The sequence below is a fragment of the Parasteatoda tepidariorum genome, chromosome 2 (assembly GCF_982258835.1).
Source record: "Parasteatoda tepidariorum strain Cologne lab strain chromosome 2, Ptep-v5.0, whole genome shotgun sequence".
Classification (NCBI taxonomy): Eukaryota; Metazoa; Arthropoda; class Arachnida; order Araneae; family Theridiidae; genus Parasteatoda; species Parasteatoda tepidariorum.
In genome coordinates, this window is record NC_141756.1 from 22,829,999 (window position 1) to 22,974,177 (window position 144,179).

The 144,179-nt window shown below is 28.3% G+C and overlaps 6 protein-coding genes across 15 annotated transcripts in view; 2 read left to right on the forward strand and 4 right to left on the reverse strand.

Annotated features, from left to right (window-relative positions):
• Window positions 1–8,018: 8,018 nt before the first annotated feature.
• On the forward strand, window positions 8,019–19,076 carry LOC107457577 (zinc finger protein 346). 2 transcript variants are annotated; one of them, XM_016075770.5, is made up of 2 exons: window positions 8,019–8,243; window positions 17,317–19,076. In XM_016075770.5, the coding sequence occupies exon 2, from the start codon at window positions 17,328–17,330 to the stop codon at window positions 18,000–18,002; it is 675 nt and encodes a 224-aa protein (XP_015931256.2). In that variant the 5' UTR covers window positions 8,019–8,243; window positions 17,317–17,327; the 3' UTR covers window positions 18,003–19,076. The 2 variants fall into 2 exon arrangements, with proteins under 2 accessions (XP_015931256.2, XP_071033357.1); XM_071177256.2 differs by having other exon boundaries at window positions 8,025–8,247.
• Window positions 19,077–31,206: 12,130 nt separating this feature from the next.
• Window positions 31,207–41,165, reverse strand: LOC107457576 (uncharacterized). 2 transcript variants are annotated; one of them, XM_043053306.3, is made up of 3 exons: window positions 40,988–41,118; window positions 36,681–36,803; window positions 31,207–34,583 (listed from the first exon to the last, which is right to left on the reverse strand). In XM_043053306.3, the coding sequence occupies exon 3, from the start codon at window positions 34,567–34,569 to the stop codon at window positions 33,400–33,402; it is 1,170 nt and encodes a 389-aa protein (XP_042909240.1). In that variant the 5' UTR covers window positions 34,570–34,583; window positions 36,681–36,803; window positions 40,988–41,118; the 3' UTR covers window positions 31,207–33,399. The 2 variants fall into 2 exon arrangements, with proteins under 2 accessions (XP_042909240.1, XP_015931255.1); XM_016075769.5 differs by lacking the exon at window positions 36,681–36,803 and having other exon boundaries at window positions 40,988–41,165.
• Window positions 41,166–41,253: 88 nt separating this feature from the next.
• LOC107457575 (uncharacterized) lies at window positions 41,254–55,911 on the forward strand. Of its 4 annotated transcripts, none has more exons than XM_016075767.4 (10): window positions 41,254–41,575; window positions 42,514–42,592; window positions 43,750–43,801; window positions 44,335–44,444; window positions 44,537–44,582; window positions 46,731–48,214; window positions 49,735–49,795; window positions 52,029–52,134; window positions 53,409–53,556; window positions 55,205–55,906. In XM_016075767.4, exons 2-10 carry the CDS (start codon window positions 42,514–42,516, stop codon window positions 55,261–55,263), a joined length of 2,145 nt encoding a protein of 714 aa, XP_015931253.3. In that variant the 5' UTR covers window positions 41,254–41,575; the 3' UTR covers window positions 55,264–55,906. The 4 variants fall into 4 exon arrangements, with proteins under 4 accessions (XP_015931253.3, XP_071033355.2, XP_087013110.1 ...); XM_071177254.2 differs by having other exon boundaries at window positions 41,291–41,575; window positions 46,731–48,208; XM_016075768.4 differs by having other exon boundaries at window positions 41,380–41,572; window positions 55,205–55,911.
• An 8,125-nt stretch (window positions 55,912–64,036) lies between these two features.
• On the reverse strand, window positions 64,037–93,378 carry LOC107457574 (B-cell lymphoma 3 protein homolog). Of its 2 annotated transcripts, none has more exons than XM_016075762.4 (6): window positions 93,152–93,378; window positions 82,047–82,439; window positions 66,631–66,739; window positions 66,288–66,492; window positions 65,653–65,741; window positions 64,037–65,172 (listed from the first exon to the last, which is right to left on the reverse strand). In XM_016075762.4, the coding sequence occupies exons 2-6, from the start codon at window positions 82,379–82,381 to the stop codon at window positions 64,885–64,887; spliced, it is 1,026 nt and encodes a 341-aa protein (XP_015931248.2). In that variant the 5' UTR covers window positions 82,382–82,439; window positions 93,152–93,378; the 3' UTR covers window positions 64,037–64,884. The 2 variants fall into 2 exon arrangements, with proteins under 2 accessions (XP_015931248.2, XP_015931249.2); XM_016075763.4 differs by having other exon boundaries at window positions 92,911–93,275.
• A 9,870-nt stretch (window positions 93,379–103,248) lies between these two features.
• On the reverse strand, window positions 103,249–111,613 carry LOC107457553 (uncharacterized). The gene has a single exon (XM_016075729.4). It carries the CDS (start codon window positions 111,441–111,443, stop codon window positions 110,064–110,066), a length of 1,380 nt encoding a protein of 459 aa, XP_015931215.3. The 5' UTR covers window positions 111,444–111,613; the 3' UTR covers window positions 103,249–110,063.
• Window positions 111,614–130,132: 18,519 nt separating this feature from the next.
• The window catches only part of LOC107457572 (uncharacterized), a 25,436-nt gene continuing 11,389 nt past the window's right edge, over window positions 130,133–144,179 (reverse strand). For all 4 annotated transcript variants that reach the window (XM_043053302.3, XM_021147763.4, XM_087156987.1 and 1 more), the window contains 2 exons: window positions 139,277–139,431; window positions 130,133–136,219 (listed from right to left, as the gene is read on the reverse strand). In XM_043053302.3, coding sequence (XP_042909236.2) covers window positions 130,211–136,120 — 5,910 coding nt within the window. In that variant the 5' untranslated portion in view covers window positions 136,121–136,219; window positions 139,277–139,431 and the 3' untranslated portion in view covers window positions 130,133–130,210. The remainder of the gene's footprint in view (window positions 136,220–139,276; window positions 139,432–144,179) is intronic.

Consider the following 144,179-nt stretch of genomic DNA (forward strand, 5'->3'; position numbering starts at 1 on the left):
AATAAATAAATAATAAAAAATCTTCGCAACTTTTGAATTAATTATCAACTTGGCAATTGCTAAGATTCAATCTTAATTATTAAAGGGGTCAACCTTAAATATGCTAATTTCAACTAATACGAAATCAGAAACAGATGCGTAGTCTGAAAAAAAAATGTGGTGAAATTTATCTTGTTTATGGCACTATAGAAACACCAATAAGCTCAGTAATTTTTTCCGAAGTTCTTCAGTAATGATTTTGGTAAAATTAGAAATAAAATATGATTTTATAATCTTCACTAAAATTCGTAAATGTGTTAAAATTTGGTAATTTAATCACGATACCTTACAGCCTGGCATAAAAACCATTCATTCGGATAAATTTATTTTTCAATCTTGTATTTTTTTCTAAATGTGTTGTATAACTAGAATTTTACAAGCCTGAATTTTCGATAAACTGTTGCCAAATGAACGGAAAAATTACCAAATGAATGGTTTAAATACCGTATACCGTTTTTTAACTAGAAATGTTGTTATTATTATGCAGTACGGTAATTTTACAAGAATATATTTCGACTTGAATAAATACAGGTGTTAACCTTAAAATATGCTGATTAATTTGTGCAATCGAAATTTTAACTTAAGAAATTATCAGACATAAAAGCATACTTTTCCTTAAAAAGTGTATCATTTTTTTCGACGGATTTGGATTTTTGACCCACAAAATAGGGAAGGGGGTAGCCTCATTCCTAAATATATCGCTCTAAACTGAAAAAAACGAATCGGACATTTTTTTTAACGCACCTGTTTATCCAAAGATGATATCTATCATGCAAAATATAATTTTTTAATCATTTATTTACTTATTATTTATTTTAATAATGGAGTTAGCAGTGGTGTGTTGCGAATATTATTTTTCCCGTAGTGTTTAATGCAGTTATTCAGAATTCCTGAATTTAATTTAAAAATTTCTTTTGGTGCTTGAGTCTTTAATACTTAACATAAGTGTTAAAGGGTGAGAGAGAACTATGCATTTTGGATGCTTGTTTGTTCATTATGCATGGCGTGTTCTCATAATATCTCGTTCTGATCTATGATAATATCTCTTTTCAATCTTTAATATCTATGTTGACAGATTTAGGTTCGTGCCTGGTAAAATTTTATTGTAATTTATCAAATCACGCATTGTAACAACGTTAGTTACGCTTGAGAGAACTAAAATCCGATATGGACATATGGGGGTTCTAAAAACCATCTGTTTCCTATATCCTGGATGGCCTAACTAAAAAACTTTGGTAGTGTGAGCCAGGATCCCTCAGTTATTCCCAAATAATTCTATTTAAAAGTATCTTGAATCTTTTAATGAGCAATTTATTTTTTATAATATTGTAATCATATCAAGATGCCGTGGTTGCTCAGGAGTCAGAGCGCTCGTTTCTCAATAAGGTGATCCAGGTTCAATCCCCAGTGATGACTGGTCGATACTATTTCGGCACTCGAATCGCACCGACCACAGTGCTGGCGTAAAATATCCTCAATATTAGATGGATCATGCGTTGAAGTCCTCTTAACGTTACGCTAATGGTGTGAGGTTTTCGAGATTTTCCTCTCCACATAACGCAAATATGGATTAGTTCGATCAAAAATTCCTACACGAAGTCAAATTTCTCACAAGACTTGATATAAAAGTTCCCTTGTCTTCTGAATTTGGTTCAAAATTATAAGGCTTCGAAAAATCAAAATTGGGTTGGCTGATGTTCAACGATGGTTATGAAACTATAAAATAAAAATCATATCAAGCTCATGTTTCTAAAACATTAATTAAGATTACACGAGTAAAAATCCTATAAAAAATAACAATTAAAATTTTGTAACTCCATAATTTTCCATAATTATGAGGGGGGAGGAGTGAAACCATAAACAGTTTCCCATAAACGGAAATTTCAGTTAAGAACATTAATAACGTCAAAGAAAGGTAAACATTTATTGTTTTCTTTTTGCAACGAGTATTAAATGCTAAGATAGATAGAATTCATAATATTCAGAACATAATCTATGTCATTGTTCATCAGTCGAAAACAATCGTCAACATATCTCCTATAAAAAGAAATCTTTGATAAATCAAAGAGTTTCTCTTCAAAATAAATCATTCGAAAAAATTTTCCATTAAAAGTGAAAATGGACTGTTCTAAACAAATGCGAGTACAGTGAATTAGTACTAAGGTAGAACTTTCGTAATCATATTTTAAGGCAATTAAGGACGTTATTAACGAAAACGTTACTGAAAAAAAAATTTCATCAAAAGAGACCATTGTGTTTTTATTAGTCTTGAACATATGTCTTTACTAGTATTTATTAGTCTTGAAATATGGAATAGTTAATAGACGTTTAATGGTAGACAAAAAATTACGAAAGACGGATTTTTGGAATATTTGTATGATTTAAATTATGTATATTAAATAAATCGACTCTTAAAAACATGTCCCAAAACAAAATAAAACACAAGACTATTAATTCATGTTACGACCTGACAAAATAAAGTATCGTAAAATACATATGGGGAAAAATATTATTAGGAATAAACATTACTGGTTAAAAACAGTAGCGGAAAAAAAACACATTTGAAACTTTTTTTTTCATTTTAAATTATTGTGCCTTTAAAATTAAAAAAAAAAAAAAGTCGTGACGTTTAAAATTTTAAATATATATATTTGAAATTTTAAATATTTGTATAGAATTCTGTAATGTTAATATTTCTGGAACTAATAGAACATTAAATAGCATTTTGCAAGATTTATAAATATAAATCATGAGCGAAAAAGTATAAGGACAAGAGAAAAATTACCAATTCTAAAACTCTTATTTACGGAATCGTGGGTAAATTTTTGAAATATAAATAAGAGTAAAATTAAATTATTTCTTCAAATATAAACTTGCTTTAATTTACTTTTTGCTTTTTATTGATATAGGAAAAAAGTATAAAGACATTGTCCCCCCCCCCAAAATTGTTGAAAAATTTGCTTATTTGAAAATAGCAAATGACAATCAGGATTAAGAGAATTTGTTCGTGAATAAAATTTCACAATCGTCGACTTTCATCGTCTTATTCAAAGGACTTAATTTTTTTGATTCTGAACGAGGGAAAATTGTTCCCTTTCAAGAATGTGGATTAAATGAACGGAAAATTTCAAAAAGAATCAAAAAATCTAAAACAGTAGTTCATAATTTTCTAAGAAAATCCTACGATATATGGCATAAAAAAAAACGAACTGTGAAACCAGAAATTTGCTCTCGTCGTCAAAAAAGAATGATTCTCAGAAGAATTTTTCAGAAAAAATAAACTGCAAATGAAGTTAGACAAAATTTGAATTATCTATGTTCATCAAGGATTGTTCAAAATGTTTCAAATAAACATCCTCATATTTTATCATGGAAAATTAGGGTCACGTTCACTTTTTACAAATCAACATAAGAGAAGAGTTGACTCAGCCAAAACATACATTTCTTTCGGTCAAAAATAAACAGATGTCCTTTTGTCTGACGAAAAAAGTTCAGTCTTGGTGGACCTGATAGTAAGATCAAAGAAAGAAGAGTCTTCCAAACCTCAATATGGTGGTGGCTCAGTGATGATTTGGTGCGCTTTTGCGACAAATTGAACCACTCCAATAGTCTTAATTAACAGTAAAATAAATTTCGACAAATATGATGATATACAGGAAAAAGTTTGTTACTGAATAGCCACTGATTGCTTCAGGTGGTATTTTTTTTAACAGGATAATGCTTCGATACACGTTTCTGAGAGCGCAAAAATTCTGGTTTAAAGATAATTCTGAAAATTTAATTAATTGGCCGGGGAGAAGTTCCGATCGCAATCCAATAACACACAATAAGAATGGCACACAATAACAGTGCTAACAACAGAATCTTAATCTTCGCTATTAAGGACGCTTGGGAAAAATTATTAACAGTTTGAGAGATCTTTCAGAATCCATGACCACTCGGCAGAATCCAAGTGGTTGGAGACAAAAGAGTTAGTTTTCTTGATTATTGACAAAAATTGTAAGTATTTTAGAACACGTCCTTACACTTTTTAGTTAATGTTTTTAAATGTTATTTTAGTTGTGTTATTTTAAGTTAATGTTTTTAATAATAATGTTAATGTTAAGTTAATGTTATTTTAGTTAATGTTTTTAAATCCATATTTTGAAGCCAAATTTTATAAGTGCTATTACAAAATTATGTAACAGAAGTCTAATATATAAAAGTTTCAATTAAATTAAATGAAAATTTTCATATATATACTATAGAGTACAGTAGAGTCTCTCTACTCATAATCATTTCTTCTCACAAAGAAAATAGCTGAAAGTTAAATAGCACTTAAAATAAGTGGCTGCAACCCTGTAATGATTTTTTGAGAGGTTTTTTATCATTTACAGACGCTAAACTTTTCGATTCTCATCAATTTTTTTTAAAAAAAAAGTTGCAAACGAAAATTTTAATTTTGAATTAGTTAGAACAGTTAGTTAGATTATTTAAAACATTAGAGGGGAACAAAAAAAATAGCTATCTACAACATTTTTGGAGAAGTAGAAAAAGAATTATATGAACCATAGCAATAATTACTTGGGACAGCTTTTGTCTGTAACAGGCTGTAGTGCCTTGAAAAAAGACGAACAATGAAGAATTGTTAATTCCATCATATCCCACCCTAAGAAAATTATGATGGTCAAACTTACCAGAATATTTTAATATTCAGTGTGTTTCTGGCTCAGTGGTAACATCACTCACTTACCGGAGAGTTCAGGCAATGATTTTGATAAAATTAACATTAAAATATGGTTTTATAACTGTAAAGATAAAATGCGGTAATTTTAGCATGATACGTTAGAGTGTGGAATAAAATCCAATTATTCGCTTAAATTTAAAAACAGCATTTTTATGAAAATGTATCATTACAAAATTCAACGCAGCATAAAATCACATTTTTTTAAAGCAAAATAAACGCAGGTGCACATTGAATCGCTTATTTTTACTTAAAAAATTTATGACTTAAACAAATTAATGAAGTGATTGAAATGTATTTTTAGTTAGAATTCATAATTATACTCTTTTGAGCGTATCATAATGTATAAAAGTTTTTTAAGGTTTACTTAAATATCTATAAAAATCTCTAGCCTCCGTGCAACAAAATTTTCTCTAAAGCGAACTGGAACAAGCTGATTTTATTATAGAGAAACTCCTTTATAGTGACGTTTATTTAAAAAAATTATCATGACTTTTATACGAATTTCTTATACTCTTTCAAAATGTTACACTCGGTCAGATTATATTTAATTATAAAAAGCGGTTTTATTTTTCGATCATTGCGTTTTACAGTATTATGCATTGTCCTTTTTACTCGTTTTTTTCCAATATATTAAATCTATTTTTCATTAACACACAATTTAAAATTCTGGAATAAACTAAAAATCGTAAGAAGCCAAAAATGAACCTCAATAGTGCTGTCCATTATGCTTTCTTTTTCACTTCGAATTATGATACATTTTAATCACTCGTTATGAGAGGTCATGTGTTCTGAGAAATTAAACTAACTCTGTCAATTTAATCTGAACTAATTGTAGGAAAATCACAAGATCAAAGCTGAGTCATATAAACGGATGTGACAAAATATAAATATTTTTCCTTTTTAATTCTGTTTCTCTCGAATATTTTATTTCTTAATTAATTTTCTTCATAGAACAGTGCTGAATACAGTGGCGTGCAGAAATAAACTTGGGGCTGGGGCATCCGTTCGACAACTAAGACCACTAAAACTTTTAAATGTAATACCATTATTTATAATAAGAAATTAAAATTTTAAGTCGTTAATATTTTACTCCAGTAAAATATTTTATAATGAATAAAATAAGATTTCAGAACAAATTTAAAGATGAAATTTTGGTCATTTAAAATTTAAATATTCTTATTTCAAAAAATAAAACTATATTTTTTAAGAAAAAATAAACTTAAATTTTTATTCTTAAATAATTCCTACTTTCATCTTGATGAAAAAATTAAAAGTGTTTATTCATATATTTATAAATCTCTCTCAAATGCTTTAGATAATTAATTTAATTTAATTCTTTTGCCCACTCACTGAGGGATAAAATAATATGGTCAAAGCTATTAGAATATAGTAAAATTAATCGTGTCTCTGGTCCCATGGGAACGCCGAAAAACTGAGTAATTTCTACCTAAGCGATGATAATTTTAGTAAAATTAACATTAAAATAAGGTTCAATAATAAGCGAAAAAAATCGTGAATGTGTTAAAATTTGGTAACTCTATCAATGTAATAAAATTACGAAATTTTATCAGAGTTATTTTTATGCCATGCTTTTCTAGCATAGCCTGGCATAAAAAACCATTTATTCGGTTAAATTTACTTTTCATTTTTGTATTTTTTTTACTAAATGCATGGTAATAAGAACTATAATTTTGAAAACAGAATTTCAGGTAAATCGTTACTACATGAGCGAAACAATTAACAAATAAATGGTTTAAATACCCTATATTTTGGTTTTATTAACCAGAGTTACGTTGTTGTTTTTTTTTATGCTCCGTTGATTATACTCCGCTTTTCAGAGGTGTCTGATCAGGAAGTTTACTCTAATCAAGGAGTTGCAGAGGAGTCTGATCAGACACATCTGAACGCCATTGACTGAGAACAAATATTCTTTGCTCTTAAAATTTTCAGCATACGTCCTTTTACTGAAAATCGATAGAGATCGATTACTCTTTTCAATTTCTTAAATTATAAATTAAATTTCACGAGTAAAATATAGTGTAAAAAAACAGCTTTAAGGCAGCAATTGAATAACACTAACCATTAATAGTGTAGCAAAATTTAAGCGAGATATAAGGCAACAATAATTTAATTCTTTATACGGCAAATTTTAAAAAACTAATTTGTTGGCTTTTCTGTAAAATTTGAGTCCCCGATTACTTACTCAATAAACCTGATGTAAAAATCTAATTTAATAATGATTATATATAATGATATGTAATAATGATTATATAATAATGGTTCAAAAATCTAAGTAATAAAATAAAATGATGGCAAAAAATAAATTATTTTTTACGACTACCTAATTTTAAATTGTCTTTTTGAATTTTAAGCCATAATTTTCACTTGATAATATTTTTAGAATCATTTAAAATTTTATTTATGATTTAAAAACTCAAACTGTTATACATTTTTGAAACATTCTTTAATTTGAATTTTTTTTTTTTAACATTTAGTGTCTAGTTATAAAAATCGTCGATACGAATTATTCACCACAAATATTTTTATTATTTATCTTTAAATACTTTAATATCTTAAATTAATTAATACCTTACTTATTTTATTCATATTTTCAAACTTTAAAATGTGTCACATTTTTTAAACATTTCTTTTATTCAATTTGTGTTCTCTTATATACATTTTGAATCTTAACATCAAAATACGCTTATCAGAATTCTCTTGAATGAATATCATAACTATTTATCTTAAAATATAAATGCACTGAGTATCTGTTTCTTACATTGACTTTTTAAATAATTATATATTCTTAAACTATACGTAAAAAGAGCAACTCACTGTGTTTATGTTTGAAAAATTGTGTGAAAAGAAATAAAATAAAGTAAAAACTAGAATACTTTTAAGAAATACAAAAATAAAACTATGTAAAATGCGAGTAAAAATATACACAGTTCATTAACTAAAAATGAAATTCTTTTTATCAATTTATAGTTTGAAACTAAAAATCGATCATCAGAATAATAAATTTATTTAGACGAAATTTCCATCTTATCTTAATAAATAAAAAAAAAATCCGCAATAATATTAAGCAAATTATTTATTTATTTAATTTACATCTTCTATAAGAAGATTCTAATTAATTCTAACGACACGATGACTAAACTCTTAAAAAAACAAACTGAACTTTCTTTGTGGAGACGGAAACTAATTAGTTACATTGATAAGATAAAATACAGCGTGTGAGTTCGAAGGTCGGAATGGCAGGAAAGGACGAAGTTATGCCCGATTTTTGAGTTTCAGTTCGCAATGTCCCGGGGCAATTGATTTTTCGGTCTTTTTAGTTTGAGTTTCTGTTTCTAAGTATAAATATCCGCGGAAAACCGGAGGTGATTCTATTTCTGCTAAGAAGTGTTTTGAATTAAGTGTTACGAGTGATATTTTCTGGATTACGAACAATAACTTTAGCTTGTCTGATTTGTTAGTAAGTATATTATTTTTTCATTTTTATATATAAATTTTTAAAGTGAAATTTTTTGCTTTTAAATAACGATTTTTTAATCGAATTTTAGGAAATTCAAAAAGAAAGTTCAAATGTATTTTTTATTATATAATATATGTATTTTTCAATATATTTCTTAATATATATTCTTTATAACACTTTTTTATGCAAGAGTTCAGTTAATTTTCGCATGTTTCTTAGAATTTCGACAAAAATAAAGTTTTAAAAAGTGTATAAAAATAAAATAATATAAATATTTAATTATGATTATTCATTTTATGTGAAAAAATTATTTATTTTCTTAAAAATTATTGCTTTCAAAAATGTTAAACTCATAATTAAAATAATACTTAAATTGATTTCATTTTTTTCTTCCTTAAAAAAGTATAGTATGGAAAAAAATGTGTTAAATACCAAAACTTTTATGATAATTCAAAAAAAGTATATTTATTATTATTTTTTACCCCTTTGTTTCTCTAAAAAAAAGAGAGATTTTATCTGTTTCATGTTACTATAGAACTTAAATAAAATTGGTATGGTAAAAATATTACTAAAATCTATTGAATATTTAATTAATACGATTGTTCATTTTGTGTAAACGTATCATTATTTCCTTAAAATTATTACTCTCGAAAATGTTATACCCTTAAAATAAAAATAATAATGAAAACATTTTAGAATACACGTTCTATTCAAATATTTTAATATTTAAATCATGAAAAAAATATTTGAAAAAAACTAATAAATGTTAGACAATGTTCTTTTGAAAAGTGTTTTAGTTTTTCTGTGCTTACTACTTTATACAAATTTTCAACTCCTTAAATTAATGACCTCAATCATTTTTTTTTAATTATCAAAAAGTAAAACTGTCTCTTACGAGTTTTATGTTTCGCTAATATTCAAACATACATATTATTATCTTAATAAAATAAATAATACGTTTAATAAATTATAATTGTTCATGTTTTAAATGGGTTTATTTTATAAGATACAAATTATATTTTTGTTTAGATTACTTTAATCAGCTTTACAAGTTTTAAAACAATTTTAGTTATACAAACTTTGATTTTTAGAAAAGTTTTAAGCTATAATTGTATACATTTACTAAGTATTTTTTCTAGCAAATTTTTTAAATCGCAATTTTTTTAAGATACGTGATGTTAGGTTTCATGGATATATTACAATTTTAATGAATTAATCATTATAAAAAGTACATTTGTTAGAAGTTGTTAGAAAGTACAAAATATCACTATTGTAATCATTCATTTTTTAAGCAGTACAATCACATGCACAAAAATGTAGTATCTAAACTGTATACATTTCAATAATTTATATAGGATGTGTTAAAGCGTATTGCATTAATTTATAATTCTACATAATTAAATTATGCATAGTTTCTGCTTTGAACATTTAATAGCAATAATTTTTTTTTTTTTACTTATCAAAAAATAAAACAGACTCTTACGTGTCTTATGTTTCTCTAGTATTCAAACTTATATATTAATATCTTTATAAGATAAATAAAACGCTTAATAAATATAATTGTTCATGTTTTAAATCGTTTTATTTTATAAAAAGATACAGATGATATTTTTGTTTAGATTACTTTAATCAGCTTTTCAACTTTTAAAACAATTTTAATTACACAAATTTTGATTTTTAGAAAAGTTTTAAACAATAATTGTATAAATTTACTACGTATTTTGTCTAGAAAATTTCTTAATTCGCTATTTTTTTAAGATACGTGAGGCTATGTTTCATGGATATATTACAATTGATCATTATAAAAAGTGCATTTGTTAGAAATTATTAGAAAGTACAAAATATCACTATTGTATTCCTTTGTATCAAAAGGCAAATGCTTTTTTAAGCAGTACAATCACATATACAAATATGTAGTATCTGAGCTGTATATATTTCAATAATCGGCTATAGGATGTGCAAACGCGTATTGCTTTAATTTATAATTCTACATAATTAGTTAAATTATGCATAGTTTCTGCTTTATACATTTAATACCACGCAATTTTAATTTTTACTGATTAACTAAAAAAATTTTATCTTTCGTTTTTTAAATAAGCAATTCTTTATTATGACTGTTTAGCCAGTTTGATTTATTACAACTAAATGCGTTAAATTTCACGCCATGATTGAAATTTCTTTCTAAAGGAAATCTTAAAATTTCACTATTATTAGGGATATTATCAGAGACGAAGCTAGAAAGGAGCAAAGAGGGGAAACGTGTCAGATTTAAAGGGGAACTGAATTCCTGAAGAATAATGAAAATTAAATTCTACAGTAAAATGCTTTTCTCTTTCTAAATTTAATTTGCTAATTGCAGGCTCTATAACTTCTTCAAACTTTTATTAACTTTACCTAAAAATTAAACAAGATATCTATTAATATTGTAGTTAATTTTCACATAGGGTGTTTTTTATCATTATTAACAGACTGGAAAACGTCTTAATAAACAACAATAAACACAATCATAATATTCTATGTGCAATAGAAACTACATTAGTAACATACACTGTTTAATTTTAAACCGAATGGAATAAAACTTTATTAAGTCACTTAAAAATCACTATATCAAGCTGCAAAATTTTATTTTAAGTAACATTCAAAAAACAATGACAAATGCGGCGGATTTAAGTTTTTACATTATCTAAAACTTAAAGTGATTCTGAAATGTTCTATTTTAAGTCCTACACCATAGAGGGCGCGGAAAATGAGTTGGTCCCCCGGTGGCACTCACGGAAATGCTCACGGTTTTGGCACCGCTTGGCGCGGTCGAGAATAAGCTCTCTGAAAACCGCAAAATTGAGAATATGGTAACCCAACCGATCTATGCGTCACATCTTGCTACAGCGTGCAACCCTATTACGTTGATTGAGTAGGAAAATGATGGTTCTATTCTAGTTAAAAATTTCTTTCTTATTCACTTCTATCTTCACACCGCTATTGTATTTTTTATTAGCGGTTTTCGTTTTGAATGAAAAATTCATACTTAATTTAATGTTTATGTCTCAGAATTTTATTTAAAAATAGATTCTTGTAAATATTTTATTTTTCAATTTATTTTTTTTTATTATTATTGTTCTTGAAAGTGTAAAATCTATTTGCCAAGACAGTTTACCATTCTTTACTATGCTATATATATAAAGGCTTGTGTGGTCACCATATACTAAACTAAAGCATATTGCATTCAGTTTCCAATTCAAATGTAAGAAAATTTTATATAAGGTATTTTTATTGCAGTACATTGCATAAACTGCTTTTATCGCTAAATTCAGCATTTCAGATGCGTAATTAGGAAGGAAAATAAATTATTTTATTCCAAATGCATAATAAAAATTCTTCACAATCAAATACATATTGTTACGCTAATAATGAACTATAATAGATTTGAGAAATGAGTTAAAGAAGAACTTTGTACAGTTAAAAAAAATTGCCTCACTTGTTTGCTTTGTCAGATGTGGTAGATTTCATTAAATCGTTTTTCCTCAAATAAAGCATTTAATCAGAAAAAGGTGATAATTTTCAATTGGAAATATATATAAGAAATTTTTCACAAAGGAATCGATACTTTTACGCAAATAATAAATTAAGATAGATCTGAAAAAATAGACCTGAGAAAGCAATTAATACATTTAAAGTGCTTTAATTTAACCTTATCATTTTAGTCATTTGTTTGCAGTTTCAAAAGTAATAAAAGTTTAAAGAAAATATTTATTTCATTATCATATGCAGCACTTTACTTTAACCTTATTATTTTATTCATTGTCAATAAGATGAAGATTTTAATGACAATACTTCAATATTTTGAAAGTTTCAAAAATTATAAAAAATCAGAAAAAAAAGTTTTATTTAATTTTAATCCGATCAAATTTACTGTAACATTATTTTATTCAAATGAATTTCAAAAGTGATGAAGTACAAGAACCAAGTTGTAAAAAATTTTGCCATTTCTTATACCATTACTAGTGCCATTTCTTATAACATTACTAAATAAGATGTTATATAATAGTATAAGAAAAAAAATAAAGGGAAGATTCAAAATAAATAATAAGAAATACCTCACAGAAAAATTGATACTTTTACACAAATAATAATTAATTGTGGAATATCTTAGGAAATGGATCTACAAAAGCAAATTATACATTTAAAATAATTTATCCTTAGAAGGCAACAGTGAACTATTTTGCTAATATGAAATATATTTCAGATGTTTTTGTATATAGTTTTAAAAACTTAAATAAACATGTATAATAAAATTAGTTACAGTTCCTTGACATAAGAGTTTCTCTGTTTCTTCAGTTTGATTAGACCAATCTGAACTTAAGTATATATAAAAGTAAAATATAATTTATATTTTAGGGCTCTAAGAGAACTTTTGCTGCTTTTATTTGTTCTTTAGCATTTATGCTATTAACTTAATTGATTTGTTTTATCCATCATGATTGCTTACATCTTAAAAAATATCTGTAGTTGATTTATACAGAAAATTACATTGTCAACTTTCATCATAATTAACAACACTTAAACTCGAAAAAAAGTTGTTCGCAAGTATGACACTAGTTTCCATTACACGCATTTCAAATATAAATTTGGAGTTAAATTTAACAAAAACTATAACTTTAAACGCAATAAAATGATTTTATTAAAATTTAAATCAAATCAGTAAAAATAATATTTCATTTATCTATTTAATTATTATTATTTTTTTACTAAGAAATTGAAAATAAAAAACACTTCTGAGAAAACTCCAAACAAGTCAATACAATCAATGTATCAGAATACGTCATCAGGTCAGCACCCTTCACAGTCATAAAATTTTAAAATTAAATTCCAGCTTAGAAGTTCAGATTAAAACTAAATTTGAAAGATTTAATTAAAATTATTACTAAATATTGCAAAGAGAATTTTGTGTTTTAATATTTGAGTTACATGATCTTATGAAAACACAAAAACAATGAAAAAAATTTTAATAAAATAGTGAAAACAATTCTATCCCTTGTTTACAAACGCTACGCAAAAGCAATTTGGCGACAGAGCAGGTTTGACTTAAAAGTTTCCGCCAAGAATGCCAAGCGGTGCCAAAACCGTGAGCATTTCCGTGAGTGCCCCGGTGTTGCAAACCCTAGAATTATTCATTCAATTTCAAAGAATATAGTTCTCTAATTTATCATCTGAACATGCCTTGTATAATTGAAAAATGTTTCATTAAAGATATTTTTAATTATTATTTTTTGCCAATTGTTGGAACGAAACATTAATATACACGAATTTTATTTTTAAACATATAATATTACCTTAACACATCTTTGACGCATGTATTGACGAGAAATTGTACGTTTTTAGAACGGAAATTAAATTTACTTAAAATCGGAATTAAATTTTGTAGAAAACGAACTCTATTCATTTATAAAACCGTTTGCTGAAGAAAAGAAATGAACTTTTTTTTCCTCACTTAAAAATTTTATTTTTTTTAATATTATGTAAAGTTTTGGTGCAATTTTTAAGTTACATATTGTTCTCTAGTAATACTTTTTAAGTTATGCAACATTTGATTTTACAAAGAAGTTTAAAATGGCTAACTAAATAACAAGTCTAAAATTATTTCGAATGATTCGCTTAAAAAATTGTGTTTGTTTTCTTATTTCCAAATTGTTATTTGGTACGTCACAGCTATGTTGAGGACTTATATAGTTCGATAGCAACGATAGTTTTTGCGTTGTGCTATATTGAATTTAAAAATGAAAATTTGAAATAAGAAATTAGAAAAAATTCTAAAAATTTTTCATCCGTAAAATCATTTGCTTAAAAATGTGTTCTTTTATTTGCCGCAAAATGTCTTTTTTTTTAAATTTGATTTGGGAAAGCACTTATTTTTAATTGCATATCATAAATTGTGGAACATTTTATGTAATAATAACATTTCTTAATTTGCTATCTTTAAAAAAATACTATAATAAAATAAATATTTACGAAACCAATTGTTTAAAATATTGTGTTCTTTTTCTTATTTTAAAATTTTAGTTTTAATATCCTTTGGTAGATAAAAGAAATTTTGGTTACATAATAAATAGTTTTGCAAATTATATGCAATTTATAGACGTATATTAATTACAAACATAGTAAACTATAACTATTTAATATTTATAAACAAAATTACAGCAAAAAGGAAAACTAAAGCTTTGTTACTAGTAGCTTTATTTTTCCTTTTTGCTACTAGTAGCTTTAGTTTTCTTTTGTACAGTGTGCCAAAAAAAAAAGGACCGCAGTGAATAACTTCTGATCTAATGATCAAAACTTCACGTTCTAGGACTCAACCTTAATGGTTTAAGGAGATGACCTCAAGTATGCTAATTAATAAGTGCAACCGATATTTTAAGTTACAAATCCAGGCACAGAAACGTACTTTCTCTGAATAAACATGCCTTTTTTTCCGACGGTTTTAAATTTCTGACCCCCAAAATATAGGAGGTATCAGCAATCTGGGAAATACGGTCCCAGAAGTTTAGTCTAGAGAGCGATCTAAACTTTAAACCCCCTAATGTTAATTTCATTATTTGCTTATTTCGCCATATCTCGAGAATTTTTTAAGTGAACTGAAAAATTATCACTCACAATTATAACAATCAGAATGAGCCCTAGAGCGTAAAGATTCGATCATAAGATCAAACGTTATTCAGGGTGGTCTGTTTTTTATTTTGCGCACTGTACATATCTTTCTTAAAAAGTTTACCATTGCTGATAAACAAGAGAACGTTAATCCTCAATCGATAGTCCCAAGTACGAATTGAGATTGTATGAAAATTTTTTTCGAGGTTGAATATCTTATCAATTGTAAAATAGGAAAATTACTAAATAAGAAAAGAAAATTCAACATATTTTATCTAGAGGTAGCAACAAAATTTATTTCAAGAAGAAGATATACTGCCTTTCTTGTCATTAATATTAGAAGAAACAATTCATCATAATATAAGTTGGGCCGATTATATCAAAAACATTATTTTTTATTCCTTTTATTTAGTTTATGTCTTATCTTGGTTATTATTAAATAATATAAAATAGCTTCAATTATTAATAATTAAACCGCTGTGACTCAGAGGTTTCAGCATTCGCCTGCCACTGAGATGTCCCAGGTTCGAATCCCAGCTGGTTGATATGAATTCTGCTCCCGACTCGCACCGACCACTGTCCTGATGTAAAAACATCCTCAATTGTAAGAGGATCGTAGGTTATAATCCCCTTTCCATCGGGCTAACCGTGGGAGGTTATCGTGGTTTTCTCCTCCATGTAACGCAATTGCGGTTAGTGCTATGAAAAATTTCTCCCCGAAGGCTACTTTGTCCCAATACCAGGAGTTCCTTTGCATTCCCAGTTAGGTTTGAAATTACAAAGCTGCGGAGTTGAGCATTGATAATAGTAAACTCAGATTTGGGTCGACTGTTCAATATCATTTATAAAATTAAAATAAAAATTTCATATTTTTTCACATGAAAACAATTTTAATATTTCTTTTCTCGTTTACTAATAGGAAATCTTTCTAATTAATATGCAAAAATTCTAAGATTTGAGTTGCACTGCTATATTACAACATTAAAAACACGTTTTTATATCGTTTGACTCCAATCTTAAGCAACGCATTTTTTTTTTAACCTCTAGCTTAAACTGAACCACTTTTGTATCAAAAAATTGGTAAGAATTTCTAATACAAGTCTATAATTATCCTCCAAATTTGTAAACAAATTGTTATCATATGACGTAAATGTTGAGCAATGGTAAATCTTTTTTTTTAAAAAAAAAACTGTAAATTATCTGAACAAATTTAGTATTAAAATGTTCAAAATATTTCGATGTAAATCTAATTAGTCCACAAAATCTAAAAAAAGTGTTAAGTTCAGAATTGTTAAAATTTTTTTAAAGAGTACCAAATTTTTATAATGCCATGACTAAAGCAAAATACGAAGAAAAAATTTTATATCTCAATTTTTTACTTTAAAATCTCTTAATTCGTTAAAAATTACTGCGATTGGAAGTGACAATCAGCGTGCCTTACTTGTTAGGTTCATAGACTCACTACATTCGATTAATTGAATTAAAATATGTTCATTTACTATTGCCTACAATCGATTAAGTGCAAAAATGGATGTCTAGGCATACTTTTTTTTCTGAATAAGTTTATACGTTTCCTATGAATTCATGATCTGGGGATGAATGAATTGGTCCGCCCTATAAACGGGTGCGACGTATAGTGTGGCAGAAGTCGAATTCTTGGTCATAGATGGCGCCACTGAAAAATAAGAAACGCACACTCTGCCTTAAATTTGCTCGGTTTCCCCAAGCAAGCTTGCCCGTGTGGCAAGTGACATTAGAAACAACAACAACAACATGAATTCATACTATTAACATGAAAAATATTATAATCTATCCACAATATATATAGGTCACACAATATATATCCATAATATATATATAGCTCAAGTTTAACCTATCTGAAGCCATCGCTGCCTATGCTTATATTGAAAATTGTGCAAAACATTAATATGAAGAAACGTTTTGTGTAAATGAAAAGCGTTTGTGGTCTAATTTTTTAATATTTAAGAACTTACTCCAATGCTGACTTTCTTGGGATCATAAAAATTTGCAAAAACTAAGAATAAGGCAGTGATTTTGATAATTTTCATCTAAGTGGAAAAATGTCGCCAAATTGGCAATTTTTAAAAAAGTTAATAACTTTTAAGATATTTAATTTATTTATCTGTTCTAAAGCCCAGATAATTCTTCACGGCAAGAGTTTAAAATCATCGCATTGCTTCAAGTGTAAGGCACTTAAACTATGGCTTTTTTTTATTTTCCTTGGCGACAGAGCTACGAAAAACAGCGTTAATGTAATCTTTCCGTCATCTCCATCTTATCTGTAAAACAAATCGAGCGTTTCAACAGATGTTGGTACCTATTTATAAAAATCATTTATTTAATGTATCATTCACATTTGTATGATTTTTCTCTTATATTTAATTTTTAATGAATTCATTTATTCTTCCAGAAATCTACAAAATGAGCTCCAATGATGGAAAAAGATCTTCGAAAGCCAACAATGACAGGCCAGTCTCTCCCGTTTCTTTATCCGAGAGTGACAACGAATCGTTGCCAGAAATCGAATGCAAACTTTGCAACAAATCTTTTGACAGCTACAATGCCTATCAACAGCACATCAAAAGTAGGAAACATTACAACCAAATGACAGCAAAGAAGATGTCCGCCAAGGCAGCGGTTGATAAATTAGTGGAGGATCATTCTGAAAGTGATGGGGATGACAAATACACGGAACTCAACTGTGACGTATGCTCTAAGACATTTTCTGGGTGCAAACCTTATGCTTCGCATCTTCATGGAAGTACTCATGCAAAAAACCTCAAAAAGCAAGCTTTGAAGGAAAAAATGAAAGACGTTCCCGGAGTTGAAAGCGACGAGGGTAGTGGCGACGATTGGATGCCTAAAACTGTCGCCAAATGCAAACTGTGCGAAAAGGAATTCACCAGTTTGGAATCTTTTCAGAAGCATTTATCGGGCTCTATGCACAAGAAGAAACTCAAGCAGGAAAAAATTCTTCAGTCTGTGAAAGATGAGCACAAAGGTTCAGATGTTGAAATGGATGATGATTTTTACAAGAAATGCGATGTCTGCGACAAGGAATTCAGTGGTCTATTACCGTATCAGAATGGGGAATAAAATCAAATGGGGGAATAAAATCAAAGAAATGGGGAATAAAATCAAAGATATGTGCACCAAAGAGTCTACAGACAAAAAGTTCATATGTAAAGAATGTGAACACGTGTTCCTTGATCCTTTCGCATTTCAATCACATCTCGACAACAACAGTCACAAGAAATACGAAGCCAAAAGCCAGATGACCGGAGTCGTCAATTCTTATCCAGAAATCGTAGCGTTAAAGACCGTCCAGAACAACCCAGTCGATACCGACGATCAAGATGAATACGAAATCGGAGACTATATATTGGTCTGTAAGTTGTGTCACAACAGTTTCAGTGGTCCTCAAAGCGCGATAGATCACGTGAAAAGCAGAAAGCATTTAAAAACAAAGAAAGAAAGAGAAGCCATGAAAATATTGCGTGAGCAGCAGAAAACGAATTCCTCCCAAGATGACAACAAGATTAAAAAAAAGTCTGCGAATGGCATTCTGAAGGATTCATCTGCTAAAGTGTTGAATGGAGCGACTAAAGATGCTGAAGATGATGACGATTTTGAACATGTTTAATAAGAGTATCAGCAATTATATCTTTAACTCTTCTTCTTTTCCAGCACTACTGCCTGTCACAAGTCAAGACTGTCTGCATGAGCCTTCTCAATATAACTCAGTAACATCAAGTTTCTATGTTTTCGTTACCATATTGTGAAATGTCAATTTCTAGCTCAAACAATAATTTAAATCGTCTTCTTAACGCATGCTCTGAAATAGAATGTTATGTTCCATACCTATATTCAGAACAACAAACAGGAGATTCATTGCTAGTCTAAATGTGATAGGTTAATATATTTTAATGATTTTTATTGGAGTAGTAAATGTATAAAAGAATGTACTCAATGCATTAAGTGAGACTGTTTTAACACATGTTATCGAGAGAATATTAATGTTTATTCACAATTTATTACCATCACTTATGTATGTGCCAACTTAGCAAATGTGCTGAATTTTATTTCATCAGAACAAATATTTACTTAACTTACACTTTTTTTTATTACAGGTAAAAATTTAAACTACATTTCATAAATCTTAAAGAAAAATCAAATATTATATAAAATTTAGTAAGCAATTCATTATTTTATTTATTCAAAATGAAAAGATAATTGACAAAACATAATTAATTCATTATTGGTTATTTTATTCAAAATGAAAAGATAATTGACTAAGCATAATTAATTTGTTACTGATAAAAATAAAGCTTTTTTTGTTCTTAAGCAATTTGCAATATGCTTTAGTGAATTACACATAGATTCAAACAAAAATAATGAAAATAATTCAATTGATTTTAATTATTAAACTTTGTTACAATTTCTTTATAGATTCTAAAAATTTAAGATTATCGAAATTATATAAAATTACAAATGAAAGTTAATATCTCTCTTTATATATTTTTTTAATTATTTGCATGCTTTAAGAATCATACCAAAATCCTAGTAAAATTTTTTAAAAAAATTACTAATTATTTTATCTGAAGAATTAAAATAAGTTTAAAGAAATGTGCAAAATTATCTGTGCCTGTTGAAACATTTTCGATACTTTTTACATTATGTGCTTTTTAAATCACGCACTAGTAGAAGTAATAAAAGTAATTGAAATGATTTCTATCAATTAAAAATATTTTAATTATCAAAATTTAAAAATTACAAATTATGTAAAATTATTAGTGAAAGTAACCTTAATTTTCCATATATATCTAAATTATCTATGCGTTTTAGGCACTTTTATACATTTCTTTTTAATGTTTACGAATGGTTATAATTATCATGAAAATAATCAAATGATCATAAAAATAATAATACGTAGTATATCTAAATTGTTTCATGTATAATAAATTAAAAGAAAAGGATTTATATAAAATTACAAGTGAATGTTAATTATATTCATTTTTTTTTAATTCTATAAAATTTGTAGTTTCTACAAAAATGCCAGTAAAAGTAATAAAAATAGTTAAAATATTTTAATAATTTTATAGATTAGACAACAAGGAATCATATAATATTGCTATCACACTTTTGACTTAAATTTATGTGATAGGAAGTATACAAAAATTGCTGGTTCAAGACTTGAAATTAAAGATAAGGAATTATTTAAAACTAATAGGCAAAAACCATTTTTTTCGTGTGTGTGTTTTTCAATTCTTCATATGCTTTAGGAATTATCTATAAAAGTGCCAGTAAATGGAATGAAATTTTTTATGTAAGAATGAACAAACAGGATAAAGAAAAATATAAACAAAAACAAGTCGTTGAATTAAGCTATATTTATTATGTTGATTAGCTAATCGGAAGGATTGTCAAAAGAAATTTCTTTTTACGTAATTTTTTTTTTTTTTTTTAATTAGCTATATAAGTCGAAATGATATGTTTTGCTTATCATGAATTTTAAATATTTTATTACAATAGTATTTAATATTATTTTTTAAAATTATAAATGAATTTAAAGATTAATGTTTTCAAAATTCATTTTATGCAACGTTTTAGACTATTGTTATTTAAGGTGGCAATAAAAGAATAAGATAAAGATGATTTTTAACTTTGAATAGTATTGTAGAACATGTAGTTACTTTTAATTTTTTTTGTTATGGTCTGTATCGTTAAAAATATATGCTACTTAAAATACTTATTCTATTAATGAGATAAAATTAGTTTTTTTAATGATAAATGTTTTTGTGAACAAAAAAGAACTAAATATTTCTACTTAATACTTTATATACTAAATATGGATTCGCTATATACAAACTCGCAAAACTTTTAAATTCTACGATTTTATTAAGATATCACAAATTTATAGTATAACAAAATATTTTTCATACTTTCATATGAAAAATATTTCTATCTGTAAGCGTTTTACTTAAGGATTGTATATTGTAGAACATTCAGTTCTTTTTATCTTTTTAGTTTTTTTTATCGTTTGTATTGTAACAATTATTTTCAAAAATATAAGCTACTTAAGGAATATATTCTATGAATGTAAATGGCATGAATTGTTTAACTAAATTAGCAAAAAAGTTCAATTTTTTTTTGGTACTTTTATGGCAGGAAATATTTATTGCAAATACGAACTTCTTTCTAATACTTTTTCTATTTTTTATAGCTGTTAATTAGATTAATTGTATAATTTATGAATAAAAAAAACATTTATTACTCCATTTATTCATAGATTAAAAACGTATCATTTATTTTTTCTCATGACACGTTTCTTTTTATATACACTTAGTTTTCTTTGTTTCTGTTTATTCATTTTCCCAATAACTGTATGCTAATTGACAAAATACTTGCTGTTTGACTTTTATTGGAAGCTATATCAATTTTCCGAATGCGTGTGTACTTTTTGGAATTAAGGATAAATAAGAAGAAAAATACACAATGTATGAAATACCTTCTATGGAACTAATTATTGTTAAAAATGTAGTTTTCTTTGTAATTAAAGCAATAGCTTGACGGAAAAGAAAATTCTTCTTTGTTTTACTTTTTATTAACCCATTTTTACCTTCAGTATCTCTGTACAGATGGTTTTAAATTGCCCGTTTGAACTCACATGAACTTTTTTTTTTCTTTTTAAATATTTTTCAGCTTTTATTTCTTGTAAATTGTACCAATATCATCAGAATATAGTAAGTTCTCGGCAAAGAACATAGCATTTAATCTAAGAATGTAGTCTTTTTCTATATAATAATTTCATATATACTTCCGTGATTATTATAATTTTTTTTCTCAAATCACTCTCACATAAATTTAGATTTTGACGATGTTTTGACTTTAAAGAATAACATTCAAAAACTGCAAAAAAAAAAAAAAAAAAAAAAAAAAAAAAAATTTGCATAAAAGAAAAAGATTTCAAAAATTCCAAATACGGTTTTTCTATAAATTTTTTCTTCTTCTCAATTTTATAGCATATAAGATTAATATGCAAACTATTGCAAAGGTGAGATTGATGTACTGTGGGTTAATATGAGTATTACTTTGTACTTATTTACTTTGGATTTATACTTTGTATTTATTTTGTCTAATGTATTGACTTATGCACATTATAACATGTATAGCTATGCTTTGTTTAAAAATAAACTTCGAGCATTTATATCTCTGGTTTCATTTAAGCAATCGTTTATTTTTTTTCCTTCTATACTTCATCAATATGGTTGATTTTTCTTAATTCATAGGTTAGTTCTTGAAAGAGGAAAAAATATTTACTAACAAATAATTACTGACAAAAATATTTAATATTTACTACTTTTATTTACTTAAATTTTTGTTTAAAATTTATTCACAATGTTGGTTTTTCTTAATACGCAGGTGAGTCTTAAGAGAAGGAAAAGAAAGGGGGGGGGGACTAATTTGTTCCGAGTACATGAACATAATAGTAAAAGTGTGTTCATAATTCTGCAATGGCGTTATTATATATTTACAGACAGAAAACAAGGAGTGGGTGAAAATATTATTAGCAGATATCGAGTGTTATTGGAGTTATTAATAACTCCAGTAATGTTTCTTTTCCAGCTAACGCTATTTGAACTTTTAAGTTCATGAGAGGAAATTCTACAACGAAGAACAGTATCGTGAAGTAGTAGAAAATTAGGTTGGCTTTATCAGGGTGCGTAGCCAAATTATTCAACAAAAAATAAGCACCTTTTAAAGCACTCAAAAATATTTTCAAGCACTTTAAAAAAATATCATAATTAGGCAAGGTTGGAAAGTTTTTGACAATTGACGGTTATATCCATCATGATGGAAAAAAAAACCTTTCGGCATAGTTTTTGACAATTGTCAAACATCATGAAATTTTGAATCTTGTAAAACGAATGGCGTTTTCATACGCTACGGACTGACAATACGGACTGACATACGCTACGGACTGACAAAGTAGATTGATTGGGTTTGAATTAATTGTGAAAACGTTGAATAGAACAATGTAGACTGTGTCTTTTTGCATAATTCGAAGCGAAAATCATCATGGTAAAGAAAAATCTCATTTTGAAAAAAAAGAAAATTAAGCACCTTTTAAAACATCCAATGAAAAAAAGCACCTTTAAGGGCTTTTAAAAATCGAAAATAAGCACCTTTAAAAATGCTGCGCACCCTGTTTATGGTTAATGTCAGACAAACGTAATGCAGAATATCTCCATTCTTTATTTTTGTATTCTTATGAATAAAATAGGCATGGCGGAATAATTTTTAAAAAGAAAAGAATGAGCAATAAAATCAAAATCTGGTGAACTATAAGCGTTGATGGTGATATTAAAAAAAAATAAAAATCGTGTGATTGCCAGATGAAACTGACAGTAAAGAGGCATGGTAGAAAAATTTATAATTGTGCACTTTATGATGAAAGCATAAAAATTTTATCTCTGTTAGTACATAACCTGAACAAGATTTTAATTTATTGAGGCCCTTTCCTTTTGAATCTGTAAGGTTTTTATTAGGGAAGGGGAGAAAATAAACATTGCTATCAAATGAAATGTGTATTGTTTCCGATTTATTTTGCTTTCTTATTAATATATTTTTTACACTAAAGAAAATGAAATTAATCCTAAGTCGACTTTTCTCTTAGAACTATGTTTAACGTAGTTTTCATTTCCTTACTTAAAATATATTAATCTATTTGAAAAATCAAGACAGATCTAACGTACTTCCTTCTTCTATGACTCTCCACACACTTATGGAGAAAGCGCGCGAAGTGCTGCCATAGGTACAGAGTTCTGCTCTACGCCACCTGTAGCCCATTTCGATCGCCACTTCGAAAGTATTAGCTCTATTGATTTATTTCCATTTTTATGCGGAAAAAAAATTTACTTAAATGATTTCATCAAAATACATAAAATAACAGTTCTTCATTTCCGTCAATACAAAATTGTACTTTTTGTACATAAAACCTTAAGAACTTCAAAACTCACACACATCTACTTGGGATTGGTTTCATTCGATTCAGTGTAGAAAAAATACTTTTATACCTTTGGATTTATCTAGAGCAGAGGTCGCCAAAGTGATCTACATAGACCCCCAGGGGTCTATTTAACAAAAGTGGGGGTCGATCTGAGCCAGGGGGTCGAATGGGGGTCAATCCGAATCGGAAGGGTCGAAGAAAAAAACAGTTCTTAATACGTAAATCCCAAATATCTAATTGAGTATGTAAAATTTGTGATTTTTTTTTATAATTGATTTAATATCAGTTTCTTTATAGAACATAAATTAATAAACGCATCATCAAAAACGTGGACATCAACCTGCAAGATGAGTTTGCTGAGATTTTATCGGATCTTAAAGCAAAGACGCTTTTTAAAAATTTAACAATGAGTAAATTTTGAAGAAATATAACGCAAAAATATGTAGAACTTCATGAAATAGCTCAGCCTTTTTATGCTAGCTTTTCCAAGTTCCTATATGGTTGAAGCCGGTTTCAGTCACGTAAATTCAATCTTAACTAAGTACAGAAATAAATTAAATGTGGAGTTACGAGGGGATTTAAAATTAAAATTGACCAATTTTGAACCCAATATAGCGAACCTTGCAAAAAAACAACCAGGCACACTCATCTCATTGGTTAAGAAGCAATAAATCTGTAGTTACTTATTACTTCTACTTATTTATAATTACTTATTATTTAATAAATATTAAGGTATTTATATTTCAACATTAATATATTTTTATATATTAATGTTACTATTGTTATACAATGTACTATTACTTTAATAAATGTTTAAATCATAAAATAAATGTACAAACATAGTATCTAATAGAGTTTTATCTTAATTAACGGAAAATTACTTTTATGGGGGTCGATGGAGATTTCAAAAAATTATATATGGGTCGATGATGAAAAAAGTTTGGCGACCCATGATCTAGAGCAATATTTAAGTTTATCCTTCTTTTATCCCCTCATTCTTCCAGTATAACCAGAAAGGATGAAATACGAAGTGTCCGGATATCATGTTCTGATGTCCCAGAGATGCCAACTTGCTCCGGACCGCAAATATATATTTAAAAGTGGTAGTTTATCAATTTTGATTCTTGGTTTAATAAATTCAATTTAGTAGATTTTTTGCCACCACTATTTCTAATTATTTTCGAAGGCTTATATAATTCACGTGAATAATAATAATACACTTAATAATAGTTATGTCATACCTTTTGCAAAGCAGGCAAAATTAGTCAAGTATTGTTGTTGTAGTTTATTTAGGTCGCATTAGAGCTGCACAATGGGCTATTGGCGACGGTCTGGGAAACATCCCTGAGGATAATCCGAAGACATGCCATCACAATTTTGATCCTCTGCAGAGGGGATGGCACCCCCGCTTCGGTAGCCCAACGACCTGCACGCGAAGTCGAGCACTTTACGGTAGCACAGTTTAACGAGGACCTATACCGCACACCCTTGGTCCCTACGCAGACTGATCCAAGTGGTCACCCACCCGCACACTGACCGCAGCCAGTGATGCTTGACTTCGGTGATCTGCTGCGGGACTGTCTTTGCACAATTTTTGACTGCCACAAGTATTTGCAAAAGTTACTTTTGTAGTAACAATGATAAACATTATTTTTTACGTACAATTTTTTTTAATTCTAAATTGCACTCTTTCTCCACGAGAAGCGATTGTTACTTATTAGAAGCATCTTCAAGTTGAATCCGGCATCGGCAATCAAATTAAGTTTGATGTTTTTCAACTCGTTTTCCTCACTTGTAATTTGTCAGATTATTATAGCGTTTTTATTCTTTCCTATGTCAAATATTATTTTTTAAACCTAATACGATTAATTTTTTTGCAAGAATTCAAAAAATATATATCAGAAGAGATGTTCACGGTACACTTTGTATATCTCTAGTTTCAATAATTTATTTTAACAGAATTTTTCCAAAAAAAAATAATATGGTATAAACATTTTGGGCTAATACAATTTTCAGGCATTTAGCAAACAACTACCGTTATTTAGCAATGCGTCAGGCAATTGGAAAACTTATAAATATTTTTTAATCAGCCTAATTTTTTTAAGGTTTATCACAAAGAGAACATATAGCTTTATCCTAATTAGTAAATACATCATTTAGGTGATTTCTCCAGATAGAGACAGCTTGCAAGACTTATTGAAAGGTCTCGAAGGCTTATTACCTTATCTAACTATAATCCAAAGTAAATTCCGTCAGATTGAGTAATTCGTCGTACAGATCTTAATTAGCCTAAAGGCATATAAATCGATTGTAATATGCCTATAAATAGATTAGAAAATACGGAAGACTTTACTAGTCTGTCGGGCGAAATATACTTCCGATGTGTCTGCATTTATAAAAAAAGAAAAACAGTCTAATAGTTATTAAAAAAAATCTGTTTATCGGATTTATATTTGTGCAAATATATGAAATCCAAAAAAAAAATAAGCCTTTTAAATAGGGCTCGAAAAAACTCAGAAATTTTACCCGTCCCCGACGACGGCTGATCCCCAATGTACCCGTCCTCCTTTGAAACTAACTCGTAGCTTCTAAATAAATAAAAATATAATTTTCTCTTGTTTATTACAAACATTTATATAAATTGCACAATGAATCAGTAGTTACTAGGATTAGAAATACTAGGTTAATAATAGTAACCTAATATTTTTTTTATGAAATAATTTATTTCTTTTATGAAGTAATTTAAATGACAAAAGTCAAGTTATCTGGAATGTCAATTTATCCGAGTGTACTGCGTTTTTTAAATGAATCATATATGACGTTTGTCAGTTCCACAATCAAGCCAATGATTTACAGAGGTTTCTGCACAGAAATCTGAAAGGGGTTTTCCATTTAGGTAGATGTTCATAATTGCGTTTAACGCTTCTTGTTTAGGACCAGTACGTAATGCGTTTTTTTGTAAGTTCATAGCTGAAAAGCCCCTTACAACTGCTGTACTCCCAGACAGAGAAAACATCAGTTCCACCATGCGCAGTATGTTGCTGTATTTGTAGATTAGAGGGCCATTTTAGAAGTGAGGTGCTAGATTCTTGTAAGATAACAAAAATTGAAAATGTATCACGAACATTAAAGGGAAAATGGCCGTCCGCGCGGATGTCGGATTCGAGAAATTCGTTGTCCGCGGGGAATTTTTGACCGCCGAGGACGGGAGGTTTTTCGAGCCCTGCTTTTAAAACTGTTTTTTATTCATATTCTAACATTTAATAATTCTTTATTTTCTAATGATTATCAGAATTACATTTGTGCAAATATGGAAAATCCAAATAAACTAGCTTGAAATACTTTTTTTAATACAAATTCTAACATTTATCAAAAATTTATTTTCTAAATTAAAGAAACTTCAATGATGAATAACTATTTCTCTCAAAACTGAATTACCACAAATTTAAAAAAAAAAATTTTGATAGTGACTAGTCAGTTCCTATATCTATTTCACAACTATAAATTTTTGAAATTCGGAAATATAATATTTTTCACTTACTTTGACCTAAATTAATGCAGATTATTGAAAAAATATGAAAAGTATATTTAATAAAAAATTCTGCGTAAAACCGCATTTTTGTTTTCGTTTTGTAATATAAATACGTATATCACAATTAAGTTAATAATTTTTTTTCAAACGTTATTTTGTGGCTTAGACATTATTTTTTAATAAGCTTCCTTCTCCAGTCATAACTATAGGCAGTTAACCTGCTTTTGTAGTTAAAATATCTAGAAATGCCAACTGTCATACTTAAGTCATAAAAGATACAAGGAATTTATTTCATGTCTTTATTCTCTATACCAAACAAAAACTCTTTCTTTCCTTTAAATACATTACTTCCAACATAAGAAATAAGTATAAAAATATGAATTTTTTTAAGTCACACAAATCAAATTTTTGAGACACAATTTTGTGAAATAAAATATTGACACATTTAGGATTAGTTCATAAAATGTGCTCCTAAAAACTCTACATATAACTCAACAGTCACTTAACAAATTTGATTTTTTTTAAAAAAAAAAGTAAAGCATATTATTCAGGTATTTATACCAGCCGGCTTTCTTCAAAGACATGCAGGGATCCATCAACCTGAAGCTAGGTGGGCTTCATAACTCAACAAGTGATAAACTTCAGTTCTTAAGACATGATTTTCTGTGCATGGTTCAGATTGACAAAAAAGAAATAAAAGTTTTTATATATTAAGCATAAGTAAATATATACATTTAAATAATTTTATATATGGTGATATGGTTTGACAAAGAACTTCAATAGTATAGCTTTGTAAACTTTTTTCAATGATGTTTCAAGCTTAAATATTAATAGATAAGACTTTTCCTAGACTTTTTTAAAATATGGAAAATTACAATATTTGATAGAACATTTAACAATAACTACAAGGAATAATAGTTGCTGCGATATACTATATCTCAAAGCAATTTGAATTTTTTTTGAAACTATAATTATTACTCAAATTTTTTAAGCTGTTTTTAATGTTTTTTTAAAATTGATTTTGGATTAAAAACAAAATCAATTTTGAGTCTAATTGATTCGGAGGTATCAAAAATTGATGAAATAGTTCTCGATAAATGAAATTTTAAAAATACAAATTTATAAAAATCTCAGAAACCATTCAACTGATTTCTTTCAAATTTTGTCCTTTTAAATTATTAACTTTAAAAAAGTATAAAAAAAATGTACACCTTCCAATTCAATACATTTTTGACTATTAGTAAAAAACTGAATAAATAATTATTAAAAATTATTTTTTATGTGAAATTATATACTTTTGGATAAATACATTGTAAAATTCTGTGCAAAAACTTGCTTTATTTGAAAAGTTCTTGAGATTTGGTAAAATACCAGAAAATAGAAAGTAACAGTATAAACTTTTGAGCTCTTTCCTAAACAAAGGATACGCCCCCATACTTTGAAGGTCAAAAATTCGAATCCTAGATTTATTTATTTTTTAAAAAAAGAGTGCAAGTTTATTCTGGGATTAGTAGGTTTTTGTGTATAATTTCGTGTAATTTAAAATATTGTCTATAATATTTAAGTTTACCAATAATATTAGCGTTTTTAGGGTAAAACCCTTGAACTATTAAGATGGAATCCTAATGCATAAAAATTCTCAAATTAGGTCTAATATTGCTTAAGAAGTTCACTTTTTTATTTTATTTACTTATTTTTATGCACTATATATGAATTATGCTTTAATATAATTTTCAATAAAAAATTTGCAATTTAGAAGTGTTAATCTTTATTATATGATAGCTTTAAAATAAAAACAAGAAAAACCTAGATTTGTACTGCCAAGGAATATCCTCATGCAGGTAATTAGAAAAAAGGCAGCAGTGATAAGCTGATCAGCTTCATAAAAAATTATGAGCTAAAAAGAAATATGAAATGAAATTTTGTAATGAACTTTTCTGTCATCAGTTGAAAAAATAATTGCTTTTAAAAATTTCTTGCAATTTAAAAGAGGTTTCTGATTTTACTAGTAGAGGTAATTTATTGTACAATTTAGGTCTTAAATACAAAAAGTTTTTATTCAGAATTTCTTTGAGCAAAAAGAAATAGATACACTATTGGATGTTCAGGCAAACAAACTGGTTTTGCTGTTATCAGCTTCACCTCTGTTTCAGTTGAACAGAATTCAATATGGTTTATATGTTTTTATTGCCATAAACATCAATTTGTGACTAAATTAATATAAACATTTTTTTTTAAGTTCATATTTAACAATCATTCCAAAAGAGAATATTAAGGGCGTTCATTACAGAGCACTTTTATTATATATATATACATACCAACTTAAAAACATGTGCTAACAAAAATAAGCTGTTTTCCAAAGTGCATTCGTAAGTTAAATTACTTTTTATTAAAATAAGTAATTTTTAAAAAAAGAATGATAAAAAGCTTAAGGTCCAAAAAATAAAATTCCTTTTTTTAGTGTATACTGTTGTATAATTTCTCCTCAGTCTCAAGTAAACCAAAATATTTTTTGGACAACACATTAGTGACACAAGAAACATGAACGAAACCTCGTTTGATATCATTACAAAAATTAACATAAAAATGAAACAAAATCACAGTTGGTGATATAATAAAAATTAGCAGATAATCAGCTAAGGGAGCAAAATAAAAAAAATTTTCCACACTAAAACTGTTTTAAGATGTTATCAGCTTCCCATTAGTTGCAGTTAGATTTTGATAGAATGTTTATTTTTTTCTGGCACAAATATCAATATGTGATCCAAAACTAGTATTTGGGCCTGTTTTTTTTTTGTTTTTTTTGTTTTTTTCAATTTAATATTTAACAAAAATTCTAAAAATGAATATTAAGGGCATTCATTATGGAGCACAGAATCTTCTTATGGTCACAAAATCTTCCTTACATAAATGTTATATACTCATATAAATGCTTTTTATTTTGTATCACAATCTTCTAAGACAAAGTTTCATTAAAAGTAAAAATTCTTTTACTTTCAAATTTCACAAATTCATGAAAGTAAAACAGGATAATGTAAATTTAGTTAATATCCCACTTATTATTGATATATTTCTATCTTAGCTTGAACTTACTTTAGACATTTTAAGTGCAAACATAAAATCATAAATAATATGAATAAATATTTTTCAACCACATTGCATGTTATACATATCACTTTGAAAATATTACAAAACTTAACTAAAATATCACAAATTAACTGACTGGATTTACAAAACTTAACTGACTTGGCTAAAAAACAACACAAATATTAAATATGACTTAATTTTTTTTTCTTCCGATGATGTGAATGACATAACCATTTTATCCAATTAAAACCTCCTGATCATAAATAATTTTAAATAATGAATAAATGTAATTCAATGCAAATCAACAAGATAATTGATGCAAGAATAAGGCACAAAAGTAAAATCAACCTTTTTTAACTTTGTAGTGAGGGAGAAATCGAAATACATAGGAGAAATCAAAATACATAGGAGAAATCGAAATACATAGGAGAAATCGAAATACATAAGAGAAATCGAAGACGAAACCTTTTATATTTATTTTCACTATCACTATATAGTTGCTTCAAATACTGCAAGAATTGAGCACAAATGTGAAAGCACTTCTCTCCTATGTAGCAAATCACGTACAGGAAAATTAAGAAAACCTTTTTTCTTTTTATAATTCAATTGACTCTTACCAACCATTTATTAATTTGGACTCACCATTTTTTTTTTCTTTTGCACTAAGGCCCTAAATTGAATTTTTTTTTTATCTAACTTGAACATTAATTAGCAATTCATAATGTGCATAGGATTTTAAAAATATATATTAAATGCAATCATTACAGAACACCCTATTGCTGAACAGCAAAAGATTTTTTAGATTATATATGGCTTATACTATCTGCTTATAACTTTTGAAATGTATCACTAAGTGACATAAAATATTAAATCTTCAGGGACAAAATAAATATAATGGATGAAATAACTTTGAATAAATGCATCATAAATTTTTATGCAATTGATTAAATATTAAGCCTTCACATTTTTTACATATTATATAGTTTTGCTGCTTAATATATTTTATTTTTAAAAATAAAAGACACAATCACAAAAAATATTTTTCTTCTTTTGCAATAAATTAATTGAATTGATTTACGAATTTGCAGTAATAAAACTTTAAAGTACTTATTCCTTTGGAGAATTTTTCAAATTACAAAAGGAAATTAAGCTTGTGCTGGATTGACGATATGTGCAGTTAAATGACACAAAAGCTAGTTATGCGGAGAAAAAAGGTAAGATACAGTAATAGAAATGTCTGACGTAAAAACAAATATAAAAAAAAGTTTCTAAACATGCATGCAAAGAAAAAAGTAAAAGTCACTAAGGAACTGCTCTACACTAAACTCCTAGATAACAAAAACTGTTTAGGTTGTTTATGAGTATTAGCATATATTAAGATAAGTAGAATTAATAATTATAAAACATTAAAAAAAATAATATAAAAATAGTTAATGCTAATGTAGGCATTTTTCACCCAAAGTTTATAATAACCCTTTTTCTTTGTAAAGTTTACAACTTTATTAAACATCTGCAACAGAAGAGTTTCCATGCAACTTTTACTGTATTCCTTTGAAAAATATTACAAAAACTTCAAAAGAAAATTTATAACTGTAAGCTTTCACACTACATAGACTAAGCTTAATTTGAAAAATATATAACACAAGTAAAAGTTCTATTTAATTGAAGAGCTGAGTAGATGCTGGATAAAGGTTTTAAATGTTGTCGAAATGAACTTGAGTAAACTAGTTTTAAAGTTCATAATATAACAATAGGATATAAATAATGCATCTTTTCTTTATTTGTCTGTTTATAAATCACAAACACTCATTTAAGCTGTTCGAATTCATAGCATTTTAATTTGCTGCCAAGAGTGGTCTTTTAAGGTCATTCGTCAACTGTTCATTGAAAAATACTAGGGGCCTTTTTTCACACCTAAAATACTCAAAGATTGGCACTTAGTATCTTCAAACACTCAGCTTTTAAAAACTTGAAGATTTGATAAAATAAATTAATTTTGTCTAGTTAAATAAGACTAAGCTGAAATTCACCCCCCCACCCCCAAAAAATCTTAATCAATTGACATTACAAAGTTTTAAATTGACAATTAAAAATAGAATTCTTTAAAAAAAAATCATAACATAAGCTGGTCCCAGAGTCAGAATCGTGGCGACACAGCGACATTGTCACAGAACGATACAGAGTTCTTGCAGAAAAATTTTCCTTTAGAAAGTAAAAACTTTAGGTTTTCCTTTCTACAAAAATTTTGGAAATTTTTTAGTCCCTAAAATTATATTTAAAAGATGCCTTTTTCGCCCATCGGAGGGGAAAGAAATGTTCAACATTTTTCGATTCTTATTTGAGAAGAATGAAAAATAAAGAATATTGAAGCAAAAAATTTCTTTGCTGCAGAAATGCTTGAAATTTTTTTTCCTCCACAATTATATTCAATAGATGCCTTTTTCACACATCAGAGGGGAAGAAATGCTCGTTATTTTTTAAATTCTTATTTGAGAAAAGTAAAATAAGAATTGCTTTTTTTTTTCCTTCACAGATTTTACGATTTTTTTTTAATGTGATGATGATTTACGAAAAGCGAAAAAAGAAATTATTGGGGAGTTTTCCTTTTACAAAATAGGAGAATATCGCCCATGATATCTAAATAAAAAAATATTACACAATCATTTAAAAAAAATACCTGCAATTGTATTATATCCAGATAGACTTTTTTTTTAAAATATGTTTCTGTTACTTTGAATTTAAAAATTTAATGAATAACATGAAGATTGATTATTATTAATAGTGTCTTGCAGAAAGATATTATTGCTAGAGAGGTTTGTCGCAGAAAGCCCCAAAAAATTCTGCCCCAGGGAAGCTGGTATTTATTACTCCTCCATTTCTTCGTTTTCTTCCTCTTCTTCTTTAACATCAATCATATCCAAATCCTTAACTTCAATTTGTGTCTTGGAATTCTTGTTAAAATCTACTTTTTCACCAACAGCGAAAAAGGTCAGGTTGAGGGTAGATGGAGTGCTAATTTTGACATCCCAGTCTTCACCGTAAAGTGATTTTTTTACTTCTTCCCCCAAATCTCCAGTTACAGTATTTTCACTTCCACTTCTTCCATCCACTTGTGAAGGCGACATAAACTGTCCCGAAGCTTGGGCAGAGCTACCAAGTGATGAAGCCTGTCCCAATAACAAACTTTGTAGCTCATTTTGTTTCGAAACAGCTTCTTTCCTGATCATTTTCTTACTGTGCCCTTTGCCTTTCACGTGGGCCTGATAAGGATCTAAACCTGAACATCGCACGTCACATAATTCGCAATACCACGCAAGAGATGAAACAATGCAGCTAGTCTTCTTGGACAGTTCAACATCAGGAGCGTTATCAACAGAATCACTGTTACAATTTTCTTTTGAGTTCTCATTAAACTTGTAAGATGAAGCCAGGACTTTCTTCTTGTGGCCTTTGCTACGCATGTGATCTTGATATGGTATCGGACCAGATAAAGTAACGCCACATGGTTCACAAGATAAGGTGCAGTGAGTTGCCAATGGTACATTTACTGGAATTTCAACAGTAGCTATTAAACCACATTTCCTTTTATGTTCAAAGCTATCAATATGTTGCTGATATGACTCAGGACCAGAAAAATTTTTATCACATTTTTCACATCTCGGTTTCCAAGATGTGATTGCTTCGAAATTATTCTTCTTCAATAAATCTGTTGAGCTTCTCAGGTTAGAAGTCGAGTCACAGTCTTCAACATTAGCATTGGTGTCCTTTTCTCTAAGAATCATAAGAGCATGCTCTTTGCTTCCTGTGTGTTTAATAAACTCAGAAAGAGTTTGAAAATTTATAGCACATGATAGACAGGGAAAAGTATTTGTATCTACATGTTGAATCTCAGAAAATGAAGCAGTAGCAGCGACAGATTCAGTGGACATAGAACTATTATGCAATGACACTTTTCTCTTGTGCTTATCACTGGCCACATGTTGCTGATAGCATTCGATTCCAGTAAAAGATTTGTTACAAATTTCGCAATTCATCTTTTAGCAGATTTCTGAAAAACAAGTTAATAAAAAATATCAGAATGTTACCAAACATTTTAATTTTTAATAAACTTTATTATAACAATAAAAAGGAAATCATGGTAAGTAACTGAAGTTAAAACATTTATAAAGCGTAAATTAAATTTAGAATACAAAGGATAAATTTACGAGATTAGTAAGAGTTTGCATTAAGTTTATATTTCTGCATATCATCTATTATTCTATTTTTAAAAACAATTTTTTATAATATTTTGTTTAAGATGAAAAAAATTTAAGAATTTCAAAAAACCTACAAAATTTGGTGCATTTTTTCGGTAACATGAGTTTTTGTAAATTAGGCACTACATGCTCATGTTATACCAGGATTCGCCAATATAAGCCCAGTCCCAAGAAGCTTTTTCTCTAAGGTGAGTTTTTTCAAAATTTACTATATTAGTTCAAAAGGTTTAATTTCAATAACAAAGCAATAATACATTATTGTCATTTAACCAAAAAGATTTCCCAATAATTAAAGATAATTTAATTTTATATATAAATTGAAATGCATTCAACTTGTTTTGAGAGTATACTGATATGCCTGAAGTATACCTGATATTGTGAAGGGTATTGGGGCTCATAAAATCTTAAGAAAATTTCTACTTAAATGAAACTATTATGTTTTTATTAATCAAATTAAGTGTTTAACTTCAGATCATTAGAACCAATAACAATAAATTTATCAAATTTGGAATTTGATGAATTTATAAAATTGCATCCTCTTAGCAAATGTATAAAATTGCAATTCACAATAGAACACAATAAGAAATGTAGTATCAGTTTCTCTAGAAATTTAAAAAATAATTAAAAAGACAGTTGTATTTAACCTGTAAAAAATCATCGTGTAAAAACTATTTCAAAATAATAATGAAAAATTGAACAAGTTAAAAATTATTAACTTCCGAAAAATTACTTTTTTATTTACTATTTATGCATTAAGTTTACATAGGCCAATGTTGCAATTTTAAAATAATAAATTTACAGTGAAACTTCTCGGGAACGATCAATCTCTGTTCCAAGAATTTTACTTAAGTATCATTTTCTTGATATGTAAATGCTACTTGTGTTGGTGTCATGATAACCTGATCAATGAATAAAATTTAGTAAAAATTATCTTTACTGATATTATTACCTACGTGTAATGGTTTGTTTACACATTAATGAATTATAGAATTATTTTAAATAAATAAACAATTATGTTTTTTTGCAAATGTTCTTATGTATTCAATTTCATATCAAAAAAAGGTTGGCTTAAAATGCTTAGTTTTTTTCTAAATAAATAAACAGTTACTATGTTTTTTGTTTATTTTGTTATGCATTTAATTATATATCATAAGAAGTAGTTAGCTTTAAAAAATTTCTCATTTTTTCAGAGTTTGTTTATTAGAGATGCTTAGGTTTTTCATAAAAAAACTTTTTTTTTCTAATTTAACTTTCAGCTATAAAAATAAATCATTGATGGCATCCAGAGCCGGATTATACCTTTCGTAGGCCCTAGGCACAGCCGTTTTTGGGCCCTCCCCATCTCCCCTCTTTTCAAAATATATGCTAAAATTTTCTTGCATATTTTTTTTTTACATTTTTATTAATATGGATTTTAATTTGAATACGACATTTTGCGTAGTTTGGAATTCGACAGCATAATACAAGATTTCGTTGAATCCAAAAATCGCAAAAAAGTAATATATTAGATCATAAGATTCTGCAAAATAATTTATTACCGAAAAATATTATATTTTTATTTGTATCTTCATAATTTTGTGCAAAATACACTTGTTGTTTTTAAAGCTAAATTACTTTTGTCAAAAAAAATTTTCTCCCAATTTTTTCGCAGGCCCCTGAATTTCGTAGGCCCTAGGCACGTGCCTAGTGTGCCTATAGGGTTAATCCGGCCCTGATGGCATCATATCTAATGCAACACGAGGACGTCTTTAATGAATGCATCATGAGGTTGTGGATCTCCTACAGATATCGTCAAAAAGAGCTCTCTAAATAAGAACCACTCACAAAAATTTTAAATACATTTAAATCTACTTATTTTGTTGATATTTTTTCATGTTTCCTTATTTTACCTTTATCTTATTTAGTGCAGAGGTTTACCCAGGTTTTGATGATCTCTAAAAGGTTTTCTTCAACACAAAGTCTAGGGAAAAAATTCTGTCCCCCACAAAAGTAGTCGTAAATAGATGAGGTAGCTACAAAGAGATTGTCTTTCTTGGATATATAATTGTATTAAGATATATAAAGCAAAGAGATATGTTTATAATAAATAATTAACATTATTTGAAAATCTTATTTTGCTGTAATTTTGTAAATTTTCACATTTTTACTTCATAAAATCGAAAGCAAATTATTAAAAAATTGTTTGCTTCAAATTCTTAGAAGATGGCTTTAGCAAAATAAAAAAATTTAACTTCCAAATCATAAATGATATTTAACCATTGCAGAAGTGAGTTTTATTTTACTATAATTAAAATATCAGTAGCAATAAGTAAAATTATTCAACTAACTGCTAAAATGCAAGTGTTTTCGTTATCTATCTAAACTTTAAAATGAAAACATATAACTAAAAATGTTTTCATGCTTGCAGCGAATAAAATTATAGATAGTTCGTTCTTGGACTAGGCACTTGTGATGTCATATCTGGTTGAACCAGAATTTGTTTCGTTTTTTTACCACTAAATCATTCAGTGTGTCACAGCAAAGCAGGCAGTGACTCAAAGCATCGGGATTCTGTCACATCGATTGAGATACAGATTTGTATGTACAATGTACAGAAATGATTCCTGAAACCTACAGAACACGGAAGTTCAACACTCTGTATCTCAAAATCTATTTTCAACACTCTGTATCTCAAAATCTATTCAATTTTTTGGCATTCGGTCCCATGAGGACTTTGGAATAAAAAGATTTCTATTACAAAATATTAAAATTTCAACCACATCGACAAGGAACCACCGATTCTCATATAAAATGTGTGGAGTCCTATGTTTTGTGAAGTATTACTTTCCTATTAAGTAAAACAAAATTTATTTCATTCATGTGAAATCTACACCTGAAAGTTCTGAAAAATTTAGTCAAGTTCTGAAACACTCAGAAGGTTAGAGATGGTTGGGAGTTTTCCATATAAACTACAAGCACATAGTAGTCAGGACATCATTTGGGTAACTAACTGAACAATAACCCGTAGCTGCCTAATTTCCATATATTGTCACTAAATAACTTAATCTTTATTTTGTACAGGTTGCATAATCAAATTGTTCAACAAAAACCGAGCACTTTTTAACTACTCAAAAAATATTTGTAACAACTTTTTGTGTTTCCTATTATTGAAAATTCATATATATATGCACAAACAAAAGGCAAAAACTTTACATGATCATAATAAAAGAAAAAAACAACTACTTTCTGACAACGAACTCTTTTCTTGATTATATTAACCACGATAAAAACAATTTATGCAGAATTTTAAATATATTCGATACTGAGTCCTTCATTCTATTTTTTAATTTAATTACTTTATTTGATTATGTTCAAAAGAATAATATTAATTTAAAATAACAATTAGTTAGACTATAATTTTAAAAAAGTTATCAGATGTATTTTTTAGATTTAAATAAAAGCTATTTATAAAAGTATATTCAACAAAGCATTAACAATATTAATATTAATGATGATACCAAATTTATAATGACACATAAAGAATGAACCTAACTAAGAAAATGTGAGAAATTCATAAAACTAATGTAAATTAGTAAATTATTAAATTTTCATTAAAATTTGAAATTTGTTCAGCATTTCTTTAATGAAAGGATTAAAGATTTTTTTAAATAATTTTAAAATGTAAATACAATGAGTATTGAAGCTATACATTTTTGTCAGAAGTAAATTATTTATATGGTCTCTACAATCATAATATTGAACAAATCTGAGATTATTGAATTTTTTATTTTTATTTTTTTAAACCATATCAGTCAGGAACAGATGAATTTTTTTTTGAATGATAAATCTGAATTAATGTAAGATTTTTTACTGTATTTGCTGAATGTTAAAATAGTGAAAAGGCTCTCACATCATACTAAGTATAAAAATTTTTATGCAATTAGTGGATGGTCCTTCAGGAAAAGTCTTACCATCTCAATTAATTCATTACTTAATTAAATTTTAAGTATTAAAGGGAGAGGGAAATTTTAAGGGGATGAAGCTTCGTGACAGTTCATTGCACAGGACCCACATTAAAATATGTAATTAGTGAATGATCTCTAAGTTAAGTTAAAGGATCATGGTACTACTGATCTAATAATAAAGTAGCTGAAGAAAGCAATTGGTTTGCTAGTGAGGAAGAGGATGGCCCTTCACTAGCAATGAAATCAACAATAGAAATAAAATTTCCTTTTGCAATTAGGTAAAAAAATTTGGCAATGGTTAGTTTGTCTTCATGATTAATAAAATTCCAAGAGATTTTTCAATTTGATTTCATAGGACCGGCAAGCAGTTCATCTAGCAAGTAAAATTAACGACAATATGCCGAAAATGAATTGTGGTTGAATGATTTGTGACAATGATAAAAGGAATTATGTGAAAATCACGCCTATTGCGTAATATGAGGCAAAAATCGATAAAGTAATGAAGGAAAAAAATCTCCGTCTGAAAAAGGAGAAATTAAGCCCCTTTTAAAAATATCCAGTGAAAAGAGCACCTTTAAGGGCTTTTAAAAATGAAAATAAACATCATTAAGTACTTTTAAAAACACTACGCACACTTTTTGTACTTAACAAAATTTTTACCATAAAATGTTAGCGAACAAAAAATATGATTCACAAATATTAAATAAAAATACAATTTTGGTACTCAATAAAATACAAATTAAAAACATAAATCTCAAGTGTCATGACAATTTCATTAAACAAAAAATTTAAAACATCAGAATGTCCTTTTTTTTAATTTGCTTTTATAATGAGATATTTAAACATAACAAATTTTTTCTGCTTTTCAGACAAACTTTGGCAATCAACTTTTTAGCTTTCAACTGAACTTTCTGACAAAGGATGGGTTTTATATTCCAAGCTTTATCTTAAAACATAGGTTCTTTAGCAAAAGGTACAATAGATGAAGCAGGTACAATCTATAATAAATATCCTAATATAAAATGGGAATATTTTGATCAAATCTTTAAAAATACACATAACATTAAATAATTTTATTTTTAACTGAAAAAATTATTTTCATGTTTATGTCTACATATAGTTTGAAACATAAATCAGATTACTGAAATATGTTTTACTTCATATAATTTGATATAAAATCTTACAATATTAATTGTGTTACAATTTATTAATATAAATTGATAATTTCATATAACAATTTGGTTTGATAGTTGCAAGGAAAATTATTAGGAAATGATAGCATTTATAAAAACTCCACTTAATGGGGTTTTTTTGTTGTTGTTTTTTTCTTCAGATTCACAAAATTTATTTCAACCTGAGTATTTAAAGCAAAATGAGTATCTCTGAATAAATTGCTCATAAGAGAAATGCAAACCATAAACACTCTTTAAAATAACTAAATTCTTAAACACTAAATTCTTTAAAATTATATGTTCTAAAGTGCTTTTGCTCTTGAAAAGGATTGTAAAGTGAATATATATAGATTGAAATGAATGAGATAATGATCCCTATTTAAATAAACAGATTCAAAAATTGCGGCATAAAAACGTATGTAAAACTCTTAAAATTGTAGGGTATTTACATGCATGTTTTTAATCAGTGCAAACGACTTAAGAAAGAGATCAACAAGAATGTAAACTATGTGAGGTTTCGAAACACAAGGGGAAAAAAATCAAAATATTAACAATGGTTTTATTTTATATTTTTTAATATGTAATCGTTTACATATGGAACTCCAATCCCAAACCATAACTAAGTGAAATGAAGGTTTTTGTAGAAAAATTATCTTGTAAGATTTTTTAAAATTACTTATCCGTACAATTTCTGAACTAGTTATCTGGATTTGAAATTAAGAGCAACTTTTTTTAATGAATTTGTAAACATTTTATTTTCTCTGCCCTTTAAAATTTAAATGTTTATAATTGCCTCTTTCACTGTTTTTTTTTTTCCTTTGTTTGCATATTAAAAAAAAAAGTAAAACTTTTGTACTGGTTATAATTTACATAAGATCGTGGTAAATTTTTTTAACAAAAAGATATTGACGTAATTTATTTGAAAAGTCACTGTATTGCGGATAATTTACATAGGATCTCGGTGAATTTTACCAACATTAAGATATTGACGTCATTTGTTTTAAATTAACTAAAAGTATTGAAATTAAAAATGCTGTTATTCATTTAAATAAACAATTTAAAAGCAACAAGTATACATACACCGGTTATCTTGAATAGAATTCCTATAAGTCAAATTTTATATTCATTTGCACACTTCCCAGTAGAAACAACCTTTTCAAATGAAAACGACAACTATAAAAATAAGCAAGAACATCCGTAAACACGCGATGACGTGCATAACGCAAACCGAAACTTTTGGGGGAATTTTCCCATAAAACGACGATAAATATTATTTATGATTTTATATCGATACATTTTTTGGTAAAACACTTTTTTCCAGATGATTAAAGAAAAAAAGAAAAAGTAGAAACTAATGAAGTGTTGATTAATTTCCTTCTGACTAAAATGGAAGAAAAAATTTTTGTTTCAAATAAAAGAAATAATAATTAAATTTTAATAATAATGTAGTTTTGATTGTAACCGTTAATATTAAGCGGTTCTTTCGAAAGCTCTTTGGATAATCTGTAATGTTTATATTTGTTTTTATAAGGTCAAATATCAAATCTAAAATATCAAGATAGCGTTATTTGTAGCATTATTTTGCTCTTTTGAGCTACCAATTAATGATAATTAATTCATTCAAACGGGACACTTCGAAATTCAATTTATTCTTCGGAATAAAAGGTTGTAAGTAGATATTTTAAACAGATAAGTAGTTAGATAACACAAATTAGCTGTACCTATAGTTGTTAAAAAAAGTTACCTAAAATTTAGTTATATATATATATATATCTATATGTATAGCTCAATAAGGACAAAAAGAAAAACACATTATTTGTATATATTTATTATAATATATTAGACTTGGCCATTGTTGCCAAGACTTGGAATCAAGGAAGCCAAGCATAATAAATAAGCATTAGAAAAAGTGAAATAAAAGAAAAATCAAGTGACATATTATCTTACTAAGCAAAGGCAATAAGTATTTTATTGTTTTGGGTTAAAAACAGTTTAAATAAAAGTTTTAAGTTTCAGTAATTATTTTAAACAGGTCAAAGAAGTCACTTATTAATTCTTCACCAGTGTACTTTTTAATATTACACCTTTTCTAGAAGTGGCTAGTTGTTGTTTTTCAAGTAAAAATTCTATTCATTATGGGATTTTTATTGTTTCTTCTAAACAATTTCACATTAAATAAAAAAAATTTGACAGTATGAAGTTTGTTTTTTTTTGTCAATTATATGTGTTTATACAAAATAATGTAATGATTTAACATGAAAAAATTACTGGAATGAAAATTAGTGAGGATTGAATTTAATCATACATTGTTTTACTTGTATAAGAGTTTCAAGTTTCGAAAATTATACATTAGTTAGAAGAATGAGGTATGCGTGCCTCTATTAATATTTTTTAAAGACCTCTTTTAGTTTATCAGACAAATTAGAAGAATTTTCATTGATTTAAATTCAATTAAAAATAAAATAAGCTTCTTTTATTTTAAATTAATTGCAGAAAGTTCTCTTTCATATGTTAAATATTGATAAATGTAAGGTAGTAATTTTCAATTTTCTGCTTATTTGTGAAACTTCAAGTAGGTAATAACTGTTGCAACTAATCTCTTTCAGATGCATCCAGAACCAGAAGTATGCTCTATGAAAGTTTTATTAAAGCAAGTTTATGGTATCCATACATCTAAAATAAAATGTAAGTGTAATTTTTATTAAAATTTTGTACTTGTTGATATTTTACTTAAATAGTTTTTTTTTAAATAATTTTTTAGATAGTTTATTTACTTCTTGCAAATTTGGGAAAAAGTAATATAAGAAAGGGAAACTAAAATCCATCTCTAATTTTAGGTCAATTTAACAAAACTTGTTGTTTGATTAGTCTTACTCTGCTGTCAAATCTTACTGCAATTTTCATAGATTATGTTATTTCATTATGCTGATAAAATTTATACATTTAGCAATTTTCATCAAAAAGTGGTGTATTTATGCTACTAAATAATTTGTGTCATTGTTTAACCAGAATTTTTTTTTTCCCTTTATGATCTCATAGGAGGGCAAAATTAAAATTTGTCTCAGACGTTGCTTATAAAGAGGTTAAATAAAAAACAATTTCAGAAAAACAAAAGTTTTGATTTTAAATTTTATGAAATTTTAATTTAATTTTAAAAAAAAGAATTACTTTTCAAATTTATTAAGCATGTTATATACTTTATGAAATGCCATTAGAAACGGAACAAAATTTAGTTCAAATTCTCAAATTTCAGCTGTTTAAAAATTATAATGCTGTAAAAATTTTGTTAATTTTCAAAATTTCGAAAATATTTATTCTGAAACGACGCAAACACTCTGAAACAGGGTATTTTTCATGTTCAAAACATGTTTAACAAACATGCTAAAAGTGATTTAATTGAAATGTTGACCTAAATTTTTTTTTTATCATTGATTGAATCAATATGGAATTACTTAATACATTACTATTTATACAGATTTAATTTCCAATTTTGTTTGAATGTAACTTAAACTTATCAATTTTGCTCATTGTAACTCTATCCACAAACCTCTTTTTTTTTAAATATTTTTTTGTTTTTAATTAGAAAATTATAGATTATTAGTTGCTATTTTATATTATTTAAGCTAAGTATTTTTTGCCGAAAAGATTTAGCAGAAATGTGAAAAGATATTTTTTATTATAACTTTAGAATTTTAAAATTGCTTTTTTATGTTTATTTGTTTAATTGCTGATGAATTGTTCCTTTACCATAACTGCAAAAATGAAACAAATGATTGTTGTCCAATGATCTTTAAGAGATGAATAAAAGTGCTGTTTCACTTAAGTTGCTGATTTATTTAAAGGTCTTGAAGATGAAATTGAAGAGCTAAAGAGAAATTTACAAGAAGCTACAACGTGAGTATTATGCTTAATGTAAATGTTGAGTGAAATTTGCTGAAATGTTTTAATTTTAAAACTAATTCCGCTGACAGTTAATCTCAATTTAACACACCAATTACACTGGAAAAGTTATTTTAATTTTCTAACAATTTAGTAACTAACATAAAATGATGTCTCAAATTTAAAGTTTGAATAAACTATTTAAATCATTTAAAATAAATTATTTTAATCTTTTCTAAGTAATTTAATAAGGAGATGAAAAAACATTTGCTTTATTATTAATTTATTAAAATCAGGGTTCGAAATTTATTTTTATTCTATATTAAGTAAACTACTAACTGATGGTCGGAAAATAAAAAGACGTAGCTCAAAAATAGTTATTCACTTGAATAAAAGTTTATTACTATGTATTAAATTTAAAATTAATTGTTAGAAGAACTTAAAGTTCAGATATGTATTATGCTCCCACCTATCAAGAATTTCTTCTTCAAAAATGAAAAAAAAGAAGAGTGAAAAGAAATAAGTGTTAAATTTTCTTTCTTTTACAGGAAATTAAAGAATTATGAATCTGAGTGTAAACGATGTATTGAGCTTGAAGAAGCCTTCAGTAGTTGCAAAGCTGCTTTATTTGAACAGTCAAAAATGTTTGAAAATCTTGGTGAGATATTTGGTTATGTTTAATGAATTAGTTGTATCAAAAACTTGCTCACATTTAATAAAATATCGTAAATATTTCTAATTTTTATATAGGGCAAAAGTTGTCTAACTTCAACACAACAGAAAATAAAACATCAGAGTAAGTTTTTTTTTTTTTGTTCAGTGCAGAACCTCTTATCCGGAAATCAGAAAACCCGATAACAGGGATGAAATTCGGAACTGGAAATTAATTTTCTTCCATTAAAAAAAAAATTTTTTTCCTGCAAGATTTTAAGCCCATTTTGTTATTTAGAGCGTACGGCGTATCGAGTTGACGAAAGAACTGATTTAGAGGACGGATCAGAAGCCGTTTGTAGACGAATCTCACATAAGCACAAATAGCTTATATATGTTATTAATAACATATATAAGCCTGTATATAATTTTTATTTCATAATTTCTTTCCTTATTTAAACTTAAGTGTATTATTATTTATCATTTTTTATTATTTCTAAAACTATTTCAAAATAATTTTTAGTTTCATTTTATAAACATTAAAAAAACGGCATTTTGTAGCGATTCAGAAAACCAGAAAAATCAGTTATCCGGAATTGCGATGGTCCCGATCGTTACGGATAATCGGTTCTCTACTGTACTGGGTGTTAAAAGAAAAGATTGTTTTTAAAAATTTATTTATTTCCATTTAGAGTAATTTAAAGATAGTCTGATGTTCTATTCTTCAGATAGGTGTACTTTTTTTTCATTAAATATAACATTGTTTTTCAAGAAAAAATGCTCTGTGCACCACAAGAGGGATAAATAAAAAACAAAATTTTAACTTTATTCAGTAGTATCCCGGTAAAACTGCAAGTATTGAGCATTTCATTATAGTAATCTTTTTTAGAAAGACAAAAGTTCCAACAATTATTTTTTATGTAATAATCAAACTTAAAGTATCAAAATCTATTGGAGCTAAAAAACCTCTTTTTTATTAAAATTTTCATTATTATGATCTCCCTGAAATATCTTGTTCCTCATACTAGATAAGGTTTTAGTCAATCAAAACAATGTGTATTTAATAAAAATTGTATTGCTACTTTAACATTTTTATTATATCCCTTAGTATTTAAATTTATATCTAGTGAATAAAATTTTTTAAATTAGTATGTGCAGTTGAAAAAGCTCTTTATAAAGGTATCTATTTGTCTTAAAGATTTTGTTCCGAATATGTTTATTTAGTAAGGAAAAAAATTTTTGTAAAAAATGGAAAACTTAAAATAAAGTTTACTCAATTTTCCCAAAAAAGTTTTTACGAAACAAAAATTATTGAAGTGTAATAAGCTGAATGTTATTAGCTTCATTTTTTAGTGTACAATTCAAAAATAAATTAATATTAAAATTTAATTGAAATGTAAGAGTTATATTTTAAATTTTCTGAAACTTTTAAGTTTTATAATAAAATTATTGTATAACTTTTTTTTTAATGTTTACAAAAAATGTTTTAAATGAGTGAAAAAGTTTTATTTAACTTTATCTATTGAAATTTAATAAAAAAAAAACTATTAGGTCAGTTTCTTACTTTTTTCTTCCTTTTTTTGTGCCATTGCATATAAATCAAAATATTTGTGTTGAACAATAATTTCTACCTCACACATTCCAGTGCATCTTGCTGAATAATTGATAATAGTTGATTTAATTGTTGGAATGGTGATTGAAAAACATTTACCATTATTTTCTAATGCAAAAAAACAAAATTCCTACCCTGTCTTAAAAAAAAAAAAAAAAATGAGTGCATAAGGAAGAAACAGCAATAAAAATGTTGCTGCTGTTATTATCTTCGTCAAAAACTTATCCTACTATTAGGTCATTTACTTTTGTAAAACCTCTTGTTCTGATGCATCATATTGAATAGTTGGCTTATTCTTAATTGTAAAAATGGTAATTTAGAACCTTGTATTATTCATTTCTTATCCAATAGAGAGCAATTTATGTTTTTTTCTCTATAGTTGCATAGGTAACAAGCAACAATAAAAGTACTTTTTTTTCAATTACTGTACATCACACATTTTAATGTATCATATCTCCTTTAACAGCAAGCATAGGATTCCAGTAATGAAGGACTTCTGTATTTAAAACTATTTATTGCTATTTAAAATGTATTTACTTTAAAATTTTAAGTTTGTTGCTTTTAAATATTATGTTACTTTTCTGAGATTTATTTACTTCTATTTATAGTTACTTATAGCTAGTTTACAGATAGTTTTTATTGTTACTTTTTTTAAGTTTTTTTTTTTTTTTTTTTTTGTAGGGAAAAAAAGTTGACAATTTTACAAGAAATTGTTGATGGTCCAACTGTTGACCCCAGCATAAATGTAGCTCCTGTTAAAAAAATAGACTTGTCAACAAACTCAAAAATACATTTTCTGAAAAATTTAATGACTATGAATGCTGACGAAAACCAAGATTCCCTGGAGTTCACTGAGCCTCTTCAGAAAAATGTGTATCAAGAGTATTCTACTTTGAATCCTGATTCTTTGATTTTAGTGCCGAACACAATGGATTTTGGTTGTGAAGACAAGGAAAGTCAGAAAAAACTTGGTGATAAAACGCATGAGTGTATAAGCACTGGTAAAAAAGAACTTCTTGAAACAAATATGCCAGATACTGATAAAAATTCTGAAAATAAGGAAAGAAGAAAAAGATTGAGTGAAGATGATTCAGATTTAAATAACGATAAGTCAAACAAGGAAAATGAAGTGAAAAACTCATTTGGAAATAAAAAATTGAAGTCATCTGGAAATGACGATTGCACACCTGTCACGAAGCTAGCAAATGTAACTACCAGTCCCAAGCAAAGAAACTTGAAAAATGGTGCTGATATTTCCAATAACAGTAAAAAAATCAATACCCCTGTTTTAGATATTAAAATTTGTAAAGTGGTTGAAGATGATTTTGTAGACGAACCAGGAAATGCTACTGACAGGAACTGTTCTTCTGTAAGTGACAATACTAAAGATGATTCTTTTAAGGTAACAGTTTCTCCATCATTGTTACCACTTAAAGAAAAAATAAATGCTAAAATAATTCATTATAATCCAAAAATGAATAAAAACAGTTCTTCTATAAGTGCCATTCCTAAAGAGGATTCTTTTCAAGCAACAGTTGCTTCCTCTTTGCAACCAATAAAAGAAAAAACAAATTCAAAAATAATTAATAATCATCCGACAATGGCAGAAGATATAAATGATTTTCAAATTCTCTCTTCAAACAGGAAATCAAACAGCGAAGGAGGAACCTGGACATCATGTGATAAAAAAAAGCTTGCAAGAAAATCTTCCAACCCCCGCCCGATTAAGTCAACATCTAGGTTTAAAATGCAGCTAGACACCCTTCCTCCTAATTTCAAAAAACCTACCTATCGCCAAACAAAACTATCCAGAAGCATTTTTCAACCAAAATCGACTACTGGTGAAAATCAAGAATCTGACATCGTATGTGTAGAAGTAGATGAAAAGGTTAAAGATTTTGCCAAAGACTCACTAACTGTTTCTCGAGGTGTTCCGGCTCCGAGCAGTTCCAGTAAAACTGTTGATTTTGATGCTACTTGCATACCAGACAATTATGAGTATGAAATCATATCATCGAATAGTATAGCTTCAACTAAACCAAAAGGTGGCAAAGCATTTCCAAATAGTATAATGATTGTAAAAGATGACTCGGATAGTTTTGATTCTGATAGCTCTTCTGAGATGATTATAGAGCAAAAATCTTCTACTTCAAAGCACGGTAAAGGTAAAACTTTTTTTATAGGCGTTTTCAGTTAGTTTATATTGTCAGGAAATACTGCAGATTGAATTTACTATAATTTATCGAAACCACCTTAAAATCAAAACTCTTATCTGTTAAAATTAATCCGTTGTTCCATACAAATAAGAAATCGGTAAAAAGATAGTCTTTCCTTTTTACCTTCCCAAAAATGTTCCTTTTTTAAAAATTTCTATTAAATAGAAAAAGAAAAAAATTAATGCACTGCTAATGGATAACTTTCAATTAGAAATGTTACAGAATTTATGGTTTTCAAATTTTAAAAATATTTCGAAATAAAGGTACTTAGCATTATACATAACTTCTTATTAACTTTTTGAAACTTAAACTATTGTTGACTGTTTTATATGATTATTTAATTACATTTAAAAAACGGTTTTTTGGATGAATTTATACTTTTTCACTAAAATTTAAATTACTTTCAAATTAACAGAAATTAGAATTATAGTAAATATCCTAGATTGATCCTTGTATTTTTTCAATTACATTATTTAGTTATGCTTAAATTGGAAAGTAAAAGACTTAGAATGTTTTAATTTCCTTACTTGAAATTATTTTGTTAGATTTGCCTCACATTTTAATGAGTCATGGGTATTTGTTCAAATTAAAATAATAATAATAAACTAATTAAAGAAAACCATGTGACAATTGGATTGCTTGAACTGACTATAAATATGTTGTTTTTTTATGTTTGATTGTTTTTATTTATAAGTTTTGCTATAACCAAACTGTTACAAACTATTTATCGAATCTAAGTCAAGATCAAAATATTGTGATGATGAAAACTGTATTGAAATAATGGTAGACCTTCATTATTTCCAGGAATAATAATTTAAATTAAGCTATAAAGCTTGGTGATGATTTTTGTCTTTTCTGTTAAGTTTCTAACTGTAAATGATCTGGTTTTAAGCCAAATCCTCATATAATCCGTTTAAAGTATCATAAATACAAAGCTCTATCAAATTTTTATGTATCAGTCTCACATTTTTTAAACTAAAGTAAGAGTTCAAAATAAAGTAAAAAAATTTTATGCATAGCATACTAATCATAGAAAAGAATTAATACTCCATCTACAGCCATCATGGGTCTAAGGGATCATTTAGATTAAGGTTCCACAATCTTGTGCCTAACAGTATATCATTGGTAATTTGATCACTATTGTGCATAATGCTGTCTTTAGCTCCCAGACAAGTTGGTACCCATTGCTCTGTCTGCTACTGAAGATTGAACCTCAGTCCTTCACAAAGGCAGCTCAGTGTCTTAACCAGTGAATCACTGTGACTCATAACATAATCGTTACTTGATAACATTTTGATTTATAATTTCTGTCAATATTAAAAAAAGCTTATTTTTATATAATTTTTTTTTGTACATTTTATGTTTGTTAGTTATTTTTTTTGATTATTTATCGCTAATCTTTTTACAACAATGGTAAAAAAACATTATTTGTGTTTTATTACATATTACTTATAATTCTTTATTTTTAGGTAAAGATGACTTAAATAGCAAACATATTGAGGTTGGTCTCCTTGGAAATAGTTTTGACAGGTATACAAGATATCAGAAGATACAAGATATCAGAAACATAGAATACAATGTGAAAGATTTATTTAAGCTTCATTAAACTCATTTAATTATTTAAGTTCAGTACAAAATTAGGTAAAATAAAAATCTATTTGGAAAATGTTGACTATATGCAGTAAACATTCAACCGTATACTTTAAGACTTGGTCTAAGATAATGTGTAGTAAGTCTCTACAACTTTTTGCAAAATTTTTGGTGTTAGAATAATTTTTTAGAATTCCACCCAATTGTGTACGTAGTTCATTAAAATCAAAAAGAAAGAAGGAAAGATAGTTTTTTCTATTTTTTGAAATTAAGAAAAAAAAAGTTATTTATTAAGTTATTCTAGTTTGTATGAGTTATGTACATTTCTTTTTTATAGTGAAATATCTGGTCATGAGAGTGTTTGGTTAAATCTATGTACCATTAAAATACTACTTTCTTTGTTATTTTTTAATCTTAAAATAACTAAGTAAAAATTCTGCTATATTTAAACTTGAGTTGCATACAAGACGTAGTATTTTTTATAATTTCTTTAATCTTGGAAAATTTCTTACCAAATTTATATACTATCTATTGGAATATTTTCCTTAACCACTTAATAACCCCATAATTTAAAGGGGGAGAAATACCCTACTTAATTTAAGTTTGAGCTCCACATTAGACACTTTACTGATTTTTTTTTAATACTTTTTTTGTGTTATTTTCTATTTAATTCATAGATAATTACAATATTTTGACCATTAATCTTAAACACTTTGTAATGGTTCTATTGTCATAAAATTATACACTTTCAACTCTCATTAAAATTTTAGACACGCAACACTATGCTCATTTTTTTTTCTTTTTTAATGATTTGGGGAAATTGTTTGTCAAATTTAAAATTTCAATGTTCTTAAACGTTTCCTAAATTTGTTGATTCCAAAAAGTATATTTTATTTGATTTACAATCAGCGGCTGATTTATTTAATATCGTGAAATTTCTTGTCATATTAGCATAATACTTTCTAAGTGTTTTTTAATTGATTATAGTTTTAAAAGACTTTATAACTATCGTTTTTTCAAATTTGAATTGCATAAAACTTATATTTATTGCTTTTTTTGTAGTATTTTTTTTATTTTATAAGGCTTATTTTTATTTTATTATCCCTTATCTACTTTTTTAGTACTAATGATGAAAAAAAAAGAGCTCTTTTTTTAGTATCTACACTACATCATTGTATGCGTTATTTATGCTTTTTTTAAAAAAGGAATCCTGATTTCTGCTCGGTGTTTAGAAGTGAACTCATTGCTATTGATACTGCCCTGGATTCTCTTCTAACACTACAGGATCAAAATAACATCTGGATCCTCTCTGACAGCCTCAGCTCCATACAATACTTAACGCATTGGAGGAAGGTGAGAGACAAAACAGGTGCTTCAATCCTACAAAAAATTAAAATCCTCTCACGATTGCGTGAAGTCCACCTCCAATGGATCCCTTCTCACGTTGGGGTTCTGGGCAATGACATTGCCGACACTCTGGCTAAGGAGGGGACGAAAGAAAATCTGATAAGTCCAAATTCCCTCACCTTCATGGAGCTGGCATCAAAAAAGAAAAAAGAAGACCTCGCTTCCTGGCTCGTACCCCCCAAACATCACTGGTACCAGAGCACCAGTCCAGGAGGTGCACTCAACATTCGGTGCAACCGCAAGGACCAGACTGCACTTACCAGGCTTATCAGCGGCCACCTTAAGTCCCTTTCTTTTGAGGGTAGTATTAAAATCTACCCTAACTGCCCCAGGTGCCACAACATGCAGGCTTCCCCCCAACATATACTGGACTGTCTAGGTCTGGACAAAAGGGACATTCTTAATAACACACTTATGGTGGCCGACTTCCTCCGGGTGATGAATTTCATGGACATAGTTTAGCCCTGCTAATTTTGGGGATAAGGAAGAAGAAGAAGAAGAGATGCTTTTTTAATATCTTTTTATGTCTTATATGCTTTTCTATTATGTGGCACAAAGATTGCTTTTCCACCAAATTTAAATGAACAGAAGTATAACCTGCAACTATAAAATGTTTTTTTTTCGTATAAAAAAGTAATGCTTTTTATAAAAAAACATTTTTCTTATAAGTAATGTAATAAAACACAAGATTTCATTGCCTTGATAAAAAGATATGTTTAAATTCTCATCCTGTATTTTAATTTTATTTATTTAATAAATTTTTCAGGTTGCCCAAAAAGCCTGAACCTGATTATAAGTATAAAGAAGAAACAGTTAGAAAAAAATCTGAGAGAAAACAGCTACTTGGCTTTGATTGCAAAGAGTGTGAAAATGTAAGATTCTTTTCTTAAAAATGTTTTGTAATTTTATTTTTATTTACATGATGTCGAAATTTTATTTTATAGTTTTTTTTCTGATAAATTTTTTCCAAAGTATAACTTTATATATAAAAGCTGAACTGTGCTTCCTTAATTTCTAGAAATTTTTTTTTTAAATTTTAATAACTAAAAGCAAACCTCAGTAGTTCAGGAGTAGTTAAATCTTTGAAATGCGCATTCACATTTTTCAGAAACTAGATCCATCTGGTTTAGAAATCGTATTTAAGAAAAGCAAATTATATACATTTCAAGTTAAAGAATTTTATTTGAGGCAAAACTTCTTTTTACTTTATTATGTTTAAGTTTAACCTTTATCATAGAATTTTTATAAAAAACCATTAATGGAAGGAAAATATTTTATTGATATTTTTTACTGACTGATATTTTTAATGTCTATATAAAATTTGTATGTAAATTTGTAATTCAAAACTATAAACTTGTTCTTTCAACAATAAGAAATTTTGAGTTTTATAACAGGTTTTTACATATTTTTTAATTATATTTTTGAAACCTATTTTGCTTTTAAACAGGCTAAAATAGGTATTTTTATTGAACTTTTGATCTTTGAAATATTCTTAAATGCATTTATAAAACTATCTAAATGCTATATCATCGTAATTTTTTCTGAAACATTTTTATTTAGTTATTTTATTTTATTTTTAAATTTATCAAAAGAACATAATTTGAAAATTATTTACTATTAGAAGTCTAAAAATTTTGGTTGTCATAGTACCAGAAAAATCATAGCTAGCATCTAATACTTTGTAAATTTAAACTTAATTTTTCTCTTCCTGAAATACGATAATTTTGAAAATCTGAATAGAAATCTATTTTTTAAGATTACTTCTCTTCTAAAAATAAAAGGCATATATAAATACATTACAAATATAAAATTTCATTTTAGCTTGTAGAATAGTATACCATATTTCTGACAACTTTGTTTATTTTAGATATTATTAAATTAGTAATTATAAGTATCTTTTTGTAATGCTATAAAATTTAAATGCTCACTTGCTACTTAATATTTGTTCCATAGAAGCCATTTCATGTTTGCTCCTATAAAATTAGAACTTTTGTAGACCCCTATTTAAATTATTATTATTTTCTTATTTTATCAGACTTGAGGTTTTATATATATATAACTATATTGAACTTTCTTACTATATCTGTAGAAAGATTTGTTTGAAATATATTTTGTTAGAAATATTGAAAATTAATTACTTTTCCAGTACTACACAGATTTAGGTCTCTCAGATGAAGAAAAGAAACAAAGAATGCAGAAATGTTCTCGTCACAGGGGAAAATTTGTTCCCCCATCTACTCCAGAACATTTTTGGGAACTGGAATTTCCTGACACACAGGAATGTAAGGCAAGAGGTAAATAAATATTTAATTTGATATTTATTTTTACAATTTGCATTAATAATTGAAAAGTGTATTTGGTCATAAATTTCTTATACAGTTGCGTTTTATTATTATTTTTAAATAATAAGATTTGTAACAAAACCTAAATTCTTACTTCATTCTTTCTAGTTAGATTTAATTAAGATAAATTTTGCATGAAATAACCACTTCATTTTTTTTTTTTTTAAAGAAAAACATTTTAAAAACATACTGAATGAGTGTTATCAGGGTCAGTACACTAGAAATTATAATTTATTATCATATTCAATATTAACTTAAGTCATGTGATAAATATAACTTGCTATTGTGCTATATGGTATTAAAAACCATTGACAAACAATGATTGCCATTTTACTGGTGGAATGTATTAAATATACTACTATGTATCTAGTTACATACATAACTTTATTACACAGAGTTATATGCTAATAGAACTTTAGCATATTCTAAATAATGTAGTTCATTATATTAAATAATTTATAAATTTTCTTTTTTATTTATTGAGTATGAAATTGTGGTATAAATTATTATTGGAATATGACCCATTCATTACTTATTTTAATGCTTTAAAGAAATAATTTTGGTTCCCACGCTTTTACACTAAAATCTAAAGGGTGTAGATTTTTGACAAGGGGACATAATATGAAAATTTTCAATTTTATTGTCTTTTTTTAAATGTTATATTTTTGTTAGAAATTGTTTTTTTTTTTTTTTTTTTTTCTTTTCTTTAAATTAGCATAAAAGGATATTGAAATTGTTCTGGCAGGGATATTAAATTCTGCGTCTTGTAAAAAAATATATTTGAATCACTGGCTTAGAGAGTAGTTCCAAATTACAAGTTTTATTGAATATTTGCAAGTGTTTAATATTAAGATTTATATTAAAAAAAGATTGATATTTTTTATTTTATTTTTTTAGCAAATCAATTTACATTATGAGTTTCATACAGAACTGTGTTACTCCAAGAAAAAAAGCTTTTTTTTGTTTAAAATTTTTCTTAAATAATTTTAGTTGTTATAGTTAAAATTTTGAAAAAATCCTCATTTTCAAGTATATAAATATTTATTTTTTTATGCTTTAAATTAGGTATTATAGCTGCTACATTTTCAATTGAGAGATAATTTTTATTCATGATATCTCTTAAAAATACAAAGAAAAGAAAGAGAAATTTGAAAAATATATTATTTTGAATTAGCATCAAAGAAATTAGTTATTTCTCCTCTTATTTTATCTTCAAGTTGTACTTATTTTTACTGATGTCCTTGAGCTTTGTATGTGTTTTATCATAGAAGGGTTTTTTGTTTTCTTTTCATTAAGGCTTTGGAATTTATTTTATAATTCCAATTCTAATTAAATAATTATTTGTCTATTAAATTCTATCGTATTTACCAATTATTGCAACTTTATCAAGTTCGATATTAACCGTGGTCAATAACTACTGTAATTTACAAGATTAGTTAACTATTATGTTCTAGATAATTAACGTATAATCAAGATAATTAACGTTCGATTATAAGAAATGCAGTTTTCTTCATTTGCACCCAAGTTTCACACTTAATTTTCTTCCTTATGGAACTAAATATTCATTAATAGATAATTGTCTTATTTTCTGTCTTTTAAGGCTATTTAAATACAACTCAAAAAGTAACACTGAAGACTCATCGTAGGAGACCCTTGTAGATAGTCGACTCCTATCAGAGACTTAGATTACTGTATCAGTAATTGTAATTTATTTTGTACAAATGTTTTGTAATGTATTCCTAGTTATGTTTAAATCATGTGATGATTTATTTGTTTCATAAATATTGGCATTTAATGTTCTCATAGAATAGAATTAACATGATGCAAATCATTTTTCGTATTTATTTATCACAATTATATGTGAAAAGTTATTACAAGATTGTAGAATTTTTACAAGATTTTAGAAGAAAAGTTTTTTTTTTTTTGCATTTATTTATTTATTAATTTTTTTTCCTTCATAATTATCAAAACTGTGATGTTATGAAATAGTTATAGTGATAAGTAAGTGTTAGATAACATTTCTAAAAGGTATTTTTATGTACAGTAAAATATGTTTAATTTGTATTTGTTTATTTTCATATACATTGTTGTTTTCTTAGTATATTATTTGTTACTACTGCATTGTAATTCATTAAACCTGTATATTAATGTATAAATACTGTTAGTGTGTACTGAACAGAAATATGTAGTTACATCCTCTGACCAAATTATGTTTTCTAATAATAGGATCATTTAAAAATTGTCAAAAACTGTAGTAATTTTTGACTGACAGAAAATAAATTTTTGAAAAAATTTTCTACTTTTTAAGTCTTATAGTTGTGTTTTTAAAAATGTAATTTTTTCTGAAAACTACAAAAACTACTACAGTCAAACCCCGCTATAGTGAACCTTCAAGGGACTGAAATTTTGGTTCACTATAACCGGGAGTTCACTATATCCGTTACGCAGGCAATTTAACTAATGGTTCCCAAACTGCTCCCTTTTATTACACATTATTGAAATAAATGACTGAAAAGTATTATGTCGTAGCAAAAAAATGTCTTATTTTTCATTACTCTTCTTCTTGCGTACAAAAAAAATTAGTAATCTTTAGCTGATGAGCAATCCTCAACATCAGATATGGAAACACTTCCCGATTCTCAAATAATTTTTTCTGAATTTCTGTTATTCCGCTTTGTAAACCTGTCTAACCTTCCATTCGAGCACATAAAAGTAGTCTCATAAAATCACTTAGCAAATTCCTCGACATTTGTCCAGATACTGGAAGATAGCGACTTCTTCGATTGGCAAACCACTTCAGTAATGCTTCTTCAACATCCTTGCGATCTGCTTTTCTCAACTTTTTTCTGCCATCTAAATTTTTTTCATGAGCAGATATTATTAATTGGCTATTTTTCCATATGTTACAAACTGCAGATTTGTATTTGTATATATTACATATAAATATCAGCTTGATTGCATCCATTTTCAATTTTTCTGATTATGTCCATTTTATCATCAACGGAGAACGTTTTTCGTTTACTGCTCTCCATAGTTAAAGTTGAGACACTTGTTTGCAGAATTTTTTTAGCTGAACTGAGGCAAAAAGGAGTTGAAATGAGGGCCTTATCAACACATATTAGTGTCCAACCCTTTGACCAATAATGAATAAATACTCATTCCCTCTGACAGAAAATGCATATTGATCCCACTGACACCTTACAGATGCATCATCTGTCTGGGTTGGAAACATCTGCTTAGTTTGTTTGGGGATGGGAAAGTGAGATAAAAGAAAGCAAACAAGAAAAAATGCTTATCGCTACATCCCCCTCTTTAGATGGTTTTAAAAATCTGTACATGTATTTATTTTGAAGTATAAATTTCAAAATTATTAAAAAAAATCACAAAAGAAATCAGCCGAAGGCAGACAAAGGTTCATTATATCCAACTTCCTCACTTTTTTGGTTCACTATATCCACAAAAAATAACATCATACGTGTACGGCAAGGCACTGGACCGAAAATTCCGTTCTCTATATCCGGGAGTTCACTAAAAACCGTGTTCACTATAGCGGGGTTTGACTGTTTGTGCATTTTTTCAATTAGAATGTAATAGAAATAAAAAAAATATATTTACTATGTTTTGCCTAGGCTGTATTGAATGTTCGTTAATATGAATTCTCACTTAGTATATAAAAAGTCAGCCTTTATATTACATTATATTTTGAAAAATTCAATTGAAATACTTTAGGGTATACAAAGTTTAATTGTTAAAGCCTTTATTTATGTTAAGTATTTATTTTTAAGCAGTTTTGAGAAACTTTTTGAAAATTCAATTATGTTTAACATCATGAAAAAGTTTTACTCCCAAAAAACTTGTTTTGGGCATAAAATTATATTAACACCAGTGACACCTATAACTTGCTACCAAGTATAACGAAAATTTAATAAAATATTATAAGCTTAAAACTATGTTGTTGCTGACTTTTTTTAAAATTCAATTTTTCAATAATATCAGGAACTGAAAAACTTGTTTATTTAATGTACACGTTAAACAAATTACCTTCTACTACTAATTACTAGGAGTTGTACCTTCAAGGTTTTATTTTATAGTTCATACATTTTTCATCAAAAATCGATTTTAAATAGTTTTCATATAAAAAGTGAATTTTTTTAAAACAAGACCTTGACAGCTTATTTATTTGATACACATGTTAAAGTAACCAGTGGATTATTAAACTAGCAATGTAGATGTAATATTTTTTCTAATAAGAACTGCAACTTCAAATATTTAAGGTAGGAAACAAGTTTTGTATTTTAGCGTAATTAAAATGTATGCTAGTTGAAGTACACAAAGTGTTTTTTAAATTTGAAATGTAAGAAAAAATTGGGTTTGTAGTTGTTCTGGTGCAAAAAAATTTGTCCTTAATTGTTCTGATTTTTGTCCTGATTGTGTATGTTCAGAACATTCTCTTTCCTATGAATGCAAATTTTAAAATTATCGATTTGAAGAATTGATAGATTTGGATTTTTGATCTAACTTCTTTTTATTTTAATTTATATTGAAAGTAAAAATCGCAAAATTCGATCATTCAAGGTTAGGGGCCGATAATATATATGGTCCAGTCATATATCCTTATTTACAAGATTTATTGTTTCCAACTTTTTGGAAATTTAGGCACTTTATGAAGAAAAAAAAAACTTAAATTAAAAATTCTATGTTTTCTAAATTTTAACGGTGATGAATTAAGGGATCATATCCTTATAATTTTTTGTAAATGAAGAATTCAATCTTGTAGGATGGAGTTGTGTTGTTTCACAATTATTTACATGTGTCTTTTATTTTTGATCAATTTCAACAATACAATAATCATATCATAGAATTGTATATGGAGAATTCAGCGATCTACCACTGAAATTATTTTACAAAAATGTCAAGAGGCAAATGCACTATTTATATTTTCTGATTATTGAAGCACTTCTTTATAACTATAACGAAAAGAAATCTTTTTCAATTTTAATTGTAAATCGGTATGAAAGAATACAAAATAATTGAGACTGATTATTTTTAAAAAGAGTACTTATATTTTTTCCATGTTTCAATTTGAAAAAGCATAAATTCTTAAAACTTTCTCATCTTAAAGTAATTTGAATGTTGAAAATAGTATATTTTATTATTCTTTTACAGTAAAATGAGCTATTATTACATTTAAATAGATTCAATTCTATTTTTCAGTTTGCCAGTTACAGTTTTTAAATGTAGTATGATGTATGTATATTGTTTTAAAAAGTGTCCATTTTTAAAAAAAATTTGACCTGATTTTTTTCTTTGTTGCACTATGATGCATCAAAATATAAACATTTTTAGCAACTTAATATAAATATTTTACATATTTTCTATAGTTGAACACTGTTTAGATTGTATTTAAAATAATATACTTTTAAATTGTTTTTTTTTTTAAATTAGAAATTGATGTTTCCTCTTGACATTTATCAATTTTTTTTAATGCTTAGAACTGCTTCCTCATAAAAAAATTTCCTATTTAACCAAAATTATCAATTTTAAAAAATAAAATAATTTTTCTTTCTTTTTTAGATAGTGAACCTTTTTATTATAACATTAATGATATAAATACAATAAGAATGAGGAAATCCATTTATTATTTTCTAAAGATTATAAAATAACATTTTTCTTTTTTAACTGAACAAAGATTTCAAGTAGATACTTCCTTTATTGAAATTGGCTGCTGAAAATGAAAACTTAGTATCAAAAATTGAAAACAATATTTTGCTAACCAAGCATTTTAACATTCAAAGCATTTCATTACGACTGAACAAAAATTTATTAAGAAACCATAACATAATAGATAACCAGTATTTTTTTTTTCCTTCTTACTCCAAATACATAATTAGCATTTTCTTCACATATATCATTGTTCTTCTAAGAATGCATAATAAATGAAAATGATCATAATAAAAGGTTCAAATTTGAGTAAGCGAAAGGCATAATTTTAGAAGCCATTTAATAGTTCTCTGAGTAACTAGAACTGAATTGTTATTCTTTTTTTTATATTAATAAAATTAAGTCAATAAAAAGGCTTTTTTTTAAAGATATTTTCTTTTCTTAAAAAAAAATATTCTAAAAGTCATTTTATATTACCTGAGCCTTTTCGTTAGTTTTGAGATTCAATAAGAGATTCAATATAAAACATAATGCAATCATTTATTTGCAGGAACAACGTCATAACCCAAAAATTAATTTGTACATTTGGTTTAATATAAGGACATTTGATATCATTTATCTTGTTTTTACCACTATTCTATGGAGAAATAAATATTTTAGTTAATTCTTCATTAAATATGACCAAAATCAAATAACTCGAAATAACCATGCCAGAAATCCTTTTTTCTACATAGAGTTATATATAGAGTCTATATCTAGAATTAGAAATAGAGTCAGATTTACCTCCTCAATTATTGTCAAAACTAAATCAATGTATTAGAAAAAAGGTTATTTCTAATGGATTCCCTATGGAGATAACCTGTTTCCAGATTCTTTAATTTAGTTACACTCAAAATTTAAGTTTTATGTAAGAATTTTTTTAACATTGAATTAAATTATTTTTAAATTAGTTCTTTGCTTTTTTATTATACATAGTTTTTTTTTTCTTTCTATACTGTTTACCATAAAATAACTTGTTACCTAAAAGATATCTAAGTTCTCATATTATTTTTGCCCATTTTATTGAGGAAAAAATTTGGTGTGCATGTTTAGAATTGTTCTCTAAGTTTTTGATTTTAAAATATAATGTATCAAAACAATTTTATGGTTACAAATGTAGCATTTATATTAAAAATTGATTGATTCAACAAATTTTATAACAACTGCTGTTTGCTTGTAACTTTTATAGATTGAAAAAAAAAAGGCTTTTCTGAAGAAAAAAACAACTTACATGGTTTAAATATTAAAAAATAACCTGATAAAAAAATAAAATCAAAAAATTTTAAAACATGATTATGTTTAAATGATTTATGACATTGTTCTTGCAAATAATTGAATTGTTATATTTTTGCCTTCTATTTAAAAGTAAATTTCATTGTAAGAAAAATTGAACTATAAAGTTTTACCTAGATGTGTTTTCGTAGAAGAAATATACCTCATTATGAGGAATGTAAGAATGGTGTCATTAAAAACACAAAAAAATTATGGATGACACTTTTACTGCACCACTTTATGGAAGAAGTTAAGTTTCTGGCAGGATTTAATACTAACATATTAATTATTATAAATTTTCCAGTCATATATATAAATGTATATCAAAGTATAATAATTTGATATTAAGATACAATATTCTTAGGTTTAAAAAATTTTTTTTTATCTAAACAGAACAAGTTATTATTCAAAACAATTAACAAGACTAAAAAAATATCAAAGCTTGTTTCCAATAACATCTTCGTGCATATGTGTATAGTATACAATGATAGAATAAGTATTCAAATATTTACACTACTGATACAAAATGTAAGTGTATATACAGGATTAGGCTAAATAATTCATCCATTAAATTATCCGTCAAGAATGGTATTTAAAAATATGTAACATCCAAACTATATAGGCTTTTCAAGGAAACTGATATTAACAAATACATCAAAATAAAACGTTAAAAGCTTGTGGGTCACATTGGTCAAATGGACCCTTCTTCCTTGACATTTAAGATCTTCAATTGCACACCAATGGGAACTAGAGTTAGAGGTAGGCCTAAGATCAGATGACTTGACTGTGTGGTAGAGGGTTCCAAAATCCTAAAAATTAGTAACTGAAGAACAATTGCAAAAAAAGGAGCAGAATGAAAGAAGGTTCTAGAGAAGGCTCTGGCCCACAAATGGCTGGCATGCCAATAGAAGAAGAGGTCACATGCAGACTGGGGATAACACAGAAAGGAAAAAGTTTCTAGTAACTTCTATAAATGTTCAATGTTTGCATCCTTGGTTTCCTGGCACACATCCTAATGGTAAAAAACAATTTTCGTCTATATATTCAATAGTATGTTTCTGTCAGTGTTTGTCACAATGCATTCCTGTTATCATTGTTGAGAAAGACGTTGATAGAATCATAATATTGGATATATGGACAAAACTGGTTTATCATTGGGATGCATGCTGGATAATCAAGGCTGCACACATTTGTAGTAGATACCCGAACATTCGAGTAAATAAATTGTTTCGTATAGTATCTTCCCCATGCAATCATATTCTATATTTGTAAACAAATAGTTCTTGGAATAATTTAGGCTAATCCCGTATTTTCCTTTCCAATATATAAACCTTTCCCATTTTCAAACTGTGTGCAACTCTACATTTGGTTAAAAGACATTTCTGATAATAGAGAACAAGCTCAGGAAGATTAAAATACACTGTGGTTTGCTGTGAAGTGCTAACAGAAAGTCAATTGCTTATTTATTATTTTTTTTAGTTTTAAATTATTGAATCTAGATATAAGTACACTTTATACGATTTGGTTTTAGTTTTAAAGTAATTAGATTATGCAAAAGAACCATATTACATTTAAAATTCAGAGGCATTTGTTCTTTTTATTATGATTTACATCTTATCATCAAATTGACAATATACAAAATATCAAGATACAATGTTTGTAATGCTTTATAAACTGATAAATTTATCAAACTCTAGTTATAAAGATGTTAATTTCTTATGTCTGTAGAAATATTTTACAATTTTGGGTATTTCTTTTGAATAAATGTTTAGTGAATTATGTTAAAATTTAATTTCTCTAAGATCTGAAGTTCTGTATATAATCCATCTATTTAGTATAAAGTTTACTGATATATCAATTTACAGATACTACATACTTTTTAGTGTAATGACATAAATTAATCATATTAAATGCAAAATAAATAATATATACAAATGAAATATAAATAAGTCAATATTAAATATTATTTTGTAACCTATTTAAAGTATTAGCATATTAATCTAGAAAAAATTTAAGCATGGATCAATGAAAATGATTTTGGTTGTTTGAACATGTTAATGCATGGGAAGTAATATCTAAAATTAATTAAAAGAGTGATGAAAGAAACTGTACAAAAATTTATGCATCATTAAAGTATGTGATTTGATTCCTATAAAAATCAATATTAGTTAAGATATTAATCCATTTACGCAAATTATTAATTTGAACTACAAAAGTATCCCAAAGTAATGTTTAAACAGTATAATATAATTTCACAAGATGATTCTTCATTATTTGTATTGCATTAATACTGCGGGTCTATATAATGACCAAGGATTTTAAGCGAAAAATAGATGGAGATGCGTAAAAAAAAATGTACAGTTTGTTTCATACTGCTTAAGAAAACAAGAATGATCAAAATTAGCTTCAAGAATTTAAACTGATGGAGCTGCAAATTCTAAAACAATATTCTCTGCTGCATGTTAAACCATTCTGGCCATATGTTAATTTTACTCTCCAACATTGCCTTATTGCTGCAAGGAGCGCTTATTTCCGAAAAATTGTTTTATAATTTATTTTCATTTCATAGTGCCATCTGCTGACAAGCTTTGTGAATAATTTTAAAATTCAATGTGAATAAATCCTTGTTTTCTAAGCAGAACGTAACAACCTAAATATTTGCTTCCCCCCTTTTTTTTTAGTTCATTTTTCAATAGGCGGTCATTTTGGCACAACCAGTCTAACTAAAAAGTATGTTTCATTTTTCAACATGCATATAACAGTTCTATCACACATAAATAAACTTAACTTCAAACTTACAATTCATATACTTATACATTAAATGAATTACTGAAAGAAAAGAAAAAGGTTCAAATTGTAAGCAATTTTCTTTTACCTAAAAATTGAAAAGCGTAGTGGAAAGAAATGTTAAGTGCAAATTCAGAAAATATCTTTTGTAAAAAAAAAAACTTATTCATTTAAAGACTTGGTAGAGTTAATAATAAATAATAGTCGACCACAGTCTGAAAAATTTTCAAAATTTCTCTTAACATGTTGTTCCACTAAACTCTTGAATTACATGAAAGAATAAAATGTGCTCTTTAAATATAGTTAATATTAAAATAATCTTTTCTTTTTTTTCTTTTGCCAATATGAAGTTAGAAAATTGTATATATAAACTATTACTCCTAATTTCAATAGTATATTTCATATTTTTAGTTTTCTAAACAAAATATGCATGCAAAGAAGTATTGTTTATATATTTCTGATTAAATATTATCAATAGTAGTAGTTATATATCTGCTTATATTAATTTTTGAATAGAGCATTGGTAGTAAAAAGAGTAAATATATCTTTTTGACATGTTTGGAGATTTCATATTAAAGTTTATTATTTTCTGTACTTCTTAGAAAATGAAAATATTGAATTTAATGAACGGTATTGCCTGTTCTGTTTTAATAATAATTTCTTTTGTGTATGCTTGTTTTTTTTTTCTTGCTAACATTAATCATTTAAAAAACATTTTCATGAGTTAATCATAAAATTCATACTATTTAATTATATTTCTTAAAAATATTATATTATGGTTATAACAGAAATCAACTTGTGGTCAAGCTATCATAACTAATACTTAATTTTATATTTATAAGGGCACTCTTTTTTTTTCGTGAAATATAACACCTATAAAATGACTCCTTGTTACTGTTCCTTCTTAATTTATCTTCAAAAAATTAATCCTGTTTTAGGGCTACTAATCTTATACTTTACTTATTTTTTTTTTAATTTTGTACCTATATATTTTAATTTAAAGAATTTTTCAAAAACAGATTATGTGAAATTAAGATTACTCAATAATTTTTATAATAGCTGTGTGGAGTTTCACAGCTTCTTTCAATAAGATTCAGTTGGTCTTCGATCTTAGATTTTTTTAGAAATAACAAAATACTTTTTTTTCTTAGTAAAAAATGCTTGTTTTTACCATTATTTACTAACATATTAAGGGTCTTTTTTTATCTACCAATTAATAATTTTTAATACATTAACTGAAATGGCTCTGACTTAACTAAGTTATTTCTGCCAGACCAGCCATGAATATTACTAGACATTGTTTTACATAAAAAATAAGAATTTTAAAAAAAATAAAAATAATTTTTCAAAATATGCAGCCAAATGTAACCGTTTCAAATGCTTGTGTCAAATTTGGATTGTATAATTCAAACTCGAATTTTGTTCCATATAACTTTCATTGCTCTGCACAAATAATGGAGTTAGAGCACATTTTTTTCTTTCAATTGCATCTAATGATATATAAAATACCCTATGCATTTTCTAGATGCTTTTAAATTTTTTAGTCCGGTGATAAGTAGTGCTTTCACTATCTTCATCAGTAGAGTGTTGATGAACTTGGGTAGACTTGGTTAACTCTTCAGTTAACAACTTATTCTCCAGCAATTTTAAGATGTGCCTGTCTGACATTTGCATGGCTAACTCAAATGCAGATCGACCAGAATAGTCGGCAATATCAGCACTGGTGCCACATTCCAGCAAGAGTTTCACCATATCTGTATTTTGCCCCATAATTGCGTGCATTAAAGGTGTTCGCCCACTCTTACCATCCTAGAGTAATAAAAATAGCAGATTAGAACTGTTTAAGCATTTACATTCATATTCCTTATAAGAAATTTGTAAACAATCAACTTTTAAATTTTATCAAAAATAGTTTGTAATTAGAAAAAAAATGTTTCATTTAATCGTAAATTAAAAAATATTGTTAAATTATCAAAAATAATAACAGTTATCAGCCGAATTTGTAGCCACAATATTTATGAATTGAATCAATCTTCAATTGAAATTTCGACCTGTTAAGACTCTTAAATTTTTACTGGAGCTCTGTGCTGAATGACCTAATACTAAGTTTCAATCAATATCTGCAAATTACAAGCAAAAACTGATACAAACAAGAGTTACTGTCTTTTTATCACATTCAAAGGGAGCATAAAAAAATGTGAGATACATTCAATTCAATAAGTATCAGTAACCATAATTGAAAATCAGTTTTTTTTTTTAAAAAAATAGGATTAACAGTGAAATACATACCGTTATATTCATATCGGCCCCACTACGATATAGGCAGGATATAGCTAACTTGTTGCCTTTAAGAACAGCATAATGCAAAGGAGTATAGCCTGGAAAAATAATATAAATCATTACTGTTTTAAAGGAACTCTAAAAAAAATTTCATCTATTTTCTAAAAGTTTTTTCTTTTCTATTTGAATTTTCTAAAGAATACTCCAACTTTTTTTTCAATTAGAAAATTTTTGAAAAATCGGAATTAAAAAAATAGTCATAAAATTTAAATCTATTTTAAGCATAGATAAAAAATCTATGTCTAAAAATTCAACTATAAAAGTTTTCATTTTTTATTAGTATCCTTCAGAAACATTCTAAAATTAACTGTAGTCTAGTTTGAATCCTTAACTAAAATTAATGATTCAAATTTAGAACATTAACTAAAATTTTTTACTTTTTGCAATACAAAAAATAATTATTGCACCAAAACAATTTGAAATAAAAAAATATACATCTTTTAAAGCAACTGATTTAAAATAAAATGTTGTAGCTTTTATAATTATTTACAATTTTAAATATATTTAGGTAACTAATTGTTTTACAATTTGTGTGCAAAGATAAGAAAAAGCCTTAAAATAGATAAATAATGCCAAGATTTTACCTTCATGGTCCATGGAGTTGAGTATGGAGTTTGCTTGTGGATGAGACAGAATTAGGCACAGGACGTCTTTTTTTACTTCCGTTTTCACTGCTAAATGGATAACAGAATTTCCGTTTCTATCCTTCATTGTAAGAGATGAACCACATTTTAACAATAATTTTACCATTTCTATGTTGCCTAACATGACGGCTAAATGAAGAGGTGTCTAGAATAAAAACAGATAACATTTAATTATTACAAAATTAAACAAAAAATTTTCTCAACATTTTATAAAATGCTATTTTTTAACATTTGGACTTAGGAGATAAGATCCTTAAATGAAAAAGTGGGAGAACATAAATACCTGGCGTAAGTAGTTAGTAAGATCAATCGATATTGTGGCTTTCAGCATGATGGCGCACAGCTTTTGTACAAGCTTTAAATTTTCTTGAACTACTGCCACATGAATTGGCCTGAAATAAAACAAAAAATTTACTTTATTACATATTGTATACTTTTTATTTCAAGTTCAACAATAGAAGAAAATAAACAAACTATTATTTTCCCCCCAATATTCTAGGTGCTGAGTGAACTTTTGTAAACTATAATATTTTGTTACTTCAGTACATTTTGAGTAAATTTATCTCAAAAAATAAGCTAAATATGTGTGTTTTTCACTATTACTTTTTTTAAAAAAATTACTTGAAAATGTTTAAGAAATTTTATTAGATAAAGGTTAAAATTAAAAACACTTTCATTACTTAATATTGTATTTTTTAACAATGCTTATAAATTGTTTAAAAAAAAGTTCTAGTAGCTCTATTAACAGTGAGGAGGATTCTAGTGAAGAACATTTCATGTAGTCATATTATTTTCCCCACAAATTCGCTTTCATATTAAAATATCGGTTGAAATTAATAATTAGCAAAAGTAATTTTACACAGCATTTAGTTTTAATTATATGTTGATGTCCTAAATACTGCGCAAAATTTTGCTAATTAATAATCTTAACCGATATTGTTAAATATGTTTTAGATATGATGATAGCGAATTTCTAGAAACTGTTACTGTGCATCGAGAACATGGTGAGAACAGAGGATTTTTTAGGACAGCATGAGTTAAGAGATTCATTGACTTATAAGAGCCAAGTGTTGGTGGCTCTGAAAATCCGAACTTGTCTATCTCAAACATCTTCTATAAATTATCTTAATTGTGAATAAATGTTTGGTATTTTTATAATTTACTAATTTTTTAATTCTACAAATGAAAAACCAAAAACTACTATTTTGTTTGTTGTAACATCAGGTGAACAAAAAACTATACTTATATTTGTTAAATTTTGAATGAAATTGGTTGATAAGTAAGTTTTTCTGGAACAAGAACAAAAAAAAAAATAATAAATATTTAAAGAGTCGTAGTTTTTAAAATTATGAATTTAAGAGTTCCTCTTTCAAAGGTAGAATCTTGTGAAAGGTTCGTTAGTAAAGGTTCCGTTTTTACAATAAAATAATTGATGAAAAGTCCGTTTTTATTGTAAAATATTTTGCGAAGGGGTCCGTATTTAAAATAAATTATACTGTGAAGGTACCGTTTTTACGATAAAATGTCTGTCGAAAAGTCCGTTTTTTGGCGAAATACTTTTTTAAAAATCCGTTTCAACCAGGGTTGGCAAGTTTTTGACACATGACGGATTTTACCTGTTTATACCATGGTTTTTACCGTCATGTCAAAAAACCCTCTATCAAAAACTGTCAAAAACCCATAGTTTTGGTAAAACTGTATTTTTATTTGAGTTTAACTGCTTATAATTTAAAATTAATTCATTTTTGGGCAATAAAATTAGAAAAAAAGTTGCTAAAGGATATTTAAGAACAGATTCTTGCATTTTCCCAACATGATTATATCAAAACATACTATTTGAAGTAAAATATTAGGATACTAAACAGAATTTTCAACATTTCCAAGCATCATTTTGTTTGGCATATTACTTTACTGAAGAATGTCAAGTCATTCTTGATTTGTTAGTAGTTACAAGTTTCGAAAGTTTTGTTTAGCTTATTTCTAATATTTAAGAAATGCCAAAATTTAAATTCTTCTTTTTAGTTCTTGAATTTATTAATAGTTCCAAGCTTTTTTGTTTGTTTGTTTATTTCTAACAATGAAGAAGTGCAAAATTTTGAATCCTTTGCAAATCAAGTTTGATAAAAGTATCACTATTTTCACTAAGTATATAACAATATTTCTATATAAAAGTATATCCTTCTATAAGAATGCATGTATATAGTTGCAAAATCAATAGCAATCATTTACAACCAGGGACGTAGGTAAAGGGGGTGTTCAGGGTGTTCAAACACCCCCCATTGTACAGAGCAATGTTTCTTTCTTTTAATACTATAAATAATTTTTCCTTAATTTTACAAAATTTTTAAATATTTTATTTACTGGGAAAAAAATGGAGAATTCCCATGACATTTTATTTTGAGTCTTTTATTAGTCTGCAACAGAAATAAAATAATCACTGCTGACTGCTGCCTCTTTGCTACCCATTCATCAAGAGAGCAACAAACGCTTATCTTCAGTGATTAAATTAGGTAGCATCCCTTTCCTCTTGATTTACCACCCACAAAACTTCTCCCCTCAGAAAAGTAGCCAGCCCATCTCATATTACTTTAAGGGAAAATGTTCTTTCAATGGGTTCTATCTTATCTCATCTACTTTTTAAAATATCGGCTATACACAGATCCTATTTATGGTCATAAAATGCATGCCTCAAACAAAGAATTCTCTTGGATTTCTAGGACTGATATGATATGTTAACCTTTTCAGGACATAAAAACTTCCTTGGCAATTTTTTCGGTCATTCTGTCTGGGAACTTTGTCTTAGACACTCATCCTAAAAGCTCTAAGTTTTAGATTTTTCCTTTTGTTTAATGTAGCATTTTATTTAAAATTTCGTTTCAAATTTTCTTTCTGATTAATTTTTATTTGTTAATTTCGTCCATTAATTTTTAATTTGTATTGTGTAATTCTGTTTCTGTAAATAAAATGTGATCTTTCATTGGCTATATAAAGAACTTGCATCAAAAATATTGGAGGTAAGCAAAAATTTTATTTTTAATTCACAATTTTTGTTCTTATTTTATGATTATGAAATCGGGCTTAAAAATTTTTGAAATTTTAAACTGAAAATTAAAACAAATTTATTATAATTCAGTCAGAATTGAAATATCTATGTTACATTTAATTTTATAATAAAACACAAAAATTTCATAAATGAATAGCTTAGAGTAATTATCATTTAAACTATCTTAGTATAAATGTGTAAGTGTAACTTAAAGTTTAACTATTTTTTAGAAAATTAAAAAAACTTTCAATTACTAGCTTTTCCTTCTTGGGATCTTATTGCAAGGGAAGTTACTTATAATATTGAAAAATTTTAAACGATAATACTTCATTGCATAATCAATAGTAGCGATATATATAACAGCTTTATAAAATTAAAACAAATGTCAACAAACCTTTAAATTATCATAAAAAATACTGAAATTGTTAATTAAAAAAACAATTCAGTACTTTCTAAGAATGATTTAAATCAGCTCAAATAGATTTTTTTTGTCTACTTAATTTCAAATATATTTATGGCAAATATATTTATGGCAGACCCCTTTTTCTTTAGCTATTATATGCATAGACCTTGTGAAGAAATCTTTAAAAAGATATACGCCAGCTGAAATTTAGTAAATAATGAATATTTTACCCTAACACAACAGATTAACAGGAAACCTTTACACCCACTTATTAAATAATATCAGTTTAAATTACAAAATATCAGAATAGTATCGAAGAGTTTCTAACCTGTAATGAAAACAATTATTAACCAATAATAAATTTTTCGTAATAATATATTTTTCATAATTATAAATTTTTCGTAATAATAAATTTAACGTAATTCGTAAATTTTCCGTATAATTAAGATTGTGACAACATGTTCTGAACCAAATAAAAATTATGCATTTAATGTTTATTTTTAGTGATTATACATGCAGTAATATATAATATATATATCTTTCATGAGTATGTTATTGCTTAGTAATTCTTTATAATGAATGCTGGTTTTCTTTTATTTTAAATGAATAATTTTATGTTTAACTTAGGAAAATTTTATTGAAATTCAGATCACTTAAAAACGAATCACAAATCAGATATGAAAAATTTTTCATTGCAACTGCATTCAATTTTTCATAAATGATCTCAAGATTTTTGTTAACCATAATCTTGTATAAACAGTGTAAGCAAATAAAATTAACAATAATTACGCTGCACTAAACTAAGTCTGACACTGAATAAAAAAAGAAATCAAGTTAAATAAAAGAGTAAACTACCTTAAAAATAATACTTTAATTCTAAGAGTTTGAAGATATTTTATGCTTTGACTTAAAGTATCCAACGCCTTAATTATGATTTATCGTCAACACAAACTAATGAAAAAAAATCTTTGTTTAGCAAAATGTTTTAAGATTATTAAAAATGTAAGGGTAACATCTATTTCTCTTTAAAAATAAAATTTAGGTAGAAATTACTTTAAAAAATATCATCAAGTCATTATTGTCGTACATGATACAAAAATTTAAGATCAGAATGGTAAGAATATTAATTGTATTCTATTCTATGGTGAAGCTTAGACAGGAGTTGAAATATATAAATATTTCAGCCCTGCTTAACTATAATATATATATTATGTGTGTGTGCGCGTATAAAACATTTAAACACATAATGCTGTTGTTGTTGTTGTTAATTTACGTCACACTAGAGCTGCACATTGGGCTATTGGCGACGGTCTCGGAAACATCCCGGAGGATGATCCGAAGACATGCCATCCCAATTTTGATCCTCTGCGGAGGGGATGGCACCCCCGCTTCGGTAGCCCGACGACGTGCGCGCGAAGTCGAGCACTTTACGGTAGCACAGTTTAACGAGGACCAATACCGCACACCCTCGGTCCCTACGCAGACTGATCCAAGTGGTCACCCACCCGCACACTGATCGTAGTCAGTGATGCTTGACTTCGGTGATCTGCTGGGAACCGTGTCTTAACGATCAGTCCACTGCGGGACAAACACATAATGCATTATACTGATTAAGTAACGAAAACTTGTCTTTAAAGTCAACAAACTTAAAAGAATTAATTGTTTCTGTGACATTTAAATTTAATTTAGCTTGATAAGTAATTCTTTAAATGTTGAAATGCTCGCGGCCACTCCATCAAAATCCAAATTTGATAGTCCACGACCTTACGAAACACGGATTTTTTCATTCAATTTATTTACGAAATATTTTGAGGCTTTGTATCTATTTTTTTTTTCTTCCTGTGCTGTATATCTTTTGTATTTATTAAGAATTATTTGTTACATTATTAAAATTTGACACCTTCTATTTAATAACGTAGTTTAACAGCATATTATTGAAATAAACAAAAAGAAAAATTTGTGCTAAGATATATTCATTTACCGACTTCTGCGAATATACCATATATCTACGAGTTAAATGCGACAATTTAATGTAACTGCCATTGAAATCTGATATCATAGAATGAAATGACAATTTTTTTTAAAGTTTATTTAACACCATTATTATTAGCTTTTTGAAATGATTTTACACATTGTCATTTTCCTGCGTTCTTTAAAACTATATTATTCAATGTGAGCTGTTTAATAAAGTTTTGTGATTAATAGCACAAAGACTAACTAAAAAGAAATGGAACATGGAAGTAAAAGCTATAAAATTACAAATTGTAATTTTTCTGGCACTTGAATGCCAAGGAATAATTGCAAACTGCTAAATGCTTGTTAACTATTGTACATTGCTCTCTATAAGGTATTAATTAGAGTTACCTTAATAAACTAGAATTTTTTTTTAAAAAAAATATAGTATTCCAATCCAAAAGGTTAAAAAAATTTAAAAAAAATTCCTATGTGTCGTATTTTCTGAAAATTACCCATATATTCTACTTCGTAAAGAATTCATTTTTTATATATTATTTTGGCTGCTTAAACGCATTATAATTTGCGGTGAACAGATGAATTTTTATTGATATTTTATACGTGAATTTTTGACAGTAACGGTGATTTTGTTTTAATGTTCTTTTTATTTGAATTTCACTTATCTCCCAATCGAAGGGAAGCGATCAACGACGTTTGTGTCTTGCCTTTATTTTGATCTCATTTAGATCACTGGTTGTGATTTTTAGTTTTAAACGAAGCTTACAGTGAAAATTTCTGTATTAGGTTATTTTATCAAAACCAAAATCAGTATACTTGTACGAGGGTTGCTATTTATATTTCTGGCCTTGGCAACAGTAAGTGTTGCTAGGCGACCGCACATGATTTTAATCGAAAGTTTGATATTTTTAAACATAAATTCAGCAGACGATTTACACTTATAGCTTCATTTGTGTTGTTCACAGTAAATTGAAAAGTTCTTCTCTTTCAAAAAATGAAATTGAATCGTGAACATTTTCGTGCCATTATTTTCCATAACTTTCGACGTGGATTGTCAAAACAAGAGTGCTTCGATGAACTTAATTCTTTATTCAGCCTTAAAGAGCCATCCTACAGCACTGTAAAAAATTGGTATAACGAATTTAATCGTGGTCGATGTTCGATCCAGGACGAATCCCGTGCAGGTCGTCCAAAATCCGTTGTTGTGCCAGAAAAGATCGATGCTGTGCGTGTATAGATAAAGCAATACTCATGTGACATACCGTGAGATAGAGGCGTCTTTGGACATTAGTATGACTAGCATCAATAAAATATTGAATGAACATTTGAGCGTAAAAAAAATTTGTTCGCGTTGGATCCCGCATAATCTGACAAACGCTCAAAAAAAAGGCTCGTTTCGATTGGTGCAAGGAAATGTTGGAAAAATACGTTCAAGGTACATCAAAGGCTGTGTATAACATCTACACAGGTGACGAATCATGAATCTATGCATATGAGCCGGAAACAAAACAGCAACCAACTGTATGGGTCTTCCAAGACGAGGCAAAACCAACAAAAGTTGTTCGAGGAAGAAGCACATCGAAACAAATGATTGCCTGTTTCTTCGGCATTAACGGTCATGTGGCAACAGTGGCATTAGAGCAACGCAGGATGGTCAATTCTGAATGGTACACGGCCACTTGTTTGCCAGAAGTCATCGGAGAAATTCGAAAAAAGCAGAAGACCAGGCGAATCATTCTTCATCATGACAATGCGAGCTCTCACACATCGACTCAAACAAAGGCATTTCTGACGGAGCGAAAGATCGAACTGATGTGTCATCCGCCGTACAGCCCTGATTTGGCACCCAATGACTTCTTCTTATTTCCACACATCAAAAAGAAATTACGTGGACAACGATTTTCGACCCCCGAAGAAGCGGTTGATGCATTCAAAACGCATGTTTTGGAGTTACCTCAATCGGACTGGAAAAAGTGCTTTGAAAATTGGTTCAAACGCATGCAAAAGTGTATTGATCATCATGGAGAATATTTTGAAAAACAATAAAACCTATTTCGATCCTACATATTTGTTTTTTCATTATTAGTCCAGAAATATAAATAGCAACCCTCGTATGTATGTAACTGGTTTAATTAAATTACATCTAGTTAATAAATTCCTTAATCACAAAACACCCCCCATGAAAAAACTATACCTACGTGCTTGTTTACAACATTCATTTATAAAGACAATTATGTGAAAATAATATATTGTCCGCTATATGTGCCATAAATGAAAGAAAACAGTAGGTTTTTGACGGTTTTTACCGGTAAAAACACGGTTTTTAGCACTGTCATGTCAAAAACCAGTTTTTGACGGCAAAAACCCAACCCTGGTTTCAACGATAAAAGAATGTGTATAGTATCCAAATATCTCCTTGACATGTGTAACCAATAAATTTATCACTAAGAAAAACTAAACACATTTAACAGAAAGTTAAATTTCGTGCCGCAGCAAGGAAAATAAATCGATGTTTCCAAATCTGTAGCAAATTGTTTTAACTGTTCTTGAAATTCATCTTTATTACAGCCAATAATTGTTTATTTTATTACTTACAACCATAGAAGTTCTGAATTAAACTGTAAAACAAGTTTAATTTATATGAGATAAACTATTTGCAGCAATAAAATATAAAAGTGTGCTAGAACTATTTAGTGAACAATGGGTGTAAAAAAAAAAAAAACATTTCTAATAAATTAAATCCTTTCCTTCTTAAACGAAATTGACGTCTAAAAACAAAGGAAATAATATTGTTAATCATTACTAATGAATGAGCAAATATAATTTTACAACTAAGTAAAAACCATTGGTTTCCCTCCCCCCTTATTAATTAAATAAGTTATCACAAAAATATTAAATACTTTTTTCAATCTTGCTCTAAATTCTTTTAAATATAGTTTAATTTCAACCTAACACGATTCAATTGCAAATTAATTGTTTTGTTTTCTTAAAAAAAGAAAACGAGCAATCAAAAATCAATCAAGTATTATTCAAACCTTTTTCCTTACGCGGAAAAGAAGCTACGGTATAAAAAAATAAATTCCCAATTAGATTGCGTCATATAAATAACTCTCTACATCCTGTTGCTTGTTATACGGTTTGAAGAGATCTCTCATAATACGGATCTAAAAAAAAAACTATAAACCTATTTAATTGTTTTTCATTAATAGATAATTAATTAATTGATTTTTAAACTTAATTAATTAATTTTTAAATTAATTTAAATATTGAAAAAAATTTATTCTTTCTAAAATTATTTAAAAAGAGAGCTAAGTAAAATTTAATTTTTTAATCATTGATTCGATAGCAGGATTACATTACTTCCCCGGTACATAATCATGTAGTAGGAAGAAATTGTATGAAATTGCATTATCGACGGATGTCGTACAATATTGTATTCAGAATGGCACAAATGCTTCAATATCGTTCAGCGTTCACAATGTCAATCAATATCCGATTAGTATCTAACAATATCCCTGTGTTATTTGGGAAGTAATTCTATCATAATTTATCTGCAATTTCAATTTTAGCATCTGAAAGTTCACAATTTTCTCTAGATTTACTTGCGTCCTCTTAACGATCTATATTATTCAGCAAAAGTATCTTAAACCTCTGTATCGTTATCGTATAGTTGTAATGAAAAGTTTAAGATAGAAAGGGTTTATTGATCAAAGATGACAATTATATAAACATACATAAGAGAATAAAGAATAATTGGCATTGGTGACAAAGTAAAAACATTTTAACAATTGTGTTCCGTATCTTTCTTTCGAGATAAATAATAGATATCAATATCAGTTTATAGCGATTTGTGACATTATTTCTATTAAAAAACTATTTTTTCCGCAAAATTGAAATCTACTGAGATCGAAAATTATTTGAATTTTAAGGCACAGAAATTTTGAAATCATTTCAAACTATATTGCTACAGTGCTATATAGCGAAGAATGAATAGTGAGAATGTAGTGCAGACGATATTTTACGTTACTAAATCGGAAAAAAAAAGCGTACTTTCTCTAAACAAATCTATAATTTAAATTGAATCAATCAAATTACGATTTTAAAAATAAAAAAAATATTAAAATTTTGCTACTAGAACTATTCAATAGTAGCGAAAAATGGTCTAATTGTCTTTCACCTCCACAATATTAATACAAGTCCCCCCCCCCTTAATGTTCGTTTATTTTTCTTTGTTAAACTTTCAAAAAAAATAAACAATTTCATACTTTTATAAAAACGCACAATGCGCAAAAAAAGAAAGAAAGAAACCCTGAATAACTAGTGATCCTAACGATCAAATTTTCATATACTAGGACTCAATATTAATGGTTCGAGGGCTGACCTCAAATATACTAATAATGCAGACGATATTTAAATGTTACGAAAGCAGATTAAAAAAAAAAAAAAAAGAACGCACTTTCTTAGAATAAATTTTGCTGCTAAAACATGCTAATACATAGCAAATACATTTCTTAAGACAGATTTTCATTCCCGATCCTCAAAATGTATGTACTGCATTTATAAGTTTGAACCCTTTAATGTTGTTGATTTTACTTTTACGTTTTTCACCAAATCGGAGGAAAGCGAATTGAAATAATTTTGCACAGAATTATAAAATTCATTTATTCAAAGATAGTTCCGTGCAAAATATATATATATATATATATATATATATATATATATATATATATATATATATATATATATATATATATATATATATATATATTATAAACAAGGTTCCCACTCAATTTTAGGAGGAAAAAAAATTCCTAATTTTTTTTAGGTATAATCAGGAAAATTTCGATGAAAATCCAGACCATATTTTATCTATACAATGCAATTTTTCATGGGAAAACTTTAACTTTTTTTTTTATTTGATATGTCAAATATGAAATATTTTCAGCAAAAAAAAAAAATCATTGAATGAGAATAGAAACATGGAAGTTTCACTAAAATGTGAAATTTTTAAAACAAATAATTCTAATATATGTTAGAATTATTTAAATCGAATCTCTCACAAACTGATTACTGTTGCTAACAATTCTTAAGATTGGTCATTTTCCAGGTATGAAATAGAAAGTTTTTATAAAAAATTGGACATTTCCTTGACTATCCCCTGCTTTTTAGAGTCAAAATAAAATTCCCTGACAATTTCAGGTTTTTCCGGCTCTCCCTGACTCCTGGGAGTTCTGATAAATTTAACCATTGAACCATTAAGAATGAGTCGTAGTATATGAAAATCAGATCATTAGATCAAAAGTCAATCAGGGTATTACATTTATTTATTTTTTTGCGCACTGTAATCGGGCCAATTACCGAGGATTCGCCCAACACTGAAATTGTAGGGACAGTGAACAGACATAAAATGCTATTAAGTAAGAAAAAAATTCAAATGAAAATCTTGTAATTTATTTAAGTCGTCAAAAAAATAGATGATGAAAGAATTGAGTAAATAAGAATTAATTTCATAATAACAGAATTAATGCATTTGGTAAACATTTTGAGCAGTCACCTGTCACAGATGTTGGCAAAGTAAATAATTCTGATTGCGCATGTATCCAAAGTACTAAGCACGAGTTCTTTTGAATTTGGGGTTATTGCTTTTATCTAAAAAAAAAAATTTCTCTCCGTTGATAAAAATTCTTGTTTTAATTGTAAAACTCAGCCAAATAAAAACGAATTATTTCGAATAACTTTTGATTCAGTAACCCGATAAGTGAAGATTTTGTTTTTGACGGATCTGAACTAGGAAAAAGAACGAAAGTATTTGGTGTGAAATAGATTATGTTAATTGACATTAATATGGTGTAAATAAAGAATGCTTTCAAAAAAAAAATTATTATATTTTTTTCTACAATTTAATAAACAAGATTATTGCAATTTCTTTTTTTATAATCGTCGTTGAACAGCTGACCCAAATTGTATGGGTTTACGACTACTAATGTTCAACTCGGTAGCCTTGTAATTTTGAACCCAATCCAGAAGACAAGGGAACTCTTGGATTGAGTATTGGGAGAAATTTGCCTTCGTGGAGGACTTCTTGATGGAGCTAACCCGCATTTACAGGTACATTACATGGAGAGGACGACCGAGAGAACCTCCCACGGTTAGCCTGACGGCAAGGGGGCTCCAACCCATGATCCGTCTACCACTGAGGATATTTCACGCAGGGGTCTGTCCAGACATTTTGTGAAAGGTTCGTTTTTCGTGAAATTGTGAAAAAATTACTCACATTCTTTCAACCAGGGTCCGCTTTTATGAATTTGTGCAAATAGGGTCCGTTATTGCAAAAAAAACTTTTTCAAGGAGTTTTTAAATTGTAAAGACATACAAGATTATGCTCAACACTGTAAAATTTTAATTAAAAAAATTAAATTTTAAAAAATAAACAACAACTGCTGCTTCTAAATAAGAGATGCATCATACAAATATTTGGTATTTAGCCTATACTGCTGAACGCAGAATATTAATTTCGGACGAATAATGGAAGAACCGTCTGCCGAAGAGAAAACTTAATTCGTTTACATACATCTTTCTTGTTTTCTGCCCTGGAAAGGGTTTATTCGATTAACAAAATAATAATGAAGGTAAACAAATTTGTGAAGGGTCCGTTTTTAAGTTAAAATATTTTGTGAAGGGTCCGTTTTTATGAAAAGATATTTTGTGAAGGGTCCGTTAACGGACCCAAATTTCTTCTAAACAGACCCCTGTCACGTCAGCACTGTGATCGGTGCAAGCCGGATGCGGAATTCGTATCGACTGGGATTCGAACCCAGTTCGCCTAATTGGAAGGCGAACGCTCTATCCTCTGAGCCATCGCGGCTCTACTTGATTTTTTTAAATCAAATTTGGGAAAAAAAGCGGCTTAAGGTTTGTCAAGTTGGCGTTAAAACAGGATAGACTTGCCCACCATAGACTTTAAGGCAGTGCTTTCCAAACTTTTTGTACCTGCGCCCCCCTCTTTGGAAAAAAAATTTGTTGTGCCCCCCTTAATTTTTCTAACAATCCAATTTCATAAACACTCATCTGATATTGTAATTTATTTATTGGGCTACAAAATAATATACAATATTATGTATAAAAATACATAAAAAATTATTATCTATTTTAAGAAATAATAATATAATGTAATAAAAACAAATCTTACAAAAGTACAAAAAATAGAATTCAACATTAATACAACATTATAAAAATTTAATGTGAAGGGTGAGATTGTTTTTCAGCACAAATTTTGTCAAACCGTGGTATCATTGAAGATATCGCGGTTCTCAGTTCCTTTTCAATCTTTAAGCAAGATCTATACTTTGTCTTTAAGACAGCTACTGCAGAAAACCCAGTTTCACATAAGTAAGATGTTACAAAGGGCAATAAAATTTCTAAAGCTTTATTTGTTGAAGTAGGAAACTCGTCCTTTACTCGTAACCAAAACGTGACAATATTATTTTTTTGACACCTATTCGACTTTTTTGGTTTGTATTCGAAAATGATATTTTGGAATCAGCTGCGTGCCCCCCCTGCAGCAGTCTCGCGCCCCCCTAGGGGGGCGCGCCCCACAGTTTGGAACACACTGCTTTAAGGGCCTCTTGGATTAAGAGAGACAGAGTATCAAGAGGTAGTTATTATTTAATTAGTTTAGTTTCAGAATTATGGTTAACGAAAATTAATTATTATGTTCTAAAGAAAATGAATACATTCTAATATACTATTATCATCTGAATTCTTCATTTGATTACATCCAAATCTGCGTACCCTTTATTCTTGCAACACTGGGCTTTTTTGCACACCCGTTTTGGATAAATCTACACAACTCTTTTAATGATCGATAATTGGCCCCATCTATCCCTCCAATATCAATAATATTTTTGGTAGACCATCAATTTATCCCCTGTTTCAATCCCAAAGTTTAAGTCTTTGAATAAATACTAAAATCCCTGCGGCAGAATTCCAGCGACATTGTCGCAGAACGTTACTAAGTTCTTGCTTTTGAAAAAAAAAATTGTTCTTTTCCACAGAAATTTACACGTAATATTTGAATCAAGCATTTAGATAACCACTTTTGATGCTCTCAATTTACGACGATAGTATCGTAAATCGATGTAATGTTTCGATTGTATTTTCGGCAGTTATTGATATTGATTTTCACGTGGATTTTAACCATCCCGATATATTTCAAACAATATGGAAAATTCGAATCGTGCATTTGAGTATTTACCTTTTGAGGCAATAATTCTCTCAAATTTTTGGCAGTTATTGCTATTGATTTCTCCATGGTTTTTAAACCCGATATCTTTTATGCGATACTATTTATTACAACAACGTAATCTCAAAACGAAACACGCATTTGAGGAGCCCGATTCGGGTGATTTCGTTGTTAATCTTTTTTTCGGTAATTACTACTACGGATTTCATGATTTTTAATTATATTTTTTATTGCGATAATTATTTACAAAATGCGAAGAAGGAAACTATTTGTGTGTCTCTCCCACAAATTGCGAGAATCACCCATAATATTAGAATAAAAAAAATTATTACATGCTTTATTAAAAAAAAAATTATTTAATTTTTTTTTGTAATCACAGCGCTTTTGTTATTTTAAATTTGTAACATATATGTTTGTTATTATGTTAAGTATCTTGCAGAAAGACATTAGTGACAGAGTTTTGTAGCAGATAGCTCGAAAAAATTCTGCCACAGGGCCTAAAACATATCATTTAAATATTTTTTCAAAATTATTGAAAAATGTCAAGCTTCCTATTTTTTAAGTAAATCAAAGGAGAGAGTTCAGATTAAATTATTGAGGCAACAATTTACTTTGCCTTAATATAAATAAATTCTGTTAAAGCGTTTTCAATTGGTGGTCCACGGCCCCTGTGGGCTTAGCGAATTAGTTTCATATGCAAAATGATTTCAGAAAACACACAGGGTTTCTAAGTTGAAATTAAAAGATTTAAAAAAAATTATAATAATAATTTAAAATAAACCAAAAATGAACACGTACCAATATTTCTAAGCAATGAATTACTATAATAGTGGAATCTTAGTTATCATTAATTATTCATTTTATTTTGAGGCGTCTCATTGAATGTTCAATCATTATTATTATTACATTTTGTCCAAAATAAGATTTACATTTTTTAACTTTTCGAAAATCTGAAATAAAGAATGTGTTAAACACTAAAAGAAAGTCAGTCTCTAAAAATTTGAAACCGCAAGATGTTCTTTTTCATAAGATCTTATCTTGCTTTAAGAAATTTCTTTATTTGTCTGCAGCTCAAGAACCAATCGAAAGAAATATGGGTCTTAACTTTAAAATTAACATACTTGTAAGCACAATCTAAACGTCTTAATAAAAAGTCTTATGACCTACGCAGGGGTGCATAACCTTTTTGAGTGAAGGGCCACTTTCACAGCAGGCAGATTAACAAAGGGCCGCACGCATATTTAGTCATGTTAGTGGCAAACATGATAATTTTTGTCAAAACATGAGTGTTCTAAGCACTTAACATATTTTCAGAAAATGGAATACTTTTAATTATTTGAATTTATTGAAAACTAAAAAAACTAATGCTTTTTTTAAAGAACTTTTTCCATTTTTCACAATAATTTTATTAAAATTTTATTTATAAATTTTATAATAATAAATTTTATTTGTAAATATTATAAATTTTAATTAAAGAAAATTTTTAATGTTTAAACAAAAACCAAATTAAAAGAATTTTTTTTATTGCGTTCAGAAGCTCACGCGGGCCGCACATCAACAGACGGCGGGCCGCAGGTGCACCCATAACATACAGGCTTTTTCCCAGTGTTCTGCTAATTTGCAGGCTTTTTCTTAGTGCTTTACTAATTTTCAGGCTTTTTCCTAGTGTTTTACAATTATCAGGCTTTTTCCTAGTGTTTTACTGATTTTCAGGCTTTTTCCTAGTGTTTTACTGATTTTCAGGCTTTTTCCTAGTGTTTTACAATTTTCACGCTAGCGTTAGGGTGAAATAATGCTTTTTTTGTTCAATTTTTTTTTCAGATTAAATAAAAGCAAATTTAAAAAAATAGTAATTATATTGATTATTTTTTTATAACTTGTTTAGGTTCTTCAGAAATCAAAGTCCCTAGGTTTAAATCAAAGTCCCTATAGGTTTATTGGACCTATAAAACATAAGCAAGATCTGCCACGGTTGAAGCTGTGTAATAATAAATAATAGTAAATAATGATGACTCATAATAGATTGAAATTTTAGCTTACCTATCCCCATCAGCATCTGAGATCATGGCTATCTGCATTCTGAGAATTCTTAATTCTTTCTTATTAAATACGTTTTGCGATTCTTTGGACGAACGTCGAGGTGATTCCTTCGTCCGATTCACTTCTTCACGACTTCCACCGATTCTTTCAGAAAAAGAATCAATCGCAACAGCTGAAGACTCAACAGCTGAGTGTTTGCGTTTGGTTTGCAAATTATCACAGTTGACCATTGAAGGCAGTACGTTTACTGAGTCTGAATTTGACAGTTCTGGAAGTTGAGTATTATCGAGATACAGTTCGGATACAGTAGAAAACTCAATCGTGTTCCTGATCATATCATACTTAACAATGCTGTTTGTTTTAGATGAATTGATCTTTACAGCTTAAATAAACCTAAAAAAGTAAATTAAAATGATTAGGATTTTAATATGGCAGTAAACACAGAACGCATTCAAGTTTTAACAGGTTGATAAATTTACTTCTTTCATAGCTCCAAGATGTTTCACTATTTATTCTTTGTAATCCAAACGAATAATATATTACATCAAGATTATGTGTTTGGATGAAATCAATCACAATCAGAACGATTCAGCATTTTATATCTCTTAAAGAGCTTCTACAAATCATAGGTGATAAAAAATAAATCCCAGAAATACTTCAAAAATTCATATTGCAACTTTGTTAGTGAAACTGGTAAGAACTTAGATAAATTTTTAGAAACTCTCATTCAAACAGATATTTACGTCTATTGATCGGTGAGTAAAACCTTTTCATTCCTTATCAAATGTTTCCAATTGAGTAGGAGTAGGATTTTGATTTGGGGCAATATTTATATAATTTACTGCATGAGATAATGATAATGAGATAAGGAAAAATTGTGATAGCTACTTAAATTTATTTTTCAGAAAAAATATGCTTTTTAAATTTTAAAAAGAAAAAAAGGGGGGAATGTTGCTACATTACTTCATGGAGAAGAATTAAAAAAGAGTAACTTTTTTTACAGAAAAGAATGAATGAAGGACTAATTTATTTTTATTTTTTTCTTTCAGAGATAAGATTAGAATAAATAATTCTTTAAAAGGGAAAAAAATTTGTCAGTTCTTTCATAAGGGAGACTAAATTTTTAATAATTCTTTCAGAGAAAAGAGTTGAAAGAACAATTGTTTATAAACTCTTTCAGAAAAAAAAGTAGTAGACTATGCAACAAAAACATTAGTTTTTGTTAACATAAAAAATAAAGAGTCCATTTTTTTATTAATTCCTCTCGAAAAAAAAATTAAAGCACAATATTTTTATGAATTATTTCAGAAGAAAAAAAATTTAACTAAGAATTATTTTTCGCCATATTTGCTAGAATTTTGTGGAAAGTTTAGCCCATAGCAATTTTCTTTCGTTTAAATTTTATTTCATAACAAAGAAAAAGTACTAGTGAAAAAAATTCAATGAAAACCTTTGTTTTACATAATGTATTAAATTAATAAATACACTTATTTGTAAGCATAAATACTGTTATGATATATGCTATGAATTTGATATAATAAATTTTTGAGGCGAATCATTTAGATCCGGGTATTACTATTGATATAGACAATAAAAAAAAATTACTGAATCACAAGAATTCGCTTTGTCTGGGCAGAAGAATAAGTAGAAAAGAAGTAAATGTTTTTAGTAAAATAATTTGCATATAAATCTTTATTTTGATTAACAATAAAAAGGAAATTGGGTACTTGCACTTCAAGAAGAAGAGCACGCATACCCACACAAGTGACTTATGACGTCAGCGCCTGCTGGTCGTTTATAAGCAAAATGGCGTGTTAAAGTTGAGCTAAGTTTCTCCACATAAGTTAGAATGATAATTAACGTGAAGTTAATTAAATATAGCGCCGTATCACACATCGAATTTAATGAAATATAATTCTTCCTCGTTATTTGATATTCGTTATAAAATACATGAACAAATAATAAATAAATTTATTATTTGCTCATGTATTTCATTTCTACTGTAACCGTGATTTATTTTTGTTTTGTGGACCTGGAAACTTCGATGCATAATTTGTTTATGTTCTACACGGCTTTGTATCTGTCTTTGAGTTAAGTAAGAAATATATAGTGAAAAAATTGAAATCTTTGTGTAAGAATATAGAATGTGTCACTTGAGAAAATTGATACTTGAAGGGGTGTGGTTTACTAGAAATAGAATGGAAAGAACAGTTGCTAAAGTTAATAAACACTACGTTTCAACAACCAATCAGAATCGAGATGCCCACACTACGTCAGTTGCAGGTATCACATTGCAGATAAGTGCCCAATTTCATCAGAATATGCTTATTTAGATAGCTATAACCAGTTGTTAGTATAACCAGTTGTTAGTATGATAGCTATAACCAGTTGTAGTTACTAGGTGTCGGGACTTTAAAGAATAAGATTAAGCGAGGCTGGTCGAAACAAGATAAATAATGAAGAAAACAATATAATCTGCAGTGTTTAAATCAAAAACGTCAGCTGTAAATTTTTTTTCTCATTTTTATATTATTTCAGTACAAAACGAGACTGACTTTTGGTTTTAAAAGACAAAATTTGTTTCGGATATACTTAGAAATGCGATTTAATAAATTAATGTTTTTCAATTGTCTGTTCAGTTTTCCAATGTGTGGGTATCCGTGATCTTCTTGAAGTGACGCAATGTGTGTATCTCGATCCCGATGGGTTGTTGAAAGGTGGCATTTGTTTATGTTAGCTACTGTTCTTTCCATTCTATTTAGAGATTTGCCAATCCCGCCATGTATCAATTCTCTGAAGTGACACATTCTATATTCCTTCACAAAGATTTTAATTCCTTAACTATATATTTCTTACTTCATGCAAAGACAGGGATGAAGAAAACATAAACAAACTAATTATGCATCGAACAATAAATTCAACCGAAATCGATACGGTTCTGTATTTAATTAACTTTACGCTAATTAACATTCTAACTTACGTGGAGAAAGTTTGCTCTACTTGAACAAGCAAATTTTACTTATAAAGTCTCAGCTGGCGATCACGTCATGGGTCACATATGTGTAGGTATCCGAGATCTTCCTGAAGTGCAAGTATTCAATGCACTAAATCACATTTTTAATTAAATCACTGGTGATTCTACTAGTTTAAATCTATATTACTGATCGTTGACAATTCATTGTTTTCATCATAATTTATCTTGCTTTGGCTAGCCTCGAAAAATCTTTCTTATTTTGCAAGTGTTACGATTTATAAAAATAAGTCCTAACACTTGTTGAAAAAAAAAAAAATTAAGAAAGTAACATAAATTATAGGTAATTCAATTTTTTTCCTTCTTTTAATTGTTAAGAAGCATAATTTCTTATAAATACTGAAAAGGCTGTAAACAAATAAATATAATTAAAATACTTGTGAATTCCTATTAGTAAGATCTAAATTTTGGTTCATTAATTTTTAATTCGTTCTTAAATGTACTAATTTTCTTTCTAAAAATTTAAATCCTCTATCTTACGACAGTTTTTGTCAAATATTTAAAAATAATAATTTCAACGCTATTAAAATGAAGAGTTTTCGCATCTCAAATTGAGTTAAATATTTTTTTTATAAAAAATTTGATACTAAAATAAAATATTATTAAAAAAAATTTCCTAATTTTGCAATTTATTACATTTTTTAGTGAATACGCAATTTTTTAATCAGACAATATGATTAAAATAGAATTCTAAATCAAAATAAATATAATGGAACTTAAATAAATAAATACATTAAATTCAAAGTAAAATATAACTAAACAAAATAAACGCATTGAATTTCAAATTTAGTTTAATTTCAATTAAAAATATAACATTTATATATAAAAAAAATTTAAAAATTAAATAAAAAATATACATTAAATTTTAAGTTACAAACATGAATATTCAATAATATTAACCAACATTCATGAGAATTAAAATCAAATTGAATAGCTAGTTTTATTAGCAACTACATAATTGAAAGAAAGAAAATATAGTAAATTTAATAAGAAGAAATTTTACTCACATAGGCACTTTCTAGCAAAAAATGACTACAAAATTAAACTTTAGACGATTGTATGATGACAACTATTACAACATGAAAAAGGGGAATATTGAGCGAGTACAAGTTTCACTTCGAATTAGTTGCGGAAAATGCGGTTTCATTTTATTGGACCGGGAATTTCCCTAGTTTTTCCACACGTCACTTCGTATAATTGTCCAAAGGGATTTCCCGGAAATAACCATTTTTCCCGTTTTTTGCATAATACCGTTTGGCTAATACTGTAAAAGGAAACAATACTTCACAACAATATAAGTAAAAAAATAAAAAAAAGAAAATAGTAAAAAAATTAAGTGAATAAAATCTAATAATGAGTAAAATTAAATTAAAAATAACTTCTAGGATGTGAAATCTTGATTAGTTTCACTTCTTGAAATATCTTAAATTTAAGTGTCAAAGCTCTAGGATTAATTATAGCTTTTTATATTTAGAATAAATTTCTAGATAATAAAGAGTAACACCTCTAAAAGATTTTAATTTATATTTATATAATAAACTTAAATTTATATAATAAATTTATATTCATTTGCAATATACATAAATTAATTAATTTATACAAAAGGAATTTTAAGAAATAATGTACATTTTTCATCAAATTTTCCAATTTTTGTTTATGAAATTAGAATTAATGAATTTATGAAATTAGTCTAAGTAGGCAGTGAACAATTCATATAAAACTACTTTTTCCCTGTGTTACCAAAAATTATGAAATATATTTCATTTCATTATAATAAAAATATTATTTCTGTTCGATTATTATACATCAATAATATAAGAGTAATTATTATTTTCTTAAGTCATAATCAATTAGTTAAAAAGTATAAAAGTTCATTACAGTGAACTTTAAATTAATCTTTATATTATTATTTAATTTTTAAAACACATATAATTTACAATCGAATAAAAATGTACTTATATTGAATTCAGGAACATTGGCGCGGTTTGAATCCGTCATTTAACTCATAACCATTCTTCAAGTGGCTTTTTTCCCCTTTTAGCTATTACAAGATATTATGGGACACCCTGCATAGTTAGTTAAAAATATTAAAATGCGCTTGCATTGTATTTTTATGGGAATAGCAATTTTACAAGGTAATTTTTCAATTATTTTTAAGCAATTTTACAGTTGGAAAAATTTGCTTAATTCTGACTCCTGCCTCTTATAAATTAGATCCTGTAGATTAAAAAAGAAAAGAAAAAAAGAAGTTTTCGGTTATCTCAAAATTATTTGAATTCTGTTTTATCACAAACTTAAACTTACTTAATCACATTTCAAAGTTATTGAACCTAATGTTTAACTGAACTATAGAAAAAGAACATAAAAAATCTTTGAAACGACACGAGATTAATAAATGATTTATTAATAACTCGTCGTTTTATTCACAAATTGCAAAATCCAATTTATTTAGGTGATAAAAAATATGAGAATGAATTTAGTGTATCATTTATAATAGTTTCTTAGTTCATTAACACTCAATAAATTATTTTTTTTTTAATAATCTTATGTTTGCGCTAGTGATGTGAGATTGTTAATTATCAATTTTTTTAAATGGCTCCGCACAATTTCATTATTTTGTAAAAAATATATTACAACTGTTATGTTATAATAAATAATGTTATTTAAAAAAAAGTGCCTTTCACTTTAATGATTATGTATAGCTTGAAATAATTAATTACTGATTAATAAATATGAATCCTTTCTTGGAACTTAGTAGAAATTTTAAGTGAGTACAAGTCGCGGAGTCGTATATTTAAACTACTGGCTTCGAAATTGTTAAGATATCTTGAGGGATTGAGTGAGTCTGAGGGATTCAGTTTTCAGTAATTTTATCCAGTAATTGTATTACTTAATAATGCACATATTTTTAATTAATTAATTAATTACTTGCACATATTTGTAACTTAAAATATATGCTAACTAATAAGTATTGCGTTAAAAAAAAGGTTGCTTATTTTTTTAAAATGAAAAATAGACGTTCAGTAAATATGATTGTTTTTAAGCAAAAGAAATGAAAAGTCATTTAACATCAATATGCTTATTAGCTGGCAAAAATATCGATTATCTGATAAAAACGATAGTTCTTAAAACTGTTTTTCAGAATGGAACGAAGCACGAAACTGCGTCCGTAAATTTAATAGTTTCACAATAATACATTATCCAATTTCTAAAACCTAGAAGAATCGCGGCCTTTCAAAATATCTAAATAATGTTGAAATACAAAAATTACCATTTAAAATAAAGAAGTGAAAATGATGGTTTATTTGGCATTGTTTGCCCATTATTATTATTAACTTTTTAGAATAAGATTATAATCTACTTGTATACTATTCATGAATAGGAAAAATAAGCAAGAAAAAGCCTGTAAATGAAGAAGGAACAGCTATATAAAATATTGGAACTAAAGTTTCATTATTCAAATTCATTGACCTCTTGGCCTTCGTGCCGGATGCATTAATGCTTATGAGCATATAACAACGCGAACCTACTGTTAAAATGGAAAATAGCACAGCTAAAATAATTTTTAGAACGAGCTGATGAATTTCCCTAAAATAAGTGGAACAAAGTGGAATTTCCCTTAAGAGGTGGGAAAAGTAATTATATTTACAATACATTGAGTTTAAGCAATGAAATCAGTATGACAAAGCGAGCTTTGTAGAATAATTGTGTGAATAGTTTTCCTTGTTTTTTTTCACAAAGAATATGTTTTTTGACACATAGTTTAAGGAGGAGAAATCTAGAAACTCATTCTACAAGGCAAAAAAAAAAAAAAAAAAAAAAAAAAAACGGGGCCCTAAAACTAAGCTATTTAATTAGGTGTCCAATTTGCATGTTCATTATTATTTATTAAATACATGTCCATTTTAATTTAAAAGTTTATCGCTAAGCAAATCAATGCCCCCATATAAACGACATGGCATTCTCACTTATTCGATCATATGCCTTGTAAATCACAGTAAAAATCACTTTATTAATTTATAGCTCTTATTTTTATCATATTTATAATTAATTTAACAATCAATTATATAATCATGATAACGAAATATTATAATTAATTATTATAATTATGCGTGGCGAGATGAAACTTAAAATACGAAAAAAAAAAAAATTGGTAAAAGGTAATTAATGGGTTATAAATTTAATCACAGGTATGAAAAATCGTACCTGGTAGAGAAAAAAAAAAATCCGAACTCTACACCGAACCTTAGAGTTTCGCGGAACATGATTTGGGAACCGTTGGTTAGACCAGGAGTTTCCAACTTACATGAGGCCGGGGACCGCAATTAAAAACAAGAATCAAATGGCGGGTCGCAACTTTATCAAAATTTTATATAGGACTCTTTTATGTTTGAAGGAACATTAAATATTACTGTCAGACTTTTATCAAGTTGTACAAAACAAAAGTATTGAATTACAAATTAAAATAAGAAGTAGATTTTTACCTGAGAAATAAATCTTTTTCACCGTTGGTATGTTAAATTTCACAGAAACGAAGAAATTAGGTTTTTTTAACGAAAGAAAAGTATTTTAAACCCATATAGATTTTTTACGAAAATAGTCCGCAAAAAAATGACAACTATAATATATTTTAGTTCTCGGCCATAAAAAAAGGCTTCGCGGGCCGCTTGCTGGTAACCACTGGTTTAGACAATCCAAGAAATCCCAATCGAATACGAAAGCAAATTTTTGAGTGAAATGTTTCGATGAAACGTTATTAAATTAGGTACTTTTTTATTAAATAATTTAACATGGTCTTCTACGGAAGTTATGACAGCATGCAATAAAAGAAAGTATTTTTATAGGAATATTTTTGAAATTAAACTAGGACTAAACTTTTGAAATTTACTTGGATTTATTTTTGAAACGTTATCAAACTAGGTACTTTTTTATTAAATAATTTAACATGGTCTTCTACGGAAGTTATGACAGCGTGCAATAAAAGAAAATATTTTTATCTTTGCTCATTTAGCAAGTAAGAAAACATAACAAAAAAAAAAAATCAGATACTTAGGTGCATAAAATTATTCTTCGATAATAACCACAAAAGATGCATTTACTTGGATTTTTTTTTTACTTGGATTTATTTTTGAAATTAAACTAGGACTTGGATTAAACTAGGAAATTAGGAATATTTTTGAAATTAAACTAGGACTAAACTTTTGAAATTTACTTGGATTTATTTTTGAAACGTTATCAAACTAGGTACTTTTTTATTAAATAATTTAACATGGTCTTCTACGGAAGTTATGACAGCATGCAATAAAAGAAAGTATTTTTATCTTTGCTCATTTAGCAAGTAATAAAACATAACAAAACAAAAAAAATCAGATACTTAATTGCAAAAATTTAATCTTCGATAATAACCATAAAAGATGCATTTACTTGGATTTTTTTTTACTTGGATTTATTTTTGAAATTAAACTAGGACTTGGATTAAACTAGGAAATTAAGAATATTTTTGAAATTAAACTAGGACTAAACTTTTGAAATTTACTTGGATTTATTTTTGAAACGTTATCAAACTAGGTACTTTTTTATTAAATAATTTAACATGGTCTTCTACGGAAGTTATGACAGCGTGCAATAAAAGAAAATATTTTTATCTTTGCTCATTTAGCAAGTAAGAAAACATAACAAAAAAAAAAATCAGATACTTAGGTGCATAAAATTATTCTTCGATAATAACCACAAAAGATGCATTTACTTGGATTTTTTTTTTACTTGGATTTATTTTTGAAATTAAACTAGGACTTGGATTAAACTAGGAAATTAGGAATATTTTTGAAATTAAACTAGGACTAAACTTTTGAAATTTACTTGGATTTATTTTTGAAACGTTATCAAACTAGGTACTTTTTTATTAAATAATTTAACATGGTCTTCTACGGAAGTTATGACAGCGTGCAATAAAAGAAAATATTTTTATCTTTGCTCATTTAGCAAGTAAGAAAACATAACAAAAAAAAAAAAATCAGATACTTAGGTGCATAAAATTATTCTTCGATAATAACCACAAAAGATGCATTTACTTGGATTTTTTTTGCGCATGCATTAAATGTTTTTAAATATTTATACAGATAAAAAATAAATAAACAATTTTGAAATAAATTTTGTAACTACGTCGTTTCTGTAAAATTGTTTTTGAAATCAAATTTATAATGTAAACAATAAATATGTGTTTTGTGAAAGCTCATGTATTATGGTGAAATCTAATTTTAAGTGCAAACCTAACGCCTTTAAAATAAATGTCTCGAAAAAAATTTAATTGCATATTCGTTGCTCCGATTTATCTATAATAATTTCAATTAATAAAATTAGTATATCATAAAATGTGTACAATGAAAAACAAATAATATTAATTTTATACATAATGTTGGAACTTTCACTAAAATTATTTAAAAACTAATAAAGATAATTAATATAACAAAACAAGAAAAATTTATCTAACGTTCGTAGCTTTTTCTAGAAAAGTTATTAAATTCAAGTAATACAAGTAAGAATAAATAAAAATTAATTAATAAAAATGTGAATCATCATATTTATGGAAGTATAAGACCGGGAAATTTCCCTATTTTCAGTACCACGCGAACGCGAGTTTCTGAAGTTAACCTTCATTTAAATTATGCAAGCTTAATTTTTTTTAATACGTAAAATTATTTCTGTTTAAAATAACAAAAGAAAGCTTACTAAAACCATTTTTAATAATTAATGAGGTTAAATAGTTGTTTCCTATTTGAAAAGCCTTCCGACTGTAAGAGCATATCAGAAAAATTTTGAAAATAAAAAAAAATTTCAAACATGCTTAACGTAAAAAAAAAGTATAATAAACGCACGTATGGATGCTTTTTTAAGCGTTAAAAAAAATTGAAATAATAATAGAAATATATTAAATAGATTTGCTGAGTTGAAAGTAAAATACTTTTTTTAAATTTTTAAGTTCGGATGAAAACAAACCATTTGACTAATTTTGGCGAACAAGGAGTTGATATAAAAATAAATCATTTAAAAAAATAAATAATTCAATAAAAAAATTAATAAAAGCATTTAAAAATAAAAATTTGTTTGGGAAAAAATACATTCATTACAACAAATTAGAATTCTCTTGTACAAGAATCAATCAAATTATGAACAACACAGGTAAAGAAAAGAAAATTGGAATAATAACAAACCATATAACTACTTTTAGCGAACAATGAGTTGATACGTCAATTGTTTTCAATCTGCGGTTTGTTTGCTTATTTTAATTTTTACCATTGAAATAAGCTTAGCAATAAAGTTAAAAAATATAAATTGGCACAAATTAATTTAAAAACATACGTTTATTTTAAAAATGATTCTTATAAAAATTGTTTTGCTAATTTTCTTTTAAAAATTTTGAAATAATTTATCGAACAAAATATGGTTAATCTATTATATTTAAAAATAATTTTGATATATTTGCATATACATTTTATACTTTCAAAACTTTTTTTAATAGTACGTTTAAATAAAAAATTTTATTACGTTTTAATAAAAAAAAATATTGTTAATACTTAAATCATATTTAATTTATTTTTTGAAATAATCTCATCTATTAATAGTTTATACTGTCCTTATAAATTTGTATATGTTACAATGCTATTTCAGAAAATGTTTTTAATAATTTAATTATCTTACTATCTAAAAGTTTTTAATATTTAATTATCTTGGTTAAACAATAGAACAAATTATTACTATAAATTGTCCATATTATAACTTAGCATCTAATGTTTTATTGCTATTTGAAAACAAATAAATATTTTAAATACTTACGTTATATTTAATTATCTTGGTCAAAAATAATTCTACCAATTAATAGCTTTAATAATCCTTATAACTTTGAATATAAGAATCGCATGAAACTGCAGTTACATTTAAAACCCAAATAATACAAAAAAAGACAAAATATTGAAATAATTTTTTTTTTAAAATTATGTTATGTGAATAAAATATCTAAAATGCAGAGACGACAAAACAATTGGAAAAAATATATAAACTACTTAATGCTACTCACACGGTCAGAAATAATTCACAAGCTTGATTAAATTTTCTTAAATACTTGAAGATAACGAAACCTATGCAGATAATAAAGAACGAAGACTGTCAAAAGCTTAGTTTTAAAAATGTTTACATCAGAAAGTTGTTTAATCATGATGCGGACAGGGGAATCCCCATTCACCGTTGGATGAAGGGGGGAAAACGGCATTTTCGCTAGGATTGGCGAGAAAGCGCTTTTCTGTTGGTTGACATTTGCATGAAACCTGTTTTTATCTTTTTGAGGTCGGAAAAAGTAAGGATGGGGCATTCTTTCAAGAAGAAAGGGACTTTCCCTTTAAATTTTCACTTACATTGGTTGGTTGTAAATCTAATGGTTATATCTTATCTTATATTTCTAAACACTTAAGAGAAGAGGTTTGATGATTTAAAAGAAAAAGAAACACTTTTAGAGGGAAGTTTCCCCTTTATTTTAACGATTTTTTTTGGATTTTATTAAATGAGAATTATGTTAATAAGTCTGATTAATATTTTGAAAATCTTTAAATTAACATCAGAGCTGTCCTTAGAATTTTGAAATGCACATTTTTAATTATTGTAGCATTATTATGTATTTCATTTTAAAGAAAATATGATTTTTTTTTCTAAAACAATTTTTTTTTAAATTTTATTTTCAAAATTTATAATTATTGTTTTTTTTTTTTTTTTTTTTTCAATTTATGATAAATTTTGCACTTTCAGAAGTGAAGAATAGAGTTCCGTTTAAATAATTATGTAAAAGTTATTAATATATCGCATGTTTAAATTATTTCATTTTGATAACTATGAATCATATCAATAAGTTCTAGATATCCTTCGGGCCATATGTCAGATAAACATTTAATCAGAGAAATTCATTAGCTGGAGATAGAAATATAATAGTTAATTTTAGCTTAAATTGTTAAGTTTTAAAATTTCTAATGAATCGGTATTTTGTTAGTTATGAATCGGAGTAAAATTAGAATAGAAATAATTTGTTTAATATATATTTTTCTTTTTTTTTCATCATTTCAAACTGATAAAATAAGATTAATAAAGCCATGTATATAATTTAATTGAAGAAATGTCAGTACGCTATTGAATTTTTTTTCTAATATGAACAATTATTTAACTTGTAGATGTTTTAACATTAGAAGCTTCACCAGGGAAAAAATTTACTTTTGGACAAAAGTTTTTTCTTTTTCTTTGCATATTTAAAAATACAAAAAAAGCTTTTAATAATCTGATTTCTGGCAATTCTACAAAATTCAAATTTTGAAGTAAATATAGATATATAAATAAGCGTTAATTTATCAAAACAGTTTTCTTTTTATCTTAAGTTTTTGAGCTTCTATTTGTCTATTTAACATGAATTTCACACTTTAAAGAAAATCGCATCTTTATTTTTATTAATATGCATGTTTTAATGCAATTATATATTATTCAAAATTTTGGGAAATGGCTGATGTTTCAGCAATAGTTCCAGTAGTACTTTATACTAGAGCAGCACAATGAGCTATTGGCGACGGTCTGAGAAACATCCCTTAGAATGATTCGAAAATATGCCATAGCTATTTCGATCCTCGACGGATGGGATGGCTCCCCGCTTCGGTAGCCCGACGAGCTACGCGCCGAAGTCGAGCACATTACAGTTGAACAGTTTGACGACGACCAAAACCGCGTAGCCTCGGCCCTTTCGCAGGGTGATCAAAGTGGCTACCTATCCACTCACGGATCACAGCTAGTGCTGCTTGACTTGGGTAATCTACTGGAAGTCGTGTCTTACGACCACATTGAAACGACTGATAATTTTTTTTTTAAATATAATTTTGTGAACACTTTTTGCTGTTTTCAAGAATATGTTTTGCTAGTTTAAGGCATTTTTAATAAAATGGAAAACGAAATTTTCGAACTTCCACATAATATTATTTGAGTCGTGATGGCTCAGGGGATAGAGCACTCGCCTTACGAATTGAACCGGGTTCGAATCCCATGGATGGCTGGTCTATACGAATTCCGCATCCGGCTTGCACCGACCACAGTGCTGACATAAAATATCCTCAGTGGTAGACTGATCATAGGTTAGAGTCCCCTTGCCGTCATGCAAACAGTGGGAGGTTTTCGTGGTCTTCCTATCTATGTAACGCAAATGCGGGTTAGTTCAATAAAGAAAAATCCTCCACGAAGGCAAAATATCTCCCAATAATTGATCCAGGAGTTCCCTTGTCTTCTGGATAAGGTTCAAAATTACAAAGCGACGGAGTTGAACATTAGTAGTCGCAAGCCCAAAGAATCGGGTCGGCTGTTCAACGATGGATATAAAATTATAACAAAAAAAATTCATTTCCAGGTCTGAACACCAGTGATGGCTGGTTGATATAAATTCTGCTCCCAGCTCGCACTGCCCACAGCGCTGACGTAAAAATATCCTCAGTGGTAGATGGATCAAGATTTAGAGTCACCTTGCCGTGCACGTTAAATCTATCGGGTCACAAAGTCCTCCATCTTCCTAAAACAAATTATACCTCTGGGGTACTGAATTTGAAATGGATCGTTCTCTGGTTCAGGTCAAAATTACGAATGGGTGAGTCTATGAATGGGTCTGCCCTATAAACGTATGTGTGTGGCAGAATTCTTGGCCATAGATTCTTGGTCGTATTCTTGGCCATTGGAACAATCGCACCCCTTGTCTTAAAAAAAAGCAACAACCCGCAACGTAAAAGCTATTAGATAAAAAAAAATTACATTTTACACGTTTTCAAAAAAATTTTTACAAAATATTCTGATAAAAAATTTTTTTATTATGACATTAGTCTTAAAACTGTATTTTTTTTGTCAAGTTAATTTTTTTTTAAACTGCGTGTTCCTTTATTTTATTATTTTTTTTAAAAATAAATTTTTTTTTTCTTTCTAAATTTCGAATCAGTTTATTGCTAATCTTTTCTCTCCTTTTAACCTTTCTTACCTTTTTTTGCTGTCTTTCCTCTTTTTTTGATGCTAAGGAATATAACTAAACATATTTGAATTTTAATGTAATCCATTGAGCAAGTCTCATCAAAGAAAACATCTTAATAGAACTGGGTAGTTCAATCAATCGGGGGGTCAGCAAGTGGCAGCGATTACCACTAATAGGTATAGAAAATATCAAAACAAAAACCATTACCAAAATACGTTCCTATTATTTAAATGAGGGGTTTCCAAACTTTTATTAGAAGATTTTCCTTATTCCAAGCTTTAGAATATGCTTTTTTTCCCCCATTGTTTCCTAATATGCTTTATGCCTTTTCAAATATATTTTGACTCCTTTGAGCCGGGGTAATTAATTTTATAACTGTCACTGAGCAGCCGACTCAATCCTGAGTTTACGATTACATGCATTCGACTCCGTAGCTTTGTAATTTTGACCGCAACCCAGAAGACAAGGTACCTCCTGGATCAGGCATTGGGGGAAACTAGTCTTCGTGGAGGACGATTTGATGGAACTAACCGACATTTGCTTTAAATGGAGAGGAAAGTCATTAAACACTTCCACGGTTGGCCCGACAGCAAAGGGACTCTAATCCCATGATCCGTCTACCATTGGGAATATTTTACGTTAGCACTGTGGTCGGTGCAAGTCGGGTGCAGAATTTACATCGGCCAGCCGTTGCTGGCATTCGAACCTGGGAATTAATATTATTGAATCCGATCCAGAAGACAAGGAAACTCCTGGATCAAGTATTGGGAAAATTTGCCTTCGTGGAGGATTTTTTTTTAATGGAACTAACCCGGATTTGCGTTATTCGGTGGAGAGCTCAGAGATTGCTAAACAATTCTAAACAAGACAGCGGTACTTAAAGGCCGTTGGATAGAAAATTGCTACCGGTGTCGGCCAGCTGATTTTCGCAAAATTTTGCGGACTTGAAAAGTTTACTTATACACCGGAATATACGTTATTTAACTCTTATGTTTATCATTATCTGATTTAAAAAAAAGAAGAAAAAAAAACAATTTTATTAATTGATAAAAAAAAATTTTATTTCAAATTTTTAAAGTTATTCTAAAATATATTTTAATCTCTATAACACGCTGTTATAAACGAGTTACTGTTGAAACTTTATTAAAACAACATGATTAAGAAAGAATAAAGAATTAAAAATAATCTATACAAATAAGAATAATTGTAATTTAACTGTTAAAAAATTGACTTTTTCGATTCAGCTCATAAAAATTATAAATATTTGCATTGATAAAATTGAAATTTGCATTTTTCAATGTGAGAGCTTTTCGAAACTTGTTGAGTTTAATTTAAATTGTCAGCAATTGCTTAGTAATTAAAAACTATAGCATATTGGGATATCAGGATGTTCCCTTTTGCGTTCATCAGAATGTTTTGTAAGAAGTTGAAAAATAAAAATGGAAAATGCGCGATTTCCTTTCTTTGTTACTATTTGTTTTTAAACGTATTTTTATATTTATCTTCAATAAAAAACCCAGATAGAAATCCTTGAAAGGGAATTTCCCACCGATAAAAAACAGGGAATAATCATCATATGTCATGCATTAGCGTCGCCGTTTTTTCAGTTGTCTTTTTATTAACCAATACACTTAATTAATGATTATTAACAACCTTCCTAATACAATCTTTTTTTCCTTGAGATTCTTTTAAAAACGTTTTAGTTGACTTGTTTAATTTAGCATTTGTACCCATCTGGGGTTTTCAAAAATGTGATTTTTATGCGGAAGTAAAAGTTTACTAATATATATATATAGTTTTTTTTTACAATCTATACATATATACTATATCTATCTGTATCAATACATATGTATCACATTCGTATCGACTGTCCACCGCTGGGTTCGAATCTCAGCTATGGCTGGTTGATACGAATTTAGCACCCGCCTCGCACTGACCAAAGTGCTTAGGCAAAATATCTTCAGAGGTAGATGGATCATGGGTTAGAGTCCATTTATCGTAAGGCTAACCACGGGCGGTTTTTCTCTCTAAATAACACAAATGAGGGTTAGTTCCTTCAAAAAGTCTACGAAGGCAAAAATTTCACAATGCTTGATCCAGGGATTTCCTTGTCTTCTGGATTGGGTTCAAAATTACAAGCCTACGGAGTTGAACATTGATAGTCGTTAACTCAAAATTGAGCCAGCTGTTCAACGACGTTTATAAAAAAAATCTATACATACATAAAGAATGTTCAGTCTTATAAGCTACTCAAGCAAGAAACATGAAATTTGAACAATGAGTTCCTTCAGTAACAAAGACGGAAAGATTTTTTTTGGTTTTAGACACCTAAGGGGATAAAATGAGAGTTAAAAGGTTTTAATTTATGATATTAAAATAAAGAGTTTGTGTGTGTGTCTCTCATATACATCCAACGTCTGCCTAACGTCCCGAAATTTGGATAGTAGGTGAAAGTAATAATTTTGGCCCTCAATCCTAAAATTTGTTAGAAGATTTCTATTAGTTTGCTTGGGAAGACATCTGGTTTAGCATAAGTCATTGTTTTAAATCAAACTATAGACGATTCTATTTTTTTTTTTTTTTAATATTTCAAAGCATTATTGATATTTGGTAGCTTATAGCTTTCATTATTTAAAACAGGAGTTTATTACACGTTCTTTAATACTTTTTATTATTTATCAAGCTAAATTGTCAAAGCGAACTTGTTAGCATACGTTACTACGGCATCAAATTAGTATTTCTAAAATTTTCTGCTTAATTTGTTTATAGTTATGCTTTTAAAATGTGTATCCATAAAACTAGATAACTTAAAGTCAATGATGGTATTTTATTTTATTTTAAAATCGTCGTTCAACAGCCTACCCAAATCTGAGTTTACGACTAACAATGTTCAACTCGGTAGCCTTGCAATTTTGAACCCAATTAAGAAGACAAGAAAATTCCTGAACCAGTACCTCCAGAGGTATTGATTTGTCATAGGAACTTGGTGGTCAAATTATGGTATTTTATAACCGCCGACCCTATTTTGGGTTTACGACTACCAATGATCAACTCCGTAGCCTTGTAATTTTGAAGCGTACTCCTGATTCAAGTATTGTGAAAAATTTGCCTTCGTGAAGGACTTTTTAAAGGAATTCACCCGTATTTGCTTTACATGGAGAGGAAAACCACGAAAGCCTTCCACGCCTTATGTATTGAAAAACAAAATTAATGGAGAAATAATACCAAATCGTTTAAGAGAAACGTAAAATATCGCCATCCTATAACTGGCGACAATGATGTTTAATCAATTTTGGTGATAACTACTAAACGAATAAAAAAAAAAAAGAAGCTATACACTAAAAACCTAAATAAGGTGAAATGGTACGATATCGTTTAGGATAAGCATAAAAAATCGCCTTGCAATTGATGACGTCAATGATGCTTAATTAATTTTGGCAATTTGCATCACTACTGGTGCTATGGTAATTGGTGTGGTTTTAACAGATAGCAAATGTACTAATATAGGTACAAAGATACCCTTGTTAGTATACATGGTACCTCTTAAAACTGCTTCAATATTGTGCAGTTTTATGATAACAGATACTTTGGAAAGAGAATCTTTACGGCCCCTCGAAATTAATGAGTACCGATAAAAAGTCACATGATTTTCGAAAATTTTGATTAACACGAGTTAGTCTTGAGTGACAGCATCATGCCAAATGATACTGAATGCTGTTTATCTTTATTTTGATGAGATGAGCTACTAAAAACGCGTTCTCGCTTTTCAAGAAGAAGACCTCCCGTACCCACACGTGTGATCTATGACGTCAGCTAATCTTTATCAGCAAAATGGCGGATTACAGTTGAGCTCAGTTTTTCTACATAAGTTAGAATCATGGTTAACGATAGGTTAATTATATACAGAACCGTATCGAACATCGAATGAGTTGAAATATAATTCTTCCTCGTCTACTTCTTTTACTTAACATAGATTTATTATTTGTTTATGTATTTTACTGTAATCATGTTATATTTTTGTTTTGTGTACCTGGAAACTTCGATGCATAATTAGACTGTTTATGCTCCATATGGCTTCGTGTTAAGTACTTGTTTACAGAAAATACAGAAAAAGAATTAATTGTGATACTTTCGTTCATCAAAATCGTGCCAAAGTCTCACTTAAGGCCAACAATAAGCTTGAAAACACTTCCATGAAAAATTAAGCTATAAAAATGATCTAGTTCAGAAACAAAAAATGTCACCTTCTAATATAACTCTCCTTAAATATTCCAATTATAGAAGCTCAACGACAGAATAAAAAAAATTTAATAATCATAATTTGTATTTTCGAGACAAATGAGAATAAATCTTAAGACGAACACTATAAAATGTTTCGCTTTATCTTTAATGCAAATACGAAGCGAAACTAACTAATGCCGTGGCAGATATTGTTCTGTCTTGTTTGAGCAATTTTAATCAATGTAAACCTTAACATTTATCTCAAATTTAAAGATTAGATGACAATTTAAAATTTGGGAAAAAAGAAGATTCCCTTCGAAAAACCTTTCATCTAGGGGTTCTTTTCTTCATTTATCGACCAAATGTTACTCAAGATTATCTTGAACCTTCTATTGTAGCTAATGTAAAAAATGCCGTTCTCTATTCAATAAACGCTATGTGATTAATTATTAATTTATGTCGAACATTTAATTAATAATTTCTCGGGGAATTAATTTTGATCGTAATCAGGACGATAACATTGATTTAAATTTTTTGGATTTATTAAGTATTACTAAAGTAGATAAAATTTATATAGTTGACTCTTGTGATAAAACGAATGATTTACCATGCATGAAATGGTCAGGCCTACAGCGCCCCCCACATTTATGAGGACTTTATGCAAATGGATGAAGTTACAAATGCCTTATTTCCCCCCCCCCTTAATCGCCTATTAAATTTAAGAATTTCACAAAAAATATTAGATTAATTTAAATTTACGAATAATTCATCTTATGTTATAAATAATTTAAAAGCATTTTTAAGAAAACAACAAGTGAATTTGATTTATAGTTTTGTCCAGTTATCAATCTATTGCTTGGACGCAATATTACTTGAACGCTCATTACTAGAACGTAAGAGCTGAAACGTCTATTCTTATATGGTGACAGAAATTTAGTTTTATTTTTTTCTTATTATTTTTATGAAAATCGCCTTGAAAATAAGCGTCTAAGATTTCTGCCTATTCAGAATAAAATGCTTTATCATTGTATAACTCAACGCATTGTCACTGAGTTACTTGATATTGCAAACTTCTCAAAGAAAAGTATTAGAACTACCATTTCTTATGTTGTTATACGTTGACGTAAACCCATAAAATTGGGTCGGCTGTTCAACGACGGTTATAAAATAAAATAGACTGTGATATGACTTCGCAAAAATAAATAAATAATGCATTTAGATAATTTTTCTGCTTTTAAAACTTTAGGTAATTATTTAAAAGCATTAAAGACCTTAAGCAAAATAAGTGGAATATAAGGAATCGAATCACAATTCGAGAATTAATTTCCAGAAAATCACTAGACAGAGAGACGAAGACTTGAATGGTAGTAAAAGAATTTTTGCATTTATAATTTGGAAAGTGCATTCTAAGTTAATGCTACAGTTTATAAAGACTAACACTGCCGCATGAAAATATATTTTTATAACTTATTACCTATAATATATTATGTTCTTTTAACTTATTACCCTGAAGTGCCATAAAATTAAGGACGACAAAAAGTCTGTTTAATGCAGTGGTCACCCAAGGAACATTTAACTATATCTTCATTTTATTTACGGTGGTGTATTTCTCTCAGGTTTGTGAGACTTTTTATGGATGAGAGGTTAGCCGAGATTAACTTAATAACTAAGACCCGTCACCTAAAGCCAACGCAAGTAACTGTATTTGGTTTTGAAGGCATGTTTAAATTAAGACTATTATACCAAAAGCATCTAAAATATAAGCAATCCACGCCCCCTTTCCTTCAGTGGTAAAATTATCGAACATTGACCGGTCCGATGGCGATAGAAAGGTACGAAATAAGATTCAAAAAAGTACTTTCTCCGAATAAACTTACATTTTATACAACGAATTCGAATTCTTGACCCCCAAAATATAAGGGGTAGCCGCCATCCGGAAAATAATCTTCTTCTAAGCTAATAATCTGAATTTAATCTGATGGCCAGGAGAACGATCCAAAGTTTGGACTTGAATTTTAATTTAAGCGTCTTTCACCATATCTCGAGAACTAATAAACCGAATTAAGAAATTTTTGCACACAATTATAAAATTCGTTTATCCGAAGATAATTCCGTGCAAAAATTAAAGTTTTAGTAAAGTAATTATTATTTTATTTAATAATAGTCAAAAGAGAATTTGAATTGTAGGATACACAAGTTTTTATATAATTATGGCAAAATACAAAATTTGAGTAAAACCGGTTCAATAGTTCCTGAAAAAACGAGTTTCTAAAAAGTCGTATATTTAAAATTCAATTTCTCAGGAACTATTCGACCGATTTCGCACAAATTTTCTGCAATGTAAAATTATACATGCAAAAAATGCATACCTTACAATTCCAATTTTTCGTTAAAAATTAAAATAATATTTACTAAAAGTTACTTTTTGTAGAGAATGATCTTTGGATAAATGTATTTTATATTTATTGGTAAAAATTTTCCAATTCGGTAAAACGTTCTTGAGATATAGCGAAATACGTAGAAAGTAAAATTATTAAGGGATCCAAACTTCGAGCAACTCTCCTAAAAAAACGATTGTGACAATATTTTTAAAATTGTGGATACCTCCTATGTCTTGGGTTCGAAATCCGAATCTGTTCCGAAAAGAAGGCGTGTTTATTCAAGGCAAACTACGTTTTGTGTTTGATTTCTTGACCTAAAATCCGTCTCATTAATTTATTAGCATATTTTAGTTCTCTCCCTCAAACAATTACGGACGAGTCCTAAAACGCTAAGATCCGATCATGAGATCAAAAGTTATTCAGGGGAATCCGATAGAGGGTATCCGCTATTGAGAAATATAGTCCAAAAAGTTTATTATTTAAAAAAATAAAGCACTGAATACTTTAAATATATGCTTTTATATTACATTACAAATCCACTCAACACACAAATAAAAATTTTATTTTAGAAATATATGTCAATGAGGGATTCACGCCCCCCACGCTTGTCTATAATATAAAAATGCTGTACTTCAGTATTATTAAATTAATATCATTACTTACAAGGAAAACTAGGGAAGTGTGACTCGCCAATTTTGAAATAAACTAGTGGGATGTATGCCTTATGAGGAATAATTTTAGGGGGCAACATTCATTTCGGCCCATAGAAGGTTCTGTGAGAGATAAAAAATAATTCAATATATAGAAAAATCGGTATTTTATTACTTCAATGCAGACTATTAGTTATTATAATTGTCTCATAACTCCAATTAATTTTGTGGTACTTTCACGTACTATATAATGCATATTTATTGTCAAAATTGATTTCGAAAATTTTATATATCTGTAGTTTTTCATAAAAACCTGTTAGGTTAATTTAAAAATATAATTGACATCAAATTTTTAAAATTTTTTTTTTTTGAAAAACTTTCCAAATTAATTGGAGTATGTAATTGCAAATCAATTAATTAATTAATAATTAATTAACAATCAATCAATAATTAATTGATTTTTCGATTAATTTAATAATTAGCAAATTCATTCCAAATTAATTGGATTATGAGACTATTACAATAACTAATAGTCTGCATTGAAGTAATAAAACACCGATTTTTCTATATATTGAATTATTTTTTATCTCTCACAGGACCTTCTATGGGCCGAAACGAATGTTAATTAATTTATTAATTAGCAAATTAATTAATTATCCAATTAATTATAAATTAATTGGATTATGAGACAATTATAATAACCAATAGTCTACATTCAAGTAATAAAATATCGATTTTTCTATAGTCACACTTCCCTAGTTTCCCTTGTTAGCTATATACAATAAAACTTATTTTAGTGATAACAATTAATATTAGCATTAATTTTCATGAAATATAAATTTTTTTAAAAAAATCCAATAAATGAATAAACATTTTTAAGGCAATATATCGTATATATTTTATAATAATAACAATAAAAAAAAATTTTAAAAAAAGGAATGAAAAAAAGGAACAAAAATGACATATGAGTTACGTGCAAAATAGCAATAATAAGTTTTAGTAATAATGGTTTACTAACAAATAAAGTACAAACTATTTTTTTCCCATTCATAATAACATAGTAAAGCTTTAAGATTAATAATATCAGAGTATGTAGTTGTCCTGAAATTTCTGATTTTTCTAATAAGAAATATTTTGTTGTCATTCGCCTTTTAATTTTAGATTTTTTCTCCATATATTTTTGTTTTGTTTGAGTTCAGACTATCCTCTTTTCTAGAATACTAATGCATGTTTTTAATATAATCTGTTTGAACAATCAAAAGATTTGGAATTTTAATCAAATACTTTTTTTATTTCAATTAATAGTTCACCCAGAAAATTAGTTTTAAACATAAATGCCAGGATGCACATTTATTGTGTTTTCATTCAGAAACTATTGAAAGCCCACTTAAAAGCATTTGATAAAGGAAGTCATGAACTCCATTGCAAAATAAGTTTATATAAACATTGGTATGAAGGAATATTAACTAATTGATATTGAGTATGCAACAGTACCATTAAATTGTCCTAAATTTTGATCTCAAATTTTTTTTTGTATAACTCAGTGCACAATTAATACAATTCTACTGTAAGAAAAGTAGCAACTGTTTTCAGAATTAAGTTTTAAATTAAAAAAAAATAGTGTATTTTATTACTTTTATGTGATAAAACTTGCTACTATTATACTTAAGTAGAGTGAATTATACTTTTTACAATTTGTTCTTTGCCTTTTTAAAAAGTAGTCTCCTATCCTAGTTTCTTCTTTAGGCAACTATGAGGTCTGCAACTTGCTTATTAATATAATGCAGAATTAAATAAAATAAAATACAATGTAAATGAGTTCTGAAATTGTTTCTTAACTTAAAGAATACACTTTTAAAATATTACAAAAATGAATAAAAACATAATACAACACATATTCGTTTACACTGATAATCAGGACTTAATCCAGGTTTTCAATTCTAGTACCTATTTTTGTGAAGAAAAAAATTATTTTCGTGAAAAAAAATTTTTTTTTGTGAAAATTTAGTATTGCTAAGAAAAAAAATAAGAAAAAATACATATGTATACAAAAAGTACAATACTATAAAAAACAGTCACATATTGCGCAAGGAATTGCTTACAAGACAGCTTGTAGATTAATTCCATTTATTAATTCAATGTAAATTATACAGCCAGCCAGCATAGAAATTATGGAATTTACTATACAGATTAATATGGTTAAAAATTAGATTTACATAAAGTTTAAAAAATTTTTTTAACTTACTTACTAATAAAATTTATTGAACTTATTATGATTAAGAAATTATTATTTTGATATTGTGCTAACTTTTACTTTTGAATTAATGGTGGAAAAAATAATAGAAATACAGAATACATAGATAAAATTATAATAACCGCTCGGAAAACTATTCAGCACTTTAATTCCTTCAAATTTTTATTTTATTTTCGTGAAGATGCGTTTTTTTTTTTTTCGAAGTTTGTTGAAATACTGATTTTTTATTTTGTGAAGGTACCGATTTTTTTTTTAAAATTTTGTGAAGGTACCGTTTTTTTTTTTTTTTAATTTTGTGAAGGCACCGAAAAACGGTACCAAAATCGACCTGGATTAAGCCCTGCTGATAATATAAAAAATTCTAAGCATAATTAATTAGAAAGCATAAAGTACTTAGAAATTGGATTTGATGATGCTGTACTTATATTAAGCATTTTTTGAACATTTTGCTCACATTTGTATAGATATTTTTGCAAGTACTATCACTCGTTATTTCTCGCTGGATTGCTTTATAAAAATGCTATAGTGCAGAATTATATAATTAATAACATTATTTAGCTGCATAAAAATTATTATATTAGCATTAATTGAGTTTTATGTTAGTTTACTAATTGAATTTTATCTTGTTTTGCTTTTTTAATCCATTGAATTAAAAAAAAATTAATGTATTGAAGGCAATACTGCTCGTCTAAGATAGGTACTCTGCCAGACAATCGTCTGGAGCTGGGGCGGTGACTATGGTAACGAGGTATGATTATTTTAAGTAGGGGTGCGGGGTCCCTCTTTAGGACTGGTTTCGGCGAGAGAAAAGGAGACCTCTTCATTGAAGCTACCCTCCCTAAAATGCCCTCTTCTTGTTTCCATAGCACCAGACTGCCACAGACTTAGTGGCGGTCACAATACCTAGGTATTAGTGATGTAACGAGTAGTGATGGGGCCGAATACCGAATATTCGGCCAAATTTTAGGCCGAATACTTAATTTTTAAAAATTTCTCTTTTGATTGTAATTAAAGTGATTTTCAAATTTTAAATTAAAAATGAAATAAATATAAACAAAATTGCTTTTTTAATTTTTGTACATTAAAAAAATTTTTAACAACTTGATTTATTTTCTGTAATAATTTAAATATCTTGATGCCAATAACAAGGCAATATGGCTTTTATAAATCTAAATAATTAATAATAGCATATTTTAGTTATAGTTATACTTGTAATTTATATGCTATTTTATTTAAGATAAGAAGTCATTACTTACTACTGTTAAATGTATTCTATTTTTTTTGTCAGAAAAATTATTAAAACTCAGAAAATTAAGAACTTTTTAAAAGTTTCACTTTTGAAATTTTAATTTTGTAATTAAATAATTTTCAAATTTTAAATTAAAAATGAAATATATATTAACAAATTTGCTTTTTTAAACTTTGTATATTTTAAAAAAAATTTAACAACTTGATGTATTTTTTGTAATATTTTAAATATCTCGATGCCAACAATAATGCTTTCACAAATCTAAATAATTAATAATAGCATGTACTTCATTATTCGGCCGAATAACTTCAGTATTCGGCTAGGCCGAATATTCGGCAAAAGGGCCGAATACCGAATAGTGGCCGAATATTCTTTACATCCCTACTAGGTATCTTAGAGAAACAGTATAGTATTATATTTATGTTATATAAATAATAATTACAGAAAACTTGAAAATAATAGAATTTTAAAAAAGAACAAAAATTACATGGGTTGCATGTAAAATATCAAATTTTAGCACTAATGGTTTAATAAAAAATAAGGTTTAAACAACTTTTTTATTTATTTATTTTAACATAATAGAGTTTTAAGTTTAATAACATCAGAGATTATAATTCTCTTGAAATTTCTGATTCCTATAAGTAAAAGTAGTTAATTTTCATGAGAAAATTTATTCTATAAAAATTAAATAAGAACTGAATGTTTTCAAAAAAGTTTAATGGTGAAATTCCTGCTAGCATCCATACTAATTTAGTACCACTTAGAAACTTAAAACATCTACAGTAGCCCTAAACCTATGTTTTCATTAGAGTGGGGTTGAGAAAAAAATGAATTTTGCTTTTGTGCAGAAAAGTTGCACATAGTAATAAGAATAAAAACGCCATAAAAAATTTTGGAAAGCGATTAATAGCTCCTGTTTGAGCATTCTATTAAAAATAAATAAAAGTTTGAAAGAAAAAAAATCACACCTTTTTAAAGTTTCTTTTTTTTTAAGTTGGCTAAAATTTTTGAATTAACATGCTTCAGTACAATTCCATGAAAAGAAACACATAAAGGATGAATATTTTTCTTCAAATTAAACCTACATATTCTACATGAATTTTTAGTTAAAAGTACTTTGAAAACTAAACTAGAAGAACTTTTCATATTTCTCTGCAATTTTCAGCAAATTCTCTAAAAAATAACATTTTATTTATAACAAAAATTCGTGAATTTGAATGCCTATTCAGCGATCTGTCCAGGCCGAATTTACTACCGTTTAGCGGTACCTTCACAAATTCAATTTTAGGAAAAACGGTAGTTTCACAAATTCAACTTTAGGAAAAACAGTAGTTTCACAAAATACTTTTTCTTAAAATTTTATTTCTGTATCCCTTAAGAAACGATAAATCTATATTTTCACCATGTTTTTGTGTTGATTTTTTAACATAATTTTTAATTTTTCACAAATTATGTCTAAATTTTCACAAAATAGGTACCTTTCAGAAAAACCTAGACAGAGCCCTGCTATTTCCAAATACTAATTTATAAAGAAATTTTGATTGCTTTGTTTAAGTATTATTTTTTATAATATTATTAAGTATCCCTTTATCAATTGATATATTAAAAAAAAGATAAATTTATAATACTATGATAAAAAAGTGTCCATTTAATTGTTCTTTGAAATGTAACAAGAGTAACCAAAACTTTAATCCAAAATTAGGAATATTTTTTCAACATCTAAAATGTACCATAAATAATACATAGATGTGCTGAGTTCTCGTATTTGGCCAATGGTTTGAAACAGATTCACATAATTCATCTGCAGTTATTTTAAGAATAATTTTGTGTCAAAAGTAATAAATTAAATATAATTTTGTAACAAAAAAGTTTTTGGTTAATTTAAATATTTTCGTCACTCAAACTAACAGCATTAGCTACATTATGTAAATTTTGAAAATAATAATAAATTAGCTACTCAAATTCAGCATACCTACATCTCATCAACTTAACAAATATTACAGACCAGAACAACACATGCTTGTTGCAGTGAATAAATTTAAAGAAACTTTAAACCTAATAACAAATTTAAAAGCTTCTAACTTAGTAAGAGAACGTTATACGTTGGGAGAAAATTTTTGTCGCAAATTCTCTTTAATCAACATTATTTAAAAGAAAGAAAAAGGGAGTTCAGGTAAACCTAGAGTAAGAGCCATAAAATGTTAATTGTAAAAAAAAAATTTGAAAAATATGTAAATGCAAACAAATTATTGGATGAGAACTACTACATTTGTATCCCTGGTTCTGTAGGAAAAGACCAGGATGTGCATTGGATCTTGAGGCTGACAGACAGGCTCAAATGGCCGCCTCAAGATTTATCAGTGGGCACCTCAAATGCATGACCTTTGAATGCGGCCGCAATGTCTTTCCAACGTGCACCAAGTGCCATCTGATGCCAGCCTCCCCCGATCATATCCTCGACTGCTTGGGGCTCGCTCTTGCGGATATCCGTGATAGCCCACTTCTGGTGCTTGATTTTGCTAGGGTCCACGGTCTCTTGGATTTGATCTAGCTGTCGCTAGATCCTGAAGGATTGGACACAACAACAACATTGTGTAATTCTGAGTTAACTTCCCACACTTTATTTTCAGTCTGATATTTTAAAAATTTCTTTTCAGTATTTGAAACTTCTTTGCTTACTCTAGGATCGTCTGAACTCACTTTTTCTATACTTTATATTTTAGATTAATTACGAAGGTGAAAGAGAATTTGCAACGAAAAGGTTCTCCGGTGGTACGACATCCTCTTAAATTTGGTAAGTACAGTACACACAAAAGAAATCCTAACACACAGAAAACCTTTTGATCTAGTGATCGTATCTTCATGCACTGGAATTCAATCGAAATAGTTTAAAGAAGCGATCCTTTTAAGCAATTAAACCTAGCATTACTACATTTTAAGCAACAAAATCAAACACTAAAATGTAATTTTTCTGACTTGAACCTACCGTTTTTTAGACGTAAATTGCATACCTGATCTACAACATATGGGAGGTAACCACACTTCGGAAAATATGGTCCCAATAGCTTAGTCAAGAAAGCAGTTGAAAATTTGGACCTCTAAATGATAATTTTACTTTTTGAGAGATAGATCCCAACTAGAGACCTCTTAATTGCAATAATAAGGTTTATCTCCCATATGAACAAGTAAGTATCAATTTAAATTAAATATCTGTGAAAAAGATTGATTGCGTAGAGTGCAAGAATGTGGTTTTTTTTCTAGTATGAACAAGAGAGTGTTGATTTAAATTTGATTTACAAGCAAAACCTTTATTACACACACTGCATGTATATGGCTTTTCTCCAGTATGAACAAGAAAGTGCTTATTTAAATTAGATTTCTCTGCAAAAGACTGATCACACAGGCTGCATGAATAAGGTTTCTCTCCAGTATGAACATGAGCATGTCTATTTAAACTAAATTTCTGTGTAAAAGATTGATCACACACACTGCACGAATAAGGTTTCTCTCCAGTATGAACAACAGAGTGTATATTTAAACTAGATTTCCGGGTGAAAGATTGACCACACACACTGCATGAATAAGATTTTGGTTTCTTTCCAGTACGAACATGAGCGTGTTTATTTAAACTAGATTTCTGGGTAAAAGATTGACCACACACACTGCATGAATAAGGTTTTTCTCCAGTATGAACAACAGAGTGCATATTTAAAGAATATTTAAATGAGAAAGTTTTATCACATAAGCTGCATGAATAAGGTTTCTCTCCAGTATGAACAACAGAGTGTACATTTAATTGATATTTCAATAGGAAAGTTTTATCACATAAGCTGCATGAATAAGGTTTCTCTCCAGTATGAACAAGAGCATGTTTATTTAAACTAGATTTCTGAGTGAAAGATTTATCACACACACTACACGAATAAGGTTTCTCACCAGTATGAACAATATAGTGCTTATTTAAGACAGATTTCACTAAGAAGGTTTTATCACACAGGTTGCATGAATAAGGTTTCTCTCCAGTATGAACAAGAGAGTGTTGATTTAAACCAGATTTCTGTGTGAAAGATTGACCACACACACTGCACGAATAAGGTTTCTCTCCAGTATGAACAACAGAATGTGCATTTAAATAAGATTTCAATGAGAAAGTTTTATTACATAAGCTGCATGAATAAGGTTTCTCTCCAGTATGAATACGGTAGTGTCTTTTTAAAACAGATTTCTTTGTGAATGATTGATCACATATACAGCATAAATAGGGTCTCTCTCCAGTAAGAACAAGAGCGTGTTTAATTAAATTAGATTTTTGAGTGAAAGATTGATCACACACACTGCATGAATATGGTTTCTCTGCAGTATGAGCAACAGAATGTACATTTAAGTGAGATTTCTCTGAGGTTTCATCACATACGTAGCAAGAATCAGGTTTCTCCACAGCATGAACAAGGGAATGTTTATCTAAATTGTCTCTCTTTCTGAATGTTTTCTGACACACATTGCATGAAAAAGACTGTTCTACTGAATGAAAATCATAGTTTTTACTTACATTACTCTGATCAATATCAGTTTTATCAAACATACTGCATGTATAAGACTTACCAAGTTACCAATAGAAAAAAATAATAAGTTTGTTTTTAATCTGGTCCCGTTTTAGAACGCTTAATGCTGTTTGGCTTTGCCCGCTGTGACATGGAAGCTTCGTGCGTTCTTTGCTGAGCTGAATTAAAATTGTCTCAGCAGCCTTTACTTCTTTAACATGATAATCCTACGAAAGTGCACCGGCAGGAGAAATTAAGGTGCTCAAAGGCAATTCTTACGCATAACTTAGTCCTTCTTGCAGTCGTTTACGCGAACTTGAAACTCTTCCTTTTTAAAAATAGGTTCAATTAATGTTAACATAACAGTGTTAATATTTATTAATGTTTACTAATATGTATCGTATTTCGAATTAAGAACTTACGTTTTAAAAATGTAAAACAATTAGATTGTTTTATGTTTTTTTCCTTCTTTCTCTTTAAATTTCTGATATCCCTTATATTTCTTATATCCTTTCCGTAACTTATATTGAGGAGCACAACATTTCGTGACCCCTTTGATAAACGTTCTCTGTCTAATAATTAATAAATAAATTTTGTACCATCCCTCCCTGCCTAAAACCTGTTTTAATCCTTCCACACTGCAACGACGTTAGATATATATATATGTATACTGGGTAAAAATAAAAAACACAGGAGAATTATTTTTTTCACTTATATTTTTTGTTGTTGTAATAACCTCTCATAATTTCCAAATTTTTGAAATCTGATTAGTCTACAAACTTTTTTTTATCAACTTACTTTTGATTTGATCGAATTTAGTGTAAAATGGAAAAAAGATATATAAAAAACAATGCCTCACTTGTATTGCATAGATTGCAACATGAGAGGCATAAATATTATGTTAAGGTATTTATGCCTCTCATATTGCAATGGAAAACATGACTAGTGGAAAAACATGATTTCCGACGAAACTTTCAAAATTGAGTTAGTTAGTGATTTAAAATCCTTGTAGTCTTAGCTTACTAAAAATATTTAACTTTTGTTTGTACTTTATTTATTTACCAAGTTATAGTAGGTTTCTGTTCCAGCTGACAACACTGGATAGACTGGTGAACTGAAGTCTTTAAATGCTTTTATCTCAATATCATATTTTTTCTCATTTTATACCACCTTAAACACCATTTCTCAATTTTTTTTTAAAAAATAATTGTCAACAATTTTAAATCAGGGATTACGGTTATTGGCGATCGAAATTGGCTGCAGGTGGCGTAGAGCAGAACTCTTTTCCTATGGCAGCACTTCACATGCTTTCCCCATTAGCGTGTGGAAAGTCATAGAGGAAGGAAGTACGTTAGTTTCTCTCTTGATTTTCATATAGATTAAAATCTTTTAACTTGAAAAACTATATGGAACTGAAAACTACATTAAACATAGTTCTAAAGAAAAGTATCACGGAAATTTTAGAAAATATTTTTATTAAGTAAAAAGGAAAAATATTAAGAAAAGGGAAAATATCGTAGTACATTCCTATATAACTGAAAAGAGGAGGAGAGGGAAGGGAGAAGGGCTAAAGGCATGAAACCGGTCTCTCCCCAGATGGCGTATTCGAGTGTAGCGATCGCGAATAGTTCGCATGCTTTGAACTACAAACTACGAGAAAAACGCAGAATTTCATTTTTTATGCATGTTTTTTTTTCTTTTTTTTTTTGGAAAGACAAGCTAACATTTTTTAAAAATTTTGCTTTTTTAACTACATTGATGCCTAACTAAGTAGTATAAGCACTTGCTTTTAAGAAAATAATTCAGAACACAGTTGATTGACTTCTAAAGAAATCCCTCAAATGCTTTTTGTTTTGGCCGATAGAAATTTTTTTTTACAGTGTTTAGAGTATATGTTAAAATATGCCTTATTTTTGTACCTAAAAATGGCCATTTAAAAAACAAATAGAATAATACTTATTTTTTTACTAGTTTTATAAGTTTTTATACTTACTAAAACAAATAAACTATTTTTTTAAAAAATTTTATATTAATATTTTAAAAAACTTTGTCGAAACTAGTCGGATTAAGTATAAAAATTGAACTTTTTATAACTAATTTAACTTTTCAACTGTAGATACTGTCGACTTGATTTTGATCTCGTTCAACCTATTCCAGAACTTACTTGATTTGAGGAGAATTTCAGTCGAGTAAGTAGGCTTAATAAAAAATTGCACTATTATTTATGTCTCATTTCACTTCATATTTACTAAATCCCTTGTAACTTCTGAACTATTACACCTATAGATGGTTTTATTTTATATTTTATAACCGTCGTTGAACAGCCGACCCAATTTCTGTGTTTGCGACTACTAATGTTCAACTCCGTAGTGTTCAACCTATGGATAGTTGACCATGAAAAGCTAAGCTCAGATGGCACTATAGATTGAAATTCCTCGCAATACTTCCGGGTTACTACTTTTAACTGTTGTTTACGACTATAAACTTGAAAAAACGCACAATCCAATATTATTATATTTGTAGTGTTAACAATATAACACTGTTTTTTCAATCTAACGAAACAAACAACAAATGAAAGACATGCCATCACAATTTCGATCCTCTGAAGAGGGGAAATAATTGTAAGGGAAAGTAGCTAACGTTGGAAGGAGAAAAGAAAATTATGTTCGTTGAATTAAACAATTTGTTTCATTTAAATTTAAATCCGGGATACGCTAAAAGTATTATGCTCAATTTACAGAAAACACACGAATAACAAAAGCTAGAAAGCGTAAAAAAACAACACACATGGTGTATCACTTTTAAAGTATGGTGTGTCCCAGAATGCGGCGTAGATGGTATTTCACGGATTTGACACCTGCTTCCCAGATGCCACCCATGTGAGGCACTGACGGAGTGTTGAAATGCCAACTTATGTTATTGTCGGCTTGATGATGGGATACTTTATCTGTGTGGGTTATAAACCTCCGGTTGCGATCCTCGTCTAGTATTTTGGATGCACCTACAAAATTAGTGCCAAAGTCACTGTAGAGATCAGTACACTGCCCTCGTCTACTGATGAATCTCTTTAGAGCAGCAATGAATGCTTCTGAAGTCATATCACCCACTAGCTCCAGGTGATATAGCTCTTGTTACAAAATCTTACATCAATCTTCCAAAGCTAGACTTACCTACTTTCTCAGGTGATTTATTTTCTTGGATATCATTTCCAGATTAATTTTCCGCTACTGTACGCAATAATGAATTATTACCGAATTCTCAAAAATTGCAATATCTTAAATTATCTGTTAAAGGTGAAGCACTATCGTTAATCAACTCTATACAAGTTTCAGATGCAAAGTTTGAAAAAGCGTGAAAAGCACTTATCAATAGGTATCACAGTAAAAGTCGACTTAGTTTATTGTCATTTAGATAAATTATTCACGCAACCCAGTTTGCAAGTCAGAATGTGGGGAATACTAACATGAATTAAACTAATATGAGCCATCGAGTAACGAAATAAAACTAAATTTCCAAAATAAACTATTTATTAAAAACTTTAAAATAAAAACTGAATTAGAACATACTTCAAACTTCCAAAGTAGTTGGGAAAAAAGGCTCTGCGCCCTGAAACTCGCTTAAAGCCAGAGTAAAACATGTTGTCGCGAAATCGCTAATTCAACTGAAGCAGGCAAAAATATTCTAGTTAGCAAGAGTTTCAGAACGCATTCGTAACAAATCAACAAATAAGAAAAGATTTCTCCTAATAGGTGATTGTTAGATCATTCAACTACAGCTGAACATACCGCCGCACTTGAAGTAACTAACTTCAACAATTAATAAATTAAATTAAACAATTATGCAAGAAAATGAAACGCATCACAGTTTCCTAAACTTGTTCAAAACATTGAAAATACTGAAAACACTTCAGAGTAGTATTTCCAAGAAGTATTAAATTTAGCAATATTAGGAATATCTAGTAGAAAACTTAAATAAGAATAAAGCTAGATTGAATCCCAATTATCAACCGGTTGGTTTAAAATTCGTAAATTGTCTAAGCATTCAGTTGATGAATCCAGAAGTTTCCTTAAACCTTTAGGAAAAGTTTTTAATAAATAGTTTATTTTGGAAATTTAGTTTTATTTCGTTATTCGATGGCTCATATTAGTTTAATTCATGTTGGTATTCTCCACATTCTGACTTGCAAACTGGGTTGCGTGAATAATTTATCTAAATGACAATAAACTAAGTTGACTTTTACTGTGATACCTATTGGTAAGTGCTTTCCATGCTTTTTCAAAGTTTGCATCTGAAACTTGTATAGAGTTGATTAACGATAGTGTTTCACATTTAACGGATAATTTCAGATATAGGAAAAAAAAAAAAAAAAAAACGTTATTTTGATGGAGTTAAATAAAAGGCGTCGCCGTTCTTTTATGTTAAGTTCTAACAATATGGGTTTTTTTCGGTTATTAGTTTTTTATGTGAAAAAATATGTGTACGCAAATATTTCACGAAACACAATAGTGAGAAATTTTCACAATGCATGATCTTTAATCCCAACCCAATGATGCTTTACTTGAAGCCACTACGAAAAAAAAGAGGAACATAGTTTAATTAAAATTCGTGAAATAAATTTAATAGCTAAAAGAGCAACAACAACAAAAAAACATAAAAATTGTTTTCTCAAAATACACTAAATCTCTCAAAAATCTCATCAAAGATGAATTTTTCACTCTGTTGCATAAAGATACAAGTAATTTTATGCAGCTGTTGTTGAACTCAGAATCAATAATAATTCAGAGATACTGCAAATGAGCTAATTATCTAAGAATTTGAACGAGACTATGTCAAAAAATAATTCATTAAGTGCGGGCTGATTTATATATAAGCAATAGGCAGCTAAAACGGTGGCTGCTGCATGAGTACAATCAGCTTGTGTTTGACTAAACAAAATATTACTTCAGTTTTTTTTTACAGAGTATTTACATAATAAATATCTTTGGCAGAATTTTTTTTTGAAATATTATGAACTGAAAGCTTTTTGTTCTTAAAAAAGTTTCATCATATTTGAGCAAAAATCTTTCATAACTCAAAAAGTATTGCTGTTTATGCTAAAACATTATCACACAGCAGATATAATCTCAAGTAACCCAAAAAAAAAGTTCAAAGCGATATCTTGGCTCCCCTTAATTTGACGGTAAAAGATCTCACAATCCCCATCTTTGGACTGTGTTTAGCCCACAACATCCATAATTTAAATACCCGAAACAGTTGCAAAAATTATTCCTTCGTTGCTTTTTAACTTTTTTTGCATGATGTATAGGAGAAACAGATGAGGCTGAATTTCAAAATTTTTTGAAAATTTGATTGCACAAAGATTAAAATTTTTTCAATCACTCAGGTAGTAATTTAATCGGCATCAGTTGGACGAACAGAATTTCTTTTTAAGGAATGATCTTCTGTAGACCGTCCTCTGTTAAAAGGTCTATCCCTAATCCTAATAGTTACTCATGGATAAGCATATCATATGATAAACCGTGTAAATAGTTATTTGATTGTTAAAGATGTACCTTAACTGTATTCATAACACAAGGAAGCAGATACAAGAATGCTTCAAGCTGTTTTGAACATGTGTTAAGAACATGGAAATGTTTTCATCCTTTCCCTTGCATGAGCAATTTCTTAACAGCACGGTTATACTTGCTCTTTGGCACGGTATGCAACTTAGAATTAATTAATATTTCATATATTTTTACAGCTTTGGAGCTATTAGTGAAAGTTTAGTAAGCCTACATATTCTAACTTGATGCGACAGTAATAGCGCCTTTAAGGGTTAGGAAGAAATTAAACCCTTCAATACAATTAAAAATATATATTGATGCATTTAAAGAATAATTAACATCCTCGACTTTTTCAAATACTCTTTTTGGAAAGCCCTGAAATATTTATTTGTGATGGGCAAACCTACTAAAACTTACAGTAAATGAAGTGCGATACATATTGTTCTTAACTGTAACTTAAAATTGATATTATTCTAACACTTAATTCTGATGTCTTGGAGTGCCACATAAAAAGAGTGAGCTATGAAGCATATCGGCATTGCTTCAAAAACATCATGAATCCTATAAAACATGGATGGATATTAAAAGAAAAAAATATATAAGCATTTGTTTAAACTGTATTCTATGTATGCCAAATGGCATACTAAGAACATTTTATGTACATGACAAAAGTCCTCCTGTAAAGCAACTAAATGTACAGCGCGCAAAATTAAAAAAAAAACGGACCATCCTTAATAACTTTTGCTCTAATGATCGGATCTTCACTTTCTAGAATTCGTTCCGAATGATTCGAAGGGCTAACCTATAATACACTAATTAGTGCAGACGATATTTAAAGTTACAAAATCAGACAAAAACTTTCTTTCTTTGAATAAACATACTTTTTTTCCCCGATGGATTCTGATTTCTGACCCCCGAGACATAAGGGGTAGCCAGAGGACTGGGCGATGTTAAGATTTCAGCATCGTGATGCATCGCCACTCAAACATCGCGATGTCACATTACTGTTTCACATTTGGTTTTGCCAAATTTTGCATTCTTGCACACCTTTACTTTTTATTTACTTGATGCTACTGTAAAGTAAGACTAAAACTAAAATTTTTAATATATATATTAGATTTTTAGAATTTAAACTTTGTGTGTTTGGGGGAAAAAGAGAGTAAGATTTCAAAAGAGATATTCAGAAAAAATTTATCAAAAGTGAAAATCTGCCAAAATGCATCAAATTTACATTATACGAACTATATCCATTTTATAGGTATTTAATTTCAATAAAGTTATATAAAAAATGTAATCAATAAGAGAAAAAAGTAAAGATAGGAGTAAATTAAATGTATGACTTTATATCCTGGTATATCAATGTTTAGTAAATTGATTATTTTCTTCTTTTGGATTAAAATAATGCGATAGACTGTCTTTTTCAATTTAAATAAAACACATCTTTTCAACCTTCAAACTTTTCTGAAAACAATCGGAAGTTTTTAAATTAAAGAAAGAGGGTATTGAATAAATAGTTAACTAGTGAAACGAATAATTCATTAAAATTTCACACGCAGCTTAAAAAATATGAGAAATTATCTTTAAGGATGATTTAAAAAAAAAGAATAGTATTTCAACCTTAGCCAACAAAAATTATTGTTAATTTTCAACATTCTTAAAGATGGTTAGGTATCTTAGACAAAAACACATTAAAAAATTATTATATTAAGAAATAATTTTTCTAGAAAATAAAATTAGAAGAAATTGGTGCATTTTTTCAGCTTTCATATTGTAATAAATTTATTTTAACATGGATATTTTAGCAATTAATGTTTGATATTTGTGGATAGAGTGCAGTGCATGAAAAAAAAAATGACTGTTGCCTTCGTAATTGGTTTTCAAAAAGTCTGAGTTTTTGAAATTTATTTTTCAGAAACTATTCAACTAATTTTTTCAACTTTCTTATTTTAAAATAAAAAATTTTATTTTTAAAAAAAAAATTGTATACTTTACAATTCAAACTTTTTTCGACTATTACTAATAAAAAAATTAATTAAAATCATTTTTACATAAAATTATCTTTGGATAAACGAATTATTTTAGCCAACTGTGAAAATAAATTTTTTGCACACAATTATAAAATTCATTTATCTAAAGATAATTCCGAGCGAAAAGTAACTTTTAATAAATAATTATTTTATATAATATTAGTCAAAACAATTTTGTATAGCAAGGTATAAAATTTTTTGATATCATTTCAAAGAAAATAATTTTACAAGGCAAAATACAAAATTTGAGTAAAATCAGTCTGATAGTTCCTATGAAATCGAATTTTTAAAATACGACTTTCTTAAAATTTGATTTTTCAGGAACTATTCGACCGATTTCACTCAAATTTTGTATTTTGCCATGTAAAATGATATTTTTTAAAATGTTAAAAAATTCTATACCTCACAATTCAAAAATTTTCTGACTAATATTAAATAAAATAATAAAAAATATTTACTTAAATTATTTTTTGCATAGAATTATCTTTGGATAAATGAATTTTATTACTGAGTGCATAAGTTTTCAATTCGCTTGAAATATAGCTAAATACACAGAAAGTAAAATTAACATTATGGGGTCCAAACTTGGGACCATACTCCCAGATTTTTCAGCTACTGAGGTCAGAAATTCGAATCCATTAAAGAGGCATGTTTGTTCAGAGAAAGTGCGTTTTTATGCCCGATTTTGCAACTTAAAGTACCGTCTGCACAAATTAATTAGCATATTTGATGTCACCCCTTCGAAACATTAAGATTGAGTTCTAGAACGTGAAGATCCGATCATTAGAACAAAAGTTAATCAGGGTGGTTTTTTATTTTGCTCACTGTACATGCAAATCAAGCGCAATTTCTTGTTCTGATTTATGATCATGAACTAATTTGCAAAAACTGTAAGGGACAAAAAAAAAATTAATGTTGTGATATATCTGTTGAAGTGTTGACATAAAAAGTGATGATGATTTAGATGATCAGGATATTTTTTTGTAAAAAATGTACCACAATAATTAAATACCTATTACATTTGTTTTATATTAAAATAATTTTTCTCGTATTATAATTTGGATTGACATAACATGAGAAAACTTCTTTTTCTATTAAAACATTCATCTATGTAAGTAACCCCATGCTGTTAAAAATTATTATAAAATACTATTCTTCAATGTGTATTTATTAAGAGCAATCTTAACATTAAACATAATATTTAATCATTAATATGAAATATTTTGTTAATTTCATATCTATTTTTTTTTTAAAAATAGTCATTTCAGGGTTCTCAATAGAAAAACATATTACTTAGTCAAAACATTGAGAGTAACTTTAAATTACTAGTCTTGGGGTACCACTTTAACCTCGTGCAAAATATTAATGTGCAAATATTTTTTGGTGAACTTGGTGCTTTTTAATTAACAAGCCTTATTTAAGCAAATTATATGCAAAAAATTTTAGTTGCCTGAGTTGGCAAACGAAAACCGATTTTCAGCTATCTTTAGTTGCTTTATTCTATTCCCTAAATAAAGTCTACAGTAAATAAAATGGAAATAATTAAATGTTCCTACTTTCTTTCTCACAAGATAATTCAATTTAAACCAATTCGAAGTTGTTCTAAAATTTCGTGAATCTTTTTTTCCTATCTCCTCATTTTTCCACCAAGTAGAGCAGTAAAAAGTCTTTCATGTACAGCACAGCCACTTTACACTGCATAGACACTTACCTTTTCAATTTTATTTAAAACCGTTCGATTAAGAGAATTAACCACCGTGAATAAAATTAAAATATTTGTCGATGCTCTGGAGTTTGTTTTCACAAAATTACAGATTTTTGTTTCGAAAAAAATATGAAATATCTCATTTTTTAAGGCAATAATAGGTCAGTCTAGGCGTGACTCAATTAGAACAACGATTCACCAATGATTTAAGAGATTTTGATATGATGAGATAGGTCAGAAATCCAGGTTGGGTGATCCATAGATTTCTTATTCTTCTTAAAGAGCTGTGTATACATTCGAGTATCTAATAAGATTTTGAGCAATTTAATATTGCATTATGGGTAACCAGGATAAGAATCTATTATCTGAAAATTAAGTCACTTTTTATGCAGATCAATTATTACAGACCAGTCTTTATAAAAAGCGAATATTTCAAATAAGACAAAGGGAGGTTGGCTTCAAGTTCATAAATCTGAACTACTATTTTAAAGTACAATTTGCATAAAAATTTAGAAAAATGCATTAGTTCAAATCAGAAAGTACAATAAAATTTGTCAGTAATGCTGTCTCGAGAATTGAAGATTTCATACACTGCGCTCTTACACGGTACAGTCCGCAAAAAAAAAAACGAATCACCCTGAATAACTTTCGTTCTAATGATCGGATTTTCACGAACTAAGTGTCAATCTTAATGGTTCCTGGGGGTGACCTCAAATATGCTAATTAATTAGTGCTAACTATTAATTAAGTTACGAAATCAGACACAAAAACGTACTTTCTCTGAATAAACATGCATTTTTTTTACATATTTGGATTTCTTATCTTCAAAATATAGGGGGTAGCCGCAATCTGGGAAATGTGGTCCCCATAGTTTGGTCAGGAGAGCGATTCAAAGTGCGTACCCCTTAATGTTAATTTCGCTTTTTGCGTTTTCAGTCATATTTTCAAAACTAATGAAGCAATTCAAAAAAAATTGCACCCACTCATAAAACTCATTTACCCAAAGATAATTTCATGCAAAAAATAATTTTTAATAATTATTTATTATTTTTTATTATTTAATTAAAGTGATGATGAAAAAATATTGAATTATAAGGTATGAATTTTTTTATACCATATTAATCTACATATTTTTCAATTGAAAAATCTAAAGTTTCAACTGTTTTTATTTATTAGAAGCTGAGAAAAATTAAAATTAATTATTTTTAAAAAAATAATTTGGCGACAATAAAGAAATAACCAATTGGGGCGATTAATATTAAAATGTGATAAACTTGGCAGGAACTTGACTTCGCGCGCGTAGCGTAAAATTTCATTCATATTTTTTTCGCTAATAATCGTTTGCTAATCTTTTTATTTTTATTTCTTTCACACTATAAAATACGATGTTTCTTTTTTAGTCATTTAATAATTTATTTGCAATTTAGTAAAGAATTTTGAATAAAAAACACTTTATTCAACAAATGTCTAGTTTTAAAAAAGCGTGCTTCTGATAGAATACACCAGATTGTGCTTATTTAATGTGATTATTTTTTATTCTTTTTATTTTGTTTTTCAATAACTGATACAATTTCAATAATATACATACGTATGCATAGATTTGGAATAATATATTTATCAATTTCTTGAATATATATTTTATAAATATTAATAAAAATACGTAGTCAACATTTTTAAACATCTCTCACAACATCGCAAATTTCTCAACATCTTATAGGGTAAACTAAACAATGCAGGAACACTTAAGCTTAGCTTGCCTTTAAAAAAAATTCATAAAAATTTCAAAATTTGTAATTTTAGCTAAATGATGGTTTCGACATATTTGTTATTAAATGCAAATTATGTAAAAAAAAGTTAGATAACTTACATAATATTGTTTTAAGCTTTTGGTGGTTTAAATAATAAGTAGTAAGATGACCAAGTGAAGGAACAGTTCTTACCAGTGAATAAACACTAAATTTTCCAGAGAATGAACACTTAATTTTGATAATGTTTGATGCTCGTTAGGAATCCATAGGCCACACAAATGTCTAAAAACAAGATTTTTCTTGGAATTACGACATATAACCATAGTTAATGTGGAAAATTTTACTTTTTTTTCAGTCATGGAATGGAAAGTAAAATATGTTTGAATACATAATTTAAAAAAAATGTTTTTCATATTTTTTTCACAGTTTAATAGTCCGTTCTAAATTATGAATGTTTATCATTGTGTAATCTGATGATGTTTTTATTATTATTATAATTCGATCATTTTTTTGTTTAATCTTTTCCTCATATTTTTTAAGCTTTTTTTAAAATCTTTTTAAGTATTTTTTTTCTCTTCGTCATGAGTAATTTATATCTTTTTCTTTTGATTTAACCTTCCTCTTTTTTCCAAATTTTTGGCCAATGTAAATGTATCTTCGAAATTTCTTTTGATTTTCCAGTTCCATTTCCAGAATTCCTCACTGGATAATAAATGAGAAAAAGGAGTTTCGAAGTTTGAGTAAAACCCATCTCTCATTGACTTATATCTAGTAGTTACTTATGAAACCAATCGTTTTTGCAACTAACAATGCCTCAAGAGGACTTATCTCAAAATCGGTTTTCAAGATACTTTCATTATTAGTGTTAGTTGTCTCAGCTTCAGAGCCAAAATTTGATTATACAATTGTTCTTTTTGAAATAAATTCTTCAATATTGAGAAAAGCGCAGGCTATTGGATATTTGGGAGATTAAACTTTTCTGTCAATGTTCCTTCAAAAATTTGCAACATAACTTGTGAGATTTCCTTCTCAAGCTTCTGAAAAAATAGCGCATCGTTATTCTCGAAGCATGTGTTTTGTTGATAAGTTGTCTTGATCATTAACTCTTGGTGTCTGTTTTGCATGCATTTGTTACAGTCAACGTTTTCTACATCGAATGAAAAAATATCGCATTTCATAAAAGCATTTTAACTTCATCAGTTGATGCCTCAAATCTTATTTAAAAATGGATGTAAAATTTTCTAGACATATTGTTTTACAATTCTTTTGTTTTCAAGATCTAACGAGATTTCCAAGAATTACGTAGAAAACTAAACCAGAAAATTTGTTTTGAGGAACAAAACTTGCTCAGTTTCAAATTGATATGAGATTTATACCTATCCAGAAGAAGCAAAATTAGGAATTTGATTGCATTTTTAATTAGCCATGGGTAGAAACATTTGCAATATATTTGTAAAATGTTGCTGCGGTCATCGTTTCATTTCATGAATAGATTTTTCCAATGAAATATGTAGCAGGGACTGATTCTGTAATATCTCTACGAATTCTTCTGTAAGGAAAAACTACCAATGGAGGTATTTTTTCTTTCCTAGGTACTTTAGAATATAAATCCTTATAATTTTTAAGGCCGCAGATTTTTCCCGTTTAAGGGGAACTCTCAACTCTTATTTTTCAACTCTATTCAACTCTTGTTTCATTCGCATTGTAAATGCAATCACTTTATAAAAGGATGCCAGGGCTACTTCCCTCCTAAATATTCTCTGAAGTTCTTAAAACCAGTATTTCGAATATTATTCTCTAAGGGAAGTTTTGCCTTTTGAAATTATCTTCGCATTGCACTGAGTTATCGGTGGATGTCACCTTAAAAAAACTTCACCCATTTTTCACCTAGATAATTGTCTTTAAATGAATTTTTCCTACCAGTTCCCGTTAGGACATTAAAGACGACAATAGGATAATAATTTAGCTAATTATTGGCACAAAATCCTGCAAAGATTCCATTCAAGCTTTTATTATTATATTTAGTTGTTATATTTAGTTAATAAACATAGTTTATTAAGGAGTCTAAGGTATGATGTAATAACTAATCACTACATTTATAAAGATAAATAATAAATTAATTATTATTATAATTCTTTAAATAAATATAGCAATTAAATTTGCATATTTAAATGAAATAGTTATAGGAACTATTCATACAACATTTAACTGAATTTTTGGAGTCCTCTATGTCGCTGAACTACTAATTATCCAAGTAAAATCATATTTCACACATACTATTCATTCACTGGGAAATCTATTCTCAGTGAAGGAACATGCCTCTTCCTTCACTGGTTAGAAGTTGGTTTTTTTTTATTTTTAACATAATTTTGATTTATAATATGACAAAAGGTACAAGAAAATTAAAATTTTTCTTTTATTTTCATTAACTTGAAAAAATCCCAGTAAAGGAACACTTGTTTATACATTGGTTTTTCATTGTTCTGTAATCCAGTTAATAAACACCCCCTAATCTCAGTACTTGCTTATGTTATGATGCTTAAAATAAATAAAACGTAACTTCAATGACCATATTTTGAATTCTTTTTTTCACAATGCATAGAAAAAGCATTATTATATGCAATTAATTGTAGTTTAAACGGATAACAACAAACACTGACCTTATAATTTTGTCAAAGAAACAAGGCGTTGAACAGATACTAACAAATTCAAAACTTTTTCCAGAGAAGACTCAAAGACCAGATAACTAAATGCATTGTTAAAGGACTTCCTATTGTTAGGTAGTAAGCTACTCTTACCAATCAATCTATATTAAAACGTTTAAAATCTTATTTCTAAGAAATATCTATGAAATGCTCCTTCATTTGTTGGTTTACCCTATATCATCCTAATCTTAAAAGAAATTTCCGGAAGTGTATCGCAGAACTATTTTACCAACTATTTAATAAAATTTTAACATTTTAAAATTCTTATTCTTTTCCATTTTACGTTTATTATTTCTTCATTAATATACTAATAATTTTTTTAGAACTTTAATTTAGATTTTCTTTAATTTAGGTTTCCTTTTCAAATTATAGTCAAGTTTGTTTTAAAGAATTATTGTCTGCTAGCTAAGAATAAAACCTTGTTAAGAAATTAAAAACATTCAGCTGTTTAAAATTATTTAATGCAAAACAGCTGATTATTTACTTAGCATACTATTTTTTTGAAAAAAGAATATAAATTATTGATTGTCTTCTTTTTTTGTTTCTTGTGACTTCAACTTAGATTATCTAAAATAGTGTTGATGTTTTATAAGTCACTACAAAGTGGATAAAGATACCGAACAAAAAAAGCTGTGGAATACGTAACCAATTTTTTTAGTGTCTTAAAATATCTCAGTATCTTAAATGTCGTCCTACTATCTTAGTTGTGAAATTAAATTTTTAATTATCTGACCACGTGTGATTCGCTAATTATTTCATAATATCTTTTACTCTTTATGATACCAAGTAGATTTTTTTTCTGATAATATACTAAACTATTTAGTTTAATTTTTTACTTTAGCATGATTTCCAAGATATTATTGTAGTATAATTTGTTATCAGGAAAATGCCTTATTTTGTTAATCAGGAAATACTAAAAATTGAAATTTGTAAGGATTCCGAAGCTGTGCACACAATACACAATTTCCGACCTTATTTTAATAAAAAAGAATTTAAAAAAAAACGTGGCAAGTAGGCTAACATACTTTTTACAGAAACTGTGAAAACTAATTTTTCCTATATTTCGTCAAAAGAGGATAAGAATGATATTGCTCCAAGGGACCTACTCAATAATTTCGCTATTTCCAGAATGAAATCTGTTTGATCGAAACATATTATTCCTTGAAAATTACACGAGGGAAAAATTAACTTTTATTATTTATCTAAGATTATTCCATTTATTTAATGATAGCGGTATTAAGGTTAAGGATATGCGTCGGAAGCTCCGTTTATTATTATACTATAAATGCATTAAATCATGTAGCTTGAATAATTTATTTTAAGTAAATTATTTAATAATTTTATGCAAATAAGGGTGTAAAAATAAACTCGATCGAAATACTCCGAAAGTATACCCTGAAATATATGTAGAATAAACTTTGGAATCTATAAATGAAAAATACCTTTTCAAACAACCTCGAGTAGGACGGAAACGCTAACTTGTTTAAAAAAGTTGTCCTTGTTACTATTTAATTTCGATTCCTGGTACTAGGGGACATTCCATTTTCACATTCGACTTTTGAAATTTCAATTGTAAACGGAATTTTTCTATGACCTTAAACTAAAATGTTAAGGCTTGCAGCAAAAAAAATAAATTTTTTTTTTTACTGCATTAATTTTTTTACAAAGTAGTGAATTATTATTTTTTCAATCTTAGAACCTGTGCCTATAACATATGTAAAACTTATTTTAATATCGAGTGAAATAATTTAATATGTTGTGTAACTAAATGGATAATCCCAAGAAACTGAATCGAAAATATAAAAACTTTATTGATTTTAAAAAATAATAGATGATAATAATGTTTTGAGCGTCCAATAATAAAAGTCACAAGTTATCCATGCCTGACAAGTCTTGAGAATGGGCGATTATATTTGAAAACTCGAAACATGTGGACTTTTACCTCCCTCTTCATATGTTTTGAAGCCAGTTGACATTTACATTTGACATTTACATTGACATTTTACATTGACAGTTTTACATTTGGGTCTTGTCTTGATCATTATTTTGATAAGGATTTTACACTAGTTAAAGTAAACATATGCATTTTAATATTTTATCAGGATTCATATGGTCTTTAAAAATGTAAGAACATCAATATTGTAAAAGTTATATTTAACTTAAAAATTAACATTTTGACACCAGATATTTTGAGTTAATGAAATTAAATATTTTATCTCTTAAGTTTTTGTGCCCCCATTTCAGTATCTTAAGGATCTTACGAGCTCTGTTTAAAAAGAGATCATCAGATATATATAAGAAAGCAAAAATAACCATAGTAGCAGTATTTGGTGGTAAATGTAGCTTATCGTAATTGAAGAATATGCTGTGCGACATTTTATGGTGAATTTGCGAACGTATAAGTTTCAGAATGTATCGAAACATGAGGATGCTATTTGCTAATCATCTTTATCCAAAGGAAACGATGTAACCTAAATATCTAGTAGAATGAAGCGATTTTTTAAGCAATGAATCCTACAATTTGCAACATATTATTTCAATATCTTATTCTTAAACATAACATATTTCAATCTTTTTAAAATGCCACTAAACATTCAGCAATTCCTTGAGTTATAGAAAAAAGAAATATCGTAAATTATAGAAAGCCTTGTGAATGTGCATTAGAATTATTATACAATCTACATTTTATTTTTCAAGCACTTTTTTTTTCTTCAAATTTTCTTGCCTAGAAGACTCGATTAAAACTGTAAAAATGATTATCCCTAAAATTTTGTATATAGCTATAATAAGTTATGCTCATTTTATTTTAGTATAAAATCCTCGAATAAATATAGTAAAAACAGTGTAATCTAAACAATATCAGATAAAAAGTTCATGTATTTAAATTCTAAAAACTATCATAAATAATTTATAAATCGATTCAAATTTACTTTTCAAAGGAGATTAAAATAATTTTTTTTTTGCTTTTTGGACAGAAATCCCCTAAAAAAATTGTTTATGGCATGAAAACTTCGAGATATTTTCTATTAACAATAAATTAAGCCCCTCCGAGCAATCACTGAACATTATTTCAATTTTTTTACTATCAGAGTTTGGTTGCGTAGCAACCTAGTAAAATTAAGCACTCCTCTTTTGAATTAGTCAATGGGTTATCTTAAAATATTTATTTGCGCAGGCGACTTTTTTTGGCGGTTTTCTGGACTATCGCCAAATATATAAACATTTATTGTGGCCCAATTTACCACCCAATTTTTTTAAAATTTTGTCTACCCCCACTAATTCAAGGGTCTAGATTCCAAATATGTAAAAAAAATTATATGTTTATTCAGAGAAAGTACGTTTTTGTGTCTGATTTCGTAACTTAATTAATAGTTAGCACTAATTAATTAACATATTTGAGGTCACCCCCAGGAACCATTAAGATTGACACTTAGTTCGTGAAAATCCGATCATTAGAACGAAAGTTATTCAGGGTGATTCGTTTTTTTTTTTGCGGACTGTACATTATTTTACGGATATTGCAGTCCATTTGGGTATCTTTGTAACTATTTTACAATGATTTTTTTTTTTAAATTGGGATTTGAGTTCCCTTTTTGAGCAAAACCGATACTGATTATACAGACTAAAAATTGTCTAAAATGGAATTATTATACAAATAAAATAACAAAACAAAATTGATATCGAGTAATTATATCGCTAAATTACTATAAAACAAATTGCCCTTACAAAATAATAACGCATGCATTTTAAATTACTTCAGTCTAATTATATTTTAGATTAGGGTTAATGGATAGTTAAGTATTATTCGCATGATAATATCCATAATAACAAGATTAAATCTTTTAAAAGACATGCAAATTGATTGTTGCAGTAACTATACTTTGAAATAAAATAAAAAAATATACCTATTCAATAATCATATATTTCGGATTTATTTTAGCTTGTGATTGTAACAAATTCGTAATTTCCGTCTTATCCATTTCGACAGCCTCTATAGTCTTTGTAAATAGGCGTCTCAAGTTACTTAATTTTTCCACTCTCCATACTTTTCTCGTCTCTGCTACCATGGTTACCTAAAATCTTGTTATTTTCCCGACGGCAGTGCGTTTCAGTAATATCTGGGAATATGCTGGAGAGTTGAAATGAATGGTGTTTTCAATATAAATGTAAACAATAACAATCTCGAGCTCTATACCTGCTCTAGTTCTGGCTAGAAAGTTTGCAACTGCTTACTACAGCTTATTCTGCGAGGCAATATTTTCAAACGGATAATTTTGTTTTCAATAAAAGAAGCAAAATAGATAATTTCTGAGCTAAAATTTGCAGTATTCCATAAGATATTAATTCTATTAAGTAATTCTAGTGAGTTTGAAGTGAAAATTTGTTTTAGTTATTTATAGGTATATTGTTAAAAAAAGGTTACATGGTTGCTAGATTTTGAATAACTCTCTGTTTTGGCCTCCTTCCATTTGTTTATTACTGTTTGTTCTTGTTGCAAGCTGTGCACCATCTTACGTTAGTGTTAGCACCTTTAGCACTGTAAACACAAGTATTGTTAGCGTTGTAAACACAAATAATAAGTAATCAAATGCCACGTTTGCAAGAATCTCAAAACACAATGATCACATTGTGAGCCAAACGGCTTTAAAATGCACTGGAAACAGTAACCCGGATGTATAGGCGGTATGGAGCTTGCAGCGTTCCCTAGTGCAGAAAACACAATCCACAGCAAGATTTTTTCCGGTAACGGAGTGGGAGAAAGTGTGGAGAAAGGGAAAAATCGCACAACCATGAGATTATTCTATTTACATAGAGTATATATATCTCTTCATCACGTTAGGATTGCATTTCCGATTATGTGATTCTGAATAATCAAAGTGTAGCCAAACCCTTTTAGAAGTTTCTTATTCTAGCTTTGAACTAAACTGCATATTTCGCGAAAGATTAAAAAAATATTAAATAAGTATTATGAAATTTTAAAAGAACAGTGTACCCTTCCAAATTGCTCTTTACAATTTATTTGTGATATTGGATATTTCATTAATTTTAATTGATAGTTTGACATAAATAAAAATACATGTTATTCTGGCAATACAAATGGATACTTAGAAAAGTACATTTCTCGTTCCTCAGGCGTATATTTAGTGAGGGATTTCAAAAAAGCCATTGTTAAATTATGCTCTTTTTCAGATTCTTGAATTTTTGCAGCAATGGTGGCTCCTTTCGCATTAGCCTTCACAAGTCTAGCATCACAAAGCTCCTGATAAGTAGCAATGGGTGTCCCATCGGATTTCTCATTGCACCCTATTTCTTTTAAATGTTCCCTGCAAAGGATAAGCTCGTAACTTCCATTGTTGTCTTTACGTGCCACCCGGCCTTGAATTTGTGTCTCTTCCTTACTGTCCAAAGAGAAGAACGTCTGGATGGCATGAATGCCACCAAGATCTTCTACACTACGATCGTTCGATTTGTAATCGATTCCGCGACCCATAGCTCTGGAGGCTAGAGTCACTGTTTGTGCCACACCAGCTTCATTGATTCGCCATTCTATCGTTTCTGGCTCTTCATTTCCAATCAGGGTGTAGAGACGGTTAATATTATTTCGGTATTTATTCTCAAATTCTCTTATTTCACTGTCGGTATCGAAGAAGACGAGACAAGCGCGATTGTCTTGCACAATCTTCGAAATGTGATCAAAGATTTTAGAATGCCAATTGCTAACTGAATCTTGTATAGTCAAATGTTCACTTGGAACGAATTTCAGTTTGCGATCCCCGAAAAAGGATGACATGGCGGATATGGTGTCTATTCCATACTTTTCTATGGCGCGTTTTTCATGGTCATTCAGGTCCATCAAGGTGCCACTCACTCCTAAAATATTTTTATACGCTAATGGCAAGTCAGCATAAGATATATATCCCCAAATGACGAAAAAATATCCGAAATTTTGAAAGTTTTTATCATCATAGTTGCTTTTCTTTAGCCTAAAATAATTAAACACGTTATTATAACTGATATATGTTTTGTTACTGTAGGATCCAAGGCGCTCTCTGTAGCAAATGAATCCTTTATAATCAATCTTGTACTTTTGTACGAACCAGGAGTCAGGATTGTTTTTCTCTTTGGAAACAGTAATTGCTGTTGTGACCATTTTGTCTAAATTCTCTTCGAATAAAGCACTCGTACAAGATATGAAGTTTTTGAAATCTTCATATTTTTCATCTTTCAACAGTTCATTGATGAACTCCCTTATTCTCTCTAAAACAATGTTTTTGTCATAAATACCGCTTTCAACTATTTCCCACAACTTCGGTTGAATTTCTCGTAAAGCGGGCATACCTATCGTGGAGCAGGGGTTATAAGTTTGGCCGTAAATATTTTCGGAAAAGAAAACATCAGCCTCATCAATCAACAAAACAGAATCGGCAGGGTTCTCAACCTTTTCAATTTCTTTCGTCTCCAATTTATTCAAAATTAGATCATTGACAACGTCTCTCAAAGATACCTTCACCCCATTAATTTTACGAGTTAATACATCCTCAGCCATGTTATCAAATGTGTAATAATTGATATTATTGTTAGGAATTAAAGGCTCAAATGTTTCGAAAAATGCACTGAAAGCATTTTGATCACGTACGGCTAAATAGCTGCTGTAACAAACTATATTTGCTTTGTGACCTGTCAAAGCAATCAGGGAAGAAAGTAAACCCAAAATAATAGACTTTCCTTGACCAGTCAAAACTTGAGCAAAATGTTTAGGGACACCATTGTGCAAATAATCAGCACCAATCAGTCTGAGAACGCATATAATTTGAATGCAATGAGGTTCAATTCTTTTTTCGATATTTGCTACATCTTTTGATTCCAGGATCGTCCATATACCAGCTAAGTTAGCAAGCAAAACAGGTAAAATTGTCTGCTTGAAGTGAGGAGTCCATCGATCAAAAGGCAAAACATCCACTTTCTTCAACTGCTCCCTTAGATCTTCTACAATGGCAGATATGTCTAGCTTTTGCAGCAGTATTAGTTTTTCTGAATACCTGTTGAAACATTCTTCTAAGACTTTTTGGTTGATGCTCGTTTTGAAACCACTTTCTCGAGCTTTTTGTACTTCTTTCGCACAGAGATCTAAAGCTGTTTCAATTCCAATTTGATTCTGTTTTCTAGCATAAAGATAATAGTTTTCTACATTATCCAGTCTAGTTTTAAAGTCGGAATACGTAAGGCTATTATCTATAACGCTTTTAAATGGCGTTGTGCAGTCCCGCTTAAAGAGCTCAATGTCTGTGTAGTCTGTTTGATCTTCGAAATGAGCAAAAGTATGTCCGATAGCTAAGAATAAATCTCCTGCAGCTTTCAGGCGAGATTCATCAACCCATTCGGCTTTATTTAAAGACGAATTTATTATTTTTAGAAGTTCCAAGACTGTTTCAATCAAAAAGTGCTTCGGCACTACCTTGTCATTTTCTTTCAAAATATCACGAAATTTTTTCGTATCTGATACTTCATACGTAATTATTTCAGTCTTAGACAAAGGAATACATTTCTTTATTTCTTTGACGCATTCTTTCATTTCTTCCATGTAAATATTTTTTGAAATAAACCAAGCGAAATTTATTCCCTTGAAGTGCTTTACAAACTCATTAAACAATCTAAAATACTGAATAATCAGTTGTAGTTCCACTTGTTTGGACAGGGTATTGTCTACTATTTCTAACATTTTCAGTATTATTTCGTCCATTAAGCCTTTGAATATAACACATGGTACTCGTAGAGGCAGTTTTCCGATGATAGATTCTCTAAGCTCCCAGTATTCGATGTATACTTCCATTAAATTTGAAAAGAGGTTAGAAATGACATCACCTTCATCAGAAGCAAGAATACCGTCTATAAAGTCTATTTGTTTATCCAAAATACTGTGGTCGAGCTCTTGGGATACAGTATTTGTTACTTTAAAGTATGGTAATATCTGGGCGGCAAATTTTACGATATTGTGAGCTGCTATGCGGAAGGATTCATATCGAAGATGCCTCGCGTTTTGGACGAATTTCAAAAATCCTGTTAGCAATGCCAAAGATAGTTTTCTAAAACGTTCGTTTGATTCACCCTGTAGAATGGGAGCTATTCCGGCATCAACAATATACAACCAAATAAGTCGCTCTTCGGGCATATTAAACAAGTCATTTCTGTTTTTAATAACCATATTTTTTAAAGCAGACAAGAACCATGAATCATCAACGTTTTCCAACAAGGCAAATTTGTACTTGAATTTTTTCTTGTGTGTGTAGTTGCCAGGTTCAAAATGTTTCATTAGCTCATAAACCAAAGTGTATTGATTTTCAAGAGAGAGATTAGCAGAGCAGTTTAAAGACCAAGATATGTTTTTTGTTATTACATAATCTCTACCCACTTTTTTAAAGAGCTCTTTAGCAGTTGTTGTCGACTTGCTCGTAATGTCTTCAATTAAATCTCTCAAGCTTTTCACCAAAAAGAAGTAGATAGGATGCGTTAAAGCGCCAGAGTCCATTAGTGATATGCAGTTTTCTGTTGATAGTTTGCAATAAAAGTGACTCCATAAATAATCGATAAACTTCAATGGAATAATTGAAGCTGTTGTTTGACTTCCCTCATTCGTTAAGGTCACCAAATCTGTGAATAATTTGATATCGTCATTAGTGACGCGTAACAGTTTTTCAACGGGAAGTTTGTATATTTCAAGAATTTGACAAATAAGGTAGGAATTCTGAGTAGAGCATTTATTTTTCAAATTCTGTTTATGAACTTTAAGACTATTTTTGCGTATGTTTTGCACAGTTGTAAATAAGTCAGAAAGTGTGAAATAAGTTGGACACTTGCAAGTTGGGAATAATTTGTTTCTTTTTTGCAAGCTCATTTCGAAATGTAAGAGCTGCTCAATTATGCATTTCAATTCACGGGAAATAAACTGGTTTTTCATTATTTCTTGTAGCAGAAGATGCGGTCTATTAATATAAAAATGATAGGTTTTTAACGTAATAGATATCTGTAGGAAATCCTCAGCGAAATCCTGAAAATCTGATATTTTTTCACTCCTGGCTTCTAAAATTTTTTTAAACAGGTCGTAAGCTTCGTTTCTTTGAACCAAAAGTTCATCTTCTAGGACTTTAACAATTGTAACCCTCCCTATAAGCGTTGCTTTATTGTGCTTAAAAGATTTAGTGAAATCCAATTCTTCACCTGGGGCTATTTCAATTCTAGCGATAAAATTATCACAATCAGCTATTAATAAATTTCTTTTTCCGAAAATTTCATAAGACACTTCACCTCTGGCATCTAATATGAATTTGGCAGAGTAATAAAGATTTCCATCTTTACCTTTTTTCTTAATGTACTGTCTCTTATCAGAACAAATCAATTTATTAGGATCAGGAGCCGGGCCTTTCTTAGAGAAATTGTGCCACTTCGATTTTACAGTTAATACATGAGGTTCGATTCCTTTTTGGTAAAATTTTTCAATTATACCCAGCGATGAAGGTTGGCCCGTTGTCGTTGCCCCATCTTCAGGAGCATCGTAATATATTTCTTCAGGGACATTTTCTGGAGAATCCAGCTGTAAATTTTCTCCAGTAGAACTTTTCTCGGATATCTGAATCTTCTGAGTCAGTTGTTCACTTTCATCCAAATCTTGTGATGGGCAATTCGGAAACAATAACTCTTGAGAATCCGGTGGTAAATTTTCTTTAGTAATTAAGAATGTCTGGGAATCGGGATGCGGTTTTTTTGTTACAATTTTAGAATTTTTATCGAAATCAGAATTCAGATTTTTCGTTACCTCTTGAGAACTTTTGTTGGAATCGGAATTCGGGCTTTCCATTATCAGTTTAGAATTTGTTTTTGAATCGGAATTCGTTATTTCCGTTACCGCTTCTGAATTATTTTCGGAATCCAAATTCGGACTTTCTGTCACTTCTTTCGAACTTGTTTTGGAATCGGAATTCGTGCTTACCGTTACCATTTCAGAACTTTCACCGGCATCAAAGTTCGGACTTTCTGTCACTTCTTTCGAACTTGTTTTGGAATCGGAATTCGTGCTTACCGTTACCATTTCAGAACTTTCACCGGCATCAAAGTTCGGACTTTCTGTCACTTCTTTCGAACTTGTTTTGGAATCGGAATTCGTGCTTACCGTAACCATTTCAGAACCTTCACCGGCATCAAAGTTCGGACTTTTTGTTACTACATTAGAACTTTGATCGGAGTTAGAATTCGGGTCTTTTGTTACCACAATAGAGTCCTTCTCGGATATCTGAATCTTCTGAGTCAGTTGTCCACTTTCATCCGAATCTTGTGATGGACAATTCGAAAACGATAATTCTTTTAATTGCTCAGTAGAGGCTGGAGGCTTCGAAAGTATTTGGTCTTTTACTTCAACTTCGCAATTATTGGAATCGCTATCGTTTGGGGGCTGGTGGGATTGCAACTCGTTCAGCTGTTCAGTGGAGACGGGAGGCCTAGATGGTATTTTTTCCTCGATTTCTTTAAATGTATAGTCATCAGAATCGCTATTGATGATTTCATTGCTCAAAACCTTTGATTTTTTCGATTTTCGTTTTTTATCTTTAGTTGCGCAGTCCTGTTTAATGCGAGTGCTTGGCGAGTGCTTGGGGATGTGCCCATGAGGCACATTTGGGAGAGATTCTTTTGACTTCTTTTGATCAGAATGGAAGAGTTCCCGAGAAGTAGAAGGGAGAGATGGATATACATTATCATTTGGGTAATTTTTCGCACCTAAGAAATCATTTTCTATTATTTCTTGATCCTCATTTGTAGGATAATCCGATTCAACCGGTATCTCTAAGTGGTTGAGCAGACCGATTGTCAATGGAGTGCCGTCAGCCTGGTTTTTAACTTCTGGATTTTGTAATATTTTATTAAGTACTTTTGTTAACTTTGAAGGCTTTTTCTTTTCATTATCTTTTTTGTTGCCAGCTTTCTGAACTTTTTTAGGCATGTTTAATAGCGAAGATAAAACTTGTTCCAAAAGAAAATGTTAGTTGAACAAAAAAATTTCACGATCAGTAGACATTTCCTCCAAGTAGGTCCTCCTCATCTGAAATAAAAGAAATGTTTTTTTAAAAAAAATATAAATATACATATTTAAAAACATGCATTTAACAGATTATAAATAAAAATTGTCACAAAAGTATTTGAGCATTTCACTATAGCAAATTGCACTCAGTTTTTATAAAAAGTTGATATTTATAATTATTTTTAGAAAAATCGGGGTAAGGAGAGAATTTCACAACGAGCAGCATTGAAAAGGTGAGAAAAAAATACAGAACTAAACTTAAACCTCTGACATCAATTAGGTTTAAATTTCACTTACAGTAAAAATTTTAGAGTTAGAAAGGAATTAACCAATTATTGCAGTTTGCATGGGTTTTCTAGAAACCCATTAAAAAGCTTTTTCTTAAATTGAAACAAAACGAGCCAATATTGGAAGTTCATGTTGTTGACTGACAATGTAAGACTTTTAAATATTGCCTAGGTGCTTACAAGTTACAGGAATTCACAATTTATTGCAGTGCGCATGAGTTTTCTAGAAACACATTAAAAAACATTTTTCAAACAAAACGAGCCAATTTCGGAACGTTTGTGATGGTGACTGACACTGTAACACTTTTAAATACTGTCTAGGTCTAGAAGATGTTTACAAAAAAAAAAATAATTGCGTGAATCACGGTTACTTGATAATATATACTTAACAAATAACTGCACTTTATAAGTATTATTACTTTGTGAAGAATTTTAGAAAGAGCAAATTAGGTACATTTCTAAAATTGAACATACGGAACCACGCTATAATTTTAACAAAAAATAAAGTAATTTAAACTTTTTTATCCATTTTCCAGGTGCTTAGTTCAATTTTCCAGGTACTTTGTGCTCTTATAAAATATTTTTACAACAAAATGCCTTTTTTTGCACATAAAATATAGCATTGTCCAAAGCATGCAATATACGAAATGTCGATGGTTTTTCCCACTAAGTTATTGTTAAATAATCCAAAAATCCCTAAACTCAATAAAAAGTTAGTTTGAATAGAAAAAGTTTAATTTGAATAGAAAAGTATATTGCATAAGTCAGTGGTTCCCAAATGGTATTCCTTGGAACCTTAGGGTTCCCTTGAAAGGTGACAAGGGTTCCGAGATTTAGGACTGTTTTTTAACCAGATATGATTTGAAAAACTTTGCATTAAATTCAAATCCAATTAATTATCCATTATTTATTCCGTCATTTTCATGAAACTATCTAGTTGAAATACTTAATTACTTAATTAAAGAGAATTTGAAACAATGTTTTTTTTCGCAATAACAATACAATAAATGAATTACGAAAAGGAAATGAAAAATTGCACTAGTATTTCGCCTCGTATAAAAATAACTAAATTCAATAATGAAGAATGTTTCTCTGGTAATCATTCTGAATGCCCATTTTTGTTTTTATTTTAACGGAAAATATATTTCAGTTTATTATTTTTTTAGTTTATGCATGCACCAGAATCAAATTACGAACTAGACTATACTCAGTTGCAAGTTAAGAAAAGTTCATTGTGGTATAGGATTTAATCATTCGAGAGTGCATATATTTCCGTTTCATTTCATGATAAAATTATACAAATATGCCTTCGAAACAATATTAAGTTAAGACACATCAAACAGAAATTTAATTCGTGCTCTCTTTCACGATATATATAACAGAATAATTAACAAGGTTTTAGTTCCGAAGTCCGAAATCTTCCTAGACTTAGTGACATATTTCGATATATAAGGAGAACATTCGTTCTTGAAAAAGAAACAACTATATGACGTTTCAAGAGCATTGGATTTGATTGAACCACTAAAAATGGCGCGTCTTATGCTGACGGGCCCTTATCAAATCAAATGTGAGATAAGGAATTTTCTTTTTGTTTCACTGTAGAAGAAAATCGTCTGCAAGAAAAAATATAGTTTCAAGAGTTGGCGATGTTGATGTAAGTTTGCGCTGGGTGCTTGGCATCCATTTGGCATGCACTCAGAAGCAAACAAACTCTCTACATATGGATAATGATTTTTTTCTTAACTTGCAACAGAATTAAGATGCTGCTGCAGACATGTGAATGATGCTCTCAAATTGCCAGTATTTTAAATAGTAATTTTTTACAGTGTATGATGATTCAAGGGAAAAGGATCCCATTAGGTGGACGAACTCGCTCATTGATTCCTAACACATATTAAAAATCTGATCATGGAACGCGATGTATTAATCTGGAAAGATAAAGCAAGAAATAAAGGGAGAGCTACGGACTGGATATAATGAGAATCAGAGAATTGAGATGGATAGGGATTAATAGGCGATAGAATAATCTTGTATCCGGGTGCGAAAGAAAATCATGGCAGAGATGTCACACTTATTTTAAGTCAGGAATGAGGCTGAATGGACCAGTTGGAAAGAAACAAAGGTGGCTGTAGCTATCAGGGAAGACTGGATCGAGGACAAGACAGAGATCTTTATGGGCCTCAGTGCACGTAAGATGATGTCGATGAGAGTGGGAAAAAATGACTAGAGACGATGATTACGAAGTGGATTCATAAGTCTGAAAACGGAGAGTCTGATTGGAAATTTATTGAGACTCTCCGAATTAGCCTGGCACATTGCAAAATGGCAGCTGTTTGAAAAGAGGCTGATTTTCATATGAGTCGAAGATGTGTATGTGCTGTTAAATGTACAGATAAATTATAAGAAAATTGAAAGTGATATATAATTATAAGATATATCAAATTTGAGTATACAAGAAAAAATTTGAAAAAAATGCCACTTAAGGAGTGAAAATGTGCACTATGTAATAGCCATGTAAAATGCGGCAATGCTGCGAACACCAAATCATTAACGAACACCAACGGGAAAAACTCGCGCTAAGCTGAACAAACAATGCTGTAAATGAAGTTTGACGCAAAAGCATCGTTAAACCCGACGCTTCTCTAATGGAGCGGGCACGTTCTGGAGGATTAATTCTTTTTTGAAAATGTACTAGAATGAGCAGATAATAAATTACAAATTTAAAAAAAAATTATAGTTATTTTATGTTAGTAATCCATCTAAAGATATTAATAACTGAATTTTTATATACCGAAATCCAAACTTTTCTAAGACATTTTCGTTCGTACATCTAATTATAGATGCACTAAAGTCCATTTATTCAAGTTTCCATTCTATTTTACAAGGCAGGAGAAGACAATCACGAGGAACTCCGCTGACATCTAGCAAAAATCTTTTCCCGTCAACCTAAAAAGAATAAATTTTTGAAAATCATTGAATTTGTGGGAAAAACTAATACGTAATTTTACGACAATAAACAATACTATTAAAACAAAATATAAGTAACTAATACAGTTCGTTAGTGTTACAGGGGCCAAATAACTTTTAAAGAAGTGTAGAAACACCAGTCTAACAGGAGGCATCGTAACACGTGATTGATTGGTGGTTAATCAAACGTTTAGATTAGAAGATGAAGAATTTTCAACAGTAGATACATTTTATCCGCATTCTTTTACCATATAGGGTCAAACAATGGGAAAATGCAATTAGAATGAATTCAAATTAAGGAAAATATTTTGAAATGCAGTTTGATTATTCTGTAATTTTTTTTTACTCTACCATAGAATTTTTTTATTTTTGTTATGGAAGATAAAACCGTAAAGGAGCATTTTATCACATTAAAATGATAAACAAGCCCCCATATTCATTCTTTTGGAATTTGGCAGAATTGTAAAGCAGAAATAGTTTGAATTTGAATAATGTAAGCACAAAAAAGTAAACACTTTCAACATTTCTTACTGTAGTTTTTTCATATATTGGGACTAAATTCTTAATGGTTCAGGGATCTAGTAAGTTCGTACAAATCATACTTAAGTTACGAAATCAGACACAAAAACACACTTCCTTTGAAATAATTTAATTCTTGACCCTTAAATTAAAGAGGGCAAACGCAAAATGGAGAAATAGCGTCCCAATAAATAAGGCAGGAGAACAGTTGAAAGTTCGGGCTTCTTAATGTTAATTTCATTTTTTTGGAGTATTTTTCAACACACAAATCCAATCAATTGATATTCTTTTAACTATATGGATTTGTACAGTGGCTAAAAAAATAGAAAGACATCACTCTGAATAACTTTCTTTCTAATGACCGAAAATCGGAGTGTCAATCTTAATGGTTTCTGGAGGTGACTTCAAATATACTAATTAATTAGTGCTAACTATTAATTAAGTTACGAAATGCACTTTCTCTGAATAAACAGGTATTTTTTTTGCATACTTGGATACCTGACCCTTAAAATGGGAAGGGGGGAGACAGAATTTCGAAAAGATGGATCATAAAATGGGGGAAGGGGCTAATAAGTTGTATATATTAGGTGATAGTCCCAAAAAACAACCAAGCGAAGTCGCAAATAGAAAATATCTCGAAGTTTGGGAATAGACAACTTTTCAGCTGATTTCTAACCAAAATCCAAAGATTTTTTTCTTCTTCTTAACCTTCGGAAAGAAAATTTGAATCAATTTATAGCTTATTTACGATGCTCCAAGCTTTTCGAATTTGAATACACGAAGTTTTTATCTGACATTATTTGGGCTTTGTGTTGTTTTTACTTCATTTATACGAGGATTACATACTAAAACCAAATTTAAACAACTTATTATAACTATATGCAAAATATTAGGGTTAAACATTTTTACAGCTTTAATCGAGTCTTCTAGGCAAGAAAGTTTAAAAAAACAAAAAAAAGTGCATAATGCACATTCACAAGAATTTATATAATTTACGATATAACTTTTTTCTTTTTTAAATAACTGATCGAATTTCTGGATGTTAAATGGCATTTTAAAACATTGAAATATGTAATATTTAAGAATTACATATTTAAACAATGTGTTGCATATTGTATGATTCATTGTTTAAAAAATCTGTCAGATATTTAGGTGACCTTTTCTTTTTTGGATCAAGATGATTTTCAAATAGCATCCTGATGTTTTGATACGTCAGAGGTCGCCAAAGTGATCTATATAGCCCCCAGGGGTCTATTCGACAAAAGTGGGGGTCGATCTTTGGTCGAATGGGGGTCGATCCGAATCGGAAGGGTCGATTGGCGTCGAAGAAAAAACAGTTCTTAATACGCAAATCACACATACCTAATTGAGTATGTAAATGTGTGATTTTTTTTTTATAATTGACTTAAGTTTCTTTATAGAACGTAAATTGATAAACGTATATTTATTCGGGTGAAACAAGTATTTAAGTACCAGCGCGCAGTGGCACGAACTCTGCACTTCTGGTTTATAAGTCATTTGCATATGTGCGCTTGTCCAAATGTCACATGTGATGAGCATTGACGTTACAAACGCAAATATCATGCGCAGTTTCAGCTATCTTTTCCAACTGTGAACAGTGTTGAATATTTGCAATTGAGCGACGATTTTTAACTGCGCTTTGTTGATTTATAAAACATTGACATCCCTGATTGGATTATTGTGCCCTTTTCTGCTCAAATTTAAAACGTGGACATCAACCTGCGAGATGAGCTTGCTAAATTATTATCGGATCTTGAAGCAAAGACGGTTTTTAAAAATTTAACAAAAAGCTAATTTTGGACAAATATAATGCAAAAATATGCAAACTTTACGAAATAGATCAGTCATTTATGCTAGCATTTCCAAGTTCCCATATAGTTGAAGCCGGTTTCAGTCACGCAATTTCAATCTTAACTAAGTACAGAAATAAATTAAATGTGTAGTGTTTCGAGGGGTTTTAGATTAAAATTGACCAATTTTGAACCCAATGTAGCGAACCTTGCAAAAACACTCCAGGCACATCCATCTCATAGATTAAGTAGCAATAAATCTGTAGTTACTTATTATTTCGATTTATTTATAATTACTTATTATTTAATATTAAGGTATTTAAATTTCAACATTAACATATTTTTCATAAAACTATTGTTACACAATTACTTTAATAAATGCTTAAAATCATAAAATAAATGTACAAACACAGTATCTAATAGAGTTTTACTAACATTAACAGAATTAACAGAAAATTACTTTCATGGGGGGTCGATGGAGATTTCGAAAATTTATGCAGGGGTCGATGATTAAAAAAGTTTGGCGACCCATGCGATACGTCATAAAACTTATTTTCGCAAATTCCTTATTAAATATCACACGACATGTTCTTCAATTGCGATAAGCTATCATTTATCACCAAATACCGTTACTATGATTTCTTTGTTTTCTTATATATATATGATAAGGAACTCTCCTGTTAAACAGCGTTTGTAAAAGTCCTTAACATATTGAAATGGTGGCACAGAAAATTAAAAGACAAAATATACAATTTCACTAACTCAAAATATTTTGACAAAATTTTAATTTTAAAGCTCAAGTTAACTTAATACTTACGATATTGATACTACGGTTCTTATTTTTTAAAGACCACATTAAAAAGACACCCTGTTAAAATATCAAAATGCATAGGTTTTACTTTCAGTAGCATACAATTCTTGTCAAAATATTGTTATATTTTTCAAATCAGGTGACAATTCTAAAATTGGCACGGCTTCAGAAACTTTATACAAATTTTAATTTTTAGTATTTACTGTTTAACAAAAAAAAAAGCATTTTCCTAAAAACAAATTATGCTATATTAATATATTGGGAATTGTGCTAAAGTTGAGAAATAATTTTAACAAAAAGTAAAATTTTTAAAAATCTTTCTTTAAAAGAGCTGCTGTCTAAAAATTAACGGTGTAATATATAAGTTTAAACGCCAAAATAAAATTTCGGTAAATAAATAATTTGTTTGTTCAATCTCAGAGAAAAGGGAGCACTTATTTACAACGATCAGTCAGACGTTTTGCACAGAGTCATTTTAACATAGAAAATGTTCTTAAATTCTTATCAACTAACGGGCTATAATTCTGTGACTCGAAAAAAAAATAGTGATTACTAACAACGAGTGTAATTTTAAGAGTGTAAGTACCAATAAAAATTAAACAAAATAATTTAGTATATTAACCGAAAAAAAATCTACGTGGTAGTATAAAGAAAGAGTAAAAATTTATCTTCATTTTTCGAAAAAAATTGTTTGCTTAGTAAACAGTCAGCTGTTTTGCATCGAATAATTTTAAACAGCAGAATGTTTTTAATTTCTTAACAAGATTTTATTCTCAGTTAGCAGGCAATAATACTAAGTTTTCTTCTATTAAAAAATTGACAAAATTGAAAAAGGAATTTTACTTTAAAGGAGAACCTAAATTAATGTACTAAAACAATTTATTAGTATATTAATGAAAAAATAATATACGTGACAGCGAAAAGAATAGGATTTTTTAAAAATTTAATTAAATAGTGGGTAAAATAATTCTGCGAAATATGCGCAGACAGATAATTAAAAAATTAATTTTAAGATTAAAGGCGATGTATAAGATGTTGAGAAATTTTAAGATGATAAAGAATTTTTACTCCGTATTTGTATTAATAATTATAAAATATATATTGAAGAAATTGATAAATATATTATTCCAAATCTATGCATAGGTATGTAGATTACTGAAACTATCAATTATAGAAAAAGCAAACTAGGAAATAAAATATCACAATATGATGCATCGGACATTCCATCCCATTCTATCCGATAAAATATGCCTATCGAACATTCTGTCAGAAACACGCTTTTATAAAACTCAACATTCGTTGAAAATGTTTTGTGAAATTAACATGAAGGGGTCCTAACTTTGGATCGCTTTTTTGACCAAAGTATGGTGACCATATTTCCTAGATTGCGGCTACTCCCTATATTTTGATGGTTAAGAAACCAAGTATGTAAAAACAAATATATGTTTATTAAAAAAAAGAACGTTTATGTGTCCGATTTTGCAACATAATTAATAGTTAACACTAAATAATTAACATATTTGAGGTCATCCCCAGAAATCATTAATATTGACACTTACTAAGTGAAAATCCGATCATTAAAAGAT

Bases quoted from the DNA above. Each gene is read 5' to 3' on its own strand.
- LOC107457553 (XM_016075729.4), bottom strand. From the start codon at position 111,443: ATGTTTGATAAAACTGATATTGATCAGAGTAATGTAAGTAAAAACTAT.
- LOC107457576 (XM_016075769.5), bottom strand. From the start codon at position 34,569: ATGAATTGCGAAATTTGTAACAAATCTTTTACTGGAATCGAATGCTAT.
- LOC107457574 (XM_016075762.4), bottom strand. From the start codon at position 82,381: ATGATCAGGAACACGATTGAGTTTTCTACTGTATCCGAACTGTATCTC. The intron at 66,740-82,046 runs GTAAGCTAAAAT...GTTTTATTTCAG, and splicing joins TCAGATGCTGATGGGGATAG to GCCAATTCATGTGGCAGTAG. The intron at 65,173-65,652 runs GTATGTATTTCA...TTATTACTCTAG, and splicing joins GGGCCGATATGAATATAACG to GATGGTAAGAGTGGGCGAAC.
- LOC107457575 (XM_016075767.4), top strand. From the start codon at position 42,514: ATGCATCCAGAACCAGAAGTATGCTCTATGAAAGTTTTATTAAAGCAA. The intron at 42,593-43,749 runs GTAAGTGTAATT...ATTTATTTAAAG, and splicing joins CCATACATCTAAAATAAAAT to GTCTTGAAGATGAAATTGAA. The intron at 48,215-49,734 runs GTAAAACTTTTT...CTTTATTTTTAG, and splicing joins TACTTCAAAGCACGGTAAAG to GTAAAGATGACTTAAATAGC.
- LOC107457577 (XM_016075770.5), top strand. From the start codon at position 17,328: ATGAGCTCCAATGATGGAAAAAGATCTTCGAAAGCCAACAATGACAGG.